Genomic DNA, 144,179 nt, shown 5'->3' on the forward strand with positions numbered 1-144,179 from the left:
ATTTAAAAACAGCCTTGCTCACTTTTGTGATGTTAAGATAGAGTCATTAAGACAACAATTCAACAAGAGAGGGGTAGGGTCTGCGCCAGAGCCCAGACTCAGCTCCAGGTCCCTGGGACAGCAGTCCCGACACCAGGCAACCAGGTCTTGTGGCAGGGCCTAATCTCATGATTCTGAGTGCCAAGATGGGTTGTGTGGCAGAACAAAGAAGAAGATGGCCTTTCTGGGTTGCAGAACAAGTAACTAGGGTCTGGAATAGGAGAGTAACCACTCTCAGTCCTGTCAGAGGGAAGGCCCAGCGCACAAGAGGGGAAGGGGCTGCGCCAGAGCCCAGACTCAACTCCAGGTCCATGGGATACCAGCCCCGACCCCAGGCAACCAGGTCTTGCCTAGGTGGGAAAGGGCCTCTACAACGAACAGGACGAAGCTCCAATCTTTTTATTCAATCCCCAGAGCTTTTGATGGAGTGAGAGGAGAAAGGTTTTGGGAGTGGCAGGGCTTAATCAAATGGTTCTGAGTGCCAAAATGGGTTGCATGGCAGAACGAAAAAGAAGATGGCCTTTCTGTGTTGTAGTGGGTAGTTTGGGCAGCTGGCTGCCTGGTTACTAGGATGTGCAGTGAAATTCCCTTACTTTGCTAGTACAGAACAAGTAACTAGGGTCTGGTATTGGAGAGTAACCACTCTCAGTCCTGTCACAGGGAAGGCCCAGTGCACGAGAGGGGAAGGGGCTGCGCCAGAGCCCAGACTCAACTCCAGGTCCCTGGGACAGCAGCCCTGACCCCAGGCAACCAGGACTTCCTTAGAGGGGAAAGGGCCTCTATAACGAACAGGAGGAAGCTACAAAAAATGAAATTCAAACCCTAGAGGTATTGCTGGAACCAGAGGAGAAAGTTGTTTAGAGTGGCAGGGCCTAATCTCATGATTCTGAGTGCCAAGATGGTTTGTGTGGCACAACAAAGAAGAAGATGGCCTTTCTGGGTTGCAGAACAAGTAACTAGGGTCTGGAATAGGAGAGTAACCACCTTAAGTTCTTTCGGAGGGAAGGCCGGGTGCATGGGAGGGGAAGGGACTGTGCCAGAGCCCAGACTCAATTCCAGGTCCCTGGGACAGCAGCCCCGACTCCAGGCAACCAGGTCTTCCCCAGGAGGGGACAGGGACTCCACATGGGAGCTGCAACACATTAATTCTCTGCCCATTGCTTTTGTGGGAGGCAGGAGGGAGAGGTGGCCAGAGGGCAGAGCTGAAGTATAAGCCTTGGAGTTTTCAAAATGGGCTGTGCGCCAGATTGAAGAGGAGAATGGCTGAACTGGGCTTGGCAGCTGTTGTGGAGGATGAGTGGCGAAACTCCCTGATTTTACTCCCCCCAGCACTGTCTGTTCTAGTGGCTGTCAGCTGGTATTCATTTGCATCTTTTAGATTGTGAGCCCTTTTGGGACAGGGAGCCATTTAGTTATTTGATTTTTCTCTGTAAACCGCTTTGTGAACTTTTCGTTGAAAAGCGGTATATAAATACTGTTAATAATAATACTGTTAATAATACTAGAGCAGGACCTGTAACCAGGGACTGTAAATTGGGAGTGAACAGACACAGATTTGGGCAGGGGGAAGGCCTGGCACACAGGAAGTGAAGGTATTGCGCCAGAGCCCAGACACAATCCAGATCCCTGGGGCAGCAGCCCTGTTCCAAACACACCCAGTTTGCCCACTGCTTACCTGTATCTTACTCCATTTTTTTCCTGTCCCACCTCTGAGCTCTCCTTTATTCCTCCTTTTTTTCCCAGCTGCACTTTGCTCTCTTACTTATTTACTATCTAACTGTGCCTTATTCCTTTTTTCTTCCTCAGGATCTCAGCCATATTCCTTGTTTTTCACCCTTGAGCTCTCAGCACACCAAGTTCTCTATTATTTCTTCTTTTGTATCCTACACTATCAGGCTCAATTAGGTCACATGTGGGTCTCTTTTATTCCTTCCTTCCTTTCTTACCTTTTTTTGCTCTGTTGAGCAAAACTTACCTGTGTCTGATTTCTTCTTATTCTTTCTCAGGTTGCAATCCTAACCACATTTTCCTCAGAGTAAGCCCTATTGAACAAAATAAGACTTACTTCTGAGTAGACCTTGTTAGGCTTGTGTCCTCATTGAACTCTCTGTATTGCTGCTTCCCCCCTCCCAAATTATCAGGCTCAGGCTGCAATCCTGTGCATGCTTACCTGGGAGTAAGTCTCCTTAAACTCAGTAAGGCTTACTTCTGAGCAGACGTGCTTAGGATTGCACTGTCAATTTGCTATACTTGGCTATCTTTTTCACCTTATTTTCTTTCTCACATGATCAGTCTCATTTTGGCCACATATGGCTCTATTTTATTCATTCTTTTCTATCATATGTTATCAGGCTCCACTTGGTAACTACTTACCTTTGCCTCATTGCTTTTTTCTTTCCCATTGAGTTCTCACTTATTACCCCCCCCCCATTCCCCCACCTTATCCGGATGAAGTACTCCACACAAAGCTCTCTTTTATTTCTGTTTTTCTTTCAATATCAGGCTTTATGTTGCCACTACTTACCTGTGCCTTATTCCTGTTTTTCCTTCCCACTGATCTCTCCCTTATTCCACTCTTCTCCTCCCCCCCCCCACCACCACTTTGTCCAGTTCAATTTGGACACACTTAGCTCTTTTATTCTTTTTGTTATCAGGCTCAGTTTGGCTACACATGGCACTTTCTTATTCCTCTTTTTCAATCATAAATTATCACCCTCCATTTGGCCACTAAGCACCACTTTACAGTACGTCTGTCTTATCCCTCTTTCTTTTTTCTCTCCACCCAGCTCTCTCTTATTCCTCCCACATTTTTTCTTACATTATCAGATTCATTTTGGGCCCTCTTAGCTCTCTTTTATTCCTTCTTTCTTATATTATGAGGTTCATTTTGGCCACTTCTTATCCAAGTCTTATTCCTTTATTTCTTATTGAGCTCTCCAATACTGCTCTACTTTTTCCTGCATTATCAAGCTCACATTTATACATTTCTAGCTCCCTTCTATTCCCTTCTTGTTTCTTACATTATTAGGCTCAACTGGGTCACACATAGCTCTTTTATTCCTTTCTTTTTTTACATTATGAGACTCTATTTGACTACTATTGCCTCTATCTTATTCTTTTCAGTCTTGCATGACTGGTCTTATTTTGGAACTTCTCATCTGTGACTTGTTCCTTCCCAACTGAGCTCTCCCTCATTCCTTGTTTCTTTCCTACATTATAGGGCTCCATTTGGGCACACTAAACTCTCTTTATTCTTTCCTTTCATTCTTACATCACCAGGCTAAAATTGACTACTGTTTTCCTATCTCTTGTTCCATTTTTTCTTTCCCATCAACGAGCTCTTTTGTCTTTTTTGCCTTGTTACATTATCAGGCTCAGTGAGGACACAATGTGCTCTCTTTTATACCTTCATTTTTTAAAAAATTCCCTGTGTATTATTCTACCCCCAAATGAGTTCTTCTGTATTCCACTTTTTTCTTTTCTACATTGCCAACAATTTGGCCGCACTAAGCTCTCTTTTCTTCCTCCCTTTCTTTGTTACTTTATCAGTACTTTATCAATTTGCTCCCACTTATGTGTGCTTTGGATGCTTGGATTCCTTTTGGATGCTTCCCACTAGACTCCCCCTTATTCCACCTTTTTTCTCATCATTAGCAGACTCACTCAATGTGGCTGCACTTAGGTCTCTTGTCTTTCTTACACTATCAGGTTCTGATTGACCACAACTATATCTATATGTTACTCTTCTTTTTTTTCCCCTTACTACTGAGAACTCCCTTTTCCCTCTCTGTTTTCAGGCTTTGTTGGCTACACTGAGCTGCACTTTATTCTTTCTTGCATTATATACTTAGTATGTCTATGCTTATCTCTCTTTCATTCCTTCTTACATTATTAGGCTCTAATTGACCACTGATTACTTGTGTCTTGTTCTTTTTTTTTCTTTCCCACCTGTTAGCTCACCTTTGTCCCATCTTTTCTTTTTTACATTCTCAGGCTCGGTTTGGCCACTGCTTATGTCTCTCTTATTTCTCCTTTTGGCCCTTTTCTTCAATTTTGCTTCTGCTTCCCACTGCTTAGCTCTTTACTATTCTTTTCTATCTCCCCCTTTCCTTCTTCAGTTCTGTTTCAACTTCCCACCACCAGCCTCTCTTTTATTCTTTCTCACATGTTCAGGTTCAAGTTGGCCACAGATTGCCTCTGTATCAATCCTGCTTCAATCTCCTACCACCTGCCTCCCTTTTATTCCTTCTTGTTATGTATTTATTTAGTTGAAATCTTTGTACCACAGACTTGCAGCCTCATGGGGGCCAGCAGGGTGCCTTTCAGACTAAGCCAAACAGAAGTATTTTTGTTCATGTTTCATAGGATCAAGGTCTTAGTTTCCTACCATATATTCACCTCCTATTTCTGGCTTCCTTTGCTTCATATAGCCTCCATTTACCACCACCTGTCCCTGTTTTTTCTACTTTGTCTTCCCTTCTTTCTTCCATCCTGCCTGAATTTCCCACCTTCTGACTCACTTGAATTAAATTTTTCTTCCTTTCTTTCTTGCAAGTTCTGACATGTTCTCTCTCTCTCTCTCTCTCTCTCCTGCTTTTATTCCCAGAGCCCTGTGTGTTTTTCTGTCCATCTGCCTTTTTCTTTCTGTTACTGTACTCTATTTTCCTCACTCTTTCTGAATATTCCCTGTTGTTTTTTTTAAGTTGTTCTCCAGTTCATTCAATGTTCTTTTTAGTTTTTTGCCTTACTTTTGGGGAGAAGTTGGTTTCTTGGGCAGAGGGAAAACAATGCCTGAGCTTGCCATGTACAGGCTGTGGGAACTCCCAATTCTTCCCTGGTTTCAGAAAAATCCTCATTGCCTACTTGCTAGTTGGCAGACTTAAAGTCTTTGTATTACTCCAGCTGGGACATCTGGGGTATAGCAGTCAGGTTTTGGATGTTGACTCACACCTCCTTCTTCTTGTTGATCAGTATCTTTAAATATAATGTCATCTGGGGAGAAGAGAATTGAAAAGAAGTGTTACTTATAAGTTTCTAAAATTTGATTTAGGAAAGGAGCTAGGAGGGTGGTCAACAGACAAGTGGAGGAGGCTGGATTTGATGGGTTGTGCTGAGGTTCCCACAGCAAATGGTAAATGGCTATTTCTGTACTTGCCTTTTGTTCCAGAAAGGGTCATATTTGTTCTAAGCACAGCTGGAATTTTGGGAGACAGTGATTAAAGACATTGGTATCCGGACCCAATTAGACACAACTTTGTGTCATTTTATTGGCCCTTATATATTGGTATCTTTCTCTTCTATAAATACCACATGGTCTGAGGACGACTGAGATAAGGGTTGCAGTGAAAGTGAAGGAAGGTTTGAAGCCTAAATTCTATTGCAGTTTCAATCAGGGCCTCCCTGTGCATGTTGCATGTCTGGGGCAGGAAGCTTCTGTTGACTTCACTGGGTAAATGGCATGCAAAGAGCCCCCTGTGTTGGATCTGGATAACAGTGGGAAGTAAAGACTAAAGGTGGTCGGTCCCCTCTGCAATCCCAGACAGGAGCAGAAGACTAGAAGGTGAGGGTGAACCCTTCTCTTTGAATATCTTAATAACCTGTGTGTGGAGTCTTGCAATCTGCAGCTGTCTTTCTTGGTTCAAGCAGTTCTTCATGGACCTGGAGATTGAGCTTACAGTCACTCAACAGTAGAAGGCAAGAGCTGTGGCATGATGGTGTTCCTGCATCTTTAATTTACCTGCCAAGACAGAGGAGCAAAGTAGATGATCCTGCTGATGACATGACAGAAAGGCAGTGTTCCCTGGGGAGGCTTTCTGCATCCCTGCTAGAAAGGGAAGGCACATTTGCCACAGGTTCTCCTCTATGAGCTTACCTTGTCAGTTCCCATGAGGTGTTCTGTCATGGGGTCCTGCTCCAACCAGCCCTGCAGCAGGATGCTGAATGTTCCAAAGAGGAGGCCATCCTACGACTGCTTTCCGTAGCCTCTTCCTTCTCTGTCTGGGGCGCAAATGCCAGCTGGCCAGCAGGAGTATTTGTTGTAATCCCGATGACAGTTGTCCTGACTAAGGTCACCCTCAGGCCTTGAGAGGACAGGAAGGAGCATCCTTAGAGTGGGTCAGAGGAGTGCAAGCTCTGTTCCCATTCAAGGGAAGTCTGGGTGGAAAGAAAAATAGGACATTGTGTGAAGAGAGGCCGCAATCCAGGCACTTGTGCATCTGGCAGTGAGCAGGGGATTGTGAAACCTCACCTGCTGGAAAGCTGCTCCTTGGCTGAGAACTTTGGGCTCCAACACCAACAAGTGGTTAGATCAGCAGTGGAGCTTCTTCCACAGCTGAGGATTCCCTGGTGCAGATGAATAGGGAGGAAAGTTAGATGCTCAGGAGTGGGGCAATTAAATGGTCCTCTCTTGCCCCTCTCAAAATCAACATTTTCAAACTCTTTTCACTATTGCTACTGCTACTTGTTGAACTGCCTGTGTAGAAACCAGGGCATTGAGACACCCCTTCCTTTCATACAGAATACCAACTTCCTCTGTGTCTTTTCCCATGGCTTGAACTGTTCTATTTCCTTGCCTGCACAACGAAGAATTCCTACCCTGGTTCATCATTCACTCCATTCTGACAATGTCTATTTGCTGTGAAGAGGTGTTCACTAGGGACTAAGGGCCCCTGAGAAGCTGCGCTCGGTCCCCCCAGGAAGAATATCATGGTACAGGCCAGGTCAGCTGCCCCACAACCATTGCCTGAGAATGTTGCAACTGCAGGCAACTCACACACACCCCACTACCTGAAAAGAACTCTGCCCTAACTTCCAGTTGCCCAGTGACTGGTAAGGGGGATGCAACAGAGCAACAAGCTCTGGCCTCTGTCATTGGTCAGAGGACTCAAAGTTCTTGGCTTGCTTTGTTCTATTATAAGCTGCCAGGGGGATCATTTTGATTGAAAGGCCAGGTATAAAGCTGAAAATAATGAACCACTCCCCAGTCTCTATAAAAGAGATATTTCACTTTCGTTCATATGTGATGATCCTCTCAGCCAGGAGGGTGAGTACAGACTCGGATCTGAGCAGGGCACCTTTCATCACTGCCTGAGAGACACCAAGGGGCAAGACAGAGAAGATGAGAGGTGGCACCCAGTGGAGTCCAATAGGGTCGCTCAGCCTCCCCACCCCCTGCACTTTTCTTTCCTCCAAATGTCACCATTCCCTGGCTTTTTGTCAGTCACATCTCCTCCAAATTGAATTACTGCTCCACAGTTAATGTTCTTGAAATCGCATTCAGCAGTTTTGTTACAAATGGAGCGTGAGACCAAAAAAGGAGTGTGAAAGGCACTTGGTGAGGCTTTGTCCAATCTTGACTTCTTGGTTAGTGTACGATTCCTTGTGGTCCTGGCAGTGGCAGGCCCAGCAGCCACCAACCTATCATTGGCGCCTCTCTTCCTGGAGATGACAGAACTGGAAGCACTTGCAAATTTGAGACAGCCCCCCTCCCAATTTTAATGGAAAACTATCAGGGGAAAAAACCCTCATCTTCCTTGCAGATAATTACAGGATTTATGGCTTTTGTGCCACAAAATCTCCTGTGCTCTCTCCTCCAAAATAAACTGAGTGAGCACAGATTTGCCATCAAATCTTCTCACTATTCAAGAAAATGGGGAGCCCATCATAGCAAAGAAGTCTCTTTTGCCACTGCTGTGCCTCATCTGGTGGGATTCTGGAGATGCCCACAAAGGAAAAGATTGGCTGCCTTGAAGCATTCAATCTGGTCCTGAGTATCAGGTAATTTCTCAGATAGCCTCCCCTGGCTGGCCAGAGACAACTTCCTAAGATTGCCTGAAGTAGCAGAGACTCTCAGGACACAGAAGCCATTAATAAATCCTTCTTAGATCTTTCAATATGATATCACCTTTCAATCAGTATAGATAGAAGGAAGAGAATAAGAAAAATGCACCCTCTCTGATCATCAGAACCAACATTATTACTAATACCTTTACACAATAACCAATAAGATCACTAATAAGTCATCCCTCCCTCTTCCTCTCACTAACTCCCTTTAGAATAGTAAAGATGAAAAATGCAAAAATTCAGGTAACTAAAAAGCACTTACTAATCTGGTCTGGTCTGATCTGGTTTTTTCTGGTCTGGTGAGGGCAATGTTCTGACAGGTGAAACAAGAGACTATAAAGTCATAGTGTGATGACCCTCTTATGACATCACACTGCAAGGAAACCCCTGCATAATCAGAGTGCATAATCATTAGTCTAGCACATTGGTTCCCAAACTGGTGGGTTAAGACCCTTCAGGGAAACCAGAAAAGAAATGGCTCAGAAATCAGCAGCAGCACATTCGGGGAGTGGAGGGTTTTTTCAAGTTACTTGGGGATCACTATGGCTCTCCGGAGGGTCCGGGGAACCTGTGACCCTCTCTGCAGCCCCCCCTAAGGCTTCAGACTCCTGAAAAAACAGGAAAAATGCACCTGGTTTCGCAATCAAAACAGGAAGTGGTTTTTGTTTTTTCCTTTTTACAGGACTTTGAAGCCTCCAGAGAGCCATAGCAACCCCCAGGTAAGTTGGAAATCCTGAAATCCTTCCCTCATCCTGATTGTGCTGCTGCCTCCTGCCTCTTCCCCTCTCCTCTCCAGCAAATACTTACAGGGTTCCCAAAGTCCCGGCAGGACTTTGGGAACCACTGATCCAGCACTCCATTTTGCACAGTGACCAGTCAAAGGCATCTGGGAATCCCAGAAACAAGGTGTCAAGGCAACAGCAAGTGTATTCAGTGGCCTCGGAACTGAGAGGTTCCACTTGGCTGTCATGATTAGTAGCCATTGCTAGGCCTTCTCCATGAAATTGTCCCCTTTTAAAGCCATCAAACTGGTACCCATCACCATTTTCTGTAGCAGCAAATGCCAGAAGATCATTTTCTTTCTTGTCTGTTATTTATTTTATAACCTCTCTGAGCATGCTAACCACTAGGCACAGCTTCCCTAGGTCAGGCTGCAGTAACTTGGGGAGCCCCCTGTTCTCCTGCAGCCCCTTGGGGAGTCCCTTTTTCTTCCCTGACAGTCAGCATAATTTAAAAACCCCAGGCATGTTCCCCCTCCATGCAGGTTCTTTTTTTCTAAATCAAGAGACTTTAGTTTAGTCTTTAGTTTCCTCAGAGGCAGGGTGCTCCAGCCCCTTGATGATTTTTTTTGCCTTTTTCTGCATCATCTCCAAGTCTACAATTATCCTTTCTGAGATTTGGAGACCGGAACAGCACACAGCATTCTGATTATGGCTGTACCATACCTAAGGGTATTGCAATAGTGGCAGTTTAATTTTTGAATATTTTCCTAATAAATCTCTAGTATGGAACATGCCTTCTTCACAGCAACGCTTGCACATGATCAATTTGCTCATTGAGATATCCACTTTGAACCCCAATTATTTTTCTTCCATAGTCAGCACCAGTTTGGACCCCATCTGTGCACTTAAAGCATCTGAATTTTTTACCCCAATGTGAATCACTATATTTACTCACAATGAATCTCCTTTGTCATTTTGTTGACCAGTCACCCAGACTGGAGAGGTTCATTTGAGCTCTTTGCAGACATCTTGAGATTTCTGTGGGAGAAGTCACAGCAGGTGAGTAGAGATAAACCAGAGTATAGTTGCAAAGGGTACAGTTTGTTCCCTGTACCTGTCTTGTTATTTGGTTACAATTTGTTGGTTGCTTCTCTTCTTATATCTAATTCACCTCCTTATTAGCTTTTGATTTCCTGTACTGTAGAACAAGCTGTGTTACAAAGCCTGAAGCTTTCTTGTTGTATTAAAATAATCACAAACTCAACTTTGCTTTGTGTGCAACTGATCAACTGAGTCAGCTGTAACAATGTCATCATCCTGAATAATCTGAAGGGTCACTTGCAGTAAACTTCTGAATTCCCTGTTAACAACTAACATAACATTCACTCACATTCTTAGCAGTAAATCACAAGGTCTGGTCTTTGTGGTCTGGTGAGGGCAATGTTCTGACCAACTAACATTTGGTCTGTGTCAGTTAGAGACTGACATAGGAACAATGGGATTATGATGTCAGAGTGTGAAGTCACAAGAGGGCCATCGCACTACCAAGGAACCCCTACATAATCAGAGTGTCCATTAGTCTAGCATTAGTCCATTAGTCTAGCATCCTGTATTCCACAGTAACCAGTCAAAGGCTTCTGGAGATCCCAGAAGCAAGATGTCAAGGCAACAGCAAGTGGTATTCAGTGGCCTCTGAACTGAGAGGTTCCACTTGACATTCATGATAGGTAGCCATTGCTAGGCCTTCTCCATGAAATTGTCGCCTCCCCCTTTAAAGCCATCAAACTGGTAGCCATCACCATTCTCTGTAGCAGTAAATGCCAGAAGATAATTTTATTTCTTGCCTTTTATTTATTTTATCTGTTTCTCTCATTACCTTGCATACTGACCATTGGCACAAATCGTTAGGACAGTTGGCAACACTGATACTGTACATTAAACACTTTTCCCAACAATAAGTCTGGGAGCATTATGAAGTCTTTAGCTGGTGCCAAAAAAAAAAAAAAAATGACATGTTGTGTGATTGTCTCCTCTCTTCTGAATCAACGTCCATCGAATTCATTGTGTCACTCTGAATTACAGGCAATGGAGGAAAACTTGAGCCACTTTCTCCACAGCATGTGAGATGAATCCCTGTTTTCTGTGGGGTCCCCACTTCTTTTCTGTGCCTTTTTGTCATTTCCCCATATTTGGGGCAAATTTAACTCACCAGCAGCTTCTGTGCATTCAGCGGCTGGAAGCATCGTGGATAGCTTTTGCTCCTTTGTTTTGCAAGCACCAGGAATGTCTTCTCTTCTGTTGGGGTCAAAGTTCTTGCCAGGGACAGGGAAGTGCCTGCTTACTGGCTCACATTCCCATTGTTCTACTCCAAGGGGGGGGGGCACCCAGGTGGGCTGCATGTTTTCCTCTATCCAGATAATCCCTTTCCACTAATCAGGTAAATTGGTGATGTCATGATAGCCAAACCTTAAATCTTGCAAACCCACCAGGAAGTGAGTGATTTTCATTTCAGTTGCCTGAGCGCCCACTATGTGGGTCTCAGAGAGAAGCACCGACTCACAGGGCAGCAAGAGAAAGTGGGCTGGGAGTTCCATCATTAAGGTAACTAGGAGAGGGACAGAGTCTAGCAGAGTTCCTTCAGGCTCCAATTCACTTCAGTTCAGTTTTCCACTGGTTTACAAAACATTCCTGAATTAGGCAAGCAGATTAGTAGCTGGAGCGCCTTCTGCTGGCCATTAGCAGTAACCTGTATTATCTAATATTCTCTAGGAGGGGGGTATTGGCCAGAAAGTCCCCCTCTACTTTATCTGATAGTCTGGGCTGTGGCAACAGATATATTCTACCAAGGCTTCTCCCAATTTAGCTTTGAGTCCAAAAAGGAAAGAAGGGAACAGGTCAGGAGTGAGCATGCTAACCACTAGGCACAGCTTCCCTGGGTCAGCCTGCAGTACCTTGAGGAGCCCCTTCTTCTCCTGTAGCCCCTTGGGCAGTCCCCTCTTCTTCCTTGACAGTCAGCATAATTTAAAAACCCCAGTCATGTTCCCCCTCCATGCAAGGTCTCTTTTTTTTTCTAAATCAAGAGACTTTAGTTTAGTCTTTAGTTTCCTCAGAGGCAGGGTGCTCCAGCCCCTTCATGATTTTATTTGCCTTTTTCTGTATTGTTTCCAAGTCTACAACTATCCTTTCTGAGATGTGGAAACCAGAACGGTACACAGCATTCTGAGTATGGCTGTACCATATCTAAGGGTATTGCAATAGTGGCAGTATAGTTTTGAAAACTTTTCCTAATAAATCTCTAGCATGGAATGTGCTTTCTTCACAGTATCCCTTGCACATGATCAATTTTGTCATTGAGATATCCACTTTGACCCCCAATTATTTTTCTTCCTTAGTCAGTGCCCATTTGGACCCCATCAGTGTACATATAGAATTTTGATTTTTTTCCCCAATGTGAGTCACTCACCCATTTTGGAGAGGTTCGTTTGAGCTATTTGCAGCCAGCTTGAAATTTCTGTGGGAGAAGTAACAGCAGGTAAGTAGAGATACACCAGGGTATAGTTGCAAAGGGTACAGTTTATTGCCTGTAACCTATTTTATTAGTTGGTGATAACTTGTTGGTTGCATCTCTTCTTCTATCTAATCCACCTCCTTGTTAGCTTTTGGTTTCCTGTACTGTAGTACAAGCTGTGTTACAAAGCCTGAAGATTTCTTGTTGTATAAAAGTCCTCACCAACTCAACTTTGCTTTGTGTGGGACTGATTGATTGAGTCAGCTCTAACAATGTCATTATCCTGAATAATCTTGAAGGATCACTTGCCATAACCTCTCTGAATTCCCTGTTAACAACTAACATAACATTCACTCACATTCTTCACAGTAAATCACAAGCTCTGGTCTTTGTGGTCTGGTGAGGGCAATGTTCTGATCAACTGACAGTTGGTCTATGTCAGTTAGGGGCTGACATAGGGACTATGGGACTATGATGTCAGAGTGTGATGTCACAGGAGGGCCATCACACTACCAGGAAACCCCTGCAAAATCAGAATGAATTAGATGATTAGTCTAGCAGCCCTTTTTGTAGTGACCAGTCAAAGGCATCTGGGAAACCCAGAAGCAGGGTGTCAAAGCAAAACAAATGGTATCCAGTGGCCTCTGAACTGAGAGGTCCCAGTTGATAATCATACTAGCCATTGATAGGCCTCTTCTCCATGAAATTGTCTCCTCTCCTTTTAAAGCCATCAAACTCTTTTTGTAGCAGCAAATCCCAGAAGTTTATTTTGTTTCTTTTATTCTATTTTTTTATAAATTCAAAATTGAAATTCAAAACTTTTATTGGCATAAATAATGAAAAACATAAGACAAATAAAGGAGCATCAAGGATCAAATCCTTTCCGAGCACTACATGCTGGGAGCATCTGAGTTAGATATGCTCAATCCACATCATCTCTGAATCATTAAATTAATACATTTAGCAACTTTTTTGGTTAACTCCTTATTCAGTCCCCTCAGCAAATAACAGATTTTAGCCTTCTCCATTCAGCCCAAAGAATTAGGATCAGATCAAGATAGTGTAAGTGAAGATCCTGATGCCAATCATACTGGAATAACATGTGATACAAAGATTCAGTAACACCTACATTACATGGTCAGTCAGCCCACAAGGTATCTATACCTGCTAGAATCTCTGCAGAAACAAAGGGCCTTGTCTTTGGCAAGATGTAATGTCCTGCCCTCAGCTGTGACAGATGGAAGATGGACATGTACAACACCTTATAATGATAGGCATTGTGCATGTGACCGGGGAGAAGTTGAATTGCTGACCCACATGATCTTGCATTTCCCATTTCATTCGAAGGCCCACTCAAAACTTTTAGTTTTGAGTTTTTAGGGGAGTGACTTATTATTATAATTATGATCTATATTTGAAACTGTAGCATGATTGTATATATGCCAATTAAGTTTTAATAAATAAATGAAATTATTCCTGTGGTCCTGGAAGTGGCAGGTCCAGCAGCTACCATCCTATCATTAGGGCCTCTCTTCCTGGAGACGGCTGCAAAACTTGTAGCACTTGCAAATTTGAGACTGCACACACCCCTCATATTCTGATGGTAAACTGGTGGGAAAAAACCCTCATCTTCTTTTCAGGTACATACAGGATTTGTGGATAAAGCACATAGAACTGTAATGCCACAAAATCTCCTGTGCCCTCTCCTCCTAAGCAAAATGAGTGAGAGCAGATTTGCCATCAAATCTTCTTGCTGCTCAAGGAAGTGTGGAGCCCATCAGAGTGCAGAAGAGAAACCTTTCACCACCCCCATGCCTAACCTGGTGGGATTCTGAAGATGCCCACAAAGGAGAAGGTCAGATGCCTTGAAGCATTTTAATCTTTAAGCATCACTTTTCAGATAACTCTCCCCTGGCTGGCAAGAGACAACTTCCTAAGATTGCTGGAAGAATCAGGGACATTCAGAATTCAAAAGCCATTAAGAAATCCTTCTTAGATCTTTCATTTTTCAATCAGTATAGACAGGAAAAGAATGAAACTCCTGCCAAAATGCACCCCTGATCTCTCTCCTGATCATTAGATCCAACATCATTACTAATACACTACAATAACCAACAAGTTCACTAATAGTCTCTTCATCCCTCCCTCTTCTTCTCACCAATTTAATTTCTTTGTCATATTAAAGACAAAAAATGTGAAATGAGGGTAACCAAGAAGGACTTACTAGCCTGATCTGGTCTGGTCTTTCTGGTCTGGTGAGGGCAATGTTCTGATCAACTGACAGTTGACCTAAGGGACTATGATGTCAGCGTGTGATGTCACTAGAGGGCCATTACATTATAGGAAACCCCTGCATAATCAGATTGCTGAGATGTGGTCTGTACCTACATGGAACATATATGCAGGCATTTTATGTGCCAATGTGCTGCAGGTGTATTGGGCAGCCCTGTTGAGTCACTGAGGTGGGGGAGCCCAACTTGCAATTTCTGAAGGCTGGGGAGAGCCTGTCTTGGTGGGTGTTACTAGACACATATCCCCCCATACACACACAGGGGTCCTTTGCTAAGCAGGAGAGATCGTCTGCATAGACATGCATTCTTACTTTATGATTTACCAAGGAAAACTCTTTAGGCAAAGGTTGCAAGGGATGCCTTAGGACATGTTTGGTGCATTTCATACATGCACTAAAACTTGCTTTTCCTGGCACATGAAACCAATGGAAACCATCAAAAACCAGGTACACATTCACCAAAAATTGACACAAATATTTGAAAGATTTCACACAAAAAGAGGATGACTTAAAAAAAACAAAAACCAATGTAAAACTCATTCAGGGATTGATTGGGATGGAAAAGAAAAGGAATCATAGTTAACCATTAATCCAGAAGATACAGTCTTTTAAGGCTGCAATACTTGACACAACCTGAAGGCGTCACTGTTTTCAATGAATGTGAGAATAGTACATTCTTTAAGGCTTAATTAATGTTCGCTGTTAAAGTTAACAGCAGTGGTGAGGCAGACGGAATGCAGGGGAACGGCAGGAGAGGGGTTTGTGGCTATCAGGAAGTTGAACAGGGAGCAGTGGTGAGGCAAATGGGATGCAGGGGGGAGGGGCAGGAGAGGGGTTTGTGTGTATCAGAAAGTTGAACAGGGAGCAGTGGTGAGGCAAACGGGATGCAGGGGGAGGGGCACGAGAGGGGTTTCCATCTAAGAGAAGGAAAACTCTGATTCCAAACCTCCACAGCCTTGTGGCTACATCCAGTTGTGGAAAAAGCTTCAGGAGTCAACCTCGAGGCAAAATCAGGAGCCGGAGTCCCTCAGGCGGTTCGTGGCTGCACACAGTCATGTTCTGGCAACTCCTGCGACGCCGCTGGAACCAACCGTATTGATTTCTGCCTTTCCATTGGATCATTCCAGCGATGTGGAGAGGGGGGATTTGCTGCATGGGTAACAGCCTATCCTCCATAACTTCTTTACCCAGGCTTCGCGCACTGGAGAGGACACTCCAACTTCGCCATACGGCGTCGGCACAACACGGGAAGCAGCAGTTACCGGTTATAAGTCTTTGCTCGATTGGCGTAGGGCATGACGCTAGGGGCTGCTTCCGACGGTGGGAGAGATCATTGCATCTCATTGGGCAGCTACCGCCCGCCTTAAGCTGGGCAGTCCCCAGCCAGTAAGGTGTTGCCTCGCCACGGTCCGTTAACCTCACGGGGTGCGTGGGGTTTAGGGTGAAAACCGACAAGCGGATCGACAACTCTGCACCATGCAATAGAAAACAGAAAACTCCTGCCCTAAAGCTGGGCACCTGGAATGTAAGGACAATGACACCTGGCTTCTCTGATGACCTGCAAGCAATAGACGATGCACGCAAAACAGCTGTCATCGACATGGAGCTGAGCAGACTGCAGATGGACATCGTCGCCCTTCAAGAGACTAGGCTGCCAGATTCCGGATCTGTCAAGGAGAGAAATTTCTCATTTTTCTGGCAGGGAAAACCACCAAACGAAACCAGGGAACATGGTGTTGGCTTTGCGGTCAGAAATACCCTGCTGAAATCCATCATCCCACCTACTGTGGGAAGTGAAAGAATTTTGTCCCTGCAGCTCCAGTCATCAGCAGGACCTGTCACTCTCATCAGTGCTTATGCACCGACTCTGTCGTCTCCAGCAGAAGCCAAAGACAAATTTTATGATGACCTGGCCACCACTATCAAGAAGATCCCCGTAAAAGAGCCATTGTTCATCCTCGGCGATTTCAACGCTAGAGTTGGTGCTGATAACAGTTCGTGGCCCACTTGCTTAGGTCAGTTTGGCACTGGGAAGATGAACGAAAATGGCCAACGCCTGCTAGAGTTTTGCTGTCATCACGGCCTCTGTGTCAGCAACACGTTCTTCAACACAAAGCCCCAACATAGAGTCTCTTGGAGACACCCAAGATCAAAGCACTGGCACCAGCTCGACCTGATTCTCACCAGACGCTCCAGCCTTCCCAGCATCAAGATCACACGCAGCTATCAGGGTGCTGCCTGTGACACCGACCACTCGCTGGTGTGCAGCAGAGTGAAACTGCAAACAAAGCGACTGTATCACACGAAAAGGGAAGGAAGATCTCGCATTGATATGAGCAAGACCCGGGATCAGAGAAAAGTGGAGGAATTTGCACGAGCGCTTGAGGAATCTCTTCCAGGCCCGGCCGATGCAAACGCATCCAACAGATGGGAACATTTCAAGAATGCCGTTTACAACACCGCCTTGTCCATATTTGGCAAGAAGACCAACAAGACAGCAGACTGGTTTGAAGCCCACTCTGAGGAGTTGACACCAGTCATTGAGGAAAAGAGGAGAGCTCAAGCAGCATACAAGGCCTGTCCCAGTGAGCGCAACCTGCAGGTCCTCCGAGCTGCTCGCAGCAAAGTCCAGCAGACTGCCAGGAGATGTGCTAATGACTACTGGCTCCAGCTCTGTTCCAAGATACAGATAGCAGCTGACACGGGCAACATCAAGGGGATGTATGATGGTATCAAGCAGGCCCTAGGTCCAACACAGAAGAAAATTGCCCCTCTGAAGTCTGCAACAGGCGAGGTCATCCAGGATCGGGCGCAGCAGATGGAACGCTGGGTGCAGCACTACTCTGAGCTATATTCCAGAGGAAATGTAGTCACCGAAGAAGCGCTGAACAACATTGAGTGCCTGCCTGTGCTGGAGGAGCTTGACAGTGAACCAACCCTAGAAGAACTTCACGTGGCCCTGGACTCCCTTGCCTTTGGCAAGGCACCTGGAAAAGACAGCAACCCTGCTGAAGTCCTAAAGTGCTGCAAAGAGATCATCATCACTGAGCTGCATGAAATCCTTTGTCTCTGCTGGAGAGAAGGTGGAGTACCTCAAGACATGAGGGATGCAAACATCATCACGCTGTACAAGAACAAAGCCAACAGGGGTGACTGCAACAACTACCGTGGCATCTCTCTCCTTAGCGTTGTAGGAAAGTTGTTTGCCCGAGTTGCACTAAAGAGGCTCCAGGTACTTGCAGAGAGCATTTATCCAGAATCACAGTGTGGATTCCGAGCCAACAGGTCCACCACTGATATGGTATTCTCCCTTAGACAACTGCAGGAGAAATGCAGGGAACAACGACAGCCACTCTTTATAGCCTTCATAGATCTCACAAAGGCTTTCGACCTGGTCAGCAGGGATGGCCTCTTCAAGATTCTCCCCAAGATTGGATGTCCACCCAGGCTCCTCAGCATGATCAGATCCTTCCACAAGGACATGAAGGGCACTGTTGTCTTTGATGGCTCCACATCACACCACTTTGACATCCGAAGCGGCGTGAAGCAGGGCTGTGTTCTTGCACCAACCTTGTTTGGGATCTTCTTCGCTGTCCTGCTGAAGCAGGCCTTTGGAACTACAACAGAAGGCATCTATCTCCGGACCAGATCAGATGGAAAGCTCTTCAACCTCTCCAGACTGAGAGCAAAGTCCAAAGTCCAGCTGAAATGCCTGCGTGACTTCCTCTTTGCCGACGATGCAGCTATCACTACCCACTCTGCCAAAGATCTTCAGCAGCTCATGGATCGTTTTGCAGCTCATGGCAGCTCATGGCAGCAAGGCCTGCCAAGATTTTGGACTGACAATCAGCCTGAAGAAAACACAGGTCATGGTTCAGGATGTGGACTTACCTCCCTGCATTACAATCTCTGCGCATGAACTGGAGGTTGTCCATGACTTTGTGTACCTTGGCTCAACGATCTCCGACACTCTTTCTCTCGATACCGAGCTAAACAAACGCATCGGTAAAGCAGCTACCACGTTTTCCAGACTCACAAAGAGAGTCTGGTCCAACAAGAAGCTGACGGAACATACCAAGATCCAGGTCTACAGAGCTTGCGTCCTGAGTACACTTCTGTACTGCAGCGAGTCATGGACTCTTCACTCACAACAGGAGAGGAAACTGAATGCTTTCCACATGCGCTGCCTCCGACGTATTCTCGGCATCACCTGGCAGGACAAAGTTTCAAACAACACAGTCCTGGAACGTGCTGGAATCCCTAGCATGTATGCACTACTGAAACAGAGACGCCTGTGTTGGCTCGGTCATGTTGTGAGAATGGATGATGGCCGGATCCCAAAGGATCTCCTCTATGGAAAACTTGTGCAAGGAAAGCACCCTACAGGTAGACCACAGCTGCGATACAAGGACATCTGCAAGAGGGATCTGAAGGCCTTAGGAGTGGACCTCAACAAGTGGGAAACCCTGGCCTCTGAGCGGCCCGCTTGGAGGCAGGCTGTGCAGCATGGCCTTTCCCAGTTTGAAGAGACACTTGGCCAACAGTCTGAGGCTAAGAGGCAAAGAAGGAAGGCCCATAGCCAGGGAGACAGGCCGGGGACAGACTGCACTTGCTCCCAGTGTGGAAGGGATTGTCACTCCCGAATCGGCCTTTTCAGCCACACTAGACGCTGCTTCAGAACCACCTTTCAGAGCGCGATACCATAGTCTTTCGAGACTGAAGGTTGCCAACTAGCAAAGTTAACAAGATTATCAGGGGCACAGATATAAATATTATTTCAATAACTGTAAGTTCATATTAGCAAAAGTCCTAAGGGAGAGTTTAAGATTCAACACATTTGAATGTATCAACAGAGACAACCAACTGCCAAGACAGAAACAGGGAGAGGGAATTACCATAAATAAAAGCTCCACAGAACAAAAGATAGTTGTTACAGGAAGATTTGATGCATAGGCCATGCCTGTGGCATCCATTCCCAGTCATGAATTCTAGAGGTTCTATCAGCAAAAAGATGTGAATTGATGGCCTTCTTTCTCATCAAGCTCATGTTGGTTTTCTGAAGAAAGTGCTGTACGGCCACCAAGGAATTAGAACATGCTGCTCTCTGGAAAGTAATGACACTCTTGCCTTACTATAAGATGGACCCAAGGTACCCTCTGGATGTTTCTATAGGATACTGTAGGAGTGTCCAAAGATTTTGGCAGGAGGGCCACCTCATCTCTCTGACACTGTGTTGGGGCCGGGGGAAATTTACATTTCAAATTTGAATAAATTTACATAAAGGAATATATTAGAGACGGAACTTATATGAATGAATGGATTTTACTGAGCTTTTTTGTAATACACATGAGATCCAGAAAAGGGGGGTTGTTAAAATAATTCCTGACACCTCTTCCCTGGGAAAAGTACAGAACAAACTTAAGAGGAGTCAGAGTGGGCTTCTCCCCCCCATGCAAGAGCATGTTTTTACTCTCACTCTCTCCCCCCCCCCCCAATCCTGGCAACAAGCAGCAGCAAAGGAACACAATCAATCAGGGAGCTGGTGGGCACCTTCACACAGAGAAGGGAGCTGCCTGTCTCCCCCTCGCAGCCCCTCCCCCAGCCTGCACCCAGCACCAAACAAACTTAGAAGCAGGCAGAGAGCTGTGTCTATTTCCCATTCACAAATGGACCCCCACCTTCCTCCCTCTCTGCCAGCAACCCCAACAAGCAAAAGCAGTAGGTTTCCTCCCCATTCAAACATCCCATGAGTTCTTCCCCGCAGCGCCTGCCTCCAACACCGAGTACACACAGCCCAATCGGATCCACACTTTCCTGGGAGTTAGTCCCACTGACTCTATGGGACTTACTGCTGAGTAAACATGCTCTCCAGCTGCATTCAAACATCCCTGGGACTTCTCCTCTGCAGTGCCAGCCCCCCACCTCACCCCAAGCACACTCACAGTCCAATCACTTTCCTGGGAGTAAACTCCACTGAGTCTGATGGGATTTACTGCTGAGTAGACATGCTCTCCAGCGGCAGTCAAACATCCCGCAATTTCTCCCTTGCAGCTCCCTTGCAGCACACGCAAGCAGCACAAATAGACTCACAGTTTCCCCTCCCTCCTCAGTGCCTCACCCCAAGCCAAACTCAAGCACCACAAACAGACCCAGGACTTCTCACCCCCATCCGAAGCCTGCACTCAGCTGCAGCCTCCCCAGCCTAATGGGAGGGTTGCGGATGGGCGGGGCTCCTGCTCTCCTGTGAGTGCTTAGCCTTTTCCTCGCTGGCGCTTGGAGGAGCAGTCGCGTAGGTAGCATTGGGGCAGCGAGGGCTCCAGCAGGTCTCCAGCAGGCCAAGTGTCCATTGGAGATGGGGGCTCCCTGGGAGCCGATTGGGGCCCTCTGCGGGCCACAAGTGGTCCAGGGGCCGGGGTTTGGGCAGCCCTGGGCTACTGCATTGATTCCCAAACTCTCCAGGATACTCTCCAGGAGTTTGGAAGCATCTGTCAGTCTTTGTGGGGGAAGGACTGATGCAGAAGTGTGATTGGGATGATTGCGCCACTGCCAGGGCTTTCAGGAGCATTTTTACACTTACCTGAGCTCGCGCCATCTTATTTTTATTGATCTATACATTCACCATGGTAGGAAACCTAATCATTTTAGGATTGGTTGTTTCAGATCATCGCCTTCATACACCTATGTACTTTTTCCTTGGGAATCTGTCCTATTTAGAGCCCTGCTATACTACCTGAAGTCTACTACTACCTGAAGTCTGCCACAGGCGAGGTCATCCAGGATCGGGCGCAGCAGATGGAACGCTGGGTGCAGCACTACTCTGAGCTATATTCCAGAGAAAATGTAGTCACCGAAGAAGCACTGAACAACATTGAGTGCCTGCCTGTGCTGGAAGAGCTTGACAGTGAACTAACCCTAGAAGAACTTCACGTGGCTCTGGACTCCCTTGCCTTTGGCAAGGCACCTGGAAAAGACAGCATCCCTGCTGAAGTCCTAAAATGCTGCAAAGAGATCATCATCACTGAGCTGCATGAAATCCTCTGTCTCTGCTGGAGAGAAGGTGGAGTACCTCAAGACATGAGGGATGCAAACATCATCACGCTGTACAAGAACAAAGGTGACAGGGGTGACTGCAACAACTACCGCGGCATCTCTCTCCTTAGCGTTGTAGGAAAGCTGTTTGCCCGAGTTGTACTAAAGAGGCTCCAGGTACTTGCAGAGAGCGTCTATCCAGAATCGCAGTGTGGATTCCGAGCCAACAGGTCCACCACTGATATGGTATTCTCCCTTAGACAACTGCAGGAGAAATGCAGGGAACAACGACAGCCACTCTTTATAGCCTTCATAGATCTCACAAAGGCTTTCGACCTGGTCAGCAGAGACGGCCTCTTCAAGATTCTCCCCAAGACTGGATGTCCACCCAGGCTCCTCAGCATCATCAGATCCTTCCACAAGGACATGAAGGGCACTGTTGTCTTCGATGGCTCCACATCAGACCCTTTTGACATCCGAAGCGGAGTGAAGCAGGGCTGTGTTCTTGCACCAACCTTGTTTGGGATTTTCTTCGCTGTCCTGCTGAAGCAGGCCTTTGGAACTGCAACAGAAGGCATCTATCTCCGGACCAGATCAGACGGAAAGCTCTTCAACCTCTCCAGACTGAGAGCAAAATCCAAAGTCCAGCTGAAATGTCTGCGTGACTTCCTCTTTGCCGACGATGCAGCTGTCACTACCCACTCTGCCAAAGATCTCCAGCAGCTCATGGATCATTTTAGTAAGGCCTGCCAAGATTTTGGACTGACAATCAGCCTGAAGAAAACACAGGTCATGGTTCAGGATGTGGACTCACCTCCCTGCATTACAATCTCTGAGCATGAACTGGAGGTTGTCCATGACTTTGTGTACCTTGGCTCAACGATCTCCGACACTCATTCTCTCGATACCGAGCTAAACAAGCGCATCGGTAAAGCAGCTACCACGTTTTCCAGACTCACAAAGAGAGTCTGGTCCAACAAGAAGCTGACGGAACATACCAAGATCCAGGTCTACAGAGATTGCGTCCTGAGTACACTTCTGTACTGCAGCGAGTCATGGACTCTTCGCTCACAACAGGAGAGGAAACTGAGCGCTTTCCACATGCGCTGCCTCCGACGCATCCTCGGCATCACCTGGCAGGACAAAGTTCCAAACAACACAGTCCTGGAACGTGCTGGAATCCCTAGCTTGTATTCACTGCTGAAACAGAGACGCCTGCGTTGGCTCGGTCATGTTGTGAGAATGGATGATGGCCGGATCCCAAAGGATCTCCTCTATGGAGAACTCGTGCAAGGAAAGCGCCCTACAGGTAGACCACAGCTGCGATACAAGGACATCTGCAAGAGGGATCTGAAGGCCTTAGGGATGGACCTCAACAAGTGGGAAACCCTGGCCTCTGAGCAGCCCGCTTGGAGGCAGGCTGTGCAGCATGGCCTTTCCCAGTTTGAAGAGACACTTGGCCAACAGTCTGAGGCTAAGAGGCAAAGAAGGAAGGCCCATAGCCAGGGAGACAGACCAGGGACAGACTGCACTTGCTCCCGGTGTGGAAGGGATTGTCACTCCCGGATTGGCCTTTTCAGCCACACTAGACGCTGTTCCAGAACTACCTTTCAGAGTGCGATACCATAGTCTTTCGAGACTGAAGGTTGCCAATACAATATACTACCACCATTCTGCCCAAGATATTGTCCAGCATCTTGACTGGGAACAGATCCATTTCGATTTCAGGTTGCATAGTTCAATTTTATTTCTTTGCTTCCCTCGTAGTCACAGAATGTGTTCTCTTAGCCATGATGTCTTATGATCGGTACTTAGCAATATGCAAACCACTACACTGTTCAACCCTTATGAACAGTAGAGTTTGTATCTCTTTAGCGGGTGGATCTTGGGTTAATGGATTTGTGGCAATGGCAGTTCTGTTGCATTTAATGTCAAGATTAACATTTTGTGGTGCCAATGAAATTGACACCACAATTTAATCAATTAAATTTATCAAATTTAATAAATTAAAGATCAAATTGATAAATTGATAAATTGATAAATTAAAGATCAATAAGTCACCGGGCCCTGATGGCATCCACCCAAGGGTTATTAAGGAATTGAAGAATGAAGTTGCAGATCTCTTGACTAAGGTATGCAACTTGTCCCTCAAAACGGCCACAGTGCCAGAAGATTGGAGGATAGCAAATGTCACGCCTATTTTTAAAAAGGGAAAGAGGGGGGACCCGGGAAACTATAGGCCGGTCAGCCTAACATCCATACCGGGTAAGATGGTGGAATGCCTCATCAAAGATAGGATCTCAAAACACATAGACGAACAGGCCTTGCTGAGGGAGAGTCAGCATGGCTTCTGTAAGGGTAAGTCTTGCCTCACGAACCTTATAGAATTCTTTGAAAAGGTCAACAGGCATGTGGATGCGGGAGAACCCGTGGACATTATATATCTGGACTTTCAGAAGGCGTTTGACACGGTCCCTCACCAAAGGCTACTGAAAAAACTCCACAGTCAGGGAATTAGAGGACAGGTCCTCTCGTGGATTGAGAACTGGTTGGAGGCCAGGAAGCAGAGAGTGGGTGTCAATGGGCAATTTTCACAATGGAGAGAGGTGAAAAGCGGTGTGCCCCAAGGATCTGTCCTGGGACCGGTGCTTTTCAACCTCTTCATAAATGACCTGGAGACAGGGTTGAGCAGTGAAGTGGCTAAGTTTGCAGATGACACCAAACTTTTCCGAGTGGTAAAGACCAAAAGTGATTGTGAGGAGCTCCAGAAGGATCTCTCCAGACTGGCAGAATGGGCAGCAAAATGGCAGATGCGCTTCAATGTCAGTAAGTGTAAAGTCATGCACATTGGGGCAAAAAATCAAAACTTTAGATATAGGCTGATGGGTTCTGAGCTGTCTGTGACAGATCAGGAGAGAGATCTTGGGGTGGTGGTGGACAGGTCGATGAAAGTGTCGACCCAATGTGCGGCGGCAGTGAAGAAGGCCAATTCTATGCTTGGGATCATTAGGAAGGGTATTGAGAACAAAACGGCTAATATTATAATGCCGTTGTACAAATCGATGGTAAGGCCACACCTGGAGTATTGTGTCCAGTTCTGGTCGCCACATCTCAAAAAAGACATAGTGGAAATGGAAAAGGTGCAAAAGAGAGCGACTAAGATGATTACGGGGCTGGGGCACCTTCCTTATGAGGAAAGGCTACGGCGTTTGGGCCTCTTCAGCCTAGAAAAGAGACGCTTGAGGGGGGACATGATTGAGACATACAAAATTATGCAGGGGATGGACAGAGTGGATAGGGAGATGCTCTTTACACTCTCACATAATACCAGAACCAGGGGACATCCACTAAAATTGAGTGTTGGGCGGGTTAGGACAGACAAAAGAAAATATTTCTTTACTCAGCGTGTGGTCGGTCTGTGGAACTCCTTGCCACAGGATGTGGTGCTGGCGTCTAGCCTAGACGCCTTTAAAAGGGGATTGGACGAGTTTCTGGAGGAAAAATCCATTATGGGGTACAAGCCATGATGTGTATGCGCAACCTCCTGATTTTAGGAATGGGTTAAGTCAGAATGCCAGATGTAGGGGAGAGCACCAGGATGAGGTCTCTTGTTATCTGGTGTGCTCCCTGGGGCATTTGGTGGGCCGCTGTGAGATACAGGAAGCTGGACTAGATGGGCCTATGGCCTGATCCAGTGGGGCTGTTCTTATGTTCTTATGTTCTTATGACCACTTCTTCTGTGATTTTACTCCAGTCATTGAGCTTGCCTGTAGTGAAAATCACACTCTAGAACTTCTGGGGACAATTTTTTCATGTTCACGCTGATCCCCTTTTTATTAACTGTGACATTGTATATTTTTATCATTTCCACTATCCTAAGAATTCCATCTGCCACCCAGAGGCAAAAGGCCTTCTCCACCTGCTCATCTCATCTTATTGTGGTCACAATATTTTATGGGAGTTTGATAACTGTTTATGTCATGCCATGGAATGAGACAATGAAAGAATTAAACAAAGTCTTTTCTCTCTTTTACACTGTCCTGACACCTTTGGTCAATCTCCTCATATACAGTCTGAAAAACAGAGAAGTGAAAGAAGCCCTTTGGAAATGTCTTAGCAAGCACAATTGGTTCTCAAAAATTTCTTGGTGATGCTATCTTGGTGATAAGGATAAAAATAACTCATATTTACGAGTACATGAGCATGCTTTATCAGCTTACATTATCATTCTGAAATCTTCAGTTTATTTCTGTGATATCCCTGAACTTTTATACTTGTGGCTTCATTGTAAATCTAGCAAGAAGAAGTGCTGTTCCTTTGTACTGATGTATAGTTCACCTTGTCAGAAGGGGAGGATAAGATCTGGCATGAGCCATTGCCTACAGAGATACCTCCTCCCTCCCCTCCCCACCCACAATCCACCCCCCTATGCTGGCTTACCTACTCTGGAGCAGGTCGCTGGCTGTGCCGCAGGGCCCAAAATGGCCACTGGCGGCATGAAGTGGAACTCTGTTACCTTGTCTTAACTATTCCAAGAGGAATGGGCTAACTCTACTAGACCAATAGGATAAATCACCTACTTATGTCCTGGTTCTTTACCAGAGATTTGTCCAGAAATCAGAACAAATGTAAATTGGAAAAGCACTGTCATGCCTGAGCAAAAGCACAAGACCAGATGAACTGTGCCTGTGTGAAAGTGCAGACATTGCTGTCCATTAGTTGGGATGTCTGTAAATCAGATGTATTTAACTTGGGGATCCATCATAAAGTGGAACTCCCGCTCACTCAGAAACAGAGGTTGTATGGGACAGGCTGACAGAATCATTTGTCAAAACTGCAGTCGGCAAAATAAAAGTGAATTGTAGTTGCTACTACAATGAAGTTCAGCGTTCCGTTCTGAATAGAAAGAGTCTAAAAATTCTGGCGGGCATTCTAAGATGTGTGCATGCCCATGTGATTGTCTTATCTGTGCTAAACTAACGATATGGGGTCTGTTCCTTTGGAGCAGTGATTTTCAATCTTTTTCATTTTGTGGCACACTGACAAGGTACTAAAATTGTCAAGGTGCACCATCAGTCTTTTGACAATTGACAAGGCACACCATGCTGTTGGTGGGGGTCTCACATCCCTTAATGGTCCCACTAATAAGTGACCCTTTCCCAAACTCCCACAGAACACCTGCAGACCATTCACAGCACACCAGTGTGCCATGGCACAGTGGTTGAAAATGGCTGCTTTGGGGTGAAGTTGCTCCAAGCATACACGTGTCAAGGCATCTGTGTTTTTGAGACTTTATGCCAAACCCTCTGCTTTCAGACTACAGTTTTAAGGCATGATGTAACACCACCATGAGGAAAACAGGCACATGAGTGGGGTGCCATATTTACTGAAGTGAGTAATATTGAAAGACTAGCAGCACAAACCAAAATGGTGGTTTAAATTCACCTTTTGAAGAAATTAATCCAGGAAAACAAGTTTGAGAATTATAGCTCACGTCTGTACATATCTACTCAGAAATCGGCCCCTTGGAATTCAATAGGATTAAGTGTGAATTAGATTAGAGCCTTAAGTATACCATCCAGGCAGCCCAAACCACTGCAGCTCTCCATGTGGTAATGCAGGGATGCCAACACAGTGTCTACGGAATCCTCGTGAGGATTCCTCAGCATAAGGGAAAGTCTGTTCCCTTGCCCTGTGAAAGCCCCTGTGAACCCAGTGGGTCAAGCTGGACTTGCACCAGTGATCTTGCTGGCACAAGTCCTCTTTGACCCATGAAAGCAGATCAAGCCCAGGAGAGGGGTTAGGTCACCACAGTCACTGAAACCATCCCCTTCCTGGGTCTAAGCTGCCTTTCTACCTGCCCTCATTGCCACACTATTCTGCCCATCCTCACCCCATACTACCCCTTTCCAGCTCCATCCTGGTCTCTGCACAGCCTTAACTCAAGCAGCAGGCTTCCAGTGTCCACTGCCATATGGACCTGGCCACTGACCAGTTACAGTGGCAGCCAGGACAAGGTGGCAGGAGGGCATTTTGGAGGTGGGGAGGAGGCAGTTTTGTAGGGAGGTTGGAATGGGGCAGATCAGGCCTGGGACGGGGCAGTATTGGAAGAGAAGACCTCTGCCATAACCTAATCCCTCTCCCGACCTGCCCAGCGTTACATTGAGCTTGCCAGATTTGTGGTAGCTAAATAGCTGGCACAGACCCAAGAAGCCCAAAAGGGTAGGCTGGGTCTTTACTTGGGCTAAGGGGACATGTATCCCCTTAGCCTGTGGAGACCTCCAGGAACCTCCTAAATTTCATTGTGATTGGGATGCCCGTGTGCCAACATTCCAAGAGGAATTTTATAAAAGAAGTTTGATGCCTCCTGCAAATCATCCTCTGTTTGGTTGTAGAAGATTTCCAGTTGCTCCTTTTCTTGTATGTTGTTACTTTGTTTTGTTTGTGCAGTGGGTTCCCATCAGCAATATATTTGCTATTCTATCCACCTAATTCCCACGGGGGACATACCATTCTTAAAATAACGAGATCACTGATATTGTTTGCACTAAAATCTAAACCTGTATTGTCAATAATTTAATCCCATCTACCACAGCCCTAAGGAGGAGTTCATAAGTTAAGAAAATACATATAATTGATCATAAGAGATCTGTATCTCCTAGGGAAGGGAACTCATTTAATATATAACATGAATACTCAACTAGAACAACAACAGGTAACAGGTACCCCATTAGATATTTGTAATAGTTAAATGAATGAGAAACTTGAAACGAATGGACTTGATAAAGAACAATCTGGAATCTACATCTCTCGTGCGACAGGCTGATGTGATAAGGAAGAACATGGTGCAATAGATTGGTGAAATAGCAAACAGCAGATTACTACCAGATCAAGGGAAGCTCAAAGTAGATCAAAATTGCCAATAGTCAGTAAAAATAGAGCTGGGGGGATGGGAGAAAAAAAAACAAAAAACAGTTGTCTTATCGTTTCTGCTCAGCAAAGGCCTTCACACCCATTTTTTTCCTGCTGAGATGGAGGGAGTGTTGTCTGAGATTAAGGTAGAACCTCCTTTTTTGCTTTCAGAAAAGCTATTTCCTCCCCTATAAGCAGCTGCTGATTCACAAGAACATGCCCTCTTAATAGATTATAAGACCCAATATGCAGTGACGGACATGTCATAAGTTCCTAGGATGTCATATCTTAAACTTGCCTCTAGGAGGAAGAGAAGAACCATCAGGGAAATCAAACACTCCTCACAGAATTCATTCTCCTGGGATTCGGAGATCTTCAAGAACTCAAGAGCCTGCTCTTTCTGCTGTTTTTCCTGATCTACATATTAACCATGGCAGGGAACATCCTCATCATAGCCCTCATTGTGACTGATGGTCATCTTCACACCCCAATGTACTTTTTGTTGGGAAACTTGTCATTGCTGGAGATCTGCTACACCTCCAACATCCTGCCCAAAGTCCTTGCTAGCTTTGCAAGTGGAGACAGAACCATTTCTGTTTGGGGATGTTTGGTTCAGTTTTATGTTTTTTGTTCTCTTGTGGTTACAGAATGTTGTCTCCTAGCAGTGATGTCCTTAGATCGGTATCTAGCCATCTGCAGACCGCTACACTATGCGATGATCATGAAAGACAAGGTATGCCTTAGCCTGGCAGCTGGATCATGGGTTAGCGGGTTCTCATCCATGTACGTCATGTTGTACCTCGTGTCAACATTAACCTTTTGTGGCCCCAATGAAATTGACCACTTCTTCTGTGATCTTTCACCTCTCCTGCAAATCACCTGCAGTGAGACGTATATAATAGAATGGACAACTTTAGTATTCTCCTCATTGTCCACTTTCCCACCATTCTTGTTAACACTGGCCTCCTATGTCTTTGTGATATCCACCATCCTGCGTATTCCATCCACTGCTGGGAGGAAGAAAGCATTCTTGACCTGCTCTTCCCACCTCATTGTTGTTACCATGTTCTATGGGACCCTAATCATAGTGTATGTGTTGCCAAAACACAAAATGCCACATGTTTTACACAAAATCCTCTCTCTCCTATAAACTGCATGTACTCCTCTTGCCAATCCCTTGATCTACAGCCTGAGAAACAAGGAGGTCAAAGAAGCTCTGAATAAATCTGTTCAAAGTGTTCTTTATTTCAAAAGACTTCAGGGAGCCCAGTGTTGTGCCTCCCGAGTAGAATAAATTGGTGTGCATTAAAACCTCTGCTTTCATTTCAGAATTTGTGGCTATTTTTGGCCAACTCATATTTAAGTTACCAAGTGTCGTCCCCCCCCCCCCCCCCGAATGAGGTCTCCTCTCGGATTTCTGGTACCAGTGCTGTGTATTGTGGCTTGTACATGTTGAAGGAGTTTTGCATTTGTGGAGGGGGCACAATCACCCTATTTCTGCCAAGCCTTCACTCTTCTGATGAAGAAATGACCAGAGGTTCTCGCATCACTCATCAATGTTTCTGGGCTACCTTTTCTGCTGCCTGGCTGCCCCTGCAATGGTGCTATCCAGTTGTGATTGCAAGAAGTGAAAAGAAAACCTTTTCTCCATCCTTTTGGGTTTTAGAAAGGAAAATCTGCCTCAAGGTATTGGTGTCTAAGCAGGGGGATGTTGCTGCCAGGTAATAATGAATGAGGGAAAGATCATCTGTATGTGTTCAGCAGCAAATGTCCTCTACAAAGTGTGGTGCATGGAGAATTCTGAATTTGGAAAGGTCTGTAAAAATGGATAAACCTAATTTTAAATACTTGCATTGCAATTCTATGCATATTTATTCAGAACTTAGCCTTTATAAGCTCAAGGACATTTGCTGTCTGGTAACCTGGTATAGAATTGCATTTGTTCTTTGTTGGTTTTTGTTCGGATTTGAGAGTATGACAACATAATCCTATACATCAGTGTTTCCCAAAGTTTTGGGTTGAGACCCACCAGGGGAACTGGAAGCAGGGCATTTTCCTTCAAGGGGAGTGGCCCTGCTCTGGTGGCAGTGACAGTGCTGCAGAAATTGCAGTGCTGCTGCCAAGCAGTGGCGTAGCTAAGAAGGTGCAGGGGGTAGCAGTTGCACCAGGCATCAAGCTTTAGGGGGGCAACAAGCTGAGCTTGAGTGACCAAAATCATGAAAATTTTGATATGTATGAATAATACCATCATGTTATAGATCATTGGAAAGGTAATTTAATGTAGAATGAAATACAACAGACTGCACTGGAATATCTATATTCAATCAAAAGTTATGGGCAATTAACCAGAAAATGAAAACACAACTGCCTTGTGGAACAAAAAGTGAATTTGCTTAACTTCAAACTGACCTATGAGACTGATTGTTCTGAGTGCCAATGAGATGTTATTATGATACAGCATGGAACCAATAGCTTTTAATTTATTTACTTATTTACTATTTAAGGACTACTGTATGGTTAAGACTTCTGAAATTTTGGTTTAGGATTTTATTTAACCCCACCTCTTCTGATCTAATGCAACAATTATTATCGGATCCAGTCCTGCCTATAGAGATCACTGATCTTCTAACTAAAATTAAGTCAATAGGGTTGGACACTGCAGAGTTAGGTATGATTGGTTGTGATGCAGCTTACAGAATTGTCAAAGGAAGAATTCTGGATATCGAAAAACAAGAGCTGTTTAGTGCCGCCAGAACTACATGTTCTCCACTCCATCTTCATATTCCAGTCAGCTTTGGGAAACCGGCCTCCTTCTTTTACCACCTGGTGTGCCCACAGGCCCGGAGAGCTTTCACACTGGCAAGGTGTAACGCTCTTCCATCAGCCTTGTTAACAGGCAGGTTCAGCGGTATCCCCTACTTAGAGAGGAAATGCAAGTGTGGTAGGGATTGCGTTGAGACTTTAATGCATACCTTTTTTTACTGCCCGCTACATGTTGTGTCATGCAATTTCTAGGTCCATTGCTAGCTAGGATGCAGGGCTGGGAGGATTCAACCATGCTTCAGTCTCTCCTTTCCACTCCTGATCCTGAGACTCTGGATAATGTTGCTTCCTTTTTATCTGGGGTAATAGCCAGGCAGAGCCCTGGGACTCTGGGCAGCGACTGATGTTTATGCTTATGTTGTGTTGTGTTGTCTTTGTATATTCCTGTTCTGTTCTGTTCTTTCTCTGTATTTTATGCCAATAAAGGTCTTACTGAACTGAACTGAACTTAATTAAATTTGATTTTGTCATGCTGGGGGGGGGGGGGCTACAAAATCTTCTTTGACTCCAGGTAGCAGATATATGCTTTAGCTATGCCACTGACTGGGGGGAGACAGCAGAGCAAGTGGGTGGTGAGCTGCTGTGGGGAGGAGGTGGGTTCCTTCCAATTTTCACTTTTTAAAAGCCCGGGTGTGATGTCACTTCCGGTTGTGACATCACTTCCAGGACAACACTTTGAACTTGGCCGCGGGCTACATGATCATTAGCTACGTCACTGCTGCCAAGGGGCTTTTTTACTTACCTGGGGGGGGGCAGAGCTGGCCTCCTGCAAGGGCTCGGAGGCTTGCAGCTCCCTCTGATCTCCTCTGCAGCTTGTTTACAAAGTCCTTATCTTCAATCTAAAGCAGTGTTTCTCAATGTTTGTCCTCTGCCATACCACCTCACATGGTCCACCTATTCAAAGTACCACTGGAAATAACTGACAATGATGTCATCAGTTCTGGGTTGGGAGGCCAGATGGGACACGAGAAACAGCTGTAAGAGGCTCAGGGTGGATGGACAGGAGGGCTTTTTTGAGCACAGAAAGCAAACTTTGGAGCTCTGCCCACTGAGCTGAGCCTCCCACCACTGTTTGTTTTGTCCTGTTCTTGGTCTCTCCAGCAGCAGGCGTCCCGAGGTCCTGTGAATACCACCAGAAACCAACTCAAGTACTGCTGGTGTTACCTGTACCACTGGTTGAGAAACTCTGATCTAAAGTTACTTCTAGTTTTGGGGGAATGGGGGCTTTGAAAACAAGCTTCAGAGGAGATCAGAGGGGGCTGCAAGCCTCCAATCCCCTGCAGGATGCCAGCGTTGCCCCTCAGGTTTGCAAAAAGTCCCTTGGTAGTGGCAGTGCTGCAATTTCTGCAGAACTGTCACTCCCCACCTCCCTCCCCACCCACACAAGCCCCTGGTTCCCAACTCCCCTGTAGTTGGGAGTTTGGGAACCACTGCTATATATATTAACTAAGAAGTGATGACTAAACTGTTTTGTTTACAATGAGTACATAAGATTGCACCCAAATTTTCCATTTTCTAAGACAGAACTAAGTCTGTCGGTTCCCCTTTGTAAGGAAGGAGAACTGTCTTGCGTATGAGAAAGTGTTGCCGTTGGAGAAGGAAACTAGTGCAGATTGGCTTTAATACACTGCTCCCCTTGACTGCAATAGCTGGCAGTTGCACCCAGGATGAACAGAACTAGTAATATAGTGATCAAGGAAACAGCATTTGGGAGGTATTGCAAAATTGTATATGTGGTCTGCATGTTTATGTGGTAGCATTGGTGTTACTAGGGCTTGCATCACCCAGTGCAGGAGGCCAGTGAATCACCCCCATGATGGATTTCCTCCCATGCTGTGAGTGGGGCAACACCCTGGGTGGTGGGCATTGCGATGCACCATTGTCCCAACCCATCTTTTGGTTATAACTTTTAATAGACTAGAGATAGTTCAACATAGTTTGTTTCATTGCATTCTCATTGGAATTGCACATCAAATGACATATAACATGATTGTATTATTCAAAAATACCAAGATTTTAAAAATTTTGGCTAGTAGTGGTGTCACCTGGTGCGGCCTGCACCCCACACACCCCTTAGCGACACCATTCTATAGTAGACCTTATCCCTGGATGTCTAAGTCTCAGTGTCAATCTCATTGCAGAATAGAGTTCAAAAACTATCAGCATTTCCTGTCCTTCGTTTTTGCCATTCATGAGATCAATAGAAATCCCAGACTCCTGCCCAACACGACCCTGGGGTTTAAAATCTATGACAACTTTTTTGAAGGAAAGACCACATATGAGACCATCCTGGATCTTCTCTTCAGTCAAGAATCCAATTACCAGTGCAGTGAGAAAGAGAATGTCTTGTCTGTCATTGGAGGATTTGCTGTAGAATCTGCTATCCAAATGGACACCATCCTTGGCCTCTACAGGTTTCCACAGGTATGTGCATTCCAGCTCATGGGTGGATGGTGTGTGACTGCTGTTCAGTTATCATAATGTATTCCTAGTGGCTGGCCGGGTTGGAATCTGGATTTGGTGGGTTCGGCAACTGGCGGATGGCCCTGACCTCTAAGAAGGGATAGCAAGCTGGGCCATCCCTTAAACTCTCAGTACTGGTGTCAGCTGAAGCATCCAATATGCCAGCAGTGGGTGCCCAGGAGATGCCATGTGTGGCCTGGTGCAGGGCTTTCCCTTAGGACCCACCTGCTGGATGAATGTACTAAGATTTTAAAAAAAAGCTTGCTTTCTGAGGAAAATGTTGAGACAATAGTCATCCTTTATCTAAGAATCAGGCTCCCAGAATCCTTTCTCTGTGCAGTGGTGCCTATTGCAAATATTTACTTTCCACGCTTTCTTTCAATGTCTATATTTTTCCCAACATGCAGCAGCAAATAACCTCCCTTTTTAGTATGGAAAGAATTGCAATTAATGATGCGATGCATATTCAGAAGTCAGGAGGCAAGGGAGAGTGGGGAGGAGAGTGGGTCAGGCCTGGGGGGGGGACGACAGGGATGGCAGCAGAAGATGCTGCTTGATGCTATCTCCTGTCCTCGGTGTGCAAGCCTTATATGGGGTACTAGCTCTATCGCTGGCACAGATCTGAGCAGACCCATAGCAGCTGCTCGGGTTCAGTAAGTGGTAAGGAAATAAATGTTCCCTTACCTCTGGGAGACCTCCAGCTGCCTCCCTGCCCACACAGGATGCAGCAGCAACATTAGAATTGGGCTGTCAGTTGCTAAAATTTTCAGATGTGAAGTTTCTCAGTTAAAAAGCAATCAATTCAATATATTTTAAATAACTTAAAAAAGGAAACTTACGAATCTCAGTAAATGGAAAGAAACTCCAAGTCGTGCCTCATTATCCATTCCAGAAGACTTGGTGGATTAAAAAAAAATAAGTGGATACTAAATCAGTGGGAAAATAGCTTAAGAAGATCTTCTTCCAGGTTTCTTGCTCCTCCATTGTCACCCCAGAATGCATCGGTATAGACACAATATTGCATTCAGCCACTAGATAGGGTGAATAATGGAATCTGATGGAATGAAATTATGGCTGAATGTGGTATAGTGTTTATATTGATGCATTCTGGGGTGACAATGGAGGATCAAGAAACGTGGAGGTGGTCTTTAAATCTATCATTATCCAAAAGAAACATGTAACCAGTATGGTTTAAAGCACAAAAGTCAGAAAATGGAATTTGTCACTTTTTCTCTTGTTACAAGGCATTTAAAGGTGGACCCCAGTATCAGTGGTGAGTCAAATCAGTGGATGCCAATTCAGTGGTTAACAAGGCACAGCCTGTAGTTGGTTTGGAATCTTGCAATTATTTCTTAAAGCCATAATGAGCCATGATTTCCCAATTAGATCACCTATGGTGCATAGGAGGCACCAGTCACAAGAAATAATTTTCCTTCTGTATATTGGATGGCACCAAGAGGAAGTATCTTGAACAAAGGAATAGTCTGGCTACTGCGACATTTCAAATGGACATGTATCGGCCTCATTGTTTCAGATGATGATGATGGAGAAAGCTTTCTGCAGATGCTGACACCACTGCTGGCTCCGAATGACATTTGTGTGGCCTTCTTGGAAAGGATAGTGATAGTCATGAATCTTAATTTGCAACCTTTCATTCAGAATGTATACCATATGAAATCCACAATTCAATTGCCTGAAGCCAATGTGGTTATCGTCAATGGGGATTCTCACTCGTTGGGTGCTTTAGTAATAGTCTTATATGTTGCTGAATTTAAAGACAAGCTCCATATAGGGAAGGTTTGAATAACACCTCCTCAATGGGATTTCACCAGTGCTATTGATACTAATGGCTTCTGTGCAAAAACATTCCATGGGACTTTGTCCATCTCATCCTCTACCAATGCCGTGCCAGGATTCCAGGACATCATACGTTGAAGCCTGATAAGTCACTCACACATTTTCTCTGTGTTTTCTACAAAAGTGCATTTGGGTGGTGCTATGAGAAGAAACTAACAAATTGTCCACACTGTACAGGAGAGGAGAAGCTGGAGAATCTGTCTCAGTCTTGGTTTGAAATGGAGATGACTGGACAGAACTATCCGATTTACAATGCCCTCTATGCTGTAGCATGTGCTTTAAATGCTATATATATGTCCAGACCAAAAACAATGCTCAACAGAGAAACATTCAACTCTTTGAACATTGAACCTTGGCAGGTATATCACTACTGTATGAAAAAAAGATTATGTACAGTGCCATCCCAAGCATGTTTACTAGGGAGACAGTTGCTGCTGAGCTCAAATTGCCTGTAAGTAAAGATGCTTAGGATTGCATGGATGATGTGGGTGAAATCATGTCCCCAGATGTTCACAGACAGGAAAAAACCTCAGCTCAGTGTTTCTCAAACTGTGGGTCGGGACATCATTATTAATGTCCCGTTATTAACGTTCCGGCGGGGCCTGAAGACTTTTTTATTCAGGAAAGCCTTTGAGGCACTATAAGGGCTGTTTTTATAAATTTAAAGCTTATGTCTTTTACTGCGTGCTTTCAGTCTGCTGCTACGCATTTTATCTTGTTTTAATTGTTTTTAAGTGTTTGTATTTTTAATGTTTATCTGTATATTTTAACTTGATTGTTAGCCGCCATGGGTGCCCTTCCAGGAGAAAGGCAGAATACAAATCCAATAAATAAATAAATAAATAAATAAATGTTGAATTATCTGTATTCTATCACACATTGGGCCATTTAACCCCCAAAAAGAAAACACAACTGCCTTATGTAACAAAAAGTGAATTTGCTGAACTCAAAACTCATCAATAACACTGACTATTCCAAGAACCAATAATGTGTTATTGTGACACAGCAGGCAACCAATAAGGTGCACAAATGCAGAGATGGGCAAAACCAGTGCAGCTTGACTTGACTCAGGTTATGAGTCTCCAACCCCTTTAACTTGACTCGAAAAGGAGCCCGAACAAGCGGGCTTTCCGAGTTGCCTACAGCATTCTGGGGACTCTAAAAGACTCAAGTGCTGAGTTTTTAGGTAAAAAAGGCAACTGCATCTCTATGGACAAAAATGGAGCTGCTGCCAGGGTGTGTGTTTTTGTATATGTTGGAGTTCTCATTTAATACTCCCCTGATGTCCCCATCATATCTGTAAACAAGGTGGGAGGGGGTGGAACAAACTGTGAGTGCGCAGACAGAAGTGGCACGAGGGAGGAGGGTCACATGCAGCAGCGGGCAGGCTTACCAGTATGACCCACTCCTTTGCAGCTCTACTCATAAGTAGTTTCATTGTGATCAGTCATTCACTGAGCCTGCTGCAACCATGCCATGACTCCTGGATGGCTGTGAATTACCACCACCACCACCACCCATGTTGCTTTCTTCCCCCTTTTCCAGGGGAAAAACCTTCCAATTATCACTGGTTCCTTTAGAGATGGACAAGAGAGCCCAGCTGCCTCCACCCTCCTGCTTCTCAATGCAAAACCAAAACATTCAGTCTTCCCTGCCTCCCGGCTGGAAATGCCCTGCTGCTTCCCGGTCTGAATGATGGCCCCACAATGTCTTTCACACCTCAGGAAAAGTAAGCCAGCACACCCAGACAGAGGCAGACTTGATTCTGCCTGCGTGGGGACTCGTTTCCTAGTTAGGGGCCTCAGACCCTAGTCAGTGCCAGAGTAAATAATATATAACACTAAATTCATAGCATGGGATGGCTGCTTTGCCGTCTTTTTTATTTGTTTATAAGTCAAATAGCAGATGGAGTACCTGGCAAATGGAGCAAAAGTTTTGAGGATGTGGCCGCAGTTCTTTAGGAACTTGCTTTGGTTCCACTCCTGATCTCACCACTATACAATATTCCAGCGGTTTGCAAACTTTGTAGAGGCCCGAGAGGCTGCAGCCTGATTTACGAATGCTAAGGAATGTGGCTATAATGGTGATTGGGCAGGAGTGCTCTCCCCCCTCCCAATTAGCAGCTTGTTGTACCCTTGATGCACAGTCTACCCTGTCAGTTTTACAACCAAACAAAAATGGGGTCAAGTCCCACGGGTGGGTTTCAGACTCACAGTTTGGGAATTGCTGCACGATTTGAAACAGAACAATATTTGCATTGACAAACCATTTGGTGCTTCTTTCTGTTTAAATATTCACACAGGGGCATGACTGGAAATGTAACCATATGTCCTAAAATCCTAAACGCCCCCACCATCCACCATTGTTTTGTTACATTAAATACTATCCCCACTGTTTTTAAAAAAAATTCCAACAGATCATTTTTCATACGTAGTGTAATAAAATTTGGCCCATCTGCCTAGCACTCCTTTATCAGATTTATCAAACGTATAGCAACTCATCTATGGAAAGGGGTGAAATCTGAATGGGGATCACAACAAAGGCAACCCACATCTCACCATGATCCCAGTTCAGACTCCCTTCCACAAAATTGCATACCGTTTGACCTTTGTAAATATTTATGTTTTTCATTTCACAAAGATGATCAGGGAGATGTTTAGATACACTGTAATTATCCAAAGTACTGTGATTTCCTTCCTTGCGCAGTTGGTAAGAAATGCATCCATATTTCAAAAGGAGGTGGATATATTCTGAACTGTATCAGTGCCCCACGGAGGAACAGAGATCACCAAAACATTTTGGGGAGAAATCTCTGTGACCACACATGCTGCTGAGTGAGGTTCCTGTGAGGTTCCATCAGGATGCCAGCCACAGAGATATCATTGTAGCTGGAACTGTAGTTCAGGATGCAGAAGTTCAGATGCAGCTGGGTCAGACATGCATTTGCAGCCCAGTGGCTGTTTCTGCTCTTCCTGCTGCTGCTTCTCCCTTCTCTTGCCTGTTGGGAGAATGTGCCCAGTAAATGTGAAATTGAAGGAAGCTATGGAGATACTAGGCTAGGAGATGCTGTCATTGGTGGGGTCCTCTCTCTTTTGCATGATGTAGACACTGCAATCAATTTTCAGAGACTACCAGCAATGAAGAAAGACAATTTCTCGTAAGTTATTTCTTGTTTGGTACCCATCATGCTATTTGAAATATGAAAACTAGAGATCAAACAACTGCACTGGGGTGGAATTTCAACAGGTGCAGCCTGTTGGGAAGAACAGGGTGGGGTTGGGGCAATGCCATGGTCAGGAAGGGAGCGGATATCTTTGAAAGCACCAGCAAAATCACAGGCAGAGTAGATCCATTGCAGCAGCTAAGACTTACTTCAGGACAAAGGAAGAAATGTTCCCTTACGTAATCATTTTTGTTCTGGTCAGATGAACAACTCCATTCCTGCACCCCTCTTCCTTTCACCTGTTTAGTTTTGTTTCCTTTTCTCATTGTACTTGGGATGAGTTTTTCACTGTACAATCGTATATCCAATAGTGTGGGTGTCATTGTCCCCTAAAATTGAGTGCTGTGCAAACAAGCACTAAAAAAGACATTCTTCTTGATGGGACAAGAACCTGACACTGATTGGCCAGAATACACTGCTCTGATTGACAATAGCTGTCAGTCATGCCCAGGATGAACCACACTGTAGGAAAACACTGCTCAAGGAAATGCCATTGTGGGTGGTACTACTGTAAATGTATATGTGGCACACATGACAATGTGCTAGACCTTATCTCTTCCTCAATGCCAATCTACTTTCAGAATAAAGCACAAACATTATCAGCATGTCCTGGCCTTCCTTTTTGCCATTCAGGAGATCAACAGGAATCCCAACCTCTTGCCCAACGTGACCTTGGGCTTTAAAATCTATGACAACTTTTTTGAAGGAATAGCCACATATAAGTCCATCCTAGATCTACTCTTCAAACAACAAAGGAATGTGCCCAATTACAAGTGTGGTAAGAAAGGTGATGTCTTGTCTGTCATTGGGGGATTCACGGTAGAGTATGTCATCCAAATGGCCAACATTCTTAGCCACTACAAGTTTCCACAGGTATGTACATTCAGATGCATGAATGGGTGGCATAAAACTGCTCTTCACTTATTATATTATTTGAGATTTTATCAGTGAATGCCTTTTTTTAGCTTGAAAAGAATTGTGAAGGGGCAATGCAATGCAACAAGTAAATTGTTTATTCAGGAGATATAACCATTTGAGGAGGTCCTTGAGATCTCAGTTGTATAGGAGGACATAACATGACTGATCAGCAACCCAGATGTGGGCAGAGAGACCTCCAGCTCTAAATAATAATAATAATAATAATAATAATAATAATAATAATAATAATAATAATAATAATAATAATAATATTGTCGGGGTCGCCCCCACATGAAGCCTGACAATACTAATGTTGGTATTTATATACCACTTTCCTTGATCATCAGATTTCTCCTCAGACAAAGTTTTCCAAACCCCGTAGGAACCTTTATAATAAAATAGTTCTGTTCTTTCATAGAAAGCCTCATTACAGCTGAATTCCTTCACAGTCTGGCCTCCCTCTGGCCACTTGGCCTCCCATGCGACTTGACAGCAACTCCTCCCTTCCACTGATGGTCAACTCATTATCAGTATATTGACAGCTCTCAGATACTTCTGGTTGTTTTGAACTGGTGTCCCCAGATCTTCAGGCATACAAGGCAGCAGCTCTACCTCTCAGCCAGACCTCCTTCCCTAAATATGCTTTTTAGTGTATAGCACCCAGGTTTGTATCCCAAGAAAATGTGTCATAAATGCAGCCAGTTATATACACTGTCCTTAAGCTAAAGCAAGCCAATCCTATCGCACTGATTTCAATACTGCTTAGTCATGTCTCATATTCTGGGGATACAAACCACAGAGGTGATTTTAATCTTTCAAAAAATGGAAACTTGAAGTTCGGCAAAACAATAGCTTGGTGTGAATCAAAGACATTACCCATTTCAGGACATTAAGTGATGGCTTGTGGACATGGTGAAAGGAAATGTGTTGTAACTCATTTGGAGCACAACCCTATTCATGACTACTCAGAAGTAAGTCTCATTATGTTCTATGGGCAGTGACGTAGCTAATGATTGTGTAGCCCAGTGCTAAGCTCAAAATGTTGCCCCGGAAGTGATGTCACAACTGGAAGTGACATCACACCTGGGCTTTTAAAAAGTGAAAACTTGGAAGAACACACCTCCTCCTCCAGCAGCTCACCACCCACTTGCTCTGCTGCCTCAGTGGCATAGCTAAGGCATCTGTTTGCTACCTGGGGTCAAAGTTGTTTTTATTTTCTGGTTAATTGGCCACAACTTTTGATAGAATACAGATATTCCAGTGCAATTTTGTTTCATTGCATTCTGCATTAAATTACCTTTCCAGTGATATATAACATGATGGTATTATTCATACATACCAATATTTTCACAATTGTGGTCACTAGTGTCAAGCTCAGCTTGTTGTCCCTCTAAAGCTTGATACCCGGTGCAACTGCAACCCCTGTACCCCCTTAGCTAAGCCACTGTCTATGGGGCTTCCTCCCAGGAAAGTGTGCATACAGTTGCAGACTTACTATAATTTATTGATGGGAATGTATACAAAGATACATTGTTCAGTATACTTAGCATATCATTGATAAGCAAAAGTCTGGATTGTAATACATACTTTGGTTTGGAAAACGGTGGTTAATTTCCTAAGCTGTTCTGAGCCATGTTTTCCCCCATTAGATTACTTATGGTACGTATGAGAAAACAGTCACAAAAAATAATTTCCCTTCTCTATACTGGATGGCAATAAGGGAAGGTACTCTGCACACCGGCATAGTCCAGCTACTGCTGCATTTCCAGTGGACATGAATTGGTCTCATTGTTTCAGACGATGAGAGTGGAGAAGGCTTTCTGCAGAGGCTTACACCACTGCTGGCCAGGAACAGCATTTGTGTTGCATTCTTAGAAAGGACAGGCGTTCTCAAGGTTCTTAATTTCAATAGCACTCAAAATACATTCCTGCAAAATATATTCAGGATACGCTCCACACTTTCATCCACTACAGCCAACGTTGTAATTGTTGACGGAGCCGCTCAGACTCTGCAACCATTGGCAGTTGTTTTATATGTAGCTGAATTTTTAGATAGACATCTTATAGGGAAGGTTTGGATCACGTCACCTCAGTGGGATTTCGTCAGCGCTGCTGCCACTGCGGGCTTCTGTTCAAAAACATTCCATGGGATTTTGTCTTTCACAACTACAATGAAGGCCGTGCCAGGATTCCAGGACTTCCTTCAGACTCTAAAGCCTAAAAAGTCACTTGCAAGTTTTCTCTGCTTTTTCTACAAATCCTCATTCAAGTGTTGCGGTGATGGGAAAATTAAAACTTGTAAAAACTGTACTGGAGAGGAGAAACTGGAGAGCCTGCATCAGACTGCATTTGAGATGGAGATGAGTGATGTGAGCTACCGTATTTACAATGGTCTCTATGCTGTAGCACATGCTTTAAATGCCATATATGCGTCCAGGCTGAAAACAATGCTGAACAGAGACACATGCAAACCTTTGAACATTGAACCCTGGCAGGTATATTCCTCACTGTATTGAAACGGTTATGTATGATGCAATCTCAAGCACACTTACTAGGAAGATAATCGGAGCAAAGTGGAAATTACTTCTATGTAAACTTGCTGTGGATTGAATGGGTGGTGTGGGTGAAATCATGTTCCCAGGCACATGGGGGGGAGGGGGCATATTGCTAAAGCTAAGCAGATCTGAACCTTGCAGGACTTTGATGACAGACCTCTTGGATATCCCAGGCACATTGCTATATAGCCCAAGCCTATGCATGTCTACTCAGATGTAAGTCCATTGCGTTCAATGGGGTTGACTCCAAGGAAACAGCATAGGGTTGAAGTCTTAAGTTCCAAAATGTTAAAAAAGCGGAATATAACAGGAACGTGTGACTCAGGTCGCGGGTAAGACAGAACTGCCCCTTTGTAGCCAATGGGAAAGTGCCACAGCTGTCCCACCTGCTTACACCAGAGGAGGCTCTCTTTACCCCCGAGAGAGCAGGGGCGAGGATAGCCTCCTCAGGTGTAAGAAGGCATGGCAACTGCAGTGCTTTTCCAAGGACAACGAGAGGGCAGTTCTGCCACACCTGCTGCCCCGAATCGCACGTTCCTGAAATATTAATTTTCATTGTGAAAGCATCCACAAAGCTTCCTGGAAACCTTTGAGTAGAAAAACAAACTGAATACTTCAATAGGGCCCAATCCTACCCTATTTCCAGCACCAATGAGCTGCATCGTAGCCCCAAGTAAAGGAACAATTGTTCCCTGATCCTGACAAGGCCTCTGTGACTATCCCCCACAGGGTATAGCAGGATACAGAGCAGGCCCCATTGGCACAGATGCATCAGTGCTGCAAAGTTTAGATTGGGCCTATAGATGTGGAAATGTTGGATAAGATGGTGAGCTGAGAGGAGAGGAAGATGAGGAAGATCTGCCAGGTGTATTCTAATAGTTTTTAATAAATGAAAAATGTTCTTTTAACTTGTACATCCCAGGTTTACAGGTGCCTTTTCTGATCAGGGGTTTGGTCATACAGTGCGCAATATACATTGAAGCTATCAGCTGTTTTCTGTTTTTGTCCAATCTAGATGCACTCTTTTTTGAAGAATGTCCACTTTAACAATGGTGCTGGCCATGAAGTATGGTTTGCCAATCAGGAACTGTCTTCTGGACTTGATGTCATCAACTGGGTCACTTTCCCCAATCAATCCTTCCTTAAGATCCCAGCTGGAAAGATTTCTCCAAGTCAAGGGTTTACCATCCATGATGAGGCCATTGTGTGGAATAGCAGATTTCAGCAGGTAGGGCTAAAATCCTTCAGCAAGGTCACCTCTTCATTTGCTTGGGAACATTCCTGAACATGAGAGCATTCCTGGAGGCATGCACTGCATGCTATGGTGGGGGCAGGATTGAGAGGCCTTTGAGATGTAAAGGAGCATACTTTCCCCTGACCTCTGTATAGGCCCCCTGACAGCCTAGGGGTCTCCTTGTACCTATGCCAGCTCTATAACTGGTATAAGCCCGAGGAGAGCCTGACGGTGGGGAAGCTTGAAAACTAGGGGATAGGATCCGACATGCATGAATCCCAGCAGATCAACCCCTTCTCTCCCTGACACACCTCGGTTTCTCCCCTATTGTGCCCTCTTACTCTTCCTTCTGCCCATGGACTACCCCTGCTGAAAACTTATTTGGTTTGGTAGAGTCTCCATTTGTGGCAGTGGCCAGACAGACAGCATGCAACAGTGGCTTGGCGTTCGTGGTGCCAGAAACCGTTCTGCAATGTTGGAATGTGAGTCCTGGCAGTGCAGGGTGACCATAGTATTTTACCCCTGCAGCACAATCCTATGCCTGTCTACTCGGAAATAAATCTCACTGTGTTGAGTTGTGCTTGCTCCCAGGAAAGTGTTCATAGGATTGCAGCCTGACAGTCACAGTTGCCACTATAAAAGTCTTGTAGGAATGCTGCAAACATACCATTAGTACATATACCTAAAGTTTAAATCCAAATGAACTTTAACCTAAACCCATACTGGGTCATTCCTGTCCTCTATGGATGCAGAATAAAACTATTTTGAACATATTTACAAGGCACATAGTCTGTCATGTGGATTAATCAAATACCTCTGTTGAGATAAAGATGCTAAATAAATATATCTATGTTGAGATAAATAACAAATAGATAGCTGGGGTTTGAGGTGGGCCCCACCTTTTAACAAGTTGAAGCACCCTGAAAAAAGGATGGCTGTGGTGTTGGGCATTAAAAGACAGCTTCCAACTCTGTCCCAGTTTTTTACTCTTAGATGCTACGCCATTCAGAATCTAATTGCTATTGGGCACTGGCATACCTGGGAGGATAAAGGGGGACAAATGCCCTGAGGTGCCACCCCTCCAAGGCCCCCCACCACCATCCATACTCCTGCCACCACCCACACACCCCCAACCACCGCTTTAAGTTGCCTTCAGAGGCCTTCAGGGGGTCATGGAAGCTGCACATGGTCTCCGCTGATCCACCGGAGGCCTTTGAGGCACCTGGAAGGCTTTTAAATGAATGATGAAAACTCGAAATGACGTTTAAAAGCTCTTATAAGGCCTCCAGAGGGCCAGAGGAGGTCACGCGCAGCCTGGACAGGATGATTAGGGGTCGCAACAGGTGGGAGGAGCATTCTGAAATCCTGGCCCCAAGCAGCACAGGGTCCAGGAATGCCAGTGCTGTTGGGCCTATTCCCTGATGAAATAAAAGCATGCTAAGTTTTCTGCTAGCGGAAGGGCACTTTGGGAATAAAGCCAAATACTGATGCATTTCCTCTTTCATTTGGGCTCTGCTCTGAACTGTTTTGAATCCCAGTAGGAAGAATAAACCCTACAGAAATGTGAGTGTGCAACTCTCCCTGAAATAAAAGACAGCAGGAGTCTTCACCAGGTCACTGGCAGCAGGGGAGTTCTCTGTTGCTGGTCAGGATTGAGGTGAGCTCTTGCTCGTGATAAGCTGAAGTTCACGGACAGGGAAGGATGATTGTGGTGTTGAGCATCAAATGTTTACTTCAGTACTTCTCCCCATTCTTTATTCCTAGAATGTGCCTCGTTCAACTTGTGTTGAGAGCTGCCACGTTGGACACAGCAAGACGGTTCGAGAGGGGGAAGCAATCTGTTGCTATGACTGTACTCCGTGTCCAGACGACATGATGTCTAACCAAACAGGTAAGCGGCAGTGCACAGATTTTCCAGGAAATATTTGCAAACATTAGTCTACCCTAACATACGCCTTTGCATTGGTCTGCTGTTCTCCAAAGACTTAAATCATGAGGCACTGATTCTTAAAATGCACACTGGTTGCAACAAGGGAGTCACCTTGAAAGACATCAGAGGCAGTCCATTACACAGTTAAGGGCATTTAATCCCACTGGTGCCTATCCCTTGCTGCATTTGGTCATTCCCTCCCCCGACCATAAGCACTGAAGTGCTAACAAAGAAAATGGGGAATTCTTGTCCGACGTTTACTTCCAACCTCCCATCATTCTTATGACTTAATAGAGTTACTGACACCCTGTTTGTCCTTTTCAGATGCAGTTCATTGCATCAAATGTCCACAAGATGAGTATCCAAACAAGAACCAAGATCAATGTATCCCCAAACAGACAGCCTTCCTAAACTACAATGAGCCCTTAGGAATCAGTTTGGTTTCCATCGCTTTGTCCTTTACAACAATGACAGTTTTGGTGATACTGATCTTTTTAAAGAATTGGAACACTCCCATTGTCAAAGCCAACAATCAAAACCTCACCTGCACTCTTCTCACCTCCATCCTGCTTTGCTATCTTTCCTCCCTGCTCTTCATTGGTGAACCTGGCAAGGTGTCCTGCCTTCTCTGACAATCGGCTTTTGGCATCAGTTTCTCTGTGGCAATTTCTTCTGTTTTGGCTAAAACCATCACTGTGGTCCTGGCCTTCATGGCCACCCAGCCAGGGAACAGGATGAGGAAATGGCTGGGGAAAAAAGTGGCCCACTCCATTGTCCTTTCCTGTTCCCTCATTCAAGTGGGGATCTGCACTGTATGGCTGTCCACCTCTCCTCCTTTTCCAGATGTTGACATGCACTCCCAGACTGAGTACATCATAGTGGAGTGTAATGAAGGGTCGATCATCATGCTCTATTCTGTCCTGGGCTATGTTGGTTTTCTGGCCCTCACCAGCTTCACAGTCGCTTTCCTTGCCCGAAAACTGCCAGATACTTTCAATGAAGCCAAATTCATCACCTTCAGCATGCTGGTCTTCTGCAGTGTGTGGATCTCTTTCATTCCTGCTTACCTGAGCACCAAGGGGAAAGACATTGTGGCCAAGGAGGTCTTTACCATCTTGGCCTCCAACACTGGCCTCCTGACTTGCATTTTTCTTCCTAAATGCTATGTAATTGTTCTAAAACCAGATCTCAACTCCAAGCAGCTGCTAACAGAGAAAAGAAGTAATTAAATCAAATTCTAAGATGATAGTTGTTTTGCATGTTTTTCTCTCTACATTTTTCCATACAGTATGAATATTGGATCACAGCATATCTCATTTTTAACTGACCCAATTCTTTTGAATCCACAAGGTGGGGTGAAAAATCATTTCAGCAGCAATAGTTGCATCTCCTTGGTGGCTATCCAAGGATAATGTTAATATTGCAGGATAAAGACACAACACAGAAGTCAAAATGTTGAAAGAAGGAAATACATATTTCATATTAGAAGCATGATGCTGATGCAGCACAGGGTCACCGAAAGAACCCAAAGGTTTCCATCCTCTTCCAAGGATGGAAGAATCTTCTTCCAAGAAGTCCTTCCTTCACAGGAAGAACGCTTTTTCTAAGAAGAGGAAAGGAATCTTTGTAGCCTACTTAACTGTTGCGAGCTGCTGGAGAGCGGACGACGTTCACTCAGCTGGCTGCCCGGCTGGTAGCTCGGCTTGCCTATCTCCCAAGGTCGGAGCACACTCACTCGCGGCGACAAAGACGACACAAGGCAGAAGTCTTCCACCAAACGCCTCTTTACTATGTACAAGATATTTACAAGAGCAACAGTCCAAATAGTACAAATGGTACACGAATCACTGATCTCACTGGCATAGCCTTCGGCACAAAATCCACTCTGCATCTCCCACACCTTTGCTAGCCCCTGCAGGAACTTATACTGGTGACAGCCAATCAGCATGAGGGAAATACTGCATAGTCATGCTGACTTGGCATGTGCTGCCACACACACACACACACACACACACACACACACACACACACACACACACACACACAGGGAATGTCACCTGGTGTACATCACCCGATATTGCATCAGCTTAGTTCCCAGGGTGCTGTGCTGGCTCAGTCTGGCCACGGCTTCAGGCCTGCTACTATTCAGCCAGTAAATTACCTAGCAGTCCCGGGGATGAACCCTTGACATAACTATTCTTTTCAAATGGCCTCTTATCTGGGTGAAATTGAGGGACATCTGCCTCTGCTGGGCTCGCATCGAGTCCCTTTACTGTTGTATGCTGACGATGCGGTCCTGCTATCTCAATCATGTCTTGGTTTAAAACTTTTGGTTCTTAAATGTGTAGGTTACCTTACATCAAACAAACTTTCCTTTAGTTTTGATAAAACTGAAATTATGATCTTTAGTGATACTTGGAGGAAATATTCCTGGCCTTTCAGAGGAAGGCAGATTGAGCAGGTAAAATGCTATAAGTATCTTGGCATTCACTTTTCGTACAATCTTACTTGGACCAGACACTGTAAAATCAGGGTGAATCTTGCTGGTGCGATGGAGTGGAATGTTTTATGTTTCCACGTTTCTAGAGGGGGTGCTTATGTCTCTGCATCTCTGAAGGTACTCAATGCCAAAATTACCCCCCAGATCCTGTACGGTGCTCCAATCTGGATTAAGGAGATGAATTGTTCCTTAGAACAAACTCAATCTGTTTTTCTGAGGAAAGTCTTGCATCTACCCAAATGTGTTACCTTTGTTTACAGACGGAACAATAATTGGGCTTGGTTGAGGACTTTTAAGTTTTGGCTAAGAGTTTATTACATGTCTAGTCAGAATAGCCTTTTATCTGAGATCTTACAGGATTTGCTTACCCCGGTGGGATCTACAGGGGTTCTTCATAAGATCAGGACAATTGACATTGATGTAGAGGTGCTGGATGTACTGCCCTTTAAATTGGCAAATCACTTAATTAAAAGGAGATTTTTGGACATCCACACCCAACTTCTTTACAGCGCAGTGAGTCAAGTTTGTTCCCCACAGAATTTTAAGATTTTAACGAAAGCAGGTGTTATGCCATCATATTTAACTTTGTTACTGTGTCCTTATGAGCATAGAGCGTTCACATTGGTTAGATGCAATTCATTTCCATCAGCTGTGCCGTATGGAAGATACAACAGCATCCACTATAGTGAACATCTCTGTAATTGTGGGTGGGGCACAGTTGAGTCTCTTACGCATGTGGTCCTACATTGTCCATTATATCAGACTTTGCGTAACCAATATCTCTCCTTCTTTTGGAACAAAGGGGCCATATACCCTGATGTCATCCAACTGAGAAATTTGTTATCATCTATGGACCCCACTATAACAGAGGTCATGGGGGTCTTCTTAAAGTTTTTAATGAGATGCTGTAGTTTTACTTGTAGTAATGGGGAGTGTAACCCCTCATGATTAATTGCATGATCTGTTTCTGAATTGTACATTGTATATGGATGTATTTTATTTTATTCTAATATGCCAGTAAAGGTTTCTGTACTCTATTGGAAATTTCCATGCTATATTTTATTTTTTTTCAAGGATGGCACTTGTGGCTGAGACTTTGGAAAGCTTTGGGTGGGAAAATCTGTATTTATGAATAATAGCATAATGTTGTATATCATTGGAATAGTAATTTCATGCAGAACATAATGAAACAAACCATGTTGAATTATCTGCATTCTATCATACGTTAAGGCCAATTAACCTGAAAAAAGAAAACACAGCTTTATGTAACAAAAAGTGGATTTACTAAACTCAGAACTGACCAATGAGACTGATAGTTCCAAGAGCCAATTAGGTGTTAGTGTGACACAGCAGGCAACCATTAAGGTGTTCATATGCAGAGATGGGCAAATCCAACACAGATTGACTTGAGTCAAGTCATGAGTCTCTGCCCCCTTTAACTTGATTTTGAAAACAAGCCCTAACAAGTGGACTTTCCGAGTTGCCCAGAGCATTGTGGGGACTCTAAAAGACTCAAGTGCTGAGTTTTTAGGTAAGGAAGGCAACTGCAGCTCTGTGCACAAAACCGGAGCTGCTGCCAGGGTGTGTGTTTATGTGTATGTTGGAGTTCTCATTTAATACTCCCTGATGTCCCCATCATATCTGTAAAGAAAGTGGGAGGAGGTGGAACAAACTGTGAGTGTACAGACAGAAGTGGCATGAGGGAGCAGGGTCACATGCAGTAGTGGGCAGGCTTACCAGTATGACCCACTCCTTTGCAGCTCTACTCATATGTAGTTTCATTGTGACCAGTCATTCACTGAGCCTGCTGAAACCATGCCATTACTCCTGGATGGCTGTGAATTACCACCACTGTTGCAAGGTGTTGCAAGGTTCAAAAGCAAGACTCAGTAGTCAGGGTGATTGTCTGCATGTTTTTATTATGTTGCCAGCAAGGGGCGTCTCAAGGGACTCCTGTCCAAAGCATTGAGAGCCTGTGTCAATCTTAGCCAGACCCCTTTATAACATTTTGGGTCCTTTGTTTGAAGATTTGAACTTCCCATTGGCTGAAGTTTGACATCATAGATGGGGCTAACTCTTCATAGGCTGTAGATAGCCCTAGAGACATTTGATTGGTGAGCTTCAAGTTACAGGTTCCAAATAAGGCAAAATTATACATTTAAACATATGGAATACAGAGTTTTCAAGAACCAGTAGAGTGCACTCTAACCTTATTTTTATTCAGAACTGGCCTTTTGGCAAGTCTTCAGACCTTATTTCTTGGCATACATCTCTTTCCTGATTAAGATAACCTTGTTTTGAGCCACCTGCTTTATCTCTTCCCACATTCCTTCTCCTGTTCTCAGCAAAACTCTGTGGGGCTCTCTGCCAACCTTTGTTAAGCAAGGTCCTTTGAACTTGCTTTTACTCTATGCCTTAATTCTATTTGTGACCTGTTACTTTGAGTACATTTAAGGGATCTATATACCTTTCATATATTTTAACATAAACAAGCCAAACTCTCATTGTGTAAAGCAGGGGTGTCCAAATGTTTTGGCAGGAGGGCCACATCATCTCTCTGACACTGTGTTGGGGGCCAGAAAAAAAAAGAATTAATTTACCATTTAAAATTTGAATAAATTTACATAAATGAATATATTAGAGATGGAAGTTATATGAATGAAAGATGGTCTTGCAGTAGCTCAAGGCCTATAAAAAGCCTTGCACAAAGCAAGGCCAGCCTTTCCTTCACTGCCACTGCTGAATCACAGATTTGAAACAGCAAGTAGTAGAGGGAGCCCTCGTCTCACCGCTCAGGTTACAAGTCAAACAGTCATCCTCTTGCTGAGAACAGTTGCGTCGGACCAGCACGGGCTCCAGCAAGTCTCTGGAGGGCCAGAGGCTCATTGGAGACTGGGGGCTCCCCTGAGGGCCTGATTGGGAGCCTCTGAGGGCCGCAAGTGGCCCCCGGGCCAGAGTTTGGGCACCCCTGGTGTAAAGGATTTCTTTTAAATGAGAAATCCATTTCTCATTTACTTTTAAACACATTACATGTTCTTCATATCAATTGCAGCTCAATAGAGGCTTCCTCATGAAGGTTTTGCTTATCTAGTATAATTGTATTCTTTTCTGAACCGTTTCTGCATGTTTCTAGTTAAAAAAAACCTGTTTCAGCCTGCCAACTGATAATACCAAAACCTTTCTGTACGACAATGTTGCAAATATGTGTGTTTTCCCAGCATTGTGACATCTTGGCTTGCTCGCATATTGCTGCCAAGAAAGAACTCTATCTTTGAGATGCAACTTTCTTTGCCCAAATTCCCATGTCTGTGAACCCAGCAAAACTGCTTACTAAGCTGCTTCTCTGTGAGGCTAACTATGATTTTAGCTTGAAATGGCTTTTACTATCCTATGTGTTTCTATGTTTTAATCAAACCTTTAATGAAACCAGGCGATTAAAATTTACTCTGAGAGCTAACGTATTTCTAGATATGTGTTGGTTATACTTTAAGGGCAGAGACTAATTCAAAGGCTTGGAAGGATAACTAACAGGCAAACATGGTGATTTCTTTGGCACTTCTGTGTTCTGAAATCATTCTTCCAGTGTTTTAATGTAAGGCATGTGACACTGCTCTAAAAAGCATGAAAGAATAATAATTTTAAAACTGCAACTTGTTTTGCTAAGATGGGCATTCTTCTGCTCATTGTTATCTGTTTTGCCATTCAAACAGGGAGCCGAAAAGGCAGAAGCCTCCCTAGCATTCTGTTTCTTCCTCTTATCTACTTGCCTTCTCCACACTTTCAAAGGGAATAGGCTTTGTCTTTGTCTAAAATTCATTTCTTGCCAAGAAGCAACCTTGACGTTTAGCAGAGCTGCCAATGTTAGCAGAGCTTCCCAGTTCAGCAGAACAGCCAGTTTGCAATTTCTAAGCCTTTTCCCTAAAGAACAGGGGTGCCCAAACCCTGGCCCTGGGGCCACATGCGGCCCTCGAGGCCTCTCAATGCGGCCCTCAGGGAGCCCCCAGTCTCCAATGAGCCCCTGGCCCTCCAGAGATTTGTTGGAGCCCGCACTGGTCTGACACAACTGCTCTCAGCGTGAGAGCGACTGTTTGACCACTCGCGTGAGCTGTGGACTGAGGGCTTCCTCCTCTGCTTGCTGTTTCACCTCTGTGATGCTTTGTGCAAGGCCTCTTAAGCTATTGCAAGACCTTCATTCATTCATATAAGTTCCATCTCCAATATATTCATTTATGTAAACATATTCAAATTTTAAATGTAAATTAATTCTTTTTCCCCCCGGCCCCTGACACAGTGTCAGAGAGATGATGTGGCCCTCCTGCCAAAAACTTTGGACACCCCTGCTAAAGAAGATGGGGTGGCTTTTAACCTATTAAGCTTTTAAGCATTTGCCCTAATGATTTGCCCTAATGGCATATTACCCTTCATTCTGTATTGCCCTCTATCACCACCACCACCCCCGCTGCCTTCTACCCTCACTTGTCCAGGGAAAACAACTTCTTCTAATTATCACTGGTTCCTTTAGAGATGGACAAGAGAGGCCACCTGCCTCTCCCCCACCTCCTTCTCAATGCAAAACCAAAACATTCAGTCTTCCCTGCCTCCTGGCTGTAAATGCCCTGCTGCTTGCCCAGTCTGAATGATGGCCCCACAATGTCTTTCACACCTCAAAAAAAGGAAGCAAGCACAGCCAGACAGAGACAGACTTGAGCCTGCATGCGTGGGGACTCGTTTCCCAGTTAGTGGCCCCAGACCCAAGTCAGTGCCAGAGTAATAATATATAACATTAAATTCATAGCATGGGATGGCTGCTTTGCCTTCTTTTTTTATGTCAAACAGCAGTTGGAGGATGTGGCAAATGGAGCAAAAGCTTGAGGATGTGGCCGCAGTTCCTTAGGACTTTGCTTTCTACTCCTGATCTCACCACTATACAATATTTCAGTGGTTTGCAAACCTTTTAGAGACCCTAGAGGCTGCAGCCTGATTTATAAATGCCAAGGAATGTGGTTATAATGGTGACTGGGTAGGAGTGCTATCCCTCACATTAGCAGCTTATTTAATCCGTAAACAAGGGTGGAATTTCAACAGGTGCAGCTTGTTGGGAAGAAAACGGTAGGGATCGGGGTGTGCCATGGCTGGGAACAGAGTGGCTATTGTTGGAAATAGCTTCATTGATATCCTATCTCCCTTCCTGGTCACAAGCTACCTAAACATATCCACTTGGACTTGCACCGGCAAAATCACTGGCACAGGTCTGAGTAGATCCATTGGGGATCTATGACTGGGGCAGCAGAGACTTGCTTTGGGGGAAAGGAGGAAGTGTTCCGACACCTAATTATTTTGTCCTGATCAGATGAACAGCTCCATTCCTGCACCCCTCTTCCTTACACCTCTTTAGTTTTGATTCCTTTTTTCATTACACTAGGGATATGTTTTTCAGTGTACAATCATATATCCAATAGCGCAGGGGTCATTTCCCCCTATAATTGAGTGCAGTGTGAAGCAGCACTAAAAAAGACATTGCTCTTGATGAGACAAGAACCTGACACTGATTGGAAAGAGTACACTGCTTGAATTGACAATAGCTGGCAGTCAAGCCCAGGATGAACAACACTGTAGCAAAATAGCACTCAAGGAAATGCCATTCTGGGTGGTTCTGCTGTATATGTATATGTGGTGCATGTGACAATGTGCTAGACCTTATCTCTGCCTAAATGTCAATCTAATTGCAGAATAGATTGCAAACATTATCATCATGTCCTGGCCTTCCTTTTTTCCATTCATGAGATCAATAGGAATCCCAATCTCTTGCCCAACAAGATCTTGGGTTTTAAAATCTACGACAACTTTTTTGAAGGAATGGCCACATATAAATCCATCCTGGATCTACTTTTCAAGCAGCAATGAAATGTACCTAATTACAAGTGTGGTAAGAAAGGCAATGTCTTATCTGTCATTGGAGGACTCACGATAGAGTACGTCATCCAAATGGCCAACATTCTTAGCCACTACAGGCATCCACAGGTATGTATATTCGTATATGTGGCTGGGTGGCATACAACTGCTGTTCACTTATCATCTGATATATTATTTGGGACTTTATCAGCGAATGCCCTTTTTCTTAGCATGAAAAGAATTGCAAAGAAAGGGCAATGCAATGCAAGGCGTGAATTGTTTATTCAGAAGAAAAGGCCATATGAGGAGGTCTCTCTCAGTTGTATAGGATGACATATAATGACTGATCAACAATCCAGATGTCAGCAGAGAGCTGTTTTGACAACTCCTGGCTCTAAATATGTCATTCAGAATACAAAGCTCAGGTTTGTATCCCAAAAAATTATGTCATGAATGTGACCCATTATGTAAATGTCCTTAAGCTTAAGCTTAAGTGCACCAATCTTGTTGCACTGATTTCAATGCTGCTTAATCAAGACTGTTATTCTGGGGTACAAACCATTGAGTGAGGTGATTTCATTTTTCTAAAACAAAATGGATATTTGAAGTTCAGTGCTGAGTTCAGTCCAACAGCTTGGTTGGAATAAAATATATTACACACTCCAAGACATTCAGTGATGGATGATGAACATTTTGAAAGAAAATGTGTTGCAACTCATTTAGAGCACAATCTATGCATGTCTACTTAGAAGTAAGTCTCACTCTATTCAATGGGGCTTAGTTCCAGGAAAGAATGTACAGGATTGCAGCCTTACTATCATTTATAGACATGTATGTCTAAAAAGACACATTGTTCAGTGCACTTAGAATTTCATACATTAGCAAAAGTTTGAATTGTAATATCGGAGAGAAGCACTATGGTTTGGAAAATGATGGTTAATTTTCAAAGCTGTTATGAGCCATGTTTTCCCCCATTAGATTACTTATGGAACATATGAGAAACCAGTCACAAAAAATAATTTCCCTTCTCTATACTGGAAGACAATAAGGGAAGGTACTTTGCACACCGGCATAGATCAGCTACTGCTGCATTTCCAATGGACATGGTCTCATTGTTTCAGAGGCTGATAGTGGAGAAGGCTTCCTGCAGAGGCTGACACCATTGCTGGCCCGGAACAGCATTTGTGTTGCATTCTTAGAAAGGACTGTCATTCTCAAGGATCTTAATTTTGATCCCACTCAAAATACATTCTTGCAAAATATATTCAGGATATGCTCCACACTTTTATCCACTACAGTCAACGTTGTTATTGTTCACGGGGTCTCTCAGACTCTGTTGCCATTGGCAGTCATTTTATATGCCCTGCTAATTGGGTAAGAGGCACTTTTTCAAGTGGGTGCTCCTTTTTTTAGCAGGGGGAGAGTAACTGGCCCACCTCACCCCAGCACTGTCTGTTCTAGTGGCAGTCTGCTGGTATTCATTTGCATCTTTTTAGATTAATAATAATAATAATAATAATAATAATAATAATAATAATAATAATAATAATAATATGTAGCTGAATTTATACATAGATGTCTAATAGGGAAGGTTTGAATCACTTCACCTCAGTGGGATTTCATCAGCATTGCTGGTACTGAGGGCTTCTGTGCAAAAACATTCCATGGGACTTTGTATTTCACAACTACGATGAAGGCCGTGCCAGGATTCCAGGAATTCCTTCAGACTCTAAAGCCTAAAAAGTCACTTGCACGTTTTCTCTGCCTATTCTACAAATCTGCATTCGGGTGTTGCCGTGATGGGAAAATTAAAACTTGTAAACACTGTACCAGAAAGGAGAAACTGGAGAGCCTGCCTCAGACTCTGTTTGAGATGGAGATGAGTGATGTGAGCTACCGTATTTACAATGGTCTCTATGCTGTAGCACATGCCATATATACGTCCAGGTCAAAAACAATGCTGAACAGAGATACATGCAAACCTTTGAACATTGAACCCTGGCAGGTATATTCCTCACTATATTGAAACGGTAATGTATGATGCAATCCCAAGCACACTTACTCAGAAGATAACTGGAGCATAGTGGAAATCACTTCTGTGTAAACTTGCTGTGGATTGAATAGGTGGTGTGGGTGAAATCATGTTCCCAGGCACACGGGGGGCATATTGCTAAGGCTAAGCAAGTCTGAAACTTGCAGGACTTTGATGACAAACTTCTTGGATATCCCATGCACATTGCTTTATAGCCCAAGCCTATGCATGTCTACTGAGATGTAAGTCCATTGTGTTAAATGGGGTTGACTCCTAGGAAACCGAATAGCGTTGAAGCCTTAAGTTCCAAAATGTAAGAAAAGCGGAATATAATAGGAACGTGTGATTCAAGCCGCAGGTGAGACAGAACTGCCCCTTTGTAGCCCATGGAAAAGTGCCACAGCTGTCCCGCCTGCTTCCACCTGAGGAGGCTCTCTTTACACCTGAGAAAGCAGGGGCAAGGAGAGCCTCCTCGGGTGTAATCAGGGCAACTGCAGTGCTTTTCCAAGGACAACGACAGGGCAGTTCTGCCACACCTGCTGCCCTGAACCGCACATCCCTGAAATATTAATTTTCATTGTGAAAGCATCCACAAATCTTCCTGGAAACCTTTGAGTAGAGGAACAAATTTAATACTTCAATAGGGCCCAATCCTATCCAAGTTTCCAGCACCAATGAGCTGCACCGTAGCCCCAATTAAAGGAACTATCAGCTTGCCTTAAAATGGGCCAGACACCTAGTTGTGACTCTGATGCTCCTCTTTCCCTGATTTTGAGGAATTGGGATAGTATCCCAGGAACAGTGGGGCTGTCTAAAAAACATATAGTCACCCTATGCACGGTTGTCTGGCCAAGTTTTACCTCTTCATTGCCAGAATCTGATCAGTGGCCAAGCTGTGGAACATTCTCTGAGGGAAGGATGAGTGCTTTACGGAGAATTTTGCTTGATCAGAGGCCTGGTCAGGTGGATTATTTATTTGTATGGTATAATTTTAAACCTTCCGATGGGCAACGAGCCATACAGGCAATGTGTGTAGGGAAAAATAAATGTGGGGTATCTTCAACCAGTCCACCCCCCTACAAAGTTGATCCCACTTTCCAAGAGGATGATCAATCTAACCCAGCCCTGTATCCATTCCATTTGTTGACTCCTAGGGGACAATCTGGAGCTGCTCCAGTGCCTCAGGTAGTTGTAACCGGAACTGGAGGAATGAAAGGGCAACCTCTAACCACATTGAGGGCTACAGTTTCTCAGGATCAATTGGCTAGTCCTGTCTAGCGTAGCCGGGGTAGGGAACAAGTTTTCCCTGGGTCACTTGATTTTTCCTGGGGAACTGAGTCTAGTAATATTTGTCAGGCTTTGAACCTAGAGATCCCTTCTATGACCCATAGTAGGCAAAGCTGTGATCCTACTGTGCTCAAAACAAGTCCAATTACTGATCATGATTTGTCTGTGGCTAGATCAGTCAATAAAATAGCAAAAATCTATGCTAGAGCACAAATTGAAAGTAAAGTGCCTTCAGGTGTAGAGTGGTCTTTCTCTCCGACACGTACAACCAATAGGCTTGACAGATTTCGGCCGCAAACATCCACCCCGGGGAACTCTATGGCTCCGCTGAGAGCCTATCCAGTTCCTATGGCTGAGGTTCATGAAACGGTATTCACCCATACACCTTTCACTACCTCTGACTTAATGAATTGGCAGCAGACAGTACCACATCTACGAAATAATCCAGATGTGGTGTATCAGAAGTTTAAAACCATTTTTGCTACTCATTCCCCAGTCTAGGCTGATGTTATGCAATTAATGGACCATCTTTTAACGGAAGATAAGAGACAAAGGGTTAAACTAAAAACCATAAAATATATTCAGAGAAAGCCTGCTTCTCCTACTTAGATTTTGTTGGATTGGCCGCAGTACAATCCTGAATGGGATGCAAACGTTCCAGATGGAAAGTTGGCTTTGTCTAATTTTGTAGAAGCTGTTTTGAAAGGAATTAAAGCAGCAGAAGAAGTTACTCCAAATTGGAGTAAGATTACTGCCTGTGTGCAACGTTTTGATAAGCATCCTTCTGATTTTTGTACACAATTGACATGTGAGTTTAGGAAGCATGGAGCTTTAGATCCGGAATCAAAGCAAGGGCAGGAGGTATTAAAAACTGTGTATATGGCTCAGTGTTCAGAAGATATTGCACGTCGCTTTAGGGAACATCCTGATGGCATGCAAGGAAAAAATCTACCTGAGATTGTAAGCATTGCCACCAGAGTGTTCAATGCAAGGGGGGATCTGAAGGACAAGCAGAAAAAAAAGGAAAAACAGGCTGAAATGAAAGAACAGGTTTCTCTTCTTGCAGCTATGGTTGCAGCTTCCAGAGAAGGGGCAAGGAATTTTCAAAGTAGGAGATTTCAAGATGGTCCTTTCCAGAACAGAGGAAGAACTAGGAGAGGTCGTGAAAGGGTAAGATCCATGAATCAAGATCAAGGAGGAGTTAATATGGGAGGTAGCATGACTCCAAAAGGGGGTAATCAAATCATCTGCCACAGATGTGGGGTTTCAGGGCATATTCAAAGAAATTGTCCTTGAAGGTTCCAGGAAGGTCTCAGACAAATCAGCCAAGGGGCTGCTGATGGGCAATTCATGGACTTTACTGACTGAAGTTGCGCGCCGCTCCCCTGGAGTCCAGAAGTGTATGAGGCCGGATATTTGCAGTTTAAGTGTGATCCAAGATTTCCCACTATTCCATTGAAAGTGGGAGAAAAAGTTTTTAGCTTGTTGCTTAATACAGGGGCTTCTCATACAGCTTTACCGGGGGGGGGGGGCGGCTCCAAGAAGACAAATGGAGAAGGAAGTTTTGGGAGTCACAGGGAAACCAGAGAGACACTTTATGAGTACTGAGTGCTCAGCTTCTCTGGGTCCCTTAAATTTCGAGCATTCTTTTCTGTTAATGACCCAGAGGGGGGAAGGTGACCTTTCTTCTCTTTTGGGACACGACCTACTTGTTAAACTGCAGGCTCAAATATTCTGTGACCCTGAGGGTATAATTGTTAAATTTCCTTTGCATCAAATGCATCTCATGGCTAGGGTGAAGGCTAAAGAGAGTGCAGCATTGCCTGAAAGATTACAAAATGAAGTGAACCCTATAGTGTGGGGAGACAAACATACAGTGGGATTAGTGAAATCAGCAGCACCTATTTCTCCTGTTGTGAAAGAAGGAAAGCCTCCACCAAGGCAAAGGCAGTATCCATTGAAACCTGAAGCAATCGAAAGTCTTGCACCTCTCATAGATGCATTGCTAAAACAAGGGGTTTTGGTTCCTTGTGAATCTCCTTGTAATACACCTGTACTTGCAGTGAAAAAAAACAGGTAGGATCAGATGGAAAACCTCTCTATCGGATGGTGCAAGATCTGAGGTTAATTAATGATTATGTGATACCATCTTTTCCAGTTATGCCTAACCCAAGTACAATACTGGCTCAAGTACCTTCTGACGCCCAGTATTACTCTTTGGTAGACCTGGCAAACACATATCTCAGTGTACGAGTTGATGAAAAAAAAACAATATTTGTTTGCTTTTACGTAGGGTCAACCAGGTGTGCACAGGTGTGTACCTAACTTACCTGGGCATGCACAGGTGAGCATACCTGGGCAATTAACCTGAGCTAGAATGCCTATGGGCTATGTAGAGGCTCCAGGGGTATTTTCACGGGTGTTAGCAAATGATTTGAATGATATCCAACTCCCTAGGGGTTCTACTCTTCTTCACTTTGTTGATGATATTTTGCTTGCCTCAAAAACACGTGAGGATAATGAGGAAGACTCTATTTACCTGTTGAATCAATTAGCCATGAAGGGGCACAAGGTAAATCCTTCAAAATTACAATGAGCAAAGCAAGAAGTGAAGTTCTTAAGATATACTTTAGGACCAGGAGTACGCCGGTTAGATCCTGATCGTATCAAAGTAATCCAGAACTATATCTTCCCAAAAACCAAAAGAGAAATGCGTGGGTTTTTAGGGGTGATTGGATTCTGTCGCCAATGGATAATATCAGCAGGGGAATTATTAAAGCCTTTAATTGAACTGACATGTGAAGAAGCTGAGGAACCTTTGAAACCTAATGCAGAGCAACTAAGAGCATTTCAAGAATTGAAGGCAGCACTTAGCAAAGCTCCTGCATTGGGTATTCCGTCCTATGAAAAAGGTTTTGATCTTTTTGTCCATGAACATAAAGGAGTGGCCTCAGGGGTCCTAACACAAGACTTTGGGGAATCACCAAGGCCTGTGGCCTATTCGTCTGTACAATTAGATCCAGTAGCACAAGGACTACCTAGTTGCTTGAGAAATGTAGCAGCAGCTGCAGTAATAGTAAAAAAGGCTCAAGACATTGTCCTAGGGCACCCCCTAGTAGTGCATACTCCTCATGCAGTGGCAAGTTTATTGAATTCAAAACATCACAAACATTTGACAAATCAGAGGTTGACCAAATATGAGATAACCTTGTTAACAACACATAGAATCACTTTGAAAAAGTGTTCTACTCTCAATCCAGCCTCTCTATTGCCAAAAGAGGAGGGGATTGAGCAGCAATATATGCATTATTGTTTGCAAGCAGTTGATTTGTTATCTACTCCACGTACTGATTTAAAAGACGTTCCCTTAAAATCTCCAGACCTTGAGATGTTTGTGGATGGGTCTGCATTTTATAAAGAGGGGAAAAGATATGCAGGATATGCGGTTACTACTCAGGATACAGTGTTAATCGCAAAATGTCTTCCACCTGGAGTGAGTGCACAACTTGCTGAGTTACTTGCTTTAATAGCTGCTTGTAAACATGCCACAGGTAAACGGGTTAATATTTTTACAGACTCTCGATACTGTTTTTGTATCTGTCATTTTGCAGGATCCATCTGGCAACAACGAGGATTTATTACATCCTCTGGTAGTCAAGTTGCCCATAGTAAAGAAATTGCTGAGCTACTTGAAGCAATTCAACTGCCTAAGAAGATAGCTATCATGCATTGTAAAGCTCATACTAACCAAACTGATCCTATCTCTTTGGGAAACAAATTTGCTGATTCTGCTGCAAAGGCAGCTGCAGTGCAGGAAATGCAGGCAGCTCAATTAACTACACCGATAAGTGAGTGGCAGGAAGCTGCTCCAGAGGTAGAGAAGGAAAAATAGAGAAAGTGGGGATTGCAACCTGATGACAATGGGATATAGAAATCTGAGCACAGGTTGGTGCTTCCTCGAAGTAAACAATATGAAGTATTGAAAAAGATTCATGAAAATACTCATGGGGGAGCTGAAAAAATGGCTGACCTTGTGCTTAGACAATTCATATCTCCTAGAATTCATGAAACTGCTAGACGAATAGTAGAAAGTTGTTATTACTGTCAGCAATGTAATCCAAAAGGGAAATCTCAAGTAAAAACCCCAGGTGAGCGACCATAGGCTCATAGGCCTATGCAGCATATTCAGATTGATTTTACTGAACTGGTACCTTCAGAAGGGAAGAAGTATCTGCTTGTAATAGTAGATCAATTAACTAGATGTGTAGAAGCTTTTCCTGTGAAACGAGCTGATGCAGTGACTGTGTGTAAGCTAATTTTAAATGAAATTTGCCCTAAATTTGGCCCACCTACCATCTTAGACTCAGATCAAGAGTCACATTTTACTGCTAAAATATGCACCTTATTAACTGAAGCTATAGGTACCAGGTGAGCTTACCATACACCTATTCACCCGGCCTCATCGGGGCGGGTCGAAAAGATGAACTATACCTTGAAAAATGTTCTAACAAAGCTATGTATGGAGCTTAAAATGAAATAGACAAAGGTTTTGCCATTAGCTTTGTACATTATTCGAACCCTGCCTAACAAGAGGACAAGGTTGTCACCTTATGAACTCTTATTTAGACATGTTCCTCCTACCCTAATGCCATTAACCTCTATTCCAAAAGACTGTGGGGTTAGTGGACTAACAAAGAAGACTTGTAGGTATGTGAAAGCTTTGCAACGACATCTAGTGACTTTGCATAGATATGCCACTCAATCGCAGTCATTGCCTTTGTGGGAAGCTGTCCATTCTATCTCCCCAGGTTATTTCGTTTGGGTGAAATCCTACAAAAAGGCTTCATTGCGTCCTAAATGGCAAGGTCCCTTTGAAACCCTATTAGTGAGTCCGACTGCAGTTCGAGTGAAGGAACTTCCTACGTGGATTCACCACACCAGAGTCAAGAGGTGCATAGCAAAAAGGGTCTGCACCGATGAAACGACGAGGAGCAACGCAGCTCACTGACCGGCAAGGTGAGCCAGAAGTTGCTGACAGCGCAGGAGCAACGCAGCCTGACTGACCTGAAAGGCAAGCCAGAAGTTGCTGGCAGCACAAGAGCAACACAGCCTGACCGACCTGAAAGGCAGGCCAGAAGTTGAACTTTGAGTGACTGAACTTTCAATAACTTTGATTGCATTCTGAATGACTAAACTTTAAATAACTTGCTATCCTTTTAGGAAGCCTGAAGCACCTGCAACAGAGGAACTTTTCTGGTGTCCATTTCCAGAAGGATGGCCACGAATCGTGGCTTGGACTTTTGCAGCTTGTGCTTGTGTATTGTGGGTTTGGCTTTGCATGTGGCTCCTGGGTTAAAACAAATTAATGATGCTAATGCTTTTATTCGTTTTGCTCACCAGATGAAAAGACATATGCCATCCTTGCAGAATACATCATGCTGGGTTTGTTCTCTTTTACCAGTGTCCAGTGAAAATGGTTTTCCAATGATACCAACCCCTCTAACAGCACAAAATATGACTTAGGCACCTTCTCTAAAGGATCCCACAGGAAACAGCTTCATGACCTGGAATGATGTGGGAATTGTTTCTGATAAGTATACCATAGTGATACCAAGGATGGGAGAATAGTGTTTTTTAAGTCAAGGTGCACAATCAGTGGGCACTAGTGTCTATAAAGGATATTTTAATGGGACACATTTTGGAACCAAGAAGGGGCAAGGAATGACTCTAAAAAATGGATATTCCCAGAGCAGAGCCTATTGGGCATATGCAAAACCTTTAAATTGTGCTCTGATGTTCAAAACCCTCAAATTATTATGAGAGAGGATTCTGTTAGATTGCGTCCCAGCATATCCAGGTGCACCTAAAAAGGACAGTAGAGGTTACCTCTGTTACTGCGAAGATAAAGCTGTAGAACAACGCTTCGAGGGATTAGTTGTGTGGTCAGGATGGGCCCTACGAGTTTATGCAGTATCAACTCTTCATAGAGTTAGCCTCCTCTATGGTGTTTATTAGGTATGTGGGGACAAAGCCTATATCATTCTTCCAACTTCATGGGATAGTTCATGCTACTTAGCATGGTTAAATCCTCCAGTTTTGTTCAGAGAACAACTGCCACTTAAAAGAATGCGGAATGTGCGAAGTGCTAAGGAAGATGTGGATAGGACACACCCTCTGACATAGAAAGCACTAAATGATTGGACAAGTACCTGTGCAGCCTTCCCTTGGGCTTGTAGTAGAGCTTTCTAGAAAGTAGGTGAGAGTCTGATTCATGTCCAAGAGATACTTAAACAAATGGCGAACAACACAGCAAGAGCCTTACTTAATTTAGCTTCTGAGCAGAAGCAAATAAAGCAAACGGTGCTACAGCACCGCATCGTTCTCGATCTTTTATTGGCTGCCGAAGGAGGTGTGTGCGCGGTAGTGAGGCAGAGTGCTGTGTTTTCATTCCAGATACATACAACTCTACCTGGGATTGTGCACACCACATTCGCACAGTGGCCAAAGATATGGCAAGCAAACTGGTGGTAGGATTTTGGGCTAATCTGTTCAGTTGGTTCCCTGATGTAGGGGGATGGTTGCATAACCTAATAAAAACTTTAGTTGTCTTTATCTGTCTTTTGTTATTAATATATGTTTTAGTAAAATGTACTTGTTGCATGAGTAAGATAATCATGTCTAAAGCTTGCACAACACCTGAACCCAAGAGAGTATATTAATGCTAGTAAAAGTATTTACAAGAAATAACAGTTAATAGAATGTATAATCACATTTTGCATATATCTATATTATCATATATCAATATATATATATTGAAGAAGAGATTCTGTTGGTGGCTCAGATTCACTAGTTCATCTGTGCCAAGAGGAGGCACTGAAGGAGATTTTTAAGGTTACCTGTATTAATATATCTTCTTATGTAAACCTATGTATGTGTTTAATTCTAGTAATGTATATTGATCTCTGAAACTGGTTTTCGGGCCTACAATTATGGCTACAGACTTTGGTTCCCTGTTACGCAGATAAGAAGGAATGTGTTTTCCAGCTCTAAACTGTGGCTGACAGCCAGGGACTTTTGCAAGGGAACATCCAAGATCATGTCAACTTGTACTAGGGCGCTTTGACCTTAGTTTCGATGAGTTCTGGAAGTTTGGAAAGTCCCGAGAAGCCAAAATGCATCATGGTTGTTATAGACAGTTTGTTTTTCTACTGTTATAAAAGTAGACCAGTCTGTTCGACTGAGATTTTTCGACTGAGTTCAATCTTGGTCACCAACTGATAGAATGAATTTGGATTTCTTTGTTTCCAATTAGAAGCCGAAATGAAAAATCAAGAGTTGCTCTCTTTCAGATGGTTTATTTTCTAACAGGCTCGAACAGACTGGTCACAGACAAGACCATAACTCAGCAGACCAAGATTTTACTGTTATAAAAGTGACCAGTCTGTTCGAGCCTGTTAGAAAATAAACCATCTGAAAGAGAGCAACTCTTGATTTTTCATTTCGGCTTCTAATTGGAAACAAAGAAATCCAAATTCTTTCTATCAATATGATGGTGAGCTGAGAGGAGAGGAAGATGAGGAAGATCTGCCAAGTGTATTCTAATAGTTTTTAATAAATGAAAAAAAGATATTTTATAATAAAAAAAGTTATTATAACTTGCAGATCCCAGGTCTACAGGTGCCTTTTCTGACCAGGGGTTTGCTAATACAGTGCGCAATATACATTGAAGCTATCAGCTGTTTTCTGTTTTCGTCCAATCTAGATGCACTCTTTTTTGAAGAATGTCCACTTTAACAATGGTGCTGGCCATGAAGTCTGGTTTGTCAAAGAGGAACTGTCTTCTGGACTTGATGTCATCAACTGGGTCGCTTTCCCCAATCAATCCTTCCTTAAGATCCGAGCTGGAAAGATTTCTCCAAGTCAAGAGTTTACCATCCAGGATGAGGCCATTGTGTGGAATAGCAGATTTCAGCAGGTAGGGCTAAAATCCTTCAGCAAGGTGACCTCTTCATTTGCTTGGTAACATTCCTGAACATGAGAGCATTCCTGGAGGCATGCATTGCATGCTATGGTGGGGGGAAGGATTGAGAGGCCTTTGAGATGTAAAGGAGCATACTTTCCCCTGACCTCAGTATAGGCCCCCTGACAGCATGGGGGTCTCCTTGTACCTATGCCAGCTCTATAACTGGTATAAGCCCAAGGAGGGCCAGAGGGTGGGGAAGCTTGAAAATGAGGGGATAGGATTCGACATGCATGACTCCCACCAGATCAACCCCTCCCCTCCCCGACCAACCCCTGTTCCTCCCCTGAAGTGCCCTATTACTCCTCCTCTGCCCAATACCCAACCCTGCCAACAACTTACTTGAGTCTCCATTTATGGCAGCCAGAAAGTGTCCTGCAATGCTGGAATGTGAGTCCTAGCAGTGCAGGGTGACCAAAGGATTTTACCCCTGCAGTGCAATCCTATACCTGACTACTCAGAAATAAGTCTCACTATGTTGAACTGGGTTTACTGCCAGGAAAGTGTATATAGGACTGCAGCCTTACAGTCACAGCTGGTATTGTACAAGTCTTGTAGGAATGCTGAAACAAACCATTAGTACATATACCTAAAGTTAATATCCAAATGAATTTTAACTGATCTATTTCCCCCAAACATCCAAGAAGCTGTAAATTTATCCACACTTACCTCGAGTTAGACCCATTAACTATCAGTGTTAAAAGCATATACATAGAAGCCTGTTAACAGTACGGATCTGAAACATTTCCCCAACATACATACCATGGTAGCATAAAGTCTAATATATTAAAATTAAAATGCACATTGAAATGAATGGGGACCCATCCAACAGTTTGAGAAACAATGAATAAGACTGCAGCCTTACAGTCACAGATCGGTACTATCCAGGTTTTGTAGGATTGCTACCACTACACCATTAGTACACATGCCTAAAGTAAATATCCTCATCCACTGTAACCTAAACTTGTACTGGGTCATTCCTGTCCTCTACAGACACAGAATAAAATCATTTTAAACATATTTGCAAGGTACGTAGCCTATCATGTTGATTAATCAAATATCTATATTGAGGAAAAGATGGTAAATAAATATATCTATATTGAGAAAAATATCAAAGAGATAGCTGGGGTCTGATTTGGGCCCCACTCAAAGGTGGGCCACAACTTTTAACAAGTTGAAACACACAGAAAAAAGGAGGATGTCTCTGGTGTTGACTATTAAAAGACAGCTTCCTCTTATGTCCCATTCTTTTTATTCTTAGATGTGACACCATTCAGAATCTAATTGCTGAGCCTCTGAGGTGGACCCCGCTGTCCAGGCCAGGGCCCCGTCTACGTCCTCGTGCTGCCAAGCCCCTGAGGACTGAAACTGGGTTCTGCCCTGCCTATGCCGCCTGAATGTGCATGCCCGAAGTCCACTTCACACCTCCTAACCCGCTCCACCTGCCACCAGGAGGGGTCAGCCTAGCACTTGACCCCCCCCACTCCCAACCAGGGGGAGAAGCACCTTAAGGTCATCCTGCAGGTCTTTCAGAGAGATTTCCCCCTTTGCTCAGACAAGTGCTCCCATCTCCTCTGTAGAGAGCAGGCCTTAAGAAGGCAATGGCTGGAGGCACAATGACCCACCCACCGGTCCATGCCACACTGGCCAATCTCTTTGGCAACCTTCCTCATCATCCTCTCCACCTTAGCACAGTGACTGGCACCACGCCACACCTGCTGCTGTACGAAGTCCAACCAGACCATCGTGATGCTGGGCAGCCAACCCTGAAGGGTGGCGAGCTCCTTGCCCGCTCTGGGCCTGAGCGGCAGCCTGGACATCCAACACAGATCATTTTCACACAGGTGGATCACCAATATGTCAGACGACAAGTTCTCCTTCAATTACTATGCATTGTGGGTAGCAGCTGGCCCCACTGCATCCCCTGCTTGGCCAGCCAGCCAACTTGCATGGTGGGGCCGAGCCCGAGCTGCGTTCCAAAATGCCTCGCGGCTACCCACTTACAGGCCCAAACTACCATGGAATGGCCACAGACACGGTCCCTCACCGTGATCTGAATGTAGCACCTATAAGCTGTAGAACACCAATGTCCTTTCTGTTGCATGTCGCCCCTGGATAGGCACAACACCACAGCTGCAGAAGCCACTCTGATACATAGGGAATGAAGGCTATACTCCTTTGGCTGCAACTCCAGGGCTATGAAGGCACATGAAAAGACCACCCTAGACTGCAATAAAGTCAGTGGGGAGCCGTCCGCGTGCTGGAACAGGGCTCCCACTCGTGCCACTGAATGTGCTACGTACTCCTGCAGTGCCTCAACCGGGCACAGTGGCAACCCGCCTGTCAAGCAGGTTGGAAAACATCACCCCTCTCTTAAAGGAGTAGGGGTAGCTAAGCAGGTTGTCATCCAAACTGCACCCCTCCCTCACCAGAGCAGGGACCGTTCACCTGTTAAGTGAGTTGGCAGCATCGCCCCTCTCTATAACGGAATAAGGGCTGCGTACCTGTTAGCAGGTTGTTGACAGCGCATCCCACCTTTCCCACTAGAGCAGGGACAGCACGTCCATTGAAGCGGTTGGTAACACTGCCTGTTAAGCAGGCTGGTAGCAACTTTGCTGAGGAGGGGCCACTCATCATTAAGTGGGTTGGTAACCCCACCCCTCTCTCAAGGAACAGGGGCAGCATACCTGCCAGTGGGTTGTCAATCCTGTCAAGCGGGCTGATAACTGAACATCACCCCTTTCCCAGGGCAGGGACAGAGCACCCATTAAACAGTTGCTAATATGTAGAACACCCCCCTCTCGAAGAAGGGGCCACAAATCCATTGCCCCTCCCCTAGGAGCTGGGACAGTGCACCCAGTAAGTGGGCTGGTAACGAAACATCACCCCTCTCTAAGGAGAAACCACTACATGGGTTGTTAACAGAAACCTTCTCCCCTCTTCCAAAGGCCTAGGGGCATTATGCCCACTAAGTGGGTCTGCACCGGAACACCCCCCCCTCTCTAAAAGGAGCAGGGGCAGAACTCTGGTAAGCGTGTTGCAGACATAACACCACCACACCCCCAGAAAACGGGTAAGCACACCCATTAGGCAGGCTGGTAACTGATTGCCATCCTCCCCTAAGGAGAAGGGGTAGCATGCCTGTTAAGCAGGTTGGTAATGGAACACCACTCTTCTCTTAAAGGCATAGGGGGCGGCACACATATCTCCTCTCTCAAGGAGCAGGGGCAGCATGCCCACCAGGTAAGTTGCTAAATGCCCTGCTGATGCCCAGGGAAAACATAGTATTAAATGCCCCATCAACTCTGCTCAGTTCCTTGAGAGCTGAAGTCTGGCCAGGCAGCTTTCAAAGCAGCTCCCACATAGATGGAGTGCATGCGGTAACCAATCCGAGATGGCCAGGGGCTCCCCATATGGAGGGGGGTTGAATTGGGCTGGGGGTAGTGCCCTCCTACAGGCTGGTGCAAGATGGGAAGCCCCAGTTCCTTGCATCCCCATGTGCCTTTTTAGGAGCTACCGGATCTGTACTGGCTTGCAGTCATTGGAGCTCATCTTATGCCTGTATACTCATCAGTAAGTTCCATTAAAATCAATGGAACACACTCCCAGGAAAGTGTGGACAGGATTGTAGCCTTAAGTCCAGCTATTCCTTGGAAGTTGGAGCCAGGATTTGAGCCCTATATTCCAAGCCTCAGCATTCGGACTCAGAAGCAAGCTCCATTACAGCTCCACGGGGCTTACCCCTGACAAGTGGGGTGAGAACTGCAGCCCTATATACCAAGCCTCTGCATGCCCCATCAGAAGCAAGTCCCCATTATCACCCAAGGGGCTTACTCCCTGTAAAGTGGGCGAGGACTGCAACCCTATGACCAAGTCTCTGTGTGCCTGTCCAGAATCAAGCCCCATTATAGCCCAAGGGCCCTTATAGTCCATGGAGCTTACTCCCAGGAAAGCGTGGCCAGGATTGCGGACAAAGTCCAAGGTTCTGCATGCCTGCTCCAAAGCACGGCCCCTTATAGACTATGGGGCTTGCTCTCAGGAAAGTGTGTGTAGGATTGCGGCCAGAGTCCAAGGCTCTGCCTGTCTCCTCAGAAGCAAGGCCCTTTATAGACTATGGGGCTTATTCTTGGAAAGTGTGTCTAGGATTGTGGCCAGAGTCCAGGGCTCTGCCTGCCTCCTCAGAAGCAAGGCCCATTATAGACTATGGGGCTTACTCTCAGGAAAGTGTGTCTAGGATTGCAGCCAGAGTCCAAGGATCTGCCTGCCTCCTCAGAAGCAAGGCCCTTTATAGACTATGGGGCTTACTCTCAGGAAAGTGTGTCTAGGATTGCAGCCAGAGTCCAAGGCTCTGCCTGCCTCCTCAGAATCAAGGCCCATTATAGCCCAAGGGCCCTTATAGTCCATGGAGCTTACTCCCAGGAAAGCGTGGCCAGGATTGCGGCCAAAGTCCAAGGTTCTGCATGCCTGCTCCAAAGCACGGCCCCTTATAGACTATGGGCTTGCTCTCAGGAAAGTGTGTGTAGGATTGCGGCCAGAGTCCAAGGCTCTGCCTGTCTCCTCAGAAGCAAGGCCCTTTATAGACTATGGGGCTTACTCTCAGGAAAGTGTGTCTAGGATTGCAGCCAGAGTTCAAGGCTCTGCCTGCCTCCTCAGAAGCAAGGCCCATTTTAGCCTATGGGGCTTACTCTCAGGAAAGTGTGTCTAGGATTGCAGCCAGAGTCCAAGGCTCTGCCTGCCTCCTCAGAAGCAAGCCCCATTATAGACTGTGGGGCTTACTCTCAGGAAAGTGTGTCTAGGATTGCAGCCAGAGTCCAAGGCTCTGCCTGCCTCCTCAGAAGCAAGGCCCATTATAGTCCAAAGGGCTTACTCCCTGGAAATTGTGGTTGGGGTTGCAGCCCCAGCGTTTAAGCCTCTGCCTGGCTCCTCAGATGCAAGCCCCATTATGGTCCCTGGGGCTTACTCGCATGAAAGTGGGTGACGTGGAGGCACTGAGCTGGCGCCCGACTCCCATGGCGACTCCCCATGTGCGTGATCCTGCATGCAGCAGGGATCCGGGCTCGGCGGGACACCTCCTGGAGCCTTTTATATTGATAAATATGATAGCCTTTGTATTGATGATTATTGTGTTGTTGTTTTTAATGTATGTTGGAATCTAGGGGCCAATACCCTTATGTATAACCTGTGTTATACTTAGGGTAGGTGTTGTACCTACCCTAAGTATAACCTATTTCCTTTCTTGTATCTGTAATAAATAAACAAATATTTTTTTTTTTTTTTTTAAAGAGTATGAAATATACAATACTAAGGGCAGAATCCTAATCAGGTCTACTCAGAAGCTGATCTGTAATGAGGGGTGAAATCTGAACTGCAATCACAGTAAAGGCAACACATCTCACATCTCACCATGATCCCAGTTCAGATTGCCCTTCCCAAAATTACATACTGTTTGATCTTCATAAACATGTATGTTATTCATTTCACAAGGACGATCAGGGATGTGTTTAGGTACTCTGTGATTATCCAGTACTGTAATTTCCTTCCTTGGGTAATCGGTAAGAAATACATCCATATTTCAAAAGAAGATGGATTTATTCCGAACTGTGTCAGTGCTCAATGGTGGAAAAGAAATTGATCAGGAGTCTCTTCTTTATCTCGCCTCACTGGCCAAACATTTCAGGAGGAAACTCTGTGACCACTCATGCTGCTTACATGTGGCTCCAGAGTGAGGCTCTAGCGAGGTGCCTGCCATAGAGATATCATTGTAGCTGGAACTGTAGTTCAGGATGCAGAAGTTCAGATGCAGCTGGGTTAGACATGCATTTGCAGCCCTGTGGTTGTTTTTGCTCTTGATGCTGCTGCTTTTGTCTTCTCTTGACTGTTGGGAGGATGTGCCCCGTGACTGTGAATTTGAAGGAAGCTATGGGGATACTAGGCTAGGAGATGCTGTCATTGGTGGGGTCCTCTCTCTTATACGTCCTGTATACACTGCAATTGATTTTCAGAGCCTACCAGCAATAGAGGTCGGCAGTTTCTCGTAAGTTATTATATGTTTGTTAGCCATCACTCTGTTTAAAACATGAAGACTAGGGAACAAATGACTGCACTGTGGTGGAATTTCAACAGGTGCAGCTTGTTGGGAAGAACAGGGTGGGGATAGGGGTGTGTCATGGCCAGAAAGGGAATGGCTATTATTGGAACCAGCTTCATTGATATTCTGTCTCCCTTCCTGGCCACCAACTACTCACACATATCTGCTGGGACTTGCACAAGCAAAATCATTGTTGCAGGTCTGAGTAGATCCATTGCAGATCTATGATTGAGGCAGCTAAGACTTGCTTCATGGCAAAAGAAGTGTTCCCTTACCTAATCATTTTTGTCCTGGTCAACTTCATTCCAGCTCCCCTCTTCCTTAACCCTCTTTAATTCAGCTTCCTTTTCTCATTGTACTAGTGATGAATTTTTCGGTGTAGAATACTGCAGGGGTCATTGTTCCTCAAGTGATTGAGTGCCGTGTGAGTGCCATGTGAACCAGCACTAAAAAAACACCAACTTTGATCTTGATGGGGCAAGAACCTGACACTGATTGGCTGCTTGCATTCACAATAGCTGTCAGTCATGCCCAGGATGAACAATGCTGTAGCAAAACAGTGGTCATGGAAATGCCACTGTGGGTGGTACTGCTTTATATGTATTTGTGGTGCATGTGACAATGTGATAGACATTATCTCTGCCTCAATGTCAATCTAATTGCAGAATAGAGTTCAAACATTATCAACATGCCCTGGCCTTCATTTTTGCCATTCATGAGATCAACAGGAATCCCAACCTCTTGCCCAACATGACCCTCGGTTTTAAAATCTACGACAACTTTTTTGAAGGAATGGACACATATAAATCCATCCTGTATCTACTCTTCAAAAGGCAAAGGAGTGTACCCAATTACAAGTGTGATAAGAAAGGTGATGTCTTGTCTGTCATTGGGGGATTCATGGTAGAACATGTCATCCAAATGGCCAACATTCTTAGCCGCTACAAGTTTCCACAGGTATGTACATTCAGATGCATGAATGGGTGGCAGAAAACTGCTCCTCACTCATTATCTATTATTTGGGACTTTATCAGTGAATGCCCTTTTTTTAGCTTGAAAAGAATTGCAAAGGGGCAATGCAATGAAATAAGTAAATTGCTTATTTTAAAAAAGTAACCATTTGAGGAGGTCCTTGAGATCTCAGTTGTATAGGAGGACATAAAATGACTGACCAGCAACCCAGATGTGGGCAGAGAGACCTTCAGCTCTAAATAATAATAATAATAATAATAATAATAATAATAATAATAATAATAATAATAATAATAATAATAATAATAATAATAATAATGGTATTTATATGCCACCTTTCTTGGTCATCAGATTTCTCCTCAGACTTTAAATCAAGGCAGTTTACATACCAAGGTTTTCTAAACCCCCATAGAGGTTTTTTCAATAGAATTGCCTCCCAGTCTGGCCTTCCTCTGGCTGCTTCATCTCCCATGCAACTTGACAGCAACTCTTCTCTGTCACCTATGGTCAACTCGTTATCAGCGTGTCAATAACTCTCGGATACTTCTGGTTGTTTTGAACTGGTGTCCCCAGATCTATAGGGAGACATGGATACTTCTGGTTGTTTTGACTTCAGAGGGGCAATTTTCTTCTGTGTTGGACCTAGGGCCTGCTTGATTCCATCATACATCCCCTTGATGTTGCCCGTGTCAGCTGCTATCTGTATCTCGGAACAGAGCTGGAGCCAGTAGTCGTTAGCACATCTCCTGGCAGTCTGCTGGACTTTGCTGCGAGCAGCTCGGAGGACCTGCAGGTTGCGCTCACTGGGACAGGCCTTGTATGCTGCTGGAGCTCTCCTCTTTTCCTCAATGACTGGTGTCAACTCCTCAGAGTGGGCTTCAAACCAGTCTGCCGTCTTGTTGGTCTTCTTGCCAAATATGGACAAGGCGTTGTTGTAAACGGCATTCTTGAAATGTTCCCATCTGTTGGATGCGTTTGCATCGACCGGGCCTGGAAGAGATTCCTCACGCGCTCGTGCAAATTCCTCCACTTTTCTCTGATCCCGTGTCTTGCTGGTATCAATGCGAGGTCTTCCTTCCTTTTTTGTGTGGTACAGTCGCTTTGTTTGCAGTTTCACTCTGCTGCACACCAGCGAGTGGTCGGTGTCACAGGCAGCACCCTGATAGCTGCGTGTGATCTTGATGCTGGGAAGGCTGGAGCCCAGCAGACTGGCCAACAGTCTGAGGCTAAGAGGCAAAGAAGGCAGGCCCATAGCCAGGGAGACAGACCAGGGACAGACTGCACTTGCTCCCAGTGTGGAAGGGATTGTCACTCCCGAATCGGCCTTTTCAGCCACACTAGACGCTGTTCTAGAACCACCTTTCAGAGCGCGATACCATAGTCTTTCGAGACTGAAGGTTGCCAACTGGTTGTTTTGAACTGGTGTCCCCAGATCTTTAGCTGAGCTAAACCTCCTGCACAAAATATGTCTTTCAGTGTATAAAACTCAGGTTTGTATCAAGAAAATGTCTCACAAATACAGCCCATTATATAAACTGTTCTTAAGTTTAAGCGCACCAATCTTGTCGCACTGATTTAATACTATTTAGTCATGTCTCATATTCTGGGGATACAAACCATAGAGGTGATTTTAATCTTTCAAAAAATTGAAACTTGAAGCTCGGTACAACAATAGCTTGGTCTGAATCAAATACATTATCCATTTCAGGACTTTAAGTGATGGCTTGTGGACATGGTGAAAGGAAATGTGTTGTAACTCATTGAGAGCACAACCCTAAGCATGTCTCACTACAAGTCTCACTGTGTTCAATGGGGCTTACTCCCAGGAAAGCATGTATAGTGTTGCAGACTTACTATAAATCCTAGGCGGGAATGTCTAAAGACACATTGTTCAGTATGCTTAAAGTATCATTGATAAGCAAAAATTTGGAGTGTAATATTGGAGAGAAGCACTTTGGTTTGCATGTCTACTCAGAAGTAAACCTCATTGTGTTCAATGGGGCTTACTCCCAGGAAAGTGTGCATAGGATTGCAAACTTACTATAATTTATTGATGGGAATGTCTACAAAGATACATTGTTCAGTATACTCAGAGTATCATTGATAAGCAAAAATCTGGATTGTAGTAAACACTTTGGTTTGGAAAACAGTGGTTAATTCTCAAACCTAATATGAGCCATGTTTCCCCCTGTTAGCTTACATATGGAACATATGAGATGCCAGTCACAAGAAATAATTTTCCTTTTATATACTGGATGGCAATAAGGGAAGGTACTCTACACACTGGAATAGTCCAGCTACTGATGCATTTTCAATGGACATGGATTGGCCTCATTGTTTCAGAGGATGATAGTGGAGAAGGCTTCCTGCAGAGGCTGACACCATTGCTTGCCCGGAATAGCATTTGTGTTGCCTTCTTAAAAAGGACTGACGGTCCCAAGGATTTGAATGTGGATTCCACTCAAAGTACATACTTAAAAAATATATTAAGTATACGCCCTACACTTTTATCAACGACAGCCAATGTTGTTATTGTCAGTGGGGACTCTCAGTCTCTGGTAACACTAGCCATCATTTTAAATATAGCTGAATTTATCTATAAATCCCATATAGGGAAGATTTGGATCACACCACCTCAATGGGATATCACCAGAGCTACAGAAAATGAGGGCTTCTGTGCAAAAACATTCCATGGGACTTTGTCTTTCACAACCTCCACAAGGCCCATGCCAGGATTCCAGGACTTCCTTCAGACTCTAAAGCCTAAAAAGTCACTCACACGTTTTCTCTGCATTTTCTACAAACTTGCATTCAGGTGTTCCCATGATGGGGAACACTGTACAGGAGAGGAGAAACTGGAGAGCCTGCCTCAGTCTCTGTTTGAGATGGAGATGAGTGATCAGAGCTACCGCATTTACAATGCTCTCTATGCTGTAGCGCATGCTTTAAATGCCATGTTTTTGCCCAGACCAAAAACAATGCTGAACAGAGACACATCCAAACTGTTGAACATTGAACCCTGGCAGGTATATTGCTCACTGTATTGATATGGTTATGTATGATACTGCTACTAGGAAGAAACTTGCTACTGAGCAGAATGAAAATTTCTTCTAAATGAAATTGCTGTGGATGGAATGGGTGGTATGGGTGAAGTCATGTCCCTGGGCACATGGGGTGGACACACTGCGAAAGCTAAGCAGATCTGGATCTTGCAGGACTTTGAAGACAGTCAAACTGGGTATCCCAGATGCAATGCTTTAAGTTGCAAAATGAAAGAAAGATGGAATATAAACATTTAATTGTGAAAACCAGCCACTTGCCTTGTTAACACAATGCTTCCTGAAAACCACTGAGTAGAGGAACAAATGAAATACATCAATAGGACTCAACTTTTCCAGCTTTCTATCACCAATGCAGCTGCAATGTAGCCCCTAGGCCTCTGTGACTAGCCCCACACTGCAGGATGTAGTGCATGCCCCATTGGCATCAGTACTAGAAAGTTGAATAGCATTGGGCCCAAAGATATGGAAATGTTGGATATAATGGTGAGCTGAGAAGAGAGAAAGATGAGGAAGATCTGCCAAGCCTATTCTGTTTTTAATGAATGAATAAAATGTTCTTGTATCTTGTAATTGGTACATCTCAGGTTTACAGGTACCTTTTTTGACTGAGTGTTTGATAATACAGTGTACAATATTAAGGTATCAACTGTTTTCTACTTTCCGTTTTTGTCCAATCTAGATGCACGCTTTTCTGAAAAATGTCCACTTTAACAATGGTGCTGGCCATGAAGTCTGGTTTGCCGATGAGGAATTGTCATCTGGACTTGATGTTATTAATTGGGTCACTTTCCCTAATCAATCCTTCCTTAAGATTCAAGTTGGAAAAATGTCTCCAAGTCAAGAGTTTACCATCCACGATGATGCCATTGTGTGGAATAGCAGATTTAAGGAGGTAGGGCTAAAATTCTTCAGCAAGGTGACCTCCTCATTTGCCTGGGAACATGATTTTACCCACACCACCCAAGCATTCCTGAGCATCTGAACGTTCCTGGAGACATGCACTGCATGCTATGGTGAAGGCATTAATGAGATGTAAGGGAACATACTTTCCCCTTACCTCTGCATAGGCCCCTGACAGTTTATGGGTCTCCTTCTACCTATGCCAGCCAGTTAATTGGTATGAGCCCAAGGAGATCCAGAGGGTGGAGCAGCTTGAAAAATAGGGGATCGAATCCAAAATGCATGACTGCCAGCAGATCAACCCTTTCCTTCCCTGACACACCCCAGTTCCTCCCCTGAAGTGCCCCATTACTCTTCCTCTCTGCTTATGGCCCACCCCTGACGACAACTTGCTTGGGATGGTAGAGACTCCTGAAGCCACGGCTGTGCACTCTGTGGTGCTCACCATTTGTGGCATTGGCCTGACAGCACGCAACAGAGGCCCGGCTCTTGTGCTGCCACAAAGTGTCCTGCAATGCTGGAATGTGAGTTCTGGCAGTGCAGGGTGACCATAGGATTGTACCCTTACAGAGCAATCCTATGCCTCCCTACTCAGAAATAAGTCTCACTGAGTTCAATTGAATTCTCAAACTGTGGGTCAGGACCCACGAGGTGTGTCACGAGCCATTTTCAGGTGGGCCTCCATTCATTTCAAGGTGTATTTTATTTTTAATATATTAGATGCATGTGACTGCATTTGTGGAAATGTTACCGATCTGCACTTTTAACAGGCTACTATGGATATGCCTTTAACGATGATAGTCAATGGGGATTACACCCAGGTAAGTGTGAATAGGATTGCAGTCTGTGCGGTGTTTGGGGCATTTTTTAAAAACTGATTGGCAACAGCTTAGGAGGGTTGTTCTTTATTTTAAGTCAATCTGTAAACTTTTAATGTAATTTACTCTAATTTTGTTGTATGGGGGAGTGAAAAACGTTCCTGCTTGATGATGTCACTAGAAGCCATAAGATCACTTCCAGGTTAATGACATCACTTCTTTTGGGTCCCAATAGATTGTCACTCTAAAAAGTGGGTCTCGGGGCTAAAATAAATAAAAGACAGAATAAAACTATTTTAAACATATTTGCAAGGCACATAGCATGTCATGTTGATTAAACAAATACCTATATTGAGATAAACATTGAGATAAATATCAAATAGATAGCTGGGTTTTGAGGTGGGACTCAAAGTTTGTGTGCCATGTACAAGTTTCAACAAGTTGAAGCCTACTGGAGAAAGAAGGATGGCCATAGTGGGGGACATTAAAGAGCTTCTACTTATGTCCCTATTTTTTATTCTTAGACATCACCCCATCAGAATCTAATTGCTATTGGGCACTGGCAGACCTGGGGAGGAGGTAAAATGCCATGGGGTGCCACACCTCAGAGCCGACCAGCCCCCATGCCTCCGTCCACACCCCTGCTGCCAGCCATGCCCCCTCACCACTGCTTTTGGGTGACCTCCGGAGGCATTCTGGGGGCTCTGGAGGTTGCACATGTCAGATCTGCCACATTTCCCATCATGCATACCATGGTAGCATCAGGTTTAATATGCTTAAAATGAAGTGAAGTGAATGGGGACACACCTGACCGACCTAATCAATCCTGAACCACAGTTAGCTGCCATCCACACCCCCACCGCCATCCACATCTCCCAATTGCCATTTTCGGCTGCCCTCTGAAGTCCTTCTGGGAACCGGGATGGCGGCACAAGGTCTTCTTAAGAGCCCATCAAACTGTCACTTCTGGTTTTCTGACAAAAACTGGAAGTGATGTTTAAAAGCACTTGAAGGCCTCCGGAAGGCCAGAGGTGGCCACGTGCCTCCTGGATGTGATGGTAAGAGGTGGCAACCACTGGGGCAGGCAGCATTCTGTAGTCCTGGCCTGGGGCAGCACAGGGACCAGGAATGCCAGTGCGATGGGCCAGTTCCCTGATGAAATAAAAGCATGCTAAGTCTTCTGCTAACAAAGCGCCCTTTGGGAATAAAACCAAATACAGACGTATTTCCTGTTTCATTTGGCTCTGCCCTGAGCTCTTTGGAGCCCCGGTAGGAAAAAGAAATCTTTCTACTGAAATGGGAGAATAGAACTCTCCCTGAAATCAAATAGAACAGGAGTCTACAAGAGGTCACTCGTAGCAGGGGAGTAATCTGTTGCTGGTCAGGTGAGCTGCTCTCGATAAGGTGAAGTGCACTGAAAGGGAAGGATGGTCATGCTGGTGGGCATTAAATGTTCGCTTCAGTGTTTCTCCCCATTCTTTGTTCTTAGAATCTGCCTCGTTCAACCTGTGTTGAGAGCTGCCATGTTGGACACAGCAAGACGGTTCGAGAGGGGGAAGCAATCTGTTGCTATGATTGTACTCCGTGTCCCGATGATATGATGTCTAACCAGACAGGTAAGTGGCAGTGCACAGATTTTCCAGGAAATATTTGCAAATATTAGTCCACCCTAAAACCATAACATATGCCTTTGTACTGGCCTGATCTTCTGCAAACAATTTATGATGCACTGCTTCTTAAAGGGAACACTGATTGCAACTGCAACAAGGGAGGCACCTTGAAAGACTTCATAAGAACATAAGAACATAAGAACAGCCCCACTGGATCAGGCCTTAGGCCCATCTAGTCCAGCTTCCAGTATCTCACAGCGGCCCACCAAATGCCCCAGGGAGCACACCAGATAACCTCATCCTGGTGCCCTCCCTTGCATCTGGCATTCTGACATAGCCCATTTCTATAATCAGGAGGTTGCACATACACATCATGGCTTGTAACCTGTAATGGATTTTTCCTTCAGAAATTTGTCCAATCCCCTTTTATAGGCGTCCCTGGCCAGATGCCATCACCACATCCTGTGGCAAGGAGTTCCACAGACTAACCACATGCTGAGTAAAGAAATATTTTTCTTTTGTCTGTTCTAACTCTCCCAACACTCAATTTTAGTGGATGTCCCCTGGTTCTGGTGTTTTGTGAGAGTGTAAAGAGCATCTCCCTATCCACTCTGTCCATCCCCTGCAGAATTCTATAAGGTTTGTGAGGCAAGACTTACCCTTACAGAAGCCATGCTGATTCTCCCTCAGCAAGGCTTGTTCGTCTATGTGTTTTGAGATTCTATCTTTGATGAGGCTTTCCACCATCTTACCCGGTATGGATGTTATTCTTAGATGTTATCGCATCAGAATCTAATTGCTATTGGGCACTAGCATACCGGGGGGAGGTAAAATGCCCTGGGGTGCCACCCCTCAGAGCCGGCTGGTCCCCCTGCCATCATCCACACCCCTGCTGCCATCCTTGCTGCCTCACCACTGCTTTTGGCTGCCCTCTGGAGGCATTCTGGGGACTATGGACGGTGCACATGTCAAAACTGAAAGTAGTGTCTAAAAGCACTGGAGGGCGAGAGGAGGCCATGCGCAGCCTGGTGGCAACCAGTGGGGGAGGGGCAGCATTCTGTGGTCCTGGCCTCGGGCGGCACAGGGGCCAGGAATGCCAGTGCTACTGGGCCAATTCCCTGATAAAATAAAAGCATACTAAGTCTTCTGCTAGCAAAAGAGCACTTCTGGAATAAAACCAAATTCCGATGCATTTCCTGTTTCATTTGGGCTCTGCTCCGAACTGTTTTGAATCCCAGTAGGAAGACTAAATCTCTCTACAGCAGCGGTTCTCACACATTTAACATTGGGACCCAGTTCTTGGAATGAGAATCTGTCAGGACTCACCAGAAGTGATGTCATGACCGGAAATGACATCATCAAGTAGGAAAAATTTTTACAATCCTAGGCTGCAATCCTACCCACATTTACGCAGGAGTAAGTCCCATTTACTATCATTGTGAAAAGAATATACATAGTAGCTTGTTAAAAGTACAGGTCTGAAACATTTCCCCAAATGCATTCACATACCACAGTAGCATCAAATCTAATATACTAAAAATAAAATATTGAAATGAATGGAGACACACCTGAAATTGGCTCATGACCCACCGAGTGGGTCCCGACCCACAATTTCAGAGAAACTGCTCTACAGAAATGTGAGTATAGAACCCCCGCTGAAGTCAAATACAACAGGAGTCCTTAACAGGTCACTGCAGCAGGGGAGTTCTCTGTTGCTGGTCAGAATTGAGTTGAGCTCCTGCTCTTGATAAGCTGAAGTGCACTGAAAGGGAAGGATGGTTCTGGTGGTGGGCATCAAATGTTTGCTTCACATTTTTGTTCTTCGAATGTGCCTCGTTCAACCTGCGTTCAGAGCTGCCACGTTGGACACAGCAAGACGGTTCGAGAGGGAGAAGCAATCTGTTGCTATGATTGCACTCCCTGTCCCGATGGCATGATGTCTAACTAGACAGGTAAGTGGCAGTGCACAGATTTTCCAGGAAATATTTGCAGCTATTAGTTCACCCTAACAACATAGCACATGCATTTGTATGGTCTGCTCTTCTCCAAAGACTTAAACCATGATCCACTGATTCTTAATGGGAACACTGGTTACAAATGCAACAAGGGAGGCACCTTGAAAGACTTCAGAGACAGTCCATCATACAGTTAAGTGCACTTAATCCCGTTGGTGCCTATCCCTTGCTGCATTTGGTCATTCCCTCCCCCGATCCTAAGCACTGAAGTGCCAACAAAGAAAATGGGGAATTCTTGTCCAACATTTTCTCTCAACCTCCCATCATTCTTCTGGATTCATAGAGCTACTGATCTCTCTTTGCCCTTTTCAGATGCAGCTCATTGCGTCAAATGCCCAGAAGATCAGTACACAAACAAGAACCAAGATCAATGTATCCCCAAACAGATAGCCTTCCTAAACTACGAGGAACCCTTAGGAATCAGTTTGGTTTCTATTGCTTTTTCCTTTACAGCAATGACAGTTTTGGTTATACTAATCTTTTTAAAGAACTGGAACACTCCCATTGTCAAAGCCAACAATCAAAACCTCACCTGCATTCTTCTCACCTCCATCCTGCTTTGCTATCTTTCCTCCCTGCTCTTCATTGGCGAACCTGGAAAGGTCTCCTGCCTTCTCCGACAATCGGCTTTTGGCATCAATTTCTCTGTGGCAATTTCTTCTGTTTTGGCAAAAACCATCACTGTAGTCCTGGCCTTCATGGCCACCCAGCCAGGGAACAGGATGAGGAAATGGCTGGGGAAAAAAGTGGCCCACTCCATTGTCCTTTCCTGTTCCCTCATTCAAGTGGGGATCTGTATTGCATGGCTGTCCACCTCTTCTCCGTTTCCAGATGTTGACATGCACTCCCAGACTGAGCACATCATAGTGGAGTGTAATGAAGGGTCGATCATCATGCTCTATTCTGTCCTGGGCTACGTTGGTTTTCTGGCCCTCACCAGCTTCACAGTGGCTTTCCTTGCCCGAAAACTGCCAGATACTTTCAATGAAGCCAAATTCATCACCTTCAGCATGCTGGTCTTCTGCAGTGTGTGGATCTCCTTCATTCCTGCTTACCTGAGCAGCAAGGGGAAAGACGTGGTGGCTGTGGAGGTCTTTGCCATCTTGGCTTCCAACACTGGCCTCCTGATTTGCATTTTTCTCCCTAAATGCTATGTTATTGTTCTAAATCCAGCTCTCAACTCCAAGCAGCTGCTAACAGAGAAAAGAAGTAATTAAATCTGATTGTTAGATGATAGTTGTTTTGCATGTTTCTCTCTCTCTCTGTGTGTTTCCACACAGCAAGAATACTAGAGAACAGCATATCACATTTTTAACTCAGTTCAGATTTTTTGGTATGGAATGTACACAGTGGGATGAGAAATCATTTCAGAAGCAATAGTTGCATCTCCTTGGTAGCTATCCAAGGATAATGATAATAACGCAGGATAAAGACACAACACAGAAGTCAAAATGTTGAAACAAGGAAATAGAAACTTCATATAAAGGCATGATACTAAGGCAGCACAGGATCACCAAAAGAACCCAAAGGTTTCCATCCTCTAAGAGAAGAATCTTCCTCCAAGAAGTCCTTCTTTCACATGAAGAACAATTTTTCTGAGAAGAGGAAGGGAATTTTTGTAGTCCAAACTATTGGAAAGTTTCTATAGTTCTGAGTTTTTTTTTCCAATCATGGATATTTCTGGTCATGATCCAATAACCCAATTTCTTCTGAGCATTATAAAGTGCTGCTTCTCAGTACTTCTACCACAGTACACTTATAGTACACTTAAATCGGCAACTGCAGCTCTGTGGACAAAAATGGAGCTGCTGCCAGGGTGTGTGTGTGTGTGTTGGAGTTCTCATTTACTACTCCCCTGGTATCCCCATCCCATCTGTAAAAAAGGTGGGAGGGGGTGGAACAAACTGCGTGAGAGTGGGGACAGAAGCGGTGAGAGGCAGGAGGGTCACATGCAGCAGCTGGCAGGTTTACCAGTACGACCCACTCCTTTGCAGCTTGACTCAGAAGTAGTTCCACTGTGGCCAGTCATTCAATGAGTCTGCTGAAACCATGCCATTTCTTCTGGATGACTATCAACCACCACTACCCTTGGCCAACTTGGGCCAACTACCCTTCCCATACTTGTTAGGGGAAAAACCACCCAATGATTACCAGTTCCTTCAGAGATGGACAAGAAAGCCTGCTCCCACCTCCCCCGCATCTCAGTGCAAAACCAAAACATTAACCCTTCCCTGTCTCCTGGCTGGAATTTCCCTGCAGACTCAAGGCAGACTCAATTCTGCATGCGTGGGGACTCATTTTCAAGTCAGTGGCCTGGACTCAAGTACCTTGCCAGAGTAAATCATACCTGGTGTTTTCAATGATGCCAAGCTGGTCACTTTTAGTATGCTGACGTTCTGCAGTGTGTGGATCTCATTCATTCCCACCTACTTGAGCACCAAAAGGAAATACATGGGCGCTGTACCTGGGGCATTGGCCCCGTTTAGGCAGATCTGCTACTGCTAGGAGTTGAAAGTAGGTCTTGAAAATCATGCAAAACAATGTGGAAAAAAATGGGCTCAGTTGCAATTGGAAAATTTCATGCACATCAGTTGCAATTGAAATGTAAGGAAATGATTATAAAAGTGACCTATCCTTATTCTGCCTTACCCCTCGAGTTAGAAAGGATTAACATGTACTAAAACACACAGATAGACCACAGATTCAATAATAATTATGCAATCACTATAATAATAATAATAATAATAATAAACTATGCAATCACAGCAACCCACATCTAGAACGTCCTTGTAATTGACCCTTCCTCTCTGCCCCAGTCATAAAGCAGAGGGCAACACCCAAAAACATCTGTCCAAGAGTTCAAGTTTGAAGTGAAGTGAGTGAACTTTGTCATAACCAAGCATGGACCTTGCTAGAGGCCTCTATCAGTGCTTTGACTGCTGTCATGGCAGCCTAAGAAATTCGACAATGTGGTACTGTAAATGTCATGCATGCCTGGGTTTTACAGAGTCTTAGTTTATAGATTTGGAAAAGTCAGCTACCTAAAACACTGTAGGATTGTGGAGCTCAATGTCTTAGCTGAATCCACCAATACAAAACCTGAGAAGGCACCAAAGTCCAGTTGCATGGATTCACTCATTAGTCTTTGAATGTACTTCTGCAAACTTCCATCAAGCATTTTTCTGTCTTCCATAATCAATATTAAAAAAAAAAATCCACAGAATGCTCACAGAAGGCTAAACTCCTGATCTGTGGACAAAAATGAAGCTGCTGCCAGGGTGTGTGTTTATGTTGGAATTCTCATTTAATACTCCCCTGATGTCCTCATCATATCTGTAAACAAGGTGGGAGGAGTGGAGCAAACTGTGAGTGCGCAGACAGAAGTGGCACGAGGGAGGAGGGTCACATGCAGCAGCGGGCAGGCTTACCAGTATGACCCACTCCTTTGCAGCTCTACTCATAAGTAGTTTCATTGTGACCAGTCATTCAATGAGCCTGCTGAAACCATGCCATGACTCCTGGATGGCTATGAATTACCACCACCACCACCCACGCTGCCTTCTTCCCCCTTTTCCAGGGGAAAAACCTTCTTCCAATTATCACTGGTTCCTTTAGAGATGGACAAGAGAGCTCACCTGCCTCCCCCCAGTTCCTTCTCAATGCAAAACCAAGACATTAAGTCTTCCCTGCCTCCCGGCTGGAAGGGCCCTGCTGCTTACCTGGTCTGAATGATGGCCCCACAATGCCTTTCAAGCCTCAAAAAAAGTAAGCAAGCACACCCAGACAGAGACACTTGATTCTGCCCGCGTGGGGACTCGTTTCCGAGTCAGTGGCCTCAGACGCGAGTCAGTGCCAGAGTAAATAATATATACCACTAAAGTCATAGCATGGGGTGGCTGCTTTGCCTTCTTTTTTCATTTTTTTAATAAGTAAAAGAGCAGTTGGAGGACCTGGCAACTGGAGCAGAACTTTGAGGATGTGGCCACAGTTCTTTAGAACTTTGCTGTGGCTTACTCCTGATCTCACTGCTATACAATATTCCAGTGGTTGCAAACTTTTTACAGGCCCTAGAGGCTGCTGTCTGATTTATAAACACTAAGGTGTGTGGCTATAATGGTGGTTGGGCAGCAGTACCCCCCCCATTTGCAGTTTGTTTAACCCTTGATGAACAATCTGCCCTGTTAGTTTTGCAACCGAACAAATATGGGGTCATGTCCCACTGGTGGGTTTCAGACTCACAGTTTGGGAACTGCTGCACGATTTGAAACAGAACGATGTTTGCCTTGACAAACCATTTGGTGCTTCTTTCTGTTTAAATTTTTACATAGGGGCATGATGGGAAGTGTAACCATATGTCCTAAAGTCCTAAAGACCCCACCCCACCCTCCACCATTATTCTACTTTGTTAAATGTTGCCCCACTGCTATTGAAAAAAACACCATTTTTTATGTGTACACCATGTATAATATGATTTGGCCCACCTGTGTAACATTCCCTTAACAGTTTTATTTACTATAGAGTAGCTGATCTGTAATGTGGGGTGAAATCTGAACTCGAATCACAGCAAAGGCAACACACATCTCACATGTCACCATGATCTAAGTACAGACTGCGCTCCGTAAAATTGCATACCGTTTGATCTTCATAAACATGTATGTTTTTCATTTCACAAAGACAATCAGGGAGATGTTTAGGTACTCTGTAATTATCCAGAATACTGTCATTTCCTTCCTTGTGCAGTTGGTAAGAAATACATCCATATTTCAAAAGGAGTTGGATATATCCTGAACTGTATCAGTGCCCCATGGTGGAACAGATCACCAAGCATCTCTTCTTTGGAGAAATACTTTTAGGAGGAATCTCTGTGGGCACATATGCTGCTTCCATGTGGCTCCAGAGTGAGGCTCTAGCAAGGTGCCTGCCATAGATATATCATTGTAGCTGGAACTGTAGTTCAGGATGCAGAAGTTCAGATGCAGCTGGGTTAGACATGCATTTGCAGCCATGTGGTTGTTTTTGCTCTTCTTGCTGCTGCTTCTCCCTTCTCTTGTCTGTTGGGAGGATGTGCCCAGTAAATGTGAATTTGAAGGAAGCTATGGTGATACTAGGCTAGGTGATGCTGTCATTGGTGGGGTCTTATCTCTTATACGTCCTGTACACACTGCAATCAATTTTCAGAGACTACCAGCAATGGAGGGAGTCAATTTCACGTAAGTTATTTCTTGTTTGGTACCCATCATGCTATTTGAAATATGAAGACTAGGGATCAAACAACTGCATTGGGGTGATATTTCAACAGGTGCAGCTTGTTGGGAAGAACAGTTTGGGGATGGGGCTGTGCCATGGCCAGGAAGGGAGCGGAGAGCATTGAAAGCAGCTCTGTTTATATCCTACCCCTTTCCTGGCCACAGACTACCTACATATGTCCACTTGGACTTGCACCAGCAAAATCATAGGCACAGTAGGTGCATTGTAGCAGCTAAGACTTGCTTCAGGACAAAGGAAGAAATGTTCCCTTACCTAAACATTTTTGTTCTGCTCAGATGAACAACTCCATTCCTGCACCCCTCTTTCTTACACCTATTTAGTTTTGTTTCCTTTTCTAATTGTACTTGGAATGAGCTTTTCACTGTAGAAGTGTATATCCAATAGCAGGGGAGTCATTGTCCCCTAAAATCGAGTGCTGTGTGATTCAGCACTAAAAACGACATTGTTCTTGACACTGATTGGCCAGAATGCACTGCTCACAATGACAACAGCTGTCAGTCATGCCCAGGATGAACAACACTGTAGTAAAACCCTCAAGGAAATGCTATTGCAGATGGAATTACTGTACACGTACATGTGATGCACATGAGATACAAGGGAGGGCACCAAGATGCAGGTCTCCTGTTGTCTTATTTATTATTATTATTTATTATTTATTGGACTTGTAATCCGCCTTTGTCCCCAAAGGGCACCCAAGGCGGGTGTGTCTTGTGTGCTCCCTGAGGCATCTGGTAGGGCACTGTGAGATACAGGAAGCTGGACTTGATGGGTCTATGGCCTGATCCAGCAGGGCTCTTCGTATGCTCTTATGTTCTTATGATAGACCTTATTTCTGCCTCAATGTCAATCTAATTTCAGAATGCAGTACAAACATTATCAGCATGTCCTGGCCTTCATTTTTGCCATTCATGAGATCAACAGGAATCCCAACCTCTTGCCCAACATGACCTTGGGCTTTAAAATCTATGACAACTTTTTTGAAGGAATGGCCACATATAAGTCCATCCTGGATCTACTTTTCAAACAGCAAAGGAATGAGCCCAATTACAAGTGTGGTAAGAAAGGTGATGTCTTGTCTGTCATTGGGGGATTCACGGTAGAGTATGTCATCCAAATAGCCAACATTCTTAGTCACTACAAGTTTCCACAGGTATGTACATTCAGATGCATGAATGGGTGGCATAAAACCGCTCTTCACTTCGTATATTATTTGGGACTTTATCAGTGAATCCCCTTTTTTTAGCTTGAAAAGAATTGCAAAGGGGCAATGCAATGCAACAAGTATATCATTTATTCAGAAGAAATAACCATTTGATGAGGTTCTTGAGATCTCAGTTGTATAGGAGGACATAAAATGACTGACCAGCAACCCAGGTGTGGGCAGAGAGACCTTCAGCTCAAAATAATAATAATAATAATAATAATAATAATAATAATAATAATAATAATAATAATAATAATAATAATATTTATATGCCACCTTTCTTGGTCATCAGATTTCTCCTCAGACTTTAATTCAAGGCAGTTTGCATAGTAAGGTTTTCTAAACCCCCATCAGAATTTTTATAAAAGGATAGCCTCATTACTAAGAAAGCCTCATTAAAAGAAAACCTCATTACAGTTGAATTCCTTCCCAGTCTGGCCTCCCTCTGGCTGCTTCGCCTCCCATGCAACTTGATAGCAACTCCTCTCTGTCACAGATGGTCAACTAGTTATCAGCATGTCGACAGCTCTCAGATACATCTGGTTGTTTCAAACTGGTGTCCTCAGATCTTCAGGCACACATGGCAGCAGCTCTACCACTGAGCCAGACCTCCTGCACAAAATATGTCTTTCAGTATATAAAACTCAGGTTTGTTTCCCAAGAAAATGTGTCATAAATACAGCCCATTATATAAACTGTTCTTCAGCTTAAGCACACCAATCTTGTTGCACTGATTTCAACACTGCTTAGTCATGTCTCATATTCTGGGGATACAAACCAGATATAAAAGGTGATTTTATTCTTTTAAAAAAATGGAAACTTGAAGCTCAGTCAAAACAATAGCTTGGTCTGAATCAAATACATTACCCATTTCAGGACATTAAGTGATGGCTTGTGGACATGGTGAAAGCAAATGTAGCAAATTCAGAGCACAACCCTATTGCATGTCTACAAGTCTCCCTATGTTCAATGGGGCTTACTCCCAGGAAAGCATGTTTAGTGTTGCAGACTTGCTATAAATTCTAGGCGGGAATGTCCAAAGATACATTGTTCAGTATGCTTAAAGTATCATCGATAAGCAAAAGTCTGGACTGTAATAAACACTTTGGTATGGAAAACAGTGGTTAATTTTCAAACCTGTTATGAGCCATGTTTCCCCCTGCTAGATTACCTATGGAACATATGAGATACCAGTCACAAGAAATAATTTTCCTTTTATATACTGGATGGCAATAAGGGAAGGTACTCTGCACACCGGAATCGTCCAGCTATTGCTGCATTTCCAATGGATGTGGATTGGTCTCATTGTTTCAGAGGATGACAGTGGAGAAGGCTTTCTGCAGAGACTGACCCCATTGCTGGCCCGGAACAGCATTTGTGTTGCCTTCTTAGAAAGGACTGTCATTTTCAAGGATCTTAATTTCGATGCCAATAAAAATACAGTCAAGCACAATATATTAAGTATACACTCCAAACTTTTGTCCATGACAGCCAATGTTGTTGTTGTGAACGGGGACACTCAGACTCTGTTGCCATTGGTAGTCGTTTTACATACTGCTGAATTTCACCATAGAGCTGTTATAGGGAAAGTTTGGATCACACCACCTCAGTGGGATTTCACCAGCAAAATTGAGGACTGCTGTGCAAAAACATTCCATGGGACTTTGTGTTTCACAACCTCCACAAGGCCTGTGCCAGGATTCCAGGACTTCCTTCAGACTCTAAAGCCTGATAAGTCACTCACACGTTTTCTCTGCCTTTTCTACAAATTTGCATTCGGGTGTTGCAGTGATGTGAAAATTAAAACTTGTAAACACTGTAGGGGAAAGGAGAAACTGGAGAGCCTGCCTCAGTCTCTGTTTGAAATGGAGATGAGTGATCAGAGCTACCGCATTTACAATGCTCTCTATGCTGTAGCTCATGCTTTAAATGCCATATATATGCCCAGACCAAAAACAATGCTGAACAGAGATGCATCCAAACTGTTGAACATTGAACCGTGGCAGGTATATTCCTCACTGTATTGATATGGTTATGTATGATACTGCCACTAGGAAGAAACTTGCTACTGAGCAGAATGAAAAGTTCTTCTAAATGAAATTGCTGTGGATGGAATGGGTGGTGCGGGTGAAATCATGTCCCTGGGCACTTGGGGTGGACACACTGCGGAAGCTAAGCAGATCTGGATCTTGCAGAACTTTGAAGACAGACAAACTGAGTATCCCAGATGCAATGCTTTAAGTTGCAAAATGAAAGAAAGGTGGAATATAAATATTTATTTAATTGTGCAAACCAGCCACTTGCATTGTTAACACAAAGCTCCCTGGAAACCTTTGAGTAGGGGAACAAATTATATACTTCAATAAGGCTCAACCAATTCAGCTTTCTATCACCAATGCAGCTGCAGTGTAGCCCCTAGGCCTCTGTGACTACCCCCAAACTGCAGGATTTAGTGCATGCCCTGTTGGCATAGCTGCATCAGTGCTAGAAAGTTGGATAGGATTGGGCCCATAGATATGGAAATGTTGGATATGATGGTGAGCTGAGAGGAGAGGAAGATGAGGAAGATCTGCCAAGCCTATTCTGTTTTTAATGAATGAATAAAATGTTCTTGTAATTTGTACATCTCAGGTTTACAGGTAACTTTTTTTTGACCGGAGGTTTGATACAATACAAGTTTATAATAAGAATGTATGAACTGTTTTCTATTTTCCATTTTTGGCCAATCTAGATGCACACTTTTCTGAAAAATGTCCACTTTAACAATGGTGCTGTCCATGAAGTCTGGTTTGCCCAGGAGGAATTGTCATCTGGACTTGATGTTGTTAATTGGGTCACTTTCCCCAATAAATCCTTCCTTAAGATTCAAGTTGGAAAGATGTCTCCAAGTCAAGAGTTTACCATCCATGATGATGCCATTGTGTGGAATAGCAGATTTAAGCAGGTTGGGCTAAAATCCTTCAGCAAGGTGACCGCCTCATTTGCCTGGGAACATGATTTTACCCACACCACCCAAGCATTCCTGAACAACTGAACATACCTGGAGTCATGCACTGCATACAGTGGTGGAGGCATGACTGAGAGACCTTTGAGATGTAAGGGTACTTATTTTTCACTTGCCTCTGCATAGGCTGCTGACAGCTTATAGGTCTTCTCATGCCTATGCCAGCTATATAATTGGTATAAGCCCAAAGAGACCCAGACAGTGGAGCAGGTTGAAAAATAGGGAATACGATCCGAAATGCATGACTGCCATCAGAACAACCCCTTCCTTCCCTGACACACCCCGGCTCCTCCCCTGAAGTGTCCCATTATCTTCTTCACTGCCCATGGCCCACCCCTGCCGATATTGTTCAGGTCTTGTAGGAATGCTGCAAATACACCATTAGTATACATGCATAATATTAAATATCTTAATCCACTTTAATCTAAACCATGGGTGCCCAAACCCCAGCCCTGGGGCCACATGTGGCCCTCGAGGCCTCTCAGTGCAGCCCTCAGGGAACCCCCAGTCTCCAATGAGCCTCTGGCCCTCTGGAGATTTGTTGGAGCCCGCACTGGCCCGATGCAACTGCTCTCAGTGTGAGGGCGACTGTTTGACCTCTCTCATGAGCTGTGGGATGAGGGCTCCCTCTACCGCTTGCTGTTTCACATCTGTGATGCAGTAGTGGCAGCAAAGGAAAGGCCAGCCTTGCTTTGTGCAAGACCTTTTATAGGCCTTGAGCTATTGCAAGACCTTGATTCATTCATATAAGTTCATCTTTAATATATTCATTTATGTAAACTTATGTAAATTTATTCAAATTTTAAATGTAAATTAATTCTTTTCATCCCCCGACACATCCCCCGACACAGTGTCAGAGAGATGATGTGGCCCTCCTGCCAAAAACTTTGGACACCCCTGATTTAAACCCATACTGGATCATGCCTCTATGGACACAGAATAAAACTATTTTAAACAAATTTGCAAGGCACATAGCATGTCATGTTGATTAACCAAATACTTACATTGAGATAAACATGGAGATAAATAACAAATAGATAGCTGGGTTTTGAGGTGGGCCCCATCTTTTAACAAGTTGAAGCCTACTGGAAAAAGAATGGCTATAGTGGGGGGCATTAAAAGAGCTTCTACTTATGTCCCTATTTTTTATTCTTAGATGTTACCCCAACAGAATCTAATTGCTATTGGACACTGGCATACATGGAGTGTGGGTAAAATGCCCTGGGGCGCCACCCCTCTGAGCCAGATGGCCCCCCTGCCACCATCCACACCCCTGCTGCCATCCTTGCCCCCTCACCACTGCTGTTGGCTGCCCTCTGAAGGCATAACGGGGGCTGCGGAGGCTACACATGTCAGATCTATAGCATTTCCCAACATGCATACCATGGTAGTATCAAGTCTAATATATTTAAAATGAAGAGAAGTGAATGGAGACACGCCTGAAATTGGTTCGTGAACAACCTAATTGATCCTGAACCACAGTTAGCTGCCACCCACACCCGCACCACCATCCACACCTCCCAACTGCCATTTTCGACTGCCCTCTGGAGTCCTTCTGGGATCCGGGAAGGCGGCACAAGGTCAGCCCTCCCGAGGCCTTCTTAAAAGCCCTTCAAACTGTCACTACTGGTTTTCTGACAAAAATGGGAAGTAATGTATAAAAGCACTTGAAGGCCGCTGGAACGCCAGAGGAGGCTACACGATGGTAAGGGGTAGCAAACACTGGGCAGGCAGCATTCTGTGGTCCTGGCCTCGGGCGGCACAGGGGCCAGGAATGTCAGTGCTACTGAGCCAATTCCCTGATGAAAAAAAGCATGCTAGGTTTTCTTCTAGCAGAAGGGCACATTGGGAATAAAATCTAATAATGATGTATTTCGTGTTTCATTTGGCTCTGCCCTGAGCTGTTTTGAGCTTCAGTAGGAAAAAGAAATCTCTCTACCAAAATGTGAGTATAGAACTCTCCCTGAAATCAACAGAACAGAGTCTTCAACAGGTCACTCGCAGCAGGGGAGTAATCTGTTGCTGGTCAGGTGAGCTCCTACTCTCGATAAGCTGAAGTGCACTGAAAGGGAAGGATGGTCATGGTGGTGGGCATTAAATATTCGCTTCAGTGTTTCTCCCCATTCTTTGTTCTTAGAATCTGCCTCGTTCAACCTGTGTTGAGAGCTGCCATGTTGGACACAGCAAGACGGTTCAAGAGGGGGAAGCAATCTGTTGCTATGATTGTACTCCATGTCCTGATGACATGATGTCTAACCAGACAGGTGAATGGAAGTGCACAGATTTTCCAGGATATATTTGCAAATACTAGTCCACCCTAAAACCATAACATATGGCTTTGTATTGGCCTGCTCTTCTCCAAACACTTAAGTTTATGATGCACTGATTCTTAAAGCTAACACTGATTAGAACTGCAACAAGGGAGGCACCTTGAAAGACTTTAGAGGCAGTCCATCATACAGTTAAGTGCACTTAATCCCGCTGGTGCCTATCCCTTGCTGCATTTGGTCAATCCCCTCATACTAAACACTGGAGGGCTAACAAGGGAAAGGAGGAATTCTTGTCCAACATTTGCTTTCAACCTCCCATCATTCTTATGACTTAATAGTTCTACTGACACTCTTTGTCCTTTTCAGATGCAGTTCATTGCTTCATATGCCCAGCAGATCAGTACCCAAACAAGAACCAAGATCAGTGTATCCCCAAATGCATGGCCTTCTTAACCTACAATGAGTCCTTAGGAATCAGTTTGGTTACCTTCACTTTTTCCTTTTCAATAATGACAGTTTTGGTGATATGGATCTTTTTAAAGAATTGGAACACTCCCATTGTCAAAGCCAACAATCAAAACCTCACCTGCATTCTTCTCAGCTCCATCCTGCTTTGCTATCTTTCCTCCCTGCTCTTCATCGGCAAACCTGGAAAGGTCTCCTGCCTTCTCCGACAATCAGCTTTTGGCATCATTTTCTCTGTGGCAATTTCTTCTGTTTTGGCAAAAACCATCACTGTGGTCCTGGCCTTCATGGCCACCCAGCCAGGGAACAGGATGAGGAAATGGCTGGGGAAAAAGGTGGCCCACTCCATTGTTCTTTCCTGTTCCCTCATTCAAGTGGGGATTTGCACTGTATGGCTGTCCACCTCTCCTCCCTTTCCAGATGTTGACATGCACTCCCAGACTGAGCACATCATAGTGGAGTGTAATGAAGGGTCGATCATCATGCTCTATTCTGTCCTGGGTTACGTTGGTTTTCTGGCCCTCACCAGCTTCACAGTCGCTTTCCTTGCCCGAAAACTGCCAGATACTTTCAATGAAGCCAAATTCATCACCTTCAGCATGCTGGTCTTCTTCAGTGTGTGGGTCTCCTTCATTCCTGCTTACCTGAGCACCAAAGGGAAAGACGTGGTGGCCGTGGAGGTCTTTGCCATCTTGGCCTCCAACACTGGCCTCCTGACTTGCATTTTTCTCCCTAAATGCTATGTAATTGTTCTAAAACCAGATCTCAACTCCAAGCAGCTGCTAACAGAGAAAAGAAGTAATTAAATCTGATTCTAAGATGGTAGTTGTTTTGCATGTTTTTTCTCTCTACATGTTTCCATACAGTATGAATACTGGATCACAGCATATCTCATTTTTAACTGACCTCATATCCCTTTAGAATCCATTTGGTGGGGTGAGAAATCATTTCAGAAGCAATAGTTGCATCTACTTGGAAGCTATCAAAGGATAATGTTAATATTGCAGGATAAAGACACAACACATAAATCAAAATGTTGAAACAAGGAAATACAAATTTCATATTAGAAGCATGATACTGATGCAGCACAGGTTCTTTGGGAAAGAACTCAAAGGTTTCCATTCTCTTCCAAGGATGGAAGAATCGTCTTCCAAGAAGTCCTTCCTTCACAGGAAGAACGCTTTTTCTAAGAAGAGGTAGCCTACTTAACTCTTCTTTCCCATCTCCTTTCAAATGACTTGGCCTCTTGTCTGGGTGAAGTTAAGGGACATCTGCCTCTGCTGGGCTCGCATCGAGTCCCTTTACTGTTGTATGCTGATGATGTGGTCCTGCTATCTCAATCACGTCTTGGTTTAAAACTTTTGGTTCTTAAATGTGTAGGTTACCTTACATCAAACAAACATTCCCTCAGTTTTGATAAAACTAAAATTATGATCTTTAGTGATGTTTGGAGGAAATATTCCTGGCCTTTCAGAGGAAGGCAGATTGAGCAGGTAAAATGCTTTACCCCCACAAATAAAGAGTCCAGACTTCGGCTTGGATGCAAATGGGCCACTTTATTGTGTCTCAAACTGCAGCAGGGCAATAAACTATAACCTCAAGCGTGCGGGGCTATATGGGGGAAACGGTCCTAGCCGTCTGCCTCCCCCTGCTAACTCCTTGGGTGTACCGCCTGACTCGAGGCCCCAGCTGTCAATTGCCAGCCTAGGTCTTTCAACGCCACCCCCAAAGGGGGCAAGACAGTCAGACTTCAGACCAGTCAATAGAGCCTCACCGGCCTGACAGTCCAGGCAAGGGGTTCGCCTGCCTGCATCCTGGAGCTGGTCAGGCATCATGGGAGCGGTTCAGGCTCACCCCTCACCTTGCTGCCTTGGATGGACACTGAGCCAGAAACTTACCTACCCAGCCCCGCATGTATCCTGCCACAGGGGAGGACAGCCTAGCGCTTGTCCTCACCACTCCCCACAAGGATAAAATTCCTCAAACCCTGCTGTAGGTCCACTAAGAACTAATCATTGCCCATTGGTGACAAATGCACCCCATCACTGTGGAACAGGGCAGGCTGCCTAAACCCAATAGCAGGGTGCTGGATTACTGTCCCGCCCTGCTCAACTACTACCCTTCCCAGGTACGCATTAACTCTTTTTCTGGTGACATCTATTCTACGGATGCTCTGCGCCCCGCACCAAACATGCCAGGGGAGGAGATTGGACCAAAGGATAGCAATCCCCAGGAACCAGCTTCTAAGCATTGAGAACTCCCTGTGGGCCTGAAGCCTCAAAGACATCGAAGTGCTCGGGCCCAGGTCGATTTCCCCTAGATGTACCATGATTACCTGGGGAGGGGGATGCCATTCAAGATAGTTAAGCAGCATGGGCAAGAACTGTCCCCAGCACATGCCCCTTCTGGCAGCCCAGGTGACACTGGCCAGGCCACCCAGTCCCAACTGGGAGTCGAACCCACTGGCCAACGCTCTTTTCCGGGCCCAAAAGACAATTGAGTGTCCGCAGATCAGGACCCTCACCAGAGTCGACCAACGCAGACCTGCAACAGAAAAGGTAACATAAGCCACAGATATGGAACCAGAACAAGATGCCATAGGTAACACGACCAGGGACTCCAACCGGACCATCCCTCCACTTAACAGCAAGGCTGGCGATGCCAGTCAACATGCCCCCCCCAACCACTGCGGGAGCCCGATAACACAAACTCCGGCCCCCGCGACTGGTGGGCCTCAGCAAACATAATACTCAAAGGCATCTGAGCGCCATCGCCCAATCCTCTGAATAGCTCCCAGGTAGTAGTAGTAGTAGCAGTAGTAGTAAACCTTTAATGGCATAAATACATCTGTAACAAATTCAACAAAACAATGACACCAAAAAGCATGCAACACAAGCGACACACACCAAGGAAAAATCTATCCACAAAGAGTAAACTGTTCAACCAACCAATACTATGACTCAGGAATCACGGCTTAGGATCAACTATAAAGCGTTCTGGAAATTCCCAAAGCAAGTGAAAAAAACAACAGGTCACACATTTTGCAAAGACAAATTAACTTGTCTAAAAGCAGGAGTTTTTGATAGAACAAGAGCCAGGTATCTGGCAACAGCAAATGTCATCTTCCATAAACCTTGAAAGAGAGAATTCACATGAAGGAGGATAATAGGAAAACCAGGTGGCTAAATATAATTTTCGTATAGAAGAATGATGAAGACAGAAAAAGAATATATGAGACAGAGTGTCTGGAACTTCCTTACAAAATAAACAAAGACGTTTGTCTCAAGGGATACACAAAAAACGACCATAATGTACTGCGGAAGGGAATATGTTAAAATGGGCTAACAAAAAGGCTCTTTTCAGCTGTGGATTAGTGAGAGGGAAAAAGTAATTGGAATTCAAAGCATGTTGAGGAGATAGACCAAAGAAAAGAGGAGAACAAATGGGATTGAGGGTGCTTTTGAGAAAATTAAATTCAGCCAAGAAAAGATTCTCCCTAATAATACTGTAGGCTTGTTGTAAGCTTAAATCTGCTATTGCTTCGATAGAAAGATTAATGGAAGAGAGTTTTGCTTCCACTGATCGAAACCAAGAGGAGACATAGGAATCCTTTAATAGAACTGAAATAAGAGAATCAGGGGACGGAGTTAAGTGAATTCTGAGCCAAAATTTAAATGTTAACAACCAGGCATAGGTGGAGGGAAGATGAAGACCTAGCTCTATTAATATAGAAGAAAGACGAATAAGGTTAGGAATTCCAAGAATCTTCCGAAAGAAGGAAGCAGCTAACCGATCAATATCCTTGGTAACTGCTTGTATCCAAATGGAACTCCATAAAATAAATGGGAAATAATCTTGGATTTAAAAATCTGAATTGCAGCAGGAATGAATTGATTTCCGGAATTAAAATGAAAATTTACGATAGTTGAAAGGTGAGTGTTAGTGGAAGAAATAATTGCCTTTTTGTGAAGAGACCATGATAGTTTGTAGTGAAACAGAAGACCTAGATATTTAAAAGATTTGACTTGAAGGTACGAATGAGAATTGATTGACCAGATGGAAGGGGACCAGTGTCGGGAAAAAAACCATAATTTGTGTCTTTTTAGAATTAATGATGAGGTCATTCTTCTTACAGTATGATTGAAACTTAGTTATAAGTTCCCTTAGCCCAGATTTAGTTAAAGCCAAGAGAACAGCATCATCTGCATAGAGCAATATAGGAACCGGAAGATTATTAATTACTGGAAGAGAAAAAGAATTTGTCGCTAAATGAGAAGGGAGATCTGCCAAAAATAAATTAAATAGTAGGGGGGGCAAGGATACATCCTTGCCTCAAACCCTTATTAATTGGAAAGCTAAAAGAAAGAACATTAGAAAAGGGAATACGTACTTGACAACGATTATGAGAATGAAGTTGACGAAGTAAAAATAATAAACGGAGATCAATTCCCCAATTATTGAGCTTATTCCATAAAAGATCTCTATTTATAGAATCGAACGCACCTTGAAGGTCGATAAAAGCAACAAATAAACTAGATCTGTTAAAAATAGAATATTTCTCTGCTAAAAATGATAAAAGAAAAGCATGGTCAAGAGTAGAAACTCCTGGGCGAAAACCAGATTGTTCAGTCCCTGGAAGGTTATTTGAGCGCGCCCAGGACAATAATTTAGAAAAGAGGAATTTGGCATAAATCTTCCCGATGCTGGACAAAAGACTAATTGGTCGGTAATTAGACAGAAGAGCTGGATTATCTTTCTTAAAAATTGGAAAAAGAAACGAATGCCGCCATACGTCAGGAAAACAACCCGAGGTGTTAATCAGGGTGAAAAGTGAAGCTAGAGGGTTTGCCCACCAACCAGGATTGCTTAACAGGACCTCATTAATTATGAGGTCAGGGCCTGGAGCTTTGGCAGGTTTAAGAGAGATAATTAGATCATGAATCTTGGTCGGGGAAACCGGTTTCCATTCGGGAAGATTCTGAAGGGCATCATTTAGGAGAGGAGGGGGAGGATGAGAATAAAAGGTTTTGGAAAAGTAATCTACCCAAGTAGCCTCTGGAATTGGAATTGGAGGGTGTATAACATAAGGGGGACAACACGCCCTTGTAACTGCAGACCAAAAGGCCTTGTGGTTATTGGACAAAATGGCTTGATGTAGAGAGGACCACTTTTTAAGGGCATAGTGTTGCTGTTTATCCTGAAACTTTTTACGACATTCACTTCGAAAACGAAAATAATTCCTTAGATTATAACAGGAAGGACAACTACGGATAGAATAAAACAAAGAGCGAACTAGCTTTTTAAGCCTCCAACATTCTGCATCGAACCATGTATTGCTGGCATGGGAAGAAGGTAGATTTGGACTAAGATCACTCAGGTGACCAACCAAAGAAGTAGTTAAAGAGTTAAAAACTTTAATCACGTCAGGACAGGTCTTAGAAGAGGATAAATCTTCTAAAAGAGAAATAGTCATAGGAGCCTGAGTCCAACAAGCTAAGCCTTGCTCTGCTGCAGGAGTCCATCTGTAGGGCCGGGTTGGATTTGGGGAAGGCAAGGAGAGGGAAGGAGCCCCAGAAGGGATTTGAAGGGAAAGGCAAATAGGTGAATGATCACTTTCCGAACGGGGACTAACATAAAAATCAGAGAGGAGGGGATCAAGGTCTGAGGAAATTAAAACATAATCAATCACACTAGCTCCTCTAGGAGAAAGATGAGTATACTTTCCAGGGATGTCTCAACCCCTGGCGCCATTTAAAATAAATACATTTGCTAAAATACACAAATTTAAAAGAATGGAGCAAAACTATTTATTGAAGAATCTTTGGAATGTCTTGACTTTGAGAACCAGGGGGGAATTTGGTCTACAAAATGCCAATTCATAAATTGAGCTAAAACTGAATTGGAAGAACCAATTCTAGAATTAAAATCTCCAGAAATAATCAGGGAAGCCTGGGGATGAGATTTGGAAGAAACAGACACAATCTCACTAAGTTTTGCCCATATATCTGATAAGAAACTAATTGAGTCTGGTGATGTATTTTAAGTTTCTTTTCCCAGCCCTTCTTTTTTTTCTTCGCCTCCCTTGAATCCTTATCATCTGGGAGGTTAATTCTTATCCTTTTCTTCCCCCTAATTGGAGGCATAATCTGTTATATTTTAGTTGGAGGCAGGGAGAGAAGTAAAAACGCTGCTATCCGTTCCGCAGCTTACCAGAAGTCTCAGCTCCCAGGTATGGAATCCAAGCCTGCATGGAAGCCAAGCCTGGCTGCTGTCAATGCGGCACCAATTCTAAAGGAATGCAGGCTGAACTGCCCGGCTGCCACTCCAAGCCTCTGTAAGGCGGCATTAAAAACCGCCCTGAACTGATAAACTGTCAGGGGGGAGGTGTTCTGGTGCCGAAAAAATGGCCTGTCTCCCCGGGGCGCCACGCGGCGGTAGTCCACGATCACCTGAACCGGACAGATATCCACAATGGCAGCTCTTTTCAGGTTGACCCACTGGCCCTTGCCACGCTGGTCAGTTTAGAACATCTTAAAAATAGAGAAACACGGTTAACACCCAACTGACAATCGCCCCATCGCAAGGCTCTGTCCCCGGGGGTGACTTTGGAAACAGACACTACCTCACTGGGGCAAAAAGCCCCCAAAAATAAGACCAGGCAACCAGCCTTGAACAGCATCTCCTCATAGTGCGATGCGCAATGTAAACCGAAGTCGTCACATAAGCTCTGTAATAGCCCTGGGATGATCGGCCTCCAGGCATCCAGGGGCACCGGACAGGTCCTCCTAATCCCATCCAGCATCCGCCTAACTCGGAAATCAGAGGTGGTGTCAACCCATCCCAAGGCCTTGGTCTGGAAAGAAAAAGCTGCCAAGTAGACAGAAATTGAGCATGCTGACAACTCCCTGTTCCAAAGGGCAATCATGAACTTCATCAGGTGGTGTACTGGCAGAGGCCATGCGTCCTCCAGACGCTGCTGCCTGCGAAAAGCCAAAAACTCCTGAACCTCCCTCCCATAACTGACCCTGGTAGCGGCTACTAGGGAAGACCAGATCATGTTTTGGGCGGTGCTGAGCCAAGGTTCCACAGCCATAGGGGAATGAGTTCTGGGTCCAGACGAGACTCCGGAGCCAGCTGCCTGAAATGCTCCTCCTGAAAACGGGAGAGAGCATCGGCAATGCTGCTTTCAACCCTGGGCACGTGCCTTGCAGAAAAAAGGACATTAACTGATAAGCACTGGCAAACAAACGCTCTCACCAAGCGCATAACCCTGGGTGATTTAGACATTTGCTTGTTGATGATTCTGACCACCGCCTGGTTGTCACACCAAAAGCGAATGGAGGAGTTGGCAAACTCAGGGGCCCATACATGCACTGCCACCCAGATGGGAAAAAACCCAAGAAATGTTAAATTCCTCGTGATGCCCAACTGCTCCCATTCGCTTGGCCAGCGAACAGCACACCAGCTGCCTCTAAAATAAATTCCGAACCCATGACCCCCGGCTGCATCAGATTGGACCTGCAACTCAGCCTCCACCAGCCTCCGTGTTCTCCAAAAGGAAATACCATTAAACTGATCGAGAAACCGGAGCCACAGGGCCACCTTGTCCCACAGGCCAGACGTGACCCATATGCGATGGGAAGGCCTGCGCAGCCCTGCCATTACTTCACACATGCGCCTCAAAAAGGCCCGCCCTGGTGCCACGACCCGGCAGGTGAAGTTAAGATGCCCAACTAGTACCTGAAGCTTCCTCAGGGTCATCTTCTTGGCAGCCAGGGCCTGCCTAAGCAAGCCCTCCAGCCTGTGCAGCTTGGCCTCTGGGAGCCTACTACATTGATTAACAGTGGCAAGCTCGATGCCAAGGTATGTAAGCCGAGTGGCGGGACTCTCGGTCTTGTCATGCGCCAGGGGAACTCCCAGCTACTCGCACAGAGAAGTAAAAGTCGTGAGCAGCATTTTGCATGTTCCAGTACCTGCTGGTCCCATAAATAAAATCATCAAGATAGTGAGCGGTGGTAAGCAGTCCAGTCTGAAACTGGACCGCCCACTCCAGGAAGGTACTGAAGCACTCAAAATGGGCTCACGAGATAGCACATCCCCTTGGCAACACTCTGTCAACATAGTAGGCCTTCAAAACAAAAGCCCAGGTGGCAGAAATCATCCAGATGGACTGGCAGCAGGCAGACTGCTGACTCTATGTCTGCCTTTGCCATTAGAGCGACCATACCGCATGACTGCAGCGGCCCTACTGCCTGGTCTAGAGAAGTGTACCTGATGGAACACAGGTCACTAGGGATACCATCGTTCACGGAGCTGCCCTCCGGGAAGGAAAGATGGTGAATTAGCCTAAACTCACTTGGGGCTTTCTTGGGACCACCCCCAAAGGAGAAACCCACAGGTTGCGAATAGGTGGTGTCGGAAAAGGACCAACCACCCTACCTGCTGCAACCTCCTTAGCAATCTTCCTCTGTACAATGTGCTCCATCCCCTTAACTGAATGCAAATTCTCGGTCAGCACAGGCTCAACAGGCCTTGCTGCTGGAATTCGGAAACCCCAAGAAAAGCCCTCCGCCAAATGCACCGCTGCAACTCTGCCGGGGTAAGAACCCAACCATAAGTGTAAATAAGGCAACTTAATCGGTGTTGGCCCCTTTGCTATTGGAGGGAGGGAAAGAGGGAGTGCTCCCCCTGAGGCTACGCCCTGCCTGCTGCCCGGCGCCCTGCCTGGACACCCCCAGCTTGGGGCAGGCGGACAGCAGGTGTTTCGCCCCGCACAAGCCGCATGCATGCAGGAAAGTGCAGTTGCTCCTTCCACACTTCCCTGAGGCATTGAATTCAAAACATGTGCGTGGGTTTTGAACCCAGGGGGCACCGTTGGGTGCCTTGCTGGGTTCTGATTTATTCCTGGCTATAAGATGACTGCTGTCTGAGCAGTCACCCCACGATGGCCTAGAAGGGATGACTGTGTCCACAATTCCCATTGCGGAACACGCCAATCCTGCGTTGGATCGCGTGCTGTGCGCAACCAAAAATGGGGGTCATAAGCCATCCAGGCCGTGCCAGTGTAATCCCTGAACTCCCTGTGCACAATATCCAAATACTTGAACAGAGCAGGTTGGGGTACATCTGGAGCAGCACGGATGCGTAAATGAGAAAACTGTTCAGCCAATTAGCCCAGTTCTCGTCAATCTTCCACTTCCTCACCACCTCCTGGTCCCGTACCGGCTCCCCCAACTTCAGGACGGGTTCAGGCTGATCTGCAGGAGGCTAAACATGTCCACATATTCGCCCCTCCAAATCCTTTCTTTGACTGCTAGAGCCAGATGACCCCCCAGAGGGAGCACGATGTCCCCATAAGCTATCTGAGGACCCTCAACCTGCTCCACACAGCCCACTAACGGCAGTCTGGGGGTGGCCAAAGGGGCCATCAGGTGCCCTAGAGGAGGGAAAGCATCTAGACCTGGCGCCCCAGGAGCCCAAATGGGGGGTGGGGGAGTGCCCACACTGGCTGGTGCCAATGCAGCCTGGGCAAACCCACCCTGGGCTCCTTGCTGGCATGAGCCCCCCGGAAAATAAGGATTGGGAGCCCCCCACTGAGACCATGGCCACCATTGTCCCCCAAGGGTGGCAGAGGGCACCGCAAAGCCCTCCTGCTCATCCCAGACTGCTCCTATACTACCACCTGCATCCAGCGCCTGCTCACCTGAAGCGCCTGGTGCCAGCAGCGTGCCCTTCTGAACTACCTGCATGGCACCTGTGATCTCCACCTCAGGCGTGTGGTCCTCTTGGGTGGAGGGCTCTGGAACGGTAACACTCCCTTGGCCCCTCATATACTTCCTGGAAGACAAAAGTTCACTAAGCCTGGCACCCCGACCTTTCCTGGTTGATTAACACAGCAGGGTAACTGTACCGGATACCCCACCCCATCACCTTTCCCAGCACCTCGGAGGGCTTTCTCCTTCTCTCTGGCTTCAAAGCATGCCAAGAGAGCTCCCAGCTCATTGAAATCTTCTTTCCCCTCTGAGGAAGAAACTGGAGGAGAAGGAGGGGGTGCAGGTCTCTTGGGGGATTTCCTGCCCCTCTTTTGGCTTTTCTTTCCCATACGCCTGGAAGAGAATGTCCTGTCCCCCGTGTGCTAAAATTCACTGTGGGATACAGGTGCCTGCCGGCACAGAACAGTAGTGGAGGAGGCACACGCCCTGACTCCCAAGCTCTCTGTCGCCTGCTCTCTTCCTGCACCCTCAGGTGGATGGAGGAGCGCCACTCAGCCCGGGAAGGTGCCCCACACGCTCTCATGCCTTGCGCGCCAACGCCCTCCTCAGTGGGACCACTGCCTGCCTGGCCACCTCTGCCTCGCTGTCCGAGGCTCCCCACTGCCCACCGCTGCAGCCCATCGATGAGGGGCGGGAGGCTCAACAGCTGTGAGCCTTCGCCACCATGGGCATCATGCTGCCGCTGGCGGAGCTGCGAGTCTGCCCCGAGTTTGCTCCCTCTGAGACAGACGCATCTGTCCTTGTTGCCAGCTGGGAGCGAACTGAGCCCAGCTGGTGCGCGCACTCCAGGCTGGTGCTCTGGCCCCGCCTCACCCCAGCTGCGATAACTAACCGCGGCTAAGCCTCAGCCTGGAGGAACGAGGCGGGGAGGGGGGTAATCAGCTGCTGGCACTGAATTGGCACCAACAGCTTATTTTGGCATTCACTTGTCATACAATCTTACTTGGACTAGATACTGTAAAATCAGGATGAATCATTGATGGTGCAGAATATTTTACGTTTCCACTTTTCTAGAGGGGGTGCTTATGTCTCTGCATCTCTGAAGGTACTCAATGCCATAATTATCCCCCAGATCCTGTATGGTGCTCCAATCTTGATTAAGGAGATGAATTGTTCCTTAGAACAAATTCAATCTGTTTTTCTGTGGAAAGTCTTGGATCTACCCAAATGTGTTACCTTTGTTACAGACAGGACAATAATCGGGTTTGGTTGAGGACTTTTAAATTTTGGCTAAGAGTTTATTACATGTCTAGTCAGAATAGCCTTTTATTTGAGCTCTTAAGGGATTTACTTACCCCGGTGGGATCTACGGGGGTTCTTCATAAGATCAGGATAATTGGCATTGATGTAGGGGTGCTGGATGCACTGCCCTTTAAGTTGGCAAATCACTTAATTAAAAGGAGATTTTTGGACATCCATACCGAACTTCTTTATAGCGCAGTGAGTCAAGTTTGTTCCCCACAGAATTTTAAGATTTTAATGAAAGCAGGTGTTATGCCAGCACATTTAACTTTGTTACTGTGTCCTTATGAGCATAGAGTGTTCACATTGGTTAGATGCAATTCCATGCTATATTTTCTATTTTTTCCATTCAGAGATATTTCTGGTCGTGCTCCAATAACCCAGCTTTTTCTGAGCTTTATGAAGCACTACATCTCAGTAATGTTACTGCAGTACACCTATAATTGGCCCTTTTCTTTCAATGTTCATCATCTAGGTCTCAGCCACATAGTCACAATGAGCTCTGGGCTGATGCACCTGATCAGAATAAGCACCCAACTCTGCAGTACTGAAAGAGAGAGATCTCGATATACCTTCAGTGCTATCACGGGAGGGCGGGGGCATTGAAGGTGTGTACCAGACCAGATGACACCCTCAGCTTGACTTGAGTCAGGTTATGAGTCTCCACCCCCTTTAACTTGACTCGAAAAGGAGCCAAACAAGTGGACTTTCCGAGTTGCATTCTGGGGACTCTAAAAGACTCAAGTCCGGGTTTTTTAGGTAAAAAAGGCAACTGCAGCTCTGTGGACAAAAACGGAGCTGCTGCCAGGGTGTGTGTTTTTGTGTATGTTGCAGTTCTCATTTAATACTCCCCTGATGTCCCCATCATATCTGTAAACAAGGTGGGAGGGGGTGGAACAAACTGTGAGTGCACAGACAGAAGTGGCACGAGGGAGGAGGGTCACAAGCAGGAGCAGGCAGGCCTACCAGTATGGCCCACTCCTTTGCAGCTCTACTCATAAGTAGTTTCATTGTGACCAGTCATTCAATGAGCCTGCTGAAACCATGCCATTACTCCTGGATGGCTATGAATTACCACCACCACCACCCCGCCGCCTTCTTCCCTCACTCGTCCAGGGATAAAACCTTCCAATTATCACTGGTTCCTTCAGAGATGGACAAGAGAGCCCAGCTGCCTCCACCCTCCTGCTTCTCAATGCAAAACCAAAACATTAAGTCTTCCCTGCCTCCTGGCTGGAAATGCCCTGCTGCTTCCCGGTCTGAATGATGGCCCCACAATGTCTTTCACACCTCAGGAAAAGTAAGCCAGCACACCCAGACAGAGCCAGACTTGATTCTGCATGCCTGGGGACTTGTTTCCGAGTCAGTGGCCTCAGACCTGAGTTAGTGCCAGAGTAAATAATATATAACACTAAATTCATAGCAAGCGGTGGCTGCTTTGCCTTCTTTTTTATTTTTTTATAAGTCAAATAGCAGCTGGAGGGACTGGCAAATGGAGCAACAGTTTGAGGATGTGGCCACAGTTCTTTAGGACTTTGCTTTGGTTCCACACCTTATTATTATTATTATTATTATTATTATTATTATTATTATTATTATTATTAACAGTATTTATATACTTATATACTGCTTTTCAACTAAAAGTTCACAAAGTGGTTTACAGAGAAAAATCAAATAACTAAATGGCTCCCTGTCCAAAAAGGGCTCACAATCTAAAAAGATGCACTCCTGATCTCACCACTATACAATATTCCATTGGTTTGCAAACGTTTTCGAGGCCCTAGAGGCTGAAGCCTGATTTCTAAATGCCAAGGAATGTGGCTATAATGGTGATTGGGCAGGAGTGCTCTCCCCCAACCTGATAAGCAGCTTGTTGCACCCTTGATGCACAGTCTGCCCTGTCAGTTGCACAACCAAACAAAAATGGGGTCAAGTCCCACTGGTGGGTTTCAGACTCCCAGTTTGGGAACTGCTGCACGATTTGAAACAGAACAAGGATACTAGGCTAGGAGATGCGGTCATTGGTGGGGTCCTCTCTCTTTTATATCACGTACACACTGCAATCAATTTTCAGAGACTACCAGCAATGAAGGAAGGCAATTTCTCGTAAGTTATTTCTTGTTTGGTACCCATCATGCTATTTGAAATATGAAGACTACGAGATCAAACAACTGCACTGGGGTGGAATTTCAACAGGTGCAGCTTGTTGGGAAGAACAGGGTGGGGTTGGGGCAATGCCATGGTCAGGAAGAGAGCGGATATCTTTCAAAGCACCTCTGTTTATATCCTATCTCCCTTCCTGGCCACAAACTACCTACACATATTCACTTGGACTTGCACTAGCAAAATCACGAGCAGAGTAGATCCATTGCAGCAGCTAAGACTTACTTCAGGACAAAGGAAGAAATGTTCCCTTATGTGATCATTTTTGTTCTGGTCAGATGAACAGCTCCATTCCTGCACCCCTCTTCCTTACACCTCTTTAGTTTTGTTTCCTTTTCTCATTGTACTTGGGATGAGTTTTTCACTGTACAAGCATATATCCAATAGTGTGGGTGTCATTGTCCCCTAAAATTGAGTGTTGTGCAAACCAGCACTAAAAAGGACATTGTTCTTGATGAGACAAGAACCTGACACTGATTGGCCAGAATACACTGCTCTGATTGACAATAGCTGTCAGTCATGCCCAGGATGAACAACACTGTAGCAAAACAGTGCTCAAGGAAATGCCATTGTGGGTGGTACTACTATAAATGTATATGTGGTGCACATGACAATGTTCTAGACCTTATCTCTGCCACAATGTTAATCTAATTTCAGAATAGGGTACAAACATTATCAGCATGTCCTGGCCTTCCTTTTTGCCATTCATGAGATCAACAGGAATCCCAACCTCTTGCCCAATGTGACCTTGGGCTTTAAAATCTTTTACAACTTTTTTGAAGGAATGTCCACATATAAGTCCATCTTGCATCTTCTCTTCAAACAGCAAAGGAATGTATCCAATTACAAGTGTGGTAAGAAAGGTTATGTCTTGTCTGTCATTGGGGGATTCACGGTAGAGTATGTCATCCAAATGGCCAACATTCTTAGCCACTACAAGTTTCCACAGGTATGTACATACAGAAGCATGAATGGGTGGCATAAAACCGCTCTTCACTCATTTTATTATTTGGGACTTTATCAGTGAATGCCTTTTCTTAGAACACCAATCTTGTCACACTGATTTCAATACTGCTTAGTCATGTCTCATATTCTGGGGATACAAACCATAGGGGTGATTTTAATCTTTCAAAAAATGGAAGCTTGAAGCTCGGCAAAACAATAGCTTGGTCTGAATCAAATTCGTTACCCATTTCAGGACATTAAGTGATGGCTTGTGGACAAGGTGAAAGGAAATGTGTTGTAGCTCATTGAGAGCACAACCCTATGCATGACTACTCAGAAGTAAGTCTCGTTGTGTTCTATGGGCAGTGACATAGCTAATGATTGAGTAGTCCAGTGCTAAGCTCAAAATGTTGCCCCGGAAGTGATGTCACAACCGGAAGTGACGTCACACCCGGGCTTTTAAAAAAGTGAAAACTGGGAAGAACACGCCTCCTCCTCCCAGCAGCTCACCACCCACTTGCTCTGCTTTCTCAGTGGCATAACTAAGGCATCTATTTTCTCCCACGGGTCAAAGAAGATTTGTAGCCCCCCCCCCAGATAAAATAAATGAAAAGTGTGCCCCTGATTGGTTCAAGATACTGTGATGGGGTGAAGAGGGATGGTTTTTCTCCCCTTGATAAATATAAGAGGGGCACCACTTGAAAAAGGGCCTTTTTACCCAGCTAGCAGGGTAACTGTATTATGATACATGGAAACGAGAGCTGACTCATATTAACACCTTCTTGGTTTCATGCTGTATCATGATAATATGTCATTGCAACAAGTCAATAACATAATAACATGTCATTGGCTCTCAGAACAATTAGTGCCATAGGTCAGTTTTGAGTTAAGAAAATCCACTTTTTGTTCCATAAGGCAGTTGTTTTTATTTTCTGCTTAATTGGCCACAACTTTTGATAGAATACAGATATTCCAAAGCCATTTTGTTTCATTGCGTTCTGCATTAAATTACCTTTCCAATGATATATAACATGATGGTATTATTCATACATACCAATATTTTCACAATTTTGGTCACTAGTGTCAGCTTGTTGTCCCGCTAAAGCTTGATGCCCAGTGCAATTGCTACCCCCTGCACCCCCTTAGCTAAGCCACTGTCTATGGGGCTTCCTCCCAGGAAAGTGTGCATACAATTGCAGACTTACTATAATTTAATGATGGGAATGTATACAAGGATACATTGTTCAGTATACTTAGCATCTCATTGATAAGCAAAAGTCTGGTTTGTAATAAATACTTTGGTTTGGAAAATGGTGGTTAATTTTCTAAGCTGTTCTGAGCCATGTTTTCCCCCATTAGATTACTTATGGCACGTATGAGAAACCAGCCACAAAAAATAATTTCCCTTCTCTATACTGGATGACAATAAGGGAAGGTACTCTGCACACTGGCATAGTCCAGCTACTGCTGCATTTCCAATGGACATGGATTGGTCTCATTGTTTCAGACGATGATAGTGGAGAAGGCTTCCTGTAGAGGCTGACACCATTGCTGACCCGGAACAGCATTTGTGTTGCATTCTTAGAAAGGACTGTCATTTTCAAGGATATTAATTCTGATACCAGTCAAAATGCATTATTGCAAAACATGTACAGGATACGCTCCACACTTTTATTCACTACAGCCAACGTTGTTATTGTTGACGGGGACTCTCAGACTCTGAAACCATTGGCAGTAGTTTTATACGTAGCTGAATTTATACGTAAACGTCTTATAGGGAAGGTTTGGATCACTTCCCCTCAGTGGGATTTCGTCAGCACTGATGACACTGACGGCTTCTGTGCAAAAACATTCCATGGTACTCTGTCTTTCACAACATCCACAAGGCCAGTACCAGGATTCCAGGACTTCCTTCAGACTCTAAAACCTAAAAAGTCACTTGCACATTTTCTCTGCTTTTTCTACAAACATGTATTCAGGTGTTGCAGTAATCTGAAAATTAAAACTTGTAAACACTGTACCGGAGAGGAGAAACTGGAGATCTTGCCTCAGACTGTATTTGAGATGGAGATGAGTGATGTGAGCTACCGTATTTACAATGGTCTCTATGCTGTAGCACATGCTTTAAATGCCATATATACGTCCAGGCCGAAAAGAATGCTGAACAGAGACACAGGCAAACCTTTGAACTTTGAACCCTGGCAGGTACATTCCTCACTATTGAAACACTTATGTATGGTGCAATCCCAATTACTAGGAACATAATTGGAGCACAGTGGAAATCACTTCTATGTAAACTTGCTGTGAATTGAATGGGTGGTGTGGGTGAAATCATGTTCCCAGACACATGGGGGGGCATATTGCTAAAGCTAAGCAGATCTGAAGCTTGCAGGACTTTGATGACAGACCTCTTGGATATCCCATGCACATTGCTTTACAGCCCAAGCCTATGCATGTCTACTCAGATGTAAGTCCATTAGCCCAGTTCTTGTCAATCTTCTGCTTCCTCACCATCTCCTGGTCCTGAACTGGCTCACCCTACTTCCGGATGGGTTCTGGCTCTATCTGCAGAAGGCTGAACATGTCCACATATTCACCCCTCCAGATCTTTTCTTGACTGCTAGAGCCAAGTGACCACCCAAGGGGAGAGCCACGTCCCCATAGGAGACCCGGGGATGCTCAACCTGCTCCACACAACCTCCCAATGGCGCTCCAGGGGTGTCCAAAGGGGCCATCCCCAAGGGGGGGAAGCTGTCAGGCCCAGCACCCCAGGGGCCCAGACAGGGGGTGGGGGAGTGGCCACACCAACCAGTGCTACTGCAGCCTGTGCCAAACTGCCCTGGGCTCCCTGCTGGTATAAACCCCCCAGGAAATATGGGTTGGGCACCCCCCACTGAGACCAGGGCCACTACTGCGCACCAAGGACGGCGGAGGGTACTGCGAACCCTCCCGCTCATCCCATACCGCTCCTAAACTGCCACCTGCATCTAGTGCCATCTCACCTGAAGCGCTTGGCGCCAGCTGTGCGCCCTTCTGCGCTAGCTGCGTGGCACCTGTGATCTCTACTTTGGGCATGTGGTCCCTTTGGGCGGAGGGTTCTGAAACATCAACAACCCCTTGGCCCCTCACATGCTTCCTAGGAGACAAAAGCTCACTGAGACGGGTACCGCACCCTTTCCTAGTAGACCTACGTAGCGAGGTAACTGTACCGGATACCCCACCCCTTCACCTTTCCCCGCACCACGAAGGACTTTCTCCTTCTCCCTAGCCTCAAAGCCTGCCAACAGCGGCCTCAGCTCGTTGTAATCCTCCTCCCCTTCCGAAGAAGAAACTGGAGGGGAAAGAGGGGGTGCAGGTCTCTTGGGGGCTTTCCCGCCCCTCTTTGGCTTCTCTTACCCATAGTGAGTCTGAAAGAGAAATGTCCCCCCACCACGTGTGCTAGAATTCACTGGAGGATACAAGTGCCCGAAAGCACAGAAAGCAGGGGAGGAGGCCCAAACCCCCACAATGCTCCCACAATGCCTGCTTCACTCCTCTGGACCCTCAGGTGGATGGAGGACCTGCAAGGCTTCCTCTTCACTCATGCGCCTCACGCAATGACGCCCTCCGCAGCGGGACTGCTGCCCGCCACACTGCCTCAGCCTCGCCACTCAGGCCGCCTGGAATGTGCCGCTGCGGCCCGTCGACGATGTATGAAAGCTCGGCAGCCTCTTGCCTACCTGCTCCTGCTCACCCTCGCCTCATTGAGAGGCGCACCTAGCCTCTTGGCAGGGCCAAGAGCCAGCCCAGTTCACTCCCACTGAGGACACGCCTGCCCTCGTTGCCGACCTGGAGCGCACTGAGCCCAGCCGGAGCTCATGCTCCAGGCGGGCGCTTGGCCCCACCTCCCCCAGCCGTGATAACCAATCGCGGCAGAAGCCTCAGCCAGGAAGCACGAGGCGGGCAGGGGGGTAATCGGCCGCTGGCACCAAATTGGCAGCAAGGGCATTTCTAATTACAAATCTTTTCTAATTCCGAACCTCTGGTGTCGGTGAACCTGCAGCCCCCGGAAGTGAAGGAAGCTGTGTTCCTCTTGCCTCTGGAGGCTCTTCCGAAGCCCATAGAGGAGATATGCAACTGCCCATGGCCTCTGCGAGCTTCAGAATGAAGCCCAGAATCATTTAAAGTGATTTCTGGTTTTTGGTGAAAACCAGAAGTCACCTTTAAACGAGTTCAGGTTTCATATGGAAGCCTGCAGAGGCTGAGGGCAGATGTACACGTCCACTGCAGGCTTCAGAAGAGCCTCTGGGAGTTTGGGGGGGGGGAACCGCCATTTCATTACCTGTGGGGGTTCCAATAACAGAACCCCTGTGCATAATAAGGGCCGCCTGTATTACAACTTTAAATGTATTTTTAGTGTCCTGGGGTGGAGGGGTTGCATGTGGACCCTGACAATTCCCACTTTTGCCTCAGTGGTTTGTGGTCTCTCAAAGTTGGGAAGCACTGTTCTATGTGAAAGAGAAGTTGGAGGGCCTGGCAAATGGAGCAGATCTTTGGGGATGTGGCTGCAGTTCTTTAGGACTTTGCTGTGGTTCTACTCCTGATCTCACCACTACACAATATTCCAGTGGTTTGCAAACTTTTAACAGGCTCTAGAGGCTGCTGTCTGATTCATAAACACTAAGCTGTGTGGCAATAATGGTGGTTGGGCAGCAGTGCCCCCCCCCCAATTAGCAGCGTGTTTAACCCTTGATGCACAATCTGCCCTGTCAGTTTTGCAACCAATCAAAAATTGGGTCATGCCCCACTGGTGGGTTGCAGACTCACAGTTTGGGAACTACTGCACTATTTTAAACTGAAGAGTGTTTGCATTGACAGCTATTGGAGCTTTCTTTCCATTTAAGTGTTCACACAGGGGCATGATTGGAAGTGTAACTATAAGCCCTAAAGTCCTAAAGCCCCCCCATCTACCATTGTTCTGTTTATTAAATGTTGTTCCCACTGCTATTAAAATACCAACAGGCCATGTTTTATTTGTAGTATAATATGATTGGGCCCACCTGCGTAGCATTCCCTTATCAGTTTTATTTACCATAGCGTAGCTGTTCTGTAATGAGGGGTGAAATCAGAACTGGAATCGCAGCAAAGGCAACACACATCTCACATCTCACCATGATCCCAGTTCAGACTGCCCTTCCCAAAATTACATACCGTTTGATCTTCGTAAACATGTATGTTATTCATTTCACAAGGACAATCAGGGAGGTGTTTAGGTACTCTGTAATTATCCAGTACTGTAATTTCCTTCCTTGGGTAGTCCGTAAGAAATACATCTGCATTTCTAAAGGAGATGGATTTATTCTGAACTGTGTCAGTGCTCAATGGTGGAACAAAGATTGATCAGGCATCTCTTCTTTAGCTCGCCACACCAGTCAAACATTTCAGGAGGAAACTCTGTGACCACACATGCTGCTTCCATGTGGCTCCAGAGTGAGGTTCTATCAAGGCACCTGCCATAGAGATATCATTGTAGCTGGAACTGTAGTTCAGGATGCAGAAGTTCAGATGCAGCTGGGTTAGACATGCTTTTGCAGCCCTGTGGTTGTTTTTGCTCTTCTTGCTGCTGCTTCTCCCTTCTCTTGTCTGTTGGGAGAAGGTGCCCAGTAAATGTGAATTGGAAGGAAGCTATGGGGATACTAGGCTAGGAGATGCTGTCATTGGTGGGGTCCTCTCTCTTATTTGTTCGATACACACTGCAATCAATTTTCAGAGACTACCAGCAATGGAGGGAGTCAATTTCACGTAAGTTATTTTGTGTTTGGTGGCCATCACTCTACTTGAAACATGAAGACTAGGGAACAAAAGACTGCACTGGGGTGGCATTTCAACAGGTGCAGCTTGCCGGGAAGAACAGTTTGGGGATGGGGCTGTGGCATGGCCAGGAAGGGAGTGGAGAGCATTGAAAGCAGCTCTGTTTATATCCTACCCCTTTCCTGGCCACAGACTAAGTGCATTTATCCACTTGGACTTGCAACCAGAAAATCACTGGCACAGGTCTGAGTAGATCCATTGCGGCAGCTAAGAATTACTTCAAGACAGAGGAAGAAATGTTCCCTTATGTAATCATTTTTGTTCTGGTCAGATGAACAACTCCATTCCTGCACCCCAGTTCCTGAGTGAGGTTCCTGTGAGGTTCCATCAGGATGCCAGCCACAGAGATATCATTGTAGCTGGAACTGTAGTTCAGGATGCAGAAGTTCAGCTGCAGCTGGGTTAGACACGCATTTGCAGCCCAGTGGTTGTTTTTGCTCTTCTTGCTGCTTCTTCTCCCTTCTCTTGTCTGTTGGGTGGGGTTGGGGCAATGCCATGGTCAGGAAGAGAGCGGATATCTTTGAAAGCACCTCCATTTATATCCTATCTCCCTTTCTGGCCACAAACTACCTACACATATCCGCTTGGACTTGCACTAGCAAAATCACAGTCACAGTAGATCCATTGCAGCAGCTAAGACTTACTTCAGGACAAAGAAAGAAATGTTCCCTTACACAATTATTTTTGTTCTGCTCAGATGAACAACTCCATTGCTGCACCCCTCTTCCTTACACCTCTTTAGTTTTGTTTCCTTTTCTCATTGTACTTGGAATGATGTTTTTCACTGTACAAGCAAATATCCAATATTGTAGGTGTCATTGTCCCCTAAAATTGAGTGCTGTGCAAACCAGCACTAAAAAAGACATTGTTCTTAATGGAACAAGAACCTGACAATGACTGCCCAGAATACACTGCTCTGATTGACAATAGCTGTCAGTCATGCCCAGGATGAACAAAACTATAGCAAAAGAGTACTCAAGGAAATGCCATTGTGGGTGGTACTACTGTAAATGTATATGTGGCGCACATGACAATGTGCTAGACCTTATCTTTGCCTCAATGTCAATCTAATTTCAGAATAGAGTACAAACATTATCAGCATGTCCTGGCCTTCCTTTTTGCCATTCATGAGATCAATAGGAATCCCAACCTCTTGCCCAACGTGACCTTGGGCTTTAAAATCTATGACAACTTTTTTGAAGGAATGGCAACATCTAAGTCCATCCTGGATCTACTCTTCAAACAACAAAGGAATGTACCCAATTACAAGTGTGGTAAGAAAGGTGATGTCTTGTCTGTCATTGGGGGATTCACGGTAGAGTATGTCATCCAAATGGTCAACATTCTTAGCCAGTACAAGTTTCCACAGGTATGTACATTTGGATGCATGAATGGGTGGCATTAAACCGCTCTTCACTTCTTATATTATTTGGGACTTTATCAGTGAATGCCTTTTTTTAGCTTGAAAAGTATTGCAAAGGGGCAATGCAGTGCAATAATTAAATCATTTTTTCAGAAGAAATAACCATTTGAGGAGGTTCTTGAGATCTCAGTTGTATAGGAGGACATAACATGACTGATCTGTAACCCAGATGTGGGCAGAGAGACCTCCAGCTCATAATAATAATAATAATAATAATAATAATAATAATAATAATAATAATAATAATAATAATAATAGTCGGGGTCGCTGCCTCCCTCCCTCCCTGACTGACCTGGAGAGGCTGGGGGAGGGACCCCCCCACTGACAGCAACAGCCAAAGAGGAGGAGGAGAGGCTGCCTGGACCCTGGGCGCGCCCGCCCAGCTGCCTGTTCCACCAAACACAAGGGAAAGAAGGGAGGCAGGGACCAGAGCCCCAGGCCCCTGTAAGGAAGTGGGAGGAGGGTGAGGGAGGAAGGGGGGAGCAGAGAGGGCTTCATAACAGAGGCCTGTGATGAGGATCAGGAGGGCAAGGTATGGAGCGGTTCCTGCTGCCCCACTGGTGAACACCACCCTCAAGAGACAGAGAGGAGGATAAGGGTGCTGTGACCCCTTCCCTTTGGTCACCCAGCTGAGGCTCCAGAGGCACTCCCCTCCACCCTTCGTTAGGCCTCCTCTCCCTTGCTGGGAAGGCCTGGGAGGCAGGGAACCAAGCTCCACAGACAACAACCACCTCGCCCCCACAAGACACCTGACAATACTAATGTTGGTATTTATATACCGCCTTTCTTGGTCATCCGATTTCTCCTCAGACTTTAATTCAAGGTGGTTTGCATAGCAAGGTTTTCTAAACCCTGTAGGAACCTTTATAATAGAATAGTTCTGATCTTTCATAGAAAGCCTCATTACAGCTGAATTCCTTCCCAGTCTGGCCTCCCTCTGGCTGCTTCGCCTCCAATGCAACTTGACAGCAACTCCTCCCTGCCACTGATGGTCAACTCCTTATCAGCATGTCGAGAGCTCCCAGATACTTCTGGTTGTTCCGAACTGGTGTCCCCAGATCTTCAGGCATACAAGGCAGCAGCTCCACCACTGAGCCAGATCTCCTGCCCTAAACATGCTTTTCAGTGTATAGCACCCAGGTTTGAATCCCAAGAAAATGTGTCATAAATGCAGCCAGTTATATATACTGTTCTTAAGCTTAAGCACGCCAATCCTATCACACAAATTTCAATATTGCTTAGTCATGTCTCATATTCTAGCGATACAAACCATAGAAGTGATTTTAATCTTTTAAAAAATGGGAACTTGAAGCTTGGCAAAACAATAGCTTGATCTGAATCAAATATGTTACCCATTTCAGGACATTAAGTGATGGCTTGTGGACAAGGTAAAAGGAAATGTGTTGTAACTCATTTGGAGCACAACCCTATGCATGACTACTCAGAAGTACACAAGTAAGTCTCATTGTGTTCTATGGGCAGTGGCATAGCTAATGATTGTGTAGTCCAGTGCTAAGTTCAAAATGTTTCCCCGGAAGTGATGTCACAACTGGAAGTGATGTCACACCCTGGCTTTAAAAAAAGTGAAAACTGGAGGAGCACACCTCCTCCTCCAGCAGCTCACCACCCACTTGCTCTGCTGCCTCAGTGGCATTGCTAAGGCATCTGTTTGCTACCTGGGGTCAAAGTTGTTTTTATTTTCTGCTTAATTGGCCACAACTTTTGATAGAATACAGATATTCCAATGCCATTTTTTTTCATCGCATTCTGCATTAAATTACCTTTCCAATGATATATAACATGATGCTATTATTCATACATACCAATATTTTCACAACTTTGGTCACTAGTGTCAAGCTCAGCTTGCTGTCCTGCTAAAGCTTGATGCCCAGTGCAACTGCTACCCCCTGCACCCCCTTAGCTAAGCCACTGTCTATGGGGCTTCCTCCCAGGAAACTGTGCATACAATTACAGACTTACTATAATTTAATGATGGGAATGTATAGACAGATACATTATTCAGTACACTTAGCATATCATTGATAAGCAAAAGTCTGGATTGTACAATAAGTACTTTAGTTTGGAAAACGGTGGTTAATTTTCTAAGCTGTTATAAGCCATGTTTTCCCCCATTAGATTACTTATGGTACGTATGAGAAACCAGTCACAAAAAATAATTTCCCTTCTTTATACTGGATGGCAATAAGGGAAGGTACTCTGCACACCGGCATAGTCCAGCTACTGCTGCATTTCCAATGGACATGGATTGGTCTCATTGTTTCAGACGATGATAATGGAGAAGGCTTTCTGCAGAGGCTTACACCACTGCTAACCCGGAACAGCATTTGTGTTGCCTTCTTAGAAAGGACTGGAGCCAAGGATCTTAATTCAGATCACACTCAAAATACATTCTTGCAAAATATATGGAGGATACGCTCCACACTTTTATCCACGACAGCCAACGTTGTTATTGTTGACGGGGACTCTCAGACTCTGGAACCATTGGAACTCCTTTTATATCTAGCTGAATTTATACATAAACATCTTATAGGGAAGGTTTGGATCACGTCACCTCAGTGGGATTTCGTCAGCACTGTTTACACTGAGGGCTTCTGTGCAAAAACATTCCATGGGACTTTGTCTTTCACAACCTCCGTGAAGGCCGTGCCAGGATTCCAAGACTTCCTTCAGACTCTAAAGCCTAAAAAGTCACTTGCACATTTTCTCTGCTTTTTTTACAAATTGGCATTCAGGTGTTGCGGTGATGTGAAAATTAAAACTTGTAAACACTGTACCGGAGAGGAGAAACTGGAGAGCCTGCCTCAGACTGTATTTGAGATGGAGATGAGTGATGTGAGCTACCGTATTTACAATGGTCTCTATGCTGTAGCACATGCTTTAAATGCCATATATACGTCCAGGCCGAAAAGAATGCTGAACGGAGACACAGGCAAACCTTTGAACATTGAACCCTGGCAGGTATATTCCTCACTGTATTGAAACTGTTATGTATGGTGCAATCCCTAGCACACTTACTAGGAAGATAATTGGAGCACAGTGGAAATCACTTCTATGTAAACTTGCTGTGGATTGAGTGGGTGGTGTGGGTGAAATCATGTTCCCAGGCACATGGGGGGGGGGGCATATTGCTAAAGCTAAGCAGATCTGAAGCTTGCAGGACTTTGATGACAGACCTCTTGGATATCCCATGCACATTGCTTTACAGCCCAAGCCTATGCATGTCTACTCAGATGTAAGTCCATTGCGTTCAATGGGGTTGACTCCTAGGAAACCTAATAGGGTTGATGCCTTAAGTTCCAAAATGTAAGAAAAGTGGAATATAACAGGAACGTGTGATTCAAGCCACAGGTGAGACAGAACTGCCCCTTTGTAGCCCATGGAAAAGTGCCACAGCTGCCCCGCCTGCTTCCACCTGATGAGGCTCTCTTTACAACCGAGAAAGCAGAAGCAAGGAGAGGCTCCTCAAGTGTAAGCACGCAAGTTTACAGCACCAATGAGCTGCACTGTAGCCCCAAGTAAAGGAACAATTGTTCCCTGACCTTGACAAGGCCTCTGTGACTACACTGCAGGATGCAGAGCAGGCCCCATTGGCATAGTTGCATCAGTGCTGCAAAGTTTGGATTGGGCCCATAGATGTGGACAAGTTGGATATGATGGTTAGCTGAGAGGAGAGGAAGATGAGGAAGATCTGCCAAGCGTATTCTAATACGTTTCAATAAATGAAAAAAGTTATTTTAACTTGAACATCTCAGGTTTACAGGTGCCTTTTCTGACCAGGGGTTTGGTAACACAGTGCGCAATATATATTGAAGGTATCAGGTGTTTTTTATTTTTGTCCAATCTAGATGCACTTTTTTTTGAAGAATGTCCACTTTAACAATGGTGCTGGCCATGAAGTCTGGTTTGCCAAAGAGGGACTGTCTTCTAGACTTGATGTCATCAACTGGGTCACTTTCCCCAATCAATCCTTCCTTAAGATCCCAGCTGGAAAGTTTTCTCCAAGTCAAGATTTTACCATCCATGATGAGGCCATTGTGTGGAATAGCAGATTTCAGCAGGTAGGGCTGAAAATCCTTCAGCAAGGTGACTTCTTCATTTGCTTGGGAACATTCCTGAACATGACAGCATTCCTGGAGGCATGCATTGCATGCTATGGTGGGGGCAGGATGGAGAGGCCTTTGAGATGTAAAGGAGCATACTTTCCCCTGACCTCTCTATAGACCCCTTTACAGCCTAGAGGTCTCCTTTTACCTATGCCAGCTCTATAACTGGTATCAGCCCGAGGAGAGCCCGAGAGTGGGGAAGCTTGAAAACTAGGGGATAGGATTTGACATGCATGACTCCCACCAGATCAACCCCTTCCCTCCCTGACCGACCCCTGTTCCTCCCCTGAAGTGCCCAATTACTCCTCCTCTCTGCCCAATACCCAACCCTGCCAACAACTTACTTGAGTCTCCATTTATGGCAGCCAGAATGTGTCCTGCAATGCTGGAATGTGAGTCCTAGCAGTGCAGGGTGACCAAAGGATTTTACCCCTGAAGTGCAATTGTATACCTGACTACTCAGAAATAAGTCTCACTAGGTTGAATTGGGCTTACTGCCGGGAAAGTGTATATAGGATTGCAGCCTTACAGTCACAGTTGGTATTGTACAAGTCTTGAAGGAATGCTGAAACAAGCCATTAGTACATATACCTAAAGTTATTATCCAAATGAATTTTAAGTGATCTATTTTCCCCAAACATCCCAGAAGCTCTAAATCTATCCGCACTTACCTCGAGTAAGACCCATTGACTATCACTGTTAAAAGCATATACATGCTTTTAAAATTACAGATCTGAAACATTTCCCCAACTTACATACCATGGTAGCATAAAGTCTATTAAAAATAGAATGCACATTGAAATGAATGGGGACCCATCCAAAATTGGGTCGCAACTCACCTAATGTGTCCTGAGCAACAGTTTGAGAAACACTGAATTAGACTGCAGCCTTAGAGTCACAGACCGGTATTATCCAGGTTTTGTAGGATTGCTACGACTACACCATTAGTACACATGACTAAAGTAAATATCCTCATCCACTTTAATCTAAACTTGTACTGGGTCTTTCCTGTCCTCTACAGACACAGAATAAAATCATTTTAAACATATTTACAAGGCACATAGCCTATCAAGTTGATTAATCAAATATCTATATTGAGGAAAAGCTGGTTAATAAATATACCTATATTGAGAAAAATATCAGATAGATAGCTGGGGTTTGAGTTGGGCCCCACTCACAGGAGGGCCCCACCTTTTCACAAGTTGAAACACACAGAAAAAAGGAGGATGTCCCTAGTCTTGAGTAATAAAAGACAGCTTCCTCTTATGTCCCATTCTTTTTATTCTTAGATGCTACCCCATTCAGAATCTAATTGCTATTGGGCACTCGTGTACCATGGAGGGTAAAGGGGGACAGACGTCCCAGGGTTCCACCCCTCTACCCCCTGCCAGCATCCATCCCTCAATCCATGCCTCCCGACCACCACTTTCACCACTTTCAGCTGCCCTTCAGAGACCTTCTGGGGGCCGGGGAAGTTGCATATGGTCTCCTCCTGCCTCCAGAGGCCTTCTGAATCCTCTGGAAGGCTTCTAAAAGCCCTTATGTTTAAAGCCCTTATAAGAACTCCAGAGGGCCAGAGGAGACCACGTGTGACCTGGACGCGATGGTAAGGGGTGGCAACCGGTGAGGGGGGGCAGTATTCTCTGATCCTGACACCAGGCAGCACAGGGGCCAGGAATGCCAGTGCAATTGCCAATTCCCTGATGAAATAAAAGCACGCTGAGTTTTCTGCTAGCAGAAAGGCACTTTGGGATTAAACCAAATCCTGGTGTATTTCCTACTTCTTTTGGACTGTGCTCTGAACTGCTTTGAGACCCAGTAGGAAAAACAAATCTCTCTGCCGACTCTCCATGTAGTCAAATACCACAGGAGTCTACAGCAAGTCACTGGCAAAAGGGGAGTTCTCTGTTGCTGGTCAGGACCAAGTTGATCTCCTGTTCTTGATCAGCTGAAGTGCACTGAAAGAGAAGGATGGTCGTGGTGGTGGGCATCCAATGTTTGCTTCAGCGTTTCTTCCCCTTCTTTCTTCTTAGAATCCGCCTGGTTCAACCTGTGTTGAGAGCTGCCGTGTCGGACACAGCAAGACGGTTCGAGAAGGGAAAGCCCTCTGTTGCTATGATTGTACTTCGTGTCCAGATGACATGATATCTAACCAGACAGGTGATTGACAGTGCCCTGAATTTACAGGAAATATTTGCAAATATTTGTCCACCCTAACACCATAACATATGCCTAGGTATGGTCTGTTCTTCTCTGAATACTTAAATCATGATGCACGGTTTCTTAAAGGGAAACTGGTTACAATGATAACAAGGGAGGAACCTTGAAAGACCTCAGAGGCAGTCCATTACACAGTTCAGTGCACTTAACTCCACTGGTGCCTGTCACTTGCTGCGTTTTGTCATTCCCCTGATACTAAGCATTGTTCACCAGGAAAATGAGGAATTCTTGTCCAACGTTTGCTTTCAACCTTCCATCATTCTTCTGGATTCATAGAGCTACTGACACTCTCTTTGTCCTTTTCAGATGCAGCTCATTGCGTCAAATGCCCAGAAGATCAGTACCCAAACAAGAACCAAGATCAATGTATCCCCAAACAGACAGCCTTCCTAAACTACGAGGAACCCTTAGGAATCAGTTTGGTTTCTATTGCTTTTTCCTTTACAGCAATAACAGTTATGGTGATACTGATCTTCTTAAAGAACTGGAACACTCCCATTGTCAAAGCCAACAATCAAAACCTCACCTGCATTCTTCTCAGCTCCATCCTGCTTTGCTACCTTTCCTCCCTTCTCTTCCTTGGAAAACCTAGCAAGGTGTCCTGCCTTCTCCGACAATCAGCTTTTGGCATCATTTTCTCTGTGGCTGTTTCTTGTGTTTTGGCAAAAACCGCCACTGTGGTCCTGGCCTTCATGGCCACCCAGCCAGGGAACAGGATGAGGAAATGGCTGGGGAAAAAAGTGGCCCACTCCATTGTTCTTTCCTGTTCCCTCATTCAAGTGGGGATTTGCACTGTATGGCTGTACACCTCTCCTCCTTTTCCAGATGTTGACATGCACTCCCAGACTGAGCACATCATAGTGGAGTGTAATGAAGGGTCAATCATCATGCTCTATTCTGTCCTGGGCTACGTTGGTTTTCTGGCCCTAACCAGCTTCACAGTCGCTTTTCTAGCCCGAAAACTGCCAGATACGTTCAATGAAGCCAAATTCATCACCTTCAGCATGCTGGTCTTCTGCAGTGTGTGGGTCTCCTTCATTCCTGCTTACCTGAGCACCAAGGGGAAAGACGTGGTGGCCGTGGAAGTCTTTGCCATCCTGGCCTCCAACACTGGCCTCCTGACTTGCATTTTTCTCCCTAAATGCTATGTTATTGTGCTAAAACCAGATCTCAACTCCAAGCAGCTGCTAACAGAGAAGAGAAGTAATTAAATCGGATTCTAAGATGATAGTTGTTTTGCATGTTTTTCTCTCTATATGTATCCATACAGTATGAATACTGGATCACAGCATATCACATTTTTAATCATCCTGATTCTTTAGAATCCATTTGGTGGGGTGAGAAATCATTTCAGAAGCAATAATTGCACCTCCTGGGTAGCTATCCACGGATAATGTTAATAATGCAAGATACAACCCAGAAGTCAAAATGTGGAAACAAGGAAATACCAAGTTCATATTAAAGGCATGATGCTAAGACAGCACAGGTGACCAAAAGAACCCAATGGTTTCCATCCTCTAAGAATCGTCCTCCAAGAAGTCCTTCCTTCACAAGAGGAACAGTTTTTCCAAGTAGGGATCTTTATAGCCTACTTGACTATTGGAAATTTGCATGCAGTATCTACTTTTTTTTCCAGTCATGGATATTTCTGGTCATGATGCAATAACCCAGCTTCTTCTAAACATTATGATGCGCTGCTTCTCAGTCATGTTACTTAGAACTGGTTGTTTTCTTTCAACTTTCATCATCTAGTTCTCGGCCACTTAGTCATAATGAGCTCTAGGCTGGTGCATCAGATCAGAATACGCACCCTACTCTGCTGCACTGGTGGGGTCGCTGGGTCAGAAAGAGAAAGATCTCAATATACCTTCAGAGGCATCAGAGGGGTGTGTGTGTGGAAGGTGTGTACCAGACCAGATGACACCCTCAGGGACATGGCACCACTAGTGGCCAACATTTTGGAAACTTTTGGAAAATGTGTATTTCTGAATAAAAGCACAATGTTATATATCATTGGAATAATAATTTCATGAAGAACGTAATGAAACAAACCATGTTGATTTATCTGTATTCTGTCATATATTATGGCCAACTAATCTGAAAAAGAGAACACAACTGCCTTATGTAACAAAAGTGAATCTCTTAAACTCAAAACTGACCAATGAGACAGATTGTTCCAAGAGCCTATGATGTGTTATTGTGACTCAGCAGGCAACCAATAAGGTGCTCATATGCAGAGATGGGCAAGTGAAGCACAGCTTGACCTGAGTCAAGTTATGAGTCTCCACCCCCTTTAACCTGACACAAAAAGGAGCCCTAACAAGCAGTGGCATAGTTACCTCATTTGACACCCAGGGCCCATCAATTGTTGTCACCCCATAAAACATCATTCATTCATTCATTCCTTCCTTCACATTTTTATACCACTTTTCCTCTAAGCAGCTCAGGGTGGCATGCATGGTTCCTCTCCTTATTTTGTCCTCACAACCCTGTGAGGTAGGTGAGGAAGGTGAGAGATAGTAATGTTCATGACATGAAGTGAATAATAATAAAGACAGAAAATAAATGCAGTGAATATTTCCCCACAAGCAACGCATGAAATTCTGCAGCAAATGGTGTATTACATGATGGTATTATTCCTCAAAGTCATGATTTCTAGAATTTTAGACACTTGGGTGTCACCCACCCCCCACTCCCCCGAGGACGTCTCATTGACCTGTTTTGAGTTAAGGCAGTGATTCTCAAACTTTTAACACTGGGACCCACTTTTTAGAATGACAATCTGTCCGGGACCCACCAGAAGTGCTGTCATGACTGGAAGTTGCATGATAAAGCGAAATAAAAAAAAATAATTCAAAATAAAATTAAAGAAAAACAAATAATTAAATAAGGGGAAGCCAGCCCTGTTTCACCAAGTGAATATTCTCTGTAGCCTGTCTGCTATAACATCCCCTCCCCCAATAGTGAGATTTCCAGCCCTCCCAGTGCCCAGTTCAGTGTAAGTTTTTATATTTCAAGCACATCACTATCAGGACCCACCCGGCTTTACAAGTCTAAAAACAAAGAAAAATTGACCTTACCAGCTGACGCCTCTGTTCCATTATTTTGGGGTTGGGGGGTGCTGCCTTCTGGAGCATTGGTTGAGCTCCGCTTTCATCGGATTGGGACCATGTAGCTAGCCTTGCATTCCCCTTTGCCTGACTTGACCAGCAGCCAAGGCACAGTTGCTTACTCGTGAGTAAACCTGACATGTGGCTTACTTTTGCTTTCCATAGGGCTCAATACATTCGTCTGCTTGGAGGGAGGGACTTCCTTCTTAGGTGTTTTTTGGGGGTTGTTTTCATTGGATAGGAAACATTCTGGTGCCTTTGGATTCCTCTCAGTCTGCTCTTTCAAAGGGACTAAGGCAAGTTTGCCTACTCGTAAGTAAACATGCAATATGTCTCAATTTCACTTTCCATAGGGCTTCATGCATTTTTGGGATTCCTGTTTATTGGCCATAACATTTGATGGAAAGGAGATACATTACCCCATTTTTTTCCACTGCATTCAGCTAGAAATTCAGCATCCAACGGTATGTAGCACGATGGGGTTATTCCTAACCTCTGCAATGTTAGCTATGTTGGGTCCCTTGTCCGACCCCTGCCTTATCTGGCTGCAGGCCAGGAGCAGAACCGCCTAGACACAGAGCCACCACTGCCTCTCCAGCTGACCAGACAAGACACAGGCCAGCTGGATGGGAGAGACTGTCCCACAGAGCTCACCTGACCAGAGCAGGTAGCAGGGCAGGGTCACCATTAACCACCAAAGAGGAGGGAAGCAGGCTAGGGTCAGGGCCCTTTTAAGCCTATAGAGGGAGGAAGGGGAGGAGTCGAGGGTGTGGCTGGGGTGAATAAAATCAGAGAAGCCTGTGATGACAGGCAGTTCTAGAGAGGGAAGTCAGGAGCTCCTGCCTGAAGACCAAAGGCCTTAGGTCCTGCCTCCAGGGAGGAGGACAAGGGTATCGTGAACCCCTCTCCCTGACTTGGTCTGAGGCTTCCCCTGCAAGGAACCCCAGGGAGGTGGACACCCCACCCAGGCATCCCAAGAGACCATCCAGTTGACCCTCGGCAGCCAGCTGGGTGACCCCAAGAGACCCCCTTTTGGGGCACCCCTAACAGGTCATATGTGGTGTCGCTCCCCAAGGGTGGTACTTGGGGTGGACCACCCCCCTGCTGCTCGCTAGCTACACCGCTGCTAACAAGCAGACTTTCTGAGTTGCCAAGGGCATTTTGGGGACTTTAAAAGACTCCAGTCCCAAGTTTTTCTGCAAAATTGTCAGCTGTGCCTCTGTGGACAAAAATGGAGCTGCTGCCAGGGTGCGTGCGTGCATGTGCGTGCGCGTGCGTGCGTGTGTGCATGTTGCAGTTCTCATTTGATACTCCCCTGCTATCCCCATCCCATCTGTAAACAAGGTGGAAGGGGGTGGAACAAACTGCGTTAGCGTAGGGACAGAAGCAGTAAGAGGCAGTGTTGCAAGGTCGAGAGCAAAGTTCAAAAGCAAACTCAGTAGTCAAGAATGGTGATTGTCTACAAGCTTTATTCATTGCCAGCAACGGGCCTCTTGGGGACTCCTGTCCAAATGAGGAGAGCAATGAGAGCTATGTGGGAACTCTCAGTGCCTGCAGAGAAAAGCAATGTTCCAGTGTGAACCCTTTGTTTAAATAGTATTTTGGCTTCTTTGTTTGAAAATCTCACACTGTCATTGGCTGGGGTTATGACATCAGAGATACAGCACTTTACAAACATCTGATTGGCTAGTTTCAAGTTACAACTGAAAACATACATTGAGACATATATTTTAACAACCACTAGATGGCACTGTTTACTCAATTACTACTGGCCTTTGGTATGTCTTTGCTTATCTCTGGCCATTCCTCACTGGCCTGACCCTGACATGTTTCAAACAGCCATCTGCTTATCTATTCAACATTCTTTGTACCAGACACTGTGGAGCTGTGTGCCAACATTGTTTAAACCAAGTCCTCTTTAGTTGTGATTCTCCATATGTGTACTGTTACCTTTGGGTATAAAACTATACAAAACAAACTTAGTTGTAAATAAAGATTTTAAGAGACTTTCCTCCTTATTTTAATTAAATCTAGCTCCTTCTGCCAGTGTTTACCTCTTGACAGAGATTCTTAGGAACGTTTTGCCAATTAGAGCTTTTCATATTATCTGGTTCCTGTCCATTCCTGCCTCCATTTGTCAAACAAGATAAGAAGTTGCATTACTAAGACTTCCTCATTAAAATGTTCCTAATTGGGTGTCTTCTTAGCCCCACACTCTGATTTATGTTGTCAAGAGATATGTTTTTCCAATTAGTTGGAGCAAGCCATCCTGCTTCCTGACTACTAAATCTCTTTTTGACATGAAACTTTGCTATATTGGCTCCTCCCAGCCTTCAATATATGCATACATGACTGTAATTTGATTTAAAGAGAAGCCTAATAAAATAATAGTTTTAGAAATCCAAATGCTTTTTCTCTCTGGTCTAAGAAAGCCTGAATGCAAAAATCCCTTTTAATTCTCTGTTCAGTTGTTCTGACATTCAAGCTTTGGGGGTGTAAAAATGAAACTACAGCTTAGCCTCATTCATCATACCAATTAAACTCCAGCTTCTTTGTCCTTTGAAGCTCAAAATCTTATCTCCTTGTCAGCTTAGCTAAGAAATATTCCTTGCTGATTTATAGCCTGCACTTCCTACATCAGACCAGAGAAACGGATTCTTTGTAAGTCTGTTTGTGAAATGCTAAGCATATGAACATGACATTTTCCTTATTTCTTAATATTTGTTTGTGAAATGCATAACATTTTGTTTTAACTATAAACATCCATAAACTTTTGGTTCATTAACATTATTAACATAAGTAAACATAAATGATTAGTTTCAGTATAATGGCTACTTACATTCACAGCATGGCACAACATTGGCTTCATTAAACATTTGGTCTGTTAGCATGAGTGGCTTCATGGCTTTAAATTAAACATGTGAGACTAATTTGTTTCATTACCTTATTGCCAATATTTGTTTATGCTAAGCACTATTAAGCTTGTATACATTCTCCCATTAACTGCTAAATGATTTAACTTTTAATGACTTGTTTTTGCTTGGTCCAGGGCCTTCACCAGCCTGCATCAGCAGGAGGGTCACATGCAGCAGCTGGCAGGTTTACCAGGATGATGCACTCCTTTGTAGCTCGACTCAAAAGTAGTTCCACTGTGGCCAGTCATTAAATGAGCCTGCTGAAACCATGCCATTTTTTCTGCATGACTATGAACCACCACTACCCTTGGCCAACACCTTCTTCCCACACTTGTTAGGGTAAAAAAGCATCCAATGATTATCAGTTCCTTCAGAGATGCTCCCACCTCCCCACCACCACCCCTCCTTCTCAGTGCAAAACCAAAACATTAACCCTTCCCTGTCTCCTGGCTGGAATTTCCCTGCTGCTTGCCCTGTCTGAAGGATGGCCCCATAATGTCTTTCATGCCTCAAAAAAAGTAAGCCAGCACACCCAGACAGAGACAGAGCTCCCACAAAGCTCCCTGGAAACCTCTGAGTAGAGGAACAAATTGAATACTTCAATAGGGCCCAATCCTGTCCCAGTTTCCAGCACCAATGAGCTGCACCGTAGGCCCAAGTAAAGGAACAATTCTTCCCTGACCTTGACAAGGCCTCTGTGACTACCCTCATACTGCAGGATGCAGAGCAGGCCCCATTGGCATAGTTGCATCAGTGCTGCAAAGTTTGGATTGGGCCCATAGATGTGGAAATGTTGGATATGATGGTGAGCTGAGAGGAGAAGAAGATGAGGAAGGGCAGGATTGATAGGCCTTTGAGATGTAAAGGAGCATACTTTCCCCTGACCTCTGTATAGGCCCCCTGACAGCCTAGGGGTCTCCTTGTACCTATGCCAGCTCTATAACTGGTATAAGCCCAAGGAGAGCCCGAGGGTGGGGAAGCTTGAAAAATGGGGGATAGGATTCGACATGCATGACTCCCACCAGATCAACCCCTCCCCTCCCTGACCAACCCCGGTTCCTCCCCTGAAGTGCCCTATTACTCCTCCTCTCTGCCCAATACCCAACCCTGCCAACAACTTACTTGAGTCTCCATTTGTGGCAGACAGAAAGTGTCCTGCAATGCCGGAATGTGAGTCCTAGCAGTGCAGGGTGACCAAAGGAATTTACCCCTGCAGCGCAATCGTACATCTCACTACTTAGAAATAAGTCTCACTAGGTTGAATTGGGCTTACTGCCGGGAAAGTGTATAAAGGATTGCAGCCTTACAGTCACAGTTGGTATTGTACAAGTCCTGTAGGAATGCTGAAACAAACCATTAGTACATATACCTAAAGCTAATATCCAAATGAATTTTAACTGATCTATTTTCCCCAAATATCCCAGAAGCTGTAAATCTATCCACACTTACCTCGAGTAAGACCCATTGTCAATCACTGTTAAAAGCATATACATAGTATCTTGTTAAAAGTACAGATCTGAAACATTTCCCCAACATACATACCATGGTAGCATATAGTCTCATATATTAAAAATAAAATGCACATTGAAATGAATAGGGATCCATTCAAAATTGGTTCGCGACTCACCTAATGGGTCCTGACCAACAGTTTCAGAAACACTGAATAAGACTGCAGCCTTAGAGTCACAGATCAGTATTATACAGGTTTTGTAGGATTGCTACGACTACACCATTAGTACACACGCCTAAAGTAAATATCCTCATCCACTTTAACCTAAACTTGTACTGGGTCATTCTTGTCCTCTACAGACACAGAATAAAATCTTTTTAAACATATATGCAAGGCACGTAGCCTCTCATGTTGATTAATCAAACATCTATATTGAGAAAAAGATGGTAAATAAATATACCTATATTGAGAAAAATATCAAATAGATAGCTGGGGTTTGAGTTGGGCCCCACTCAAAGGTGGGCCCCACCTTTTAACAAGTGGAAACACACAGAAAAATGGAGGATCTCCATTGCTTTCTTGTGCCACAGTCTTTCAATTTCCATTTGCAAGTCTTTAATATTTGGCAATTTTCTCCAGTTCTTTATTTTCTACTCAACTGTTACCAGGTATTGCATTGTCTACTGTTCTGACTTTCTTATTCTTCTTATCAGTGATGGTCACATCTGGTGTTTTGTGTGGCAAATGTATTCTAAAATCCCAGAGCAGAGATTTCTTCATTCTCTGCCACCTTTTCAGTTTTGTGGCAACTGGTAGTTACTCGTAAGGGCCAGATATGATAGAATCATGAAGCTTATTTGTTGTCATTCACTAGGAAATAAGCCACCTTGCTCAGTAAGGTGGGATATAAGTGTATAAATAAATAGTTGTGAATAAATTAGGGAAATTAAAATGCTGTTGGATAATTTATTGTACATTTTGCCCTAAAGGAAGAAAAGCAGTGGAGCAGAGGCAATTTTGATAGGAAAAATGAGTCAGGGGAAATGAGTTAAGGCACCCTTCCACCCTCCACTATTCTAGTCAAGTTCCTAGTCCCCATTGTTGCTTTTCACTAAACATACACACAGTTAAGTGTCTGTTCATGTATCTGTTGAACCCCATCTAGTTTGGTCCTCAGCTCCATGGCTTAAATAAGGATTCTGAATCTCTCTCAGACAACAAAAAGTGATTTCCCCTTTCAGCTTTGTTCATATGCTCCAGAAAAAGCTAACTAAGCTTTATGTCTGTATCCTTCCTGTGGCTTAGCCAGCAACGTTTTGTCCTGTCGAATGTCCATTAACTTAAGGGACTGCCTTTTGGAATGTGTATCCACAGTATCTTCACCCACAAGGTACTTGCATCTACCAACCCTGAGTGCACCTGTTGACGTGTGCTCTTATCCTCCCCCCATCTTGCCTCAATGAAATAGTTCGTCTTCAAGGCAAATCCCATGCAATAAAAGAAAGTCAGAGGTGTGGTTAACATTCCATTGCTCTTCCTGCTGTTGGGGGGGGGCAACATACCAAAACAGCTATTTTCCTTGGCACAAGCTGAGACACACTCTTTCCCTTAATACTCACACATTCAAGGATTGAGTCCTGCTGTCTCTGACTCACATGGAAACATTAACCTTGAACCTCTGGCCATCATACCTTGTCCTCGCAGGTGCACTCAGATCCCCACTAGTCACCTTCACTACAATATTCCAAGTCACATGCAAAAAACAACTCCTGGAGGATTCACCTGGACTCGTCTTCATGTGAGCCAAAGGCAGTCTCCACTGGTGGTTTCTCTGAAGCAATGCTGCTGTTCATTCCTTTGCTGGGTTATCTAATGTCAGTGCCCAACAGTGGGAGATGGGGTCATAGTGCTATCCTCAGGCACTCCTGAGGTATGACCAATTGTTTTCTTTTTTCCTTCTACCAAATTTGTCACTTGTTGCTCTCTTTCTCTGGATATATCTACATGTGAAATGAAATTGGTTTAATAGACATTCCCTTTCCCCAGTGAATGCATGAACTATAGTTCTGAAGAACTGTATAAATATTCATCACCATGCCTTAAGAATAATTTCTTTCAATAATCAGCTTTCAGGGCAGAAATGAGTTTACTATTGTTTGGATCTTATTCCGTATCTCTATCACCAAAGATTTATAGGGATGAATAGCCCAAAAGAAGAGGTTGGAAGAATCAATAATTTCTTCCAAGCAAAGCAAGTCCAAACAGCTCTCCTCCCTGCAACTGGGGTAAGTCAAGTCTCATGACAATGCATCATGTGCCTGAGCAGAGAGATGTTGAATGGACAGTAGTAGACCAGATGAGGACCTCTGTTCTCTTTTGAGTGATCCATTAACATATTGAACTGGAAAAATTATTTGAGCTTCCAGAATAGGCAAGACAGGAGGCTTGCGCTGTCTCCAGCGCAAGATAGGGCTGCAAAGTGGCTCAGCTGAAGGTAAGGGGAAACTCTTCCCCTTATGGGCCTCTATGATCTCCTCAGACTTGTGCCTCCACCTCCTCACCCGCCTGCCCACGGGACCGCCCTCCACCTGCCCCAGAATGCCTCCCTCCCACCTCCTCCCCACCCACCCCAGACACAGACACAAGGCTCAGTCCCTCCGTTTGCGCGGAGGCTGAATTCAGCCTCCATGGGCCAGCGTACCTCTGCACGCTGGCCTAGCTGACACTCAAGGAGGTGCAAACATGCCTTATAGCATCTTTGCAGCCTTCCTGGGCTGGCATAAGGGACTTGCACCAGCCAAAGGGGGACCTAGGATTGCGTCTTTTCGCAATCCTAACCAACTTTGCAGCAATGAAACTCTGAGGTAAGGGAAAAAGCATTGCCTTACCTTGAGGAGGCCTCCGTGAGTGCCCCCAAATGCAGGATGCAGCACACGCCCCACTGGCACAGCTATGCCAGTGCTGGAAAGTTGGTTAGGATTGCACCCTTAGTGTTCTGTGATGCGAAGGTACTAACCATCTAATAAAACAGCAAGCAATGAAAAAATGAATATTTTTATTCAGATTTAATAAAAGAATCTTCCATTTGAATCCAAAGAACATTTGTCCATTGCATCTGGCAACACTGTTGGTAACTTTAATAGAAGGCCAACTTGAGAAGCAAGAAGATTGTGTGATGTCACAAGAGTTGCCCTTGCAGGAATAATGACTCTGCAGAATATGATATTGTATCTGTACAAGTCTGTGTTGAATTGATTCCAAATCAAATGGGACGAACTGGACGTCTATAATCTCTCCATGCCTATCTTGAATTGGACTGGATGGGCCAATGAAACCATACAGACTTTGGTCACATAGACGTGCTCTACATTTTCTCTTGCTTGTCTCTTTTACGTGGACCTTTCCAGGAAAGAGGTGAAGGTGGAAGCAGCCAGAGACTACTCAGACTGCCATCCTTGATGTCTTCCAGCTGGAGCTTATAGGCCACCCCATAAGAAAGTTGTACTGCAGGCAAGGGAGAGTTGGGGCACATAAGGCAAGAATAAGAAGAACTTGCAAGCCTGGCTGTGTTTCCCTCTGTCCAAGAAAAGTGCCAAACAGACACAAACGCCTTCCCACAATTGCCGCAAGGACTCCATCAAAACAACAGCATCCCAGCAAATTTTGAAAATGCAACCAATATAGTAGTTTCCACAGTGCTCTGTTCTTATACTGCACTTGTTTATTACTTCTCTTTTCCACCCTCCTCTTTTTGTTTGGAAAGAGTTGAAAATGTCGATTTGAAGATCTGTGAAAGTTTCTCTGCATATAAAAATGTCCTCACTGCCTTTGCCTCCCTGTTTCACTCTCCTATCTCTACCTCAGATTGCAAGCAGGTCTGAGATGTTTCATTGTCTTTCTGACCTATGCCTCAGTTTGTCCCCAACACCCCTTCCTTCTTTGCAGTTTCTGACTATCTACCTCTGTTTTATTTCTTCCATTCCCTTTCCCACCACCTCTTTCTAATTCCTTTTCTCTTCTGTGATCAACCGCTTGACCCTTTCATTCCCTTTCTCCACTCCTTTCCAACAGCCCCCCTGAATCAACCACCATCATTCTCTTTTATTCCTTTTCACATTGTGGTGAATGAAATTTGGCCACACTGAGCTCTCAGCATTTTCTTTCTGACATTAGCAGGCTCAATCTGGTGCCACATGCTCTATCTTTGTTCTTCTGTCTTTCATTATCAGGCTTAATTTGGTCACTATTTCCTTGTGTCTTACTCCCTTTTTCCTACATTATCAGAGTCAAAGTGGCCACACCGAGCTCTTCTGTCTCCCTCATTGTTATATTATCAATCTCTATTTGGCCATAATCCTCTCTCATTTATTTTTTTTCTTCTTCTCTCACCAGTGCGCTCTTGTTTATTTCTGGTTTTCATGCTTTCTTTGTCAAACTCTCTTGGGCCATGACTTACCTGTGCCTCATTCCCTTTTTTCCTTCCCACTGAGCTTTCCTGATTCCAACTCACCCCCACCCCCCATTTATCAGGCTCTAATTTGTCACATTTGGCTCTCTTTTATTCCTCCTTTTCTTATCAGGCTCAATCATTAGGTCACCACTTACCTGGGTCTTATTTCTTTTATTTCCCACTGAGCTCTCCCTCATTCCACATTTTCTCCTATGTTATGAGGCTCCATTTCTCCACACTTATGTCTCTTTCATTCCTCTCTTCTTTTTACATTATGAGGCTTTGTTTGGCCAGCACTTAGTTATCCCTTTTTTCCTTTTCTTCCAGAGGAGTCTCATTATTCCAGAGGGCTCCTTTCAGAGAACTCAAGGGAATGGCAAAAATTGCACTATAGCAAATCAATTTAAAAAGTCCCTTTGCTCCCCTGATTTAAAAACAGCCTTGCTGACCTTTGTGATGTTAAGATAGAGTCATTAAGACAACAATTCAACAATCAGTCTCTCTCCAGGCCCTTAGAAAGGATTATCTTTCTTTCAGGTGTTCAGGGGGAAGGGAGGGGGTCACTTGGAGAGAGAATGATTGATGGTTTGTCAGCTGGCTGCCCTCTCTCTAACTATTGTAAAGGACTGATTTCCTTTAATTTAAAGGGCCCTTCTCATCATGTTGAGATAAAAATCTTTACAACAGTAAGAAAAGCATTTTAAAGGGGTGCATTTTTCCCCTTCTCCAGGGATCAGCACATTCCTTCTCATTTGCAGGAGCCATTCGTGTTGAGTCAAATTCTTGTATAAAAAATCCATGTATAACAAGGTTGAACCTGTATATGGTTAAAATTGGCCATCTCCTATGTCTTTTTTATTCCTTCTTTCCTTTCTTATATTTCCAGCCTGAATTTTGCCAGACTTCCTTTTTCTTTACTCTTCTTATACTACAAGGCTCAGTGGGGCCAAGCTTACCAGTGTCTTATTCCATTTTCTTTCTTTACCACCAAGCTCCCCACTATTCCTTCTATTTGATTCATGTTATCAGGCTCAATCTGGCCACAGTGCTACTCAATTGTTCTCTTTCTTACATTTTCAGGCTCTCTTTGGTCACTACTTACATGTGTCCTGTTCCTTTTATCTCCTTTCCAGTAAGCTCTCCCTTATTCCACCTTCCCTTCCACCACATCAGGCTCAATTTGGCCCCATTTGGCTCCCATTTATTCCTTCCTTCTCTTCTTACATTATCAGGCTCCATTTGGCCACTACAGACCAGTGTCATATTCTGCTTTTCAACATCCCACTATGCTGTCCTCAATTCCTCTGCTTTTTTCACCTACTCAGTTTAGACACACTTTCAGTGTTGTATTCCGCATGTTGTTGCTTCTATTATTGAGCTCCATATGGTCACACTTACCTCTTTTGTATTCCTTCTTTTCGTGGTTTGTGATCACTACTTACCTGTGTCTTGTTCCATTTCTTTCTGTCCCTGTCATGTCTACCTCATCCCATCTTCCACACACCTGAGATTTCATGCATTGTTTGATAACAGTTCCCTCTCTCTTTTATTCCTACTTGTTTATAAAGGCCTGAAGCACAAGAGGGGAGAAGGATGCACCAGAGCTAAGAGGCAAGACCAGGTCCCTGGGACAGTAGCCCCAATCTGAGGTCACCAGGTCTTCCCCAGGAGGGGATAGGCCAATATCTGGAAAAGGAGGGAGCTCCAACACTTTAATTCTCTCTGCATTGCTTTTCATGGAGCAAGAAGTGAGAGGTCGGGACTTTGGCATGAGGCTCTGAGGGTTAAATGAGCTGGGCGGATGGCTGGAGAGCAGGATGTGTGGCAAAGCACCCAGATGAGAGCAGGGACTGTGAGAAAGGCGAGTGACCAGCCTCAGCCTGGAGGGGGTGGAAAGGCAACCAGGAAACCAGGTTTTCCCCAGGAGGTGAAAGAGACTCTAAGGGCGCAATCCTAACCCCTTATGCTTTCCAGAACTGACATAAGGGCAATGCAGCTCTGAGGTAAGGGAACAAACAATCACTTACTTTGAGGAAGCCTCCGTGAGTGCCACCCAACTGCATGATGCAGCACACACCCCATTGGCACCACTATGCCAGGGCTGGAAAGCACGGACATAAGGGGTTAGGATTGTGCCCTAAAAAGATCTGAGGGGGGGGAGAGCTACAACACAGTAATTCTCTCCCCATTGCTTTTACAGGGGCCGAGAGAGAGAGAGAGAGAGAGAGAGAGAGAGAGAGATGAGGAGGAACCACAACCAGGGCCAGCAGATGGGAAGTGAACACTATAACCATCGGGGGAGGAGGTTAAACCATCATGATTCTGAGTGCCAAGATGGGTTGTGTGGCAGAACAAAAAAGAAGATGGCCTTTCTGGGTTGTACTGGGTAGTTTGGGCAGCTGCCTGCCTGGCCTTTAGGACGTGCAGCGAAAGTCCCTTATTTTGCTACTGCAGCTCAAGTAACTAGGTTCTGGAATAGGAGAGTAACCACCTTCAGTCCTTTCAGAGGGAAGGCCTGGCGCACGAGAGGGATAGGGGCTGTGCCAGAGCCCAGACTAAGCTCCAGGTCCCTGGGACAGCAGCCCCGACCACAGGAAGACATGTCTTCCCTAATAGGGGAAAGGGCTGCGACAAGCAACTGGAGGAAGCTCCAACCCTTTTATTCAATCCCCAGAACTTTTTATGGAGCCAGAGCAGAAAGGTTTTGGGAGTGGCAGGGCTTAATCTAATGGCTCTGTGTGCCAAAATGGGTGACTTGCCAGAACAAACAGGAAAATGGCCTTTCTGATTTGGACTGGGCAGTTTGGGCAGCTGCCTGCCTGACCTTTTGGATGTGCAGCGAAAGTCCCTTAGTTTGGTACTGCAGAACAAGTAACAAGGGTCTGGAATTGGAGCGTAACAACTCTGAGTCCCTTTGGAGAGAAGGCCCAGTGAACGGGAGGGGAAGGGACTGTGCCAGAGCCCAGACTCAACTCCAGGTCCCTGGGACAGCAGCCCCGACCCCAGGCAACCAGATCTTCCCTGGGAGGGGAAAGGGCCACTACAAGGAACTGGAAGAAACTCCAAATCTTTAATTCAATCCTCAGAGCATTTGATGGAGTCAGAGGAGAAAGGTTTTGAGAGTGGCAGAGCTTAATCTCATGATCCTGAGTGCCAAAATGGGTTGCGTAGCAGAACAAACAGGAAAATGGCCTTTCTGGGTTTTACTGGGTAGTTTGGGCAGCTGGCTGCCTGGCCTTTAGGGTGTGCAGCGAAGGTCCCTTACTTTGCTAGTGCAGAACAAGTAACTAGGGCCTGGATTTGGAGAGTAACCACTCTCAGTCCCATCAGAGGGAAGGCCCAATGAACGGGAGGGGAAGGGGCTGTGCCAGAGCCCAGACTCAACTCCAGGTCTCTGGGACAGCAGCCCTGACCCCAGGAAACCAGGTCTTCCTTAGAGGGGAAAGGGCCTCTCTAAAAACAGGAGGATGTACAACTCTGTAATTCAAACCCCAGAGGTATTGATGGAACCAGAGGAGAGAGGTTTTCCCATTGGCAGGTCTTAATCTGATGCCTCTGAGTGTCAAAATGTGTTGCAGAGCAGAACAAAGAAGAAGATGGCCTTTCTGGGTTAGACTGGGCAGTTTGGGCAGCTGGCTGCCTGGCCTTTAGAATGTGCAGCAAAAGTTCCTTACTTTGCTACAGCAGAACAAGTAACAAGGGTCTGGAATTGGAGAGTAAACACCCTCAGTCCCATCGGAGGGAACACCCGGTGCACGGGAGGGGAAGGGGCTGCGCCAGAGCCCAGACTCAGCTCCAGGTCCCTGGGACAGCAACCCTGACCCCAAGCAACCAGGTCTTCCCTAGGAGGGGAAAGGGCCTCTATAAGGATTAGGAGGAAGTTCCAACTCTTTAATTCAATCCTCAGAGCTATTGTTGGAGCTACAGGAGAAAGGTTTTCGAAGTGGAAGGGCTTAATCTTTTGGTTCTGAGTGTCAAAATGGGTTGCGTGGTAGAACAAACAGGAAGATGGCCTTTCTGGAATTGACTGGACAATTTGGGAAGCTGGCTGCCTGGCCTATCAAATGTGCAGCCAAAGTCCCTTGTTTTGCTAGTGCAGAATAAGTAACTATGTCTGGAATAGGAGAGTAGCCACCCTGAGTCCCTTCAGAGGGAAGGCCCGACGCACGGGAGGGGAAGGGGCTGCGCCAGACCCCAGAGTCAACTCCAGCACCCTGGGACAGGAGCCCCAAACCCAGGCAACCAGGTCTTCCCTGGGAGGGGAAAGGGCCACTACAAGAAACTGGAGGAAACTCCAACTCTTTATTTCAATCCCCAGAGCTTTTGATGGAGTCAGAGCAGAAAGGTTTTGAGAGTGGCAGGGTTTAATCTAATGGCTCTGAATGCCAAAATGGCTTGCAGGGCAGAACAAAGAAGAAGATGGTCTTTCTGCGTTGTACTGGAAAGTTTGGGCAGCTGGCTGCCTGGCCTTTAGGATGTGCAGTGAAAGTCCCTTATTTTGCTAGTGCAGAACAAGTAACTAGGGTCTGGAATTGGAGAGTAACCACTCTCAGTCCTGTCAGAGGGAAGGCCCAGCGCAATAGAGGGGAAGGGGCTGTGCCAGAGCCCAGGCTCAACTCCAGGTCCCTGGGACAGCAGCCCCAACCCTAGGTGACCAGGTCTTTCCTGGAGGGGAAAGGGCCTCTAAAATGAACAAGAGGAAGCTACCACTCCGCAATTCAAACCACAGAGGTATTGATGGAAACAGAGGAGAAAGTTGTTTAGAGTGGCAGGGTCTAATCTCATGATTCTGAGTGCCAAGATGGGTTGCGTGGCAGAACAAAGAAGAAGATGGCCTTTCTGGGTTGGACTGGGCGGTTTGGACAGCTGCCTGCCTGGCCTTTCAGATGTGCAGCGAAAGATCCTTTCTTTACTATTGCAGAACAAGTAACTAGGGTCTGGTATTGGAGAGTAACCACTCTCAGTCCCGTCAGAGGGAAGACCCAGTAAGACCCTCTTCCCGTCAGAGGGAAGAGAGCGGAAGGGACTCCGCCAGAGCCCAGACTCAACTCCAGGTCCCTGGGACAGCAGCCCCAACCCCAGGCAACCAGGTCTTCCCTAGAGGGGAAGGGGCCTTTATAAGGAACAGGAGGAAGCTTCAACCCATTTATTCAATCCCCAGAGCTTTTGATGAAGTCAGAGCAGAAAGGTTTTGGGAGTGGCAGGGCTTAATCTAAAGGCTCTGTGTGCTGAAATGGGTTTCGTGCCAGTACAAACAGGAAAACGGCCTTTTTGATTTGGACTGGGCTGTTTGGGCAGCTGCCTGTCTGACCTTTTGGATGTGCAGCGAAAGTCCCTTACTTTGCTACTGCAGAACAAGTAGCTAGGGTCTGGAATAGGAGAGTAACCACCTTAAGTTCTTTCGGAGGGAAGGCCCGGTACATGGGAGGAGAAGGGGCTGCGCCAGAGCCCAGACTCCAGGTCCCTGGGACAGCAGCCCTGACTCCAGGCAACCAGGTCTTTCCCAGGAGGGGACAGGGACTCTACATGGCACTGCAACACATTAATTCTCTGCCCATTGTTTTTGTGGGAGGCAGGAGGGAGAGGTGTCCAGAGGGGCAGAGCTAAAGTATAAACCTTGGAGTTTTCAAAATGGGCTGTGCGCCAGAGTGTAGAGGAGAATGGCTGAACTGGGCTTGGCAGCTGTCGTGGAGGATGAGTGGCGAAACGCCCTGATTTTACTGGAGCAGGAGCTGTAACCAGGGACTGTAAATGGGGAGTGAACAGACTCAGATTTGGGCAGGGGGGAGGCCTGGCACACAGGAAGTGAAGGTGCTGCACCAGAGCCCAGACACAATCCAGGTCCCTGGGACAGCAGCCCTGTTCCAAACACTCCAAACACATCCAGTTTGCCCACTGCTTACCTGTATCTTACTCCATTTTTCCTTATTTCCCACCTCCTTTATTCCTCCTTTTTTCCCCAGCTACACTTTGCTCTCTTACTTACTATATTATTTCTTTTTTATCCTTCACTATCAGGCTCAATTAGGTCACATGTGGGTCTCTTTTATTCCTTCCTTTCTGTCTTACCTTTTTTTGCTCTGTTGAGCAAAACTTACCTGCGTCTGATTTCTTCTTATTTTTTCTCAGGCTGCAACCCTAACCACATTTTCCTCAGAGTAAGCCCCATTGAACAATATAAGACTTATTTCTGAGTAGACCTTGTTAGGATTGTGCACTCACTGAACTCTCTGTATTGCTGCTTCCCCCCTCCCAAATTATCAGGCTCAGGCTGTAAACCTATGCATGCTTACCTGGGAGTAAGTCTCCTTAAACTCAGTAAGGCTTACTTCTGAGCAGACGTGCCTAGGATGGCACTGTCAATTTGCTATACTTGGCTCTCTTTTTTACCTTATTTTCTTTCTCACATCATCAGTCTCATTTTGGCCACATATGGCTCTATTTTATTCATTCTTTTCTATCATATCTTATCAGGCTCCACTTGGTAACTACTTACCTTTGCCTTGTTGCTTTTTTTCTTTCCCATGGAGTTCTCACTTATTATCCCCCCCAATCCCCCACCTTATCAGACTGAAGTACTCCACACAAAGCTCTCTTTTATTTCTGCTTTTCTTTCAATATCAGGCTTTATGTTGCCACTACTTACCTGTGCCTTATTCCTGTTTTTCCTTCCCAATGCTCTATCCCTTATTTCACCCTTCTCCCCCCCCCCCACCACTTTGTCCAGCTCAATTTGGACACACTTAGCTCTTTTATACTTTCTTTTCATTATCAGGCCACACATGGCTCTTTCTAATTACTCGTTTTCAGTCATACATTATCACCCTCCATTTGGCTACTAAGTACCACTTAACAGAACCTCTGTCTTATTCCTCTTTCTTTTTTCCATCCAATCAGCTCTCTCTTATTCCTCCCACATTTTTTCCTACATTATCAGATCCATTTTGGGTCCCCTTAGCTCTCTTTTATTCCTTCTTTTCTTTTCTTTCTTACATTATGAGGTTCATTTTGGCCACTTCTTATCCAAGTCTTATTCCTTCATTTCCTGTTGAGCTCTCCAATATTGCTCTACTTTTTCCTGCATTATCAAGCTCACATTTATCCATTCTTAGCTCCCTTCTATTCCCTTCTTGTTTCTTACATTATTAGGCTCAACTGGGTCGCACATATCTCTTTTATTCCTTCTTTTTCATATTAAGAGACTCTATTTGACTACTAGTGCCTCTATTTTATTCTTTTCAGTCTTGCATTACTGGTCTTATTTTGGCAACTTCTCATCTGTGTCTTGTTCCTTCCCAACTGAGCTCTCCCTCATTCCTTGTTTCTTTCCTGCATTATCGGGCTCAGTTTGGGCACACTAAACTCTCTTTATTCCTTCCTTTCATTCTTACATCACCAGGCTAAAATTGACTACTATTTTCCTCTTATTCCATTTTTTCTTTCCCATCAATGAGCTCTTCTGTCTTTTTTGCCTTGCTACATTATCAGGCTCAGTGGGGACACAATGTGCTCTCTTTTATACCTTTTTTAAAAAAACTTCCTGTGTATTATTCTCCCCCCCCCAAATGAGCTCTTCTGTATTCCAACTTTTTCTTTTCTATATTGCCAGCAATTTGGCTGCACTAAGCTCTTCTTCCTCCCTTTCTTTGTTACTTTATCAGTACTTTATCAATTTGCCACCACTTATGTGTGCCTTGGATTCCTTTTGGATGCTTCCCACCAGACTCCACCTTATTCCACCTTTTCCCCTCATCATTAGCAGACTCACTCAATGTGGCCGCACTTAGGTCTCTTGTCTTTCTTACACTATCAGGTTCTGATTGACCACAACTATATCTATATGTTACTCTTCTTTTTTTCCCCTTACTACTGAGAACTCCCTTTTCCCTCTCTGTTTTCAGATTCTGTTGGCTACACTGAGCTGCACTTTATTCTTTCTTGCATTATATACTTAGTATGTCTATGCTTATCTCTCTTTCATTCCTTCTTACATTATTAATTAGGTTCTAATTGACAACTGCTTACTTGTGTCTTATTCTTTTTTCTTTCCCACCTGTTAGCTCACCTTTGTCCCATCTTTTCTTTTTTACATTCTCAGGCTCAGTTTGGCCACTGCTTACTTCTCTCTTATTTCTCCTTTTGGCCCTTTTCTTCAATTTTGTTTCTGCTTCCCACTGCTTAGCTCTTTACTATTCCTTTCTCTCTCCCCCCCTTTCCTTCTTCAGTTCTAACTTCCCACCACCAACCTCTCTTTTATTCTTTCTCACATATTCAAGTTCAAGTTGGCCACAGATTGCCTCTGTATCAATCCTGCTTCAATCTCCTACCACCTGCCTCCCTTTTATTCCTTCTTGTTATGTATTTATTTCGTTGAAATCTTTGTACCACAGCCTTGCAGCCTCATGGGAGCCAGCAGGGTGCCTTTCAGACTAAGCAAAACAGAAGTATTTTTGTTCATGTTTCATAGGATCAAGGTCTTAGTTTCCTACCATATATTCACCTCCTATCACTGGCTTCCTTTGCTTCACATAGCCTCCATTTCCCACCACCTGCCCCTATTTTTTCTACTTTGTCTTCCCTTCTTTCTTCCATCCTGCCTGAATTTCCCACCTTCTGCCTCACTTGAATTAATTTTTTCTTCCTTTCTTTCTTGCAAGATTTTACATATTCTCTCTCTCTCTCTCTCTCTCTCCTGCTTTTATTCCCAGAGCCCTGTGTGTTTTTCTTTCCATCTGTCTTTTTCTTTCTGTCACTGTATTCTATTTTGCTTTTCCTTACTTTTTTGGAATATTTCCCTGTTTTTTTTAGTTGTTCTCCAGTTCATTCAATGTTCTTTTTAGTTTTTTGCCTTACTTTGGGGGAGAAGTTGGTTTCTTGGGCAGAGGGAAAACAATGCCTGAGCTTGCCATGTTCAGGCTGTGGGAACTCCCAATTCTTCCCTGGTTTCAGAAAAATCCTCATTGCCTACTTGCTAGTTGGCAGACTTAAAGTCTTTGTATTACTCCAGCTGGGACATCTGGGGTATGGCAGTCAGGTTTTGGATGTTGACTCACACCTCCTTCTTCTTGTTCATCAGTATCTTTAAATATAATGTCATCTGGGGAGAAGAGAATTGAAATGAAGTGTTACTTATAAGTTTCTAAAATTTGATTTAGGAAAGGAGCTAGGAGGGTGGTCAACAGACAAGTGGAGGAGGCTGGATTTGATGGGTTGTGCTGAGGTTTCCATAGGAAATGGTCAATGGCTATTTCTGTACTTGCCTTTCGTTCCAGAAAGGGTCGTATTTGTTCTAGGCACAGCTGGCATTTTGGGAGACAGTGATTAAAGACATTGGTATCTGGACCCAATTAGACACAAATTTGACCATTTTATTGGTCCTTATATATTGGTATCTTTCTCTTCTATAAAGACCACATGGTCTGAGGACGATTGAGATAAGGGTTGCAGTGAAAGTGAAGGAAGGTTTGAAGCCTAAATTCTATTGCAGTTTCAATCAGGGCCTCCCTGTGCATGTTCCATGTCTGGGGCAGGAAGCTTCTGTTGACTTCACTGGGTAAATGGCATGCAAAGAGCCACCTGGTTTGGATCTGGATAACAGTGGGAAGTAAAGGTTAAAGGTGGTCGGCCCCCTCTGCAATCCCAGGCAGGATCAGAAGACTAGAAGGTGAGGGTGAACCCTTCTCTTTGAATATCTTAATAACCTGTGTGCAGAGTCTTGCAATCTCCAGCTGTCTTTCTCTGTTCAAGCAGTTCTTCATGGGCCTGGAGATTGAGCTTACAGTCACTCAACAGTAGAAGGCAAGAGATGTGGCATGATGGTGTTCCTGCATCTTTAATTTACCTGCCAAGACAGAGGAGCAAGGTAGATGATTCTGCTGATGACATGCAGAAAGGCAGTGTTCCCTGGGGAGGCTTTCTGCATCCCTGCCTGAAAGGGAAGGCACATTTGCCACAGGTTCTCCTCTATGAGCATACCTTGTCAGTTCCCAGGAGGTGTTCTGTCATGGGGTCCTGTTCCAACCAGCCCTGCAGCAGGATGCTGAATGTTCCAAAGAGGAGGCCATCCTATGGCTGCTTTCCGTAGCCTCTTCCTTCTCTGTCTGGGGCACAAATGCCACATGGCCAGCAGGAGTATTTGTTGCAGTGCCGATGACAGTTGTCCTGACTAAGGTCACCCTCAGGCCTTGAGAGGACAGGAAGGAGCATCCTTAGAGTGGGTCAGAGGAGTGCAAGCTCTGTTCCCATTCAAGGGACGTCTGGGTGGAAAGAAAAAGAGGACATTGTGTGAAGAGGGAGCACAATCCAGGCACTTGTGCATCTGGCAGTGAGCAGGGGATTGAGAAACCTCACCTGCTGGAAGGCTGCTCCTTGGCTGAGAACTTTGGGCTCCAACACCAACAAGTGGTTAGATCAGCAGTGGAGCTTCTTCCACAGCTGAGGATTCCCTGGTGCAGATGAAAAGGGAGGAAAGTTAGATGCTCAGGGGTGGGGGAATTAAATGGTCCTCTCTTGCCCCTCTCAAAATCAACACTTCCAAACTCTTTTCACTATTGCTACTGCTACTTGTTGAACTGCCTGTGTAGAAACTAGGGCAATGAGACATCCCTTCCTTTCATACAGAATACCAACTTCCTCTGTGTCTTTTCCCATGGCTTGAACTGTTCTATTTCCTTGCCTGCACAACGAAGAATTCCTACCCTGGTTCATCATTCACTCCATTCTGACAATGTCTATTTGCTGTGAAGAGATGTTCACTAGGGATTAAGGGCCCCTGAGAAGCTACACTCAGTCCCCTCAGGATGAACATCATGATATAGGCAAGTTCAGCTGCCCCACAACCATTGGCCTGAGAATGTTGCAACTGTAGGCAACTCACACACACCCCACCGCCTGAAAAGAACTCTGCCCTAACTTCCAGTTGCCCAGTGACTGGTAAGGGGGATGCAACAGAGCAACAAGCTCTGGCCTCTGTCATTGGTCAGAGGACTCAAAGTTCTTGGCTTGCTTTGTTCTATTATAAGCTGCCAGGGGGATAATTTTGATTGAAAGGCCAGGTATGAAGCTGAAAATAATGAACCACTCCCCAGTCTCTATAAAAGAGATATTTCACCTTTGTTCATATGTGATGATCCTCTCAGCCAGGAGGGTGAGTACAGACTCAGATCTGAGCAGGGCATCTTTCATCACTGCCTGAGAGACACCAAGGGGCAAGACCGAGAAGATAGAGGTGGCACCCAGTGGAGTCCAATAGGGTCGCTCAGCCTCCCCACCCCCCGCATTTTTCTTTCCTCCAAATGTCACCATTCCCTGGCTTTTTGTCAGTGACATCTCCTCAAACAGGAATTACTGATCCACAGTATCTTTTTAATGTTCTTGAAATCGCATGCAGCAGTTTTGTTACAAATGGAGCGTGAGACCAAAAAAGGAGTGTGAAAGGCACTTGGTGAGGCTTTGTCCAATCTTGACCTCATGGTTAGTGTATGATTCCTTGTGGTCCTGGCAGTGGCAGGCCCAGCAGCTACCAACCTATCATTGGGGCCTCTCTTCCTGGAGATGAAGGAACTGGAAGCACTTGCAAATTTGAGACAGCCCCCCCCCCCCAATTTTAATGGTAAACTACTAGGGGAAAAAACCCTCATCTTCCTTGCAGATACTTACAGGATATATTTACCGCAAAATCTCCTGTGCTCTCTCCTCTAAAATAAACTGAGTGAGTGCAGATTTGCCATCAAATCTTCCACTACTCAAGAAAATGGGGAGCC

At 44.9% G+C, this 144,179-nt stretch overlaps 4 protein-coding genes and 2 pseudogenes across 4 annotated transcripts; all 6 read left to right on the top strand.

Moving 5' to 3' along the window:
- Positions 1-21,021: 21,021 nt before the first annotated feature.
- Positions 21,022-25,581, top strand: LOC136652562 (olfactory receptor 6C4-like; annotated as a pseudogene).
- Positions 25,582-28,772: 3,191 nt separating this feature from the next.
- LOC136654338 (olfactory receptor 11H6-like) lies at positions 28,773-29,492 on the top strand. The gene has a single exon (XM_066631301.1). The coding sequence runs from the start codon at positions 28,773-28,775 to the stop codon at positions 29,490-29,492; it is 720 nt and encodes a 239-aa protein (XP_066487398.1).
- Positions 29,493-32,832: 3,340 nt separating this feature from the next.
- LOC136652563 (vomeronasal type-2 receptor 26-like) lies at positions 32,833-62,064 on the top strand (annotated as a pseudogene).
- A 4,628-nt stretch (positions 62,065-66,692) lies between these two features.
- LOC136652564 (vomeronasal type-2 receptor 26-like) lies at positions 66,693-81,758 on the top strand. The gene is made up of 7 exons (XM_066629500.1): positions 66,693-66,920; positions 70,962-71,110; positions 71,830-72,121; positions 74,332-75,162; positions 75,878-76,090; positions 78,406-78,532; positions 80,854-81,758. Exons 1-7 carry the CDS (start codon positions 66,693-66,695, stop codon positions 81,756-81,758), a joined length of 2,745 nt encoding a protein of 914 aa, XP_066485597.1.
- Positions 81,759-88,302: 6,544 nt separating this feature from the next.
- Positions 88,303-93,558, top strand: LOC136652565 (vomeronasal type-2 receptor 26-like). Its single transcript, XM_066629501.1, has 4 exons — positions 88,303-89,019; positions 89,745-89,957; positions 92,155-92,281; positions 92,654-93,558. Exons 1-4 carry the CDS (start codon positions 88,303-88,305, stop codon positions 93,556-93,558), a joined length of 1,962 nt encoding a protein of 653 aa, XP_066485598.1.
- A 9,631-nt stretch (positions 93,559-103,189) lies between these two features.
- LOC136652566 (vomeronasal type-2 receptor 26-like) lies at positions 103,190-121,703 on the top strand. The gene is made up of 5 exons (XM_066629502.1): positions 103,190-103,314; positions 113,803-114,094; positions 118,033-118,227; positions 120,306-120,432; positions 120,799-121,703. The coding sequence occupies exons 1-5, from the start codon at positions 103,190-103,192 to the stop codon at positions 121,701-121,703; spliced, it is 1,644 nt and encodes a 547-aa protein (XP_066485599.1).
- The last annotated feature ends 22,476 nt before the right edge of the window (positions 121,704-144,179 follow it).

This window comes from Tiliqua scincoides, chromosome 5, assembly GCF_035046505.1.
Source record: "Tiliqua scincoides isolate rTilSci1 chromosome 5, rTilSci1.hap2, whole genome shotgun sequence".
Classification (NCBI taxonomy): domain Eukaryota; kingdom Metazoa; phylum Chordata; class Lepidosauria; order Squamata; family Scincidae; genus Tiliqua; species Tiliqua scincoides.

Excerpts from the sequence above, each read along its gene's own strand:
- LOC136654338 (XM_066631301.1), top strand. The coding sequence starts at position 28,773 with ATGGCAGGGAACATCCTCATCATAGCCCTCATTGTGACTGATGGTCAT.
- LOC136652564 (XM_066629500.1), top strand. The coding sequence starts at position 66,693 with ATGACCCACCCACCGGTCCATGCCACACTGGCCAATCTCTTTGGCAAC. Across the intron at positions 71,111-71,829 it reads ATAGAGGTCGGCAGTTTCTC|AATAGAGTTCAAACATTATC; the intron begins GTAAGTTATTAT and ends ATCTAATTGCAG. Across the intron at positions 72,122-74,331 it reads GCCGCTACAAGTTTCCACAG|CTTACATATGGAACATATGA; the intron begins GTATGTACATTC and ends TCCCCCTGTTAG.
- LOC136652565 (XM_066629501.1), top strand. The coding sequence starts at position 88,303 with ATGTGGATTGGTCTCATTGTTTCAGAGGATGACAGTGGAGAAGGCTTT. Across the intron at positions 89,020-89,744 it reads TGAACATTGAACCGTGGCAG|ATGCACACTTTTCTGAAAAA; the intron begins GTATATTCCTCA and ends TGGCCAATCTAG. Across the intron at positions 92,282-92,653 it reads CATGATGTCTAACCAGACAG|ATGCAGTTCATTGCTTCATA; the intron begins GTGAATGGAAGT and ends TGTCCTTTTCAG.
- LOC136652566 (XM_066629502.1), top strand. The coding sequence starts at position 103,190 with ATGGGCATCATGCTGCCGCTGGCGGAGCTGCGAGTCTGCCCCGAGTTT. Across the intron at positions 103,315-113,802 it reads AGCTGGTGCGCGCACTCCAG|AATAGAGTACAAACATTATC; the intron begins GCTGGTGCTCTG and ends ATCTAATTTCAG. Across the intron at positions 114,095-118,032 it reads GCCAGTACAAGTTTCCACAG|AATGTCCACTTTAACAATGG; the intron begins GTATGTACATTT and ends TTTTTTTTGAAG.